General features: G+C 38.6%; 4 protein-coding genes across 13 annotated transcripts; all 4 read left to right on the top strand.

The window, feature by feature from the left end:
- The first annotated feature begins 445 nt into the window (after positions 1–445).
- Positions 446–27,845, top strand: mapkapk5 (MAPK activated protein kinase 5). Its single transcript, XM_036597876.1, is given in 15 exon segments — positions 446–1,675; positions 6,890–6,963; positions 9,976–10,051; positions 10,601–10,698; positions 10,833–10,941; positions 12,617–12,706; positions 13,135–13,203; positions 13,205–13,231; positions 13,329–13,409; positions 13,768–13,955; positions 18,745–18,865; positions 21,853–21,989; positions 22,694–22,809; positions 22,921–23,025; positions 24,003–27,845. Coding segments are annotated over 15 exon segments (1,422 nt in total). The 5' UTR covers positions 446–1,639; the 3' UTR covers positions 24,098–27,845.
- Positions 27,846–29,553: 1,708 nt separating this feature from the next.
- atxn2 (ataxin 2) lies at positions 29,554–57,474 on the top strand. Of its 10 annotated transcripts, none has more exons than XM_036598027.1 (25): positions 29,554–30,270; positions 35,425–35,458; positions 35,590–35,649; positions 35,979–36,050; positions 36,231–36,381; positions 39,046–39,060; positions 40,490–40,614; positions 40,721–40,812; positions 41,036–41,215; positions 41,955–42,130; positions 44,189–44,401; positions 45,602–45,784; positions 46,576–46,755; positions 46,870–46,977; positions 47,939–48,009; positions 48,099–48,451; positions 49,713–49,779; positions 50,223–50,369; positions 51,147–51,164; positions 52,415–52,484; positions 52,708–52,901; positions 53,275–53,401; positions 55,284–55,666; positions 55,779–55,953; positions 56,789–57,474. In XM_036598027.1, the coding sequence occupies exons 1-25, from the start codon at positions 30,155–30,157 to the stop codon at positions 56,815–56,817; spliced, it is 3,339 nt and encodes a 1,112-aa protein (XP_036453920.1). In that variant the 5' UTR covers positions 29,554–30,154; the 3' UTR covers positions 56,818–57,474. The 10 variants fall into 10 exon arrangements, with proteins under 10 accessions (XP_036453920.1, XP_036453918.1, XP_036453928.1 ...); XM_036598025.1 differs by having other exon boundaries at positions 52,415–52,490; XM_036598033.1 differs by having other exon boundaries at positions 29,565–29,759; positions 52,415–52,490.
- A 1,184-nt stretch (positions 57,475–58,658) lies between these two features.
- Positions 58,659–68,065, top strand: riok2 (RIO kinase 2 (yeast)). The gene is made up of 10 exons (XM_036598900.1): positions 58,659–58,847; positions 59,044–59,182; positions 59,309–59,425; positions 60,509–60,684; positions 61,314–61,402; positions 61,953–62,144; positions 62,374–62,466; positions 62,579–62,998; positions 63,485–63,581; positions 67,124–68,065. Exons 1-10 carry the CDS (start codon positions 58,782–58,784, stop codon positions 67,283–67,285), a joined length of 1,551 nt encoding a protein of 516 aa, XP_036454793.1. The 5' UTR covers positions 58,659–58,781; the 3' UTR covers positions 67,286–68,065.
- A 3,243-nt stretch (positions 68,066–71,308) lies between these two features.
- On the top strand, positions 71,309–114,841 carry epg5 (ectopic P-granules autophagy protein 5 homolog (C. elegans)). The gene is made up of 45 exons (XM_036598203.1): positions 71,309–71,444; positions 72,277–72,373; positions 72,975–73,868; positions 76,495–76,738; positions 77,494–77,624; positions 78,921–79,028; positions 80,070–80,143; positions 80,410–80,521; positions 81,799–81,913; positions 82,086–82,236; positions 83,510–83,671; positions 83,941–84,098; positions 85,699–85,853; positions 86,853–86,993; positions 88,027–88,188; positions 88,452–88,574; positions 90,100–90,362; positions 91,487–91,627; positions 93,377–93,521; positions 93,658–93,855; positions 93,957–94,067; positions 94,460–94,582; positions 95,191–95,357; positions 95,672–95,905; positions 96,293–96,416; positions 97,440–97,587; positions 97,990–98,161; positions 98,877–99,039; positions 99,679–99,821; positions 100,051–100,207; positions 101,407–101,601; positions 103,572–103,785; positions 104,517–104,647; positions 104,825–105,032; positions 105,875–105,950; positions 106,061–106,164; positions 106,289–106,464; positions 108,550–108,735; positions 110,366–110,575; positions 110,667–110,811; positions 111,295–111,537; positions 111,674–111,893; positions 112,217–112,432; positions 113,390–113,504; positions 114,048–114,841. Exons 2-45 carry the CDS (start codon positions 72,314–72,316, stop codon positions 114,228–114,230), a joined length of 7,701 nt encoding a protein of 2,566 aa, XP_036454096.1. The 5' UTR covers positions 71,309–71,444; positions 72,277–72,313; the 3' UTR covers positions 114,231–114,841.
- Positions 114,842–121,896: the final 7,055 nt, after the last annotated feature.

Here is a 121,896-nt window from a genome sequence, read left to right as displayed (position 1 = left end):
AAACATTATAACAAATCATCTATATATACCGATTAGCCATGACATTAAAACCACCTCCTTCTTTCTACTGTCATTGTTCATTTTATCAGCTCTGCTTACCATATAGGTGCACTTTGTGGTTCTACAATTACAGACTGTAGTCCATTTGTTTCTCTGTATACTTTGTTAGCCCCCTCTTTTCCTGTTTTTCAACGGCAACGGTTTTCAATGGCCAGGACCACCACAGAGCAGGTATTCTTTGGGTGGCGGATCACTCTAAGCACTGCAGTGACACTGAAGAGCCTTAGTGTGTGTTGTGCTGCTACGAGTGGATCAGACACAGCAGAATATATATATATATTCAGTAAATGCATCATTTATAAAAATTCTGATTAAAGTTAACTCCGCCTCTCAAACATACTGAACAGTCTGAAGCCGAATCTGATTCTCAGTGAATTCACTGACTCAGATCAGCCACTTTCACAACAACCAGATGGGAGAGGACCCCGCTGCGTCATCAACAAACCCAGAAACTATAGTTCTCTTTCAGTTTGCCTGATTCTGAGCCAAATCCAAGCGTTAATTACGACATTGTGTCTGCACATATGACGTACGCGTTAATTATATTTGCTAAAAAAAAACACTAGGCAGTGTGTTCAAGACTGCAGTTGGGTGGGCGGCAGCAGCAGAGTGTGTGCTAGGCGCAGGCCTAAAAGGGGACAGTCTGTCCGCCGCACAGATCGCCTCTGTTTGGACGAGGGTCGCTAACAGCGGAGGCACAACGGCACACGAACCCGTTCAGTCCAAAACAGCTCTGACCACAGAATTAAATGGGGCTCTAAAATTTATCGGTTCGTTTAGGGGCTGGATTTAAAACATGTCGATGACAGGCGGTTCTGCGGTTATAGCGGCCGCCCTCTTCTTTCTGCCCTTATAGCGCGTTAGCTAGCTGAATAGCCAGGTAAATGGCCGGCTAGCTAACCTGCTGCTGCTAACTACCGGTTTTCTCGCTAACCGGTCGTGCTTTGCCCTGCTTTCGTCTCTGGGAGTTTGTCGACGACTCGGAAAAATAAGGTTACTTTTAAACTGACATGCGGACAGCCTGGTCGTTGGTTACATTAAAGTGTTTGCTGTTCCGCTCGGTCTGCCGGTTTGCTCTGTGACTGGCTCGCTCGCTGGAGTTAACAGGCTAGCCGGGCTTAGCTAGCCGTCCACCACACTCTGCGGTTCGCGCAGGCTATAAATACTCATCTTTGTTTCCTCCCGTCCAAAAGTGGCAAGCTCATCTGCTGAGAGCCTGCCTTCATCCACTCTTGGCAATAATCCTTGGACCCCGTCGTCGTGCAAGGCCGTCAAAGTAAAAGCCGGGACATACTGAACTCTGGGGTGACGGTGTCAAAACTTTGAGCCAAACTTTGGGGTCCCCGGTTAAACTAGCTTAAACTGGACACCTGTTTTAACCAAATATAGAAAAAGGCAGGTGGTCATGCGAGTTCAGCCTAGATCTTAACGGTTGCTAGTCCCAATTTTCATGGGAAATCAGCGTTTCGTTTCGGAGAAAAGGTACAAACAATCCGGAGAGCAGCTAACTAGTTAGCTAACTGGCGTCGCTAAAAGAAACTGGCAGCCAAGTCTGAGGACGCAGCAGCAGTAAGGCACCATGTCCGAAGACAACAATGCAGACAAGTTTATCAAGGTAAGGAGATCATTTAAAATGATACCAGTACGTGTAAAAATGCTGAATGTCGATTCAGCGAATTCTGCCATGAACTGACACGTGTGGAATTGTCCAGCACTCGTTTCGCTCTTTTCCAGAAGCCGTAAAGATAGTGTCTAATCTTAAACGGGCTCGTGACGAGTCTACTTTTTTACTTGCTTCCAATTTAGCTAGCTTTCCAAATTTAGTGAGGTTTCTTTTATTCTGACAGCTCTTGGTCTGCTTTGCTGTGGCTCACACCTCTCACTTTGAAGCTTCAGCATTTTATTTTGGACAAAAAGTATCACAACACAAGAATAACAGGGCCCAAAAAACTTCACTCGTGTACTTTGAGACGTTGGACGGACTAATGCGACTGCTGAAGAGAACACATTATTTGACCATATACGTTTTTGTTCGCAAGTTGAGCTCCTAAAGTACTTCGGTAGCTACTTCTACTCGTGTTATGTCATTGGGCTAACAATGCTTTTACCTGAGTGTGGTTTTAGGCTTCTCTATTTCTAACCATTGAAATAATAGGAGCATTGATGTATTCTAATCAAGCTGTTTTGTCATTGATTTGAAATTCAGATAGTTTTGGCTCGTTGTTTTTAAGACAACTATTTGAATGAGCTCTGCTCTGATAGGCTGCACCATATTAATCTTGATTTAAAATACAGTCCAGGCTGCAGCACTCCTTAATACTTAATGTGATTGGCCACATGTGTTTGTTTTGTGACATCACAAAAACATTGTGTGTGTGTGTGTGTGTGTGTGTGTGTGTATATATATATATATATATATATATATATATATATATATATTTATGGTTGCTATTTTTCACACTTCTTAGCTTACCGAAAGTCAGTTTTCATGGTCCAGTCTCATAATAATAAAATATGTCCAGTTTTATAATAAGATAGTAAAAGTTCCTACCCATCCAGTTACATGCATCATGTAAAAGCAGAGACAGTTTATGATATACTTATCCACAGTATTGGGTCTGATTCTCCACCTGGCTAAGGGCCAACCCTTATTAAGTCGCAAATGGTGAAGATTGTGTAAATGATTCACAGTTTACATTAAAATGCTAATCATTTACAGTCCTTAAACGTGTGAAATGTTTGACCTGAATTTGAGTTGGGTGTTGAGCCAAGCACATCTCCATTAGCAACTGTTGATCCAAACTCTGCCATATAAGACTGCAGCGCAGGCCTGGCCTCATTTCTCATTTCAAGTGTCAGAGCCCAAAACATCATACACTTGTAAACCAAGCATCATATTGAGTACTCTTTGCACTGGTTTAGTTTATCTGACCTGTGACGCTAATGGGAAACTAGGGCAACACTGCAGATAATGTAAATCATCCATGACCAACAAGACCAGAACACAGTGAAGGGCTCAGGTACAGTGATTTCAAAGCTCAAGAGTGTCTGCTCATGCAGATTTCGTTTTAGATAGTGATCTCTTGGTCTATAGATTATTTATGAAAAGAAGTGGGATCTTCAGTAACGCCATACTGTAACCTTCCATAAATGGAACGTCTTCAGTGATTTTTAAATTGTCGTTATATCCCATTTGTAAATTACAAAAAAGGTGGATTAGTTTAGCCCAAGCTATTACTAATAACACTGATAGCACTAATAACAATAACAGCCGAATTAACCAAATTATTAAGAAGAAGCAAATTATGTTGTTAAAAGGTGACTTATTAAACCTAAAACATGAACTACCAAGCCATACCAAGAACAACGTTAACCTGCAAGTTTCTGACCAGAAACGCAAGCATATTGTTAATGTCGGAACAAAACCTTGTGACTCCCAAATTGTAACGTTCCAGGAGAAGGGGAAAAAAACATTACTAATTTTTAATGAAAGTTAATGTAAGACTTATTTTCCCATGTATTTTCCATGTATTCGGCCATTGTTGTATGTTCATTCATCATTACATTTTCGCACAATGTAAAGATCAGCTGGTGTCTCCAAATTATTAAAAAAATGGAGGTACCCAGATATCATTTTTTTCCTAGTCATACCGAAAACCTGCTCGGACGGCGTGCTGTTCGCTCTCATTTGAAAAACAGGTCCAGTCTGTTTGGAGACAGTGCCTCATGAGCTGTTGCTGCAGCTTTATGAAGTTGCATAGCTCTTTAAAAAAGTGGAAGAAAGTGACGAGATAAATTTGGCAGGAGAACATATTGGAACCCTCTGGCCACCCTGCTGAAAGAGCTTTAATGAAATGGATATGAAGAGATTTTGAGGTACCATCTTAATTTTTCCTCATTCATGATAAATATCACTAAAACCATTTGAACAAATTAAAGCTGGTGTCAGTACACTGCTACATTTTCAGAAATGCCCAAAACATCCAGTCCCTGGTCCTAAAGAACCCCTTTCCCTGCATTTTTAAATGGTTTTCCCTGCTCTGATACACCCGATGCAAGAAATCAGCTGGCTCACAAACCCTTCAACAAGAGATGAAGTGGCCATGTTAGATTGGCAAGTACACTAAAATGCGCAGAGCAAAAGATTGCTTTGCCTTAGGGCAATATTTTCCAACCCAACCCCCCAAAACACCCGTACCAAGCCACTAAGAACCCCGAATACCTGGTACTTCCTGAGGACTGGGTTAAGAAGCCCTGACCTAGGGGTAGGTGAGGCATCAGTGTAGGGTTGTTACTGTTGATTATATTAGTAATAAAGGTGTCTACTGATTATTTTGACAGCACCTAATTTTAAAGGGGCTTTAATTGAGTAATATTAAAATATTAAAGTTTTTAAAACAAACAAAAAACCCACACACAATAATGGTTTTTAGTGAAATATAACTAAAAGATTCCATAATATAATACTGGAAAAAGATAAACAAGGAAGCCTTAATAATAAAAAAAAACCTGCATCATCATGAATTCATCATTGCTGGTTCAGTAGGAAAGTAAATTTAGTAAACAATTTTGTCTTATTTTGGGTAGGTAGGGTAGCCCCCCCCAATCCCCCCCATCACTCAGTGTGATGCTAGCCAACACAGGCGTCAGTTAGCTGATGTAACAGCGTTCTCGACCAAGCATGTTAAGCTGTTTGATGATTTTAGCAACGGTTTGGAAACACGTGGTTGGCTTCACAGAGGAAGTGTGTCTCCTTCACCAGCTAATTAACACCATATGATTTAGAGAGAACTAGTGGGAGCTAGCTATCTACTACTTAGCTACTTAAAGACATATTTGCAGAAACCATGAAGACTAAAATCAAGATCACCATGTTTCATCAGAACAGTAAGTTGTGACTGAAGGTATGGAATTATATTTTATGAAACCTAATACAGCCTGAGCAAAAATTGTCTTTAACAATTCTGTCTGAATGTGCAGCGGCAAGGATTTCTTTTTGCAACATATACATTAACCCAGCAGTAACCATTGTCACTGGCAGGGATGTGTCCAGCTTGGGGTCAGTAAGTAAGAATGGGGGCCCTCAAGTCCTGGATAAGCCATTGTTTAGTAAGCAGTTTGTGAGATATCTATCAGATAACTTGCACATACCACAACAGCTCAGGCTCTGAGCTATATGAGTTAAGAACAAGTTTACACCACAAGTTAAAGCGGATTAGTTTCATGGGCTGACTCCTGTGTGAGACTGCATATTGTCCAGAACTATATTTTGTACTCACGTTTGGAATTCAGTATTTGCTAAGGAGTGTTTAAAAAATGCACAGCCTGACATTAATGGTTTAAGCACATGTTTGTCAGGTGGCCTTAGTTTAAGTGGGGAAAACTGGGTTTTGCGCATTCTTCACAGCGCAATAACATACCGTCTGTATGCAACATTCATAGCATGGAGTCGCAATAATTATCACAGTGGTGTAGTTCTAGTGGACACTTTAACCTCTTAAACCCTAAAGTCCTGTTGATAGGTAGAGACTTTTAACTCCTCACTCTTATGACTACATACTTTACGTATTAGTTCCATAGTAGTTATTAAGTACTTGATAGTAGTTACTGGCCCATAAGCCTCAAGGTAATAACTGAATAAAAAGCCTTAAGCCTTGCTTATTATTATGACTGAACGATAAATCATATTTTTTGCGTAATTGCGATCTGAATTTCCATGATGAACATAATGTTAAGAGCTGCAATGATGGATCAAATTACCTCACATATGTGAGTAACTTGACATTTTGATGAACTGGCGAATCACAAAACACTCAAACTACTCATGATGATTAAACTAAATATGATGATTATACTCACTCATAGTGTTGTGTGTAAAATACATAGACTGTATGGGAAAATGTTTGAAGTAGAAATGGCTGTCACAACAAGTCTGTAAGGTATTAAATATATTACTTTATTGTAAATAAAAATGTGCAGATGTACTTGCGTTTGTAACATGACGAATTGAAAAACTGATTGAGCCTCTTCTTAAGTTGGTTCTGAAATGTATTCATTCGAAAGATTCTAAGAAAAACTTAACTACGTCAGATTCATGATGTGTTCTCAAACCGCAGAATTGTTCACACCTTTGTGATCTTGAGTGAGTGTAGATTCTGCTCTTACCTAAGAACAAATTCCAAATAAGAAAACATCAGTGAATGTCAGAATCTTTGTGAAAACGGTGTTGGTGGGTTTTAAGAATAAAGTTGGAGAATGCCCTTTGTGTTTAGACTGAAGCACCTCATACAATTTGCTCACATTTCACAGGCTACAGATCTTCCAAGAGGGGGTGCCATTAGCAGTTAAATAACTTTTGATGGGTAACAAAGCAATTCTTCGCAACAGTGAAACATGCTCTGCATTACAATGCACAAAAATGCTTACTGTTTTGATATAAGTAACTATTAGTATTTCAGTAGTGAATGGTACATTTGTAAGTTTGTGGGGTTTTTGCCATTTGCTTAAAGGAGAGCCTGGTTAGATTTCTGTTTACGCAGCAAAAAAAGTCTGTACTTATTACACATCCAGTCAGATGCACACTATTTTCATAATAGTTTATAGCTTCTTATATTGCTGTTGTGATATCCATTGGCTTTATCAAACACTGCGTCTGTATTATGCAGGCTTGCTTATCTGTCTAACTAGCTATCTATTTATCTGTGTGTATCTAAATGTTCATCTGTCTGTGTCTTTGTTTGTTGTCTTCTTTGTTGTTGTTGTTGTTGTTGTTGTTGTTGTTAACACACTACACCTGTGTGGTATATTAATGTCAGTATTATGCCCATAGGAGAGTTCCATCTTGGAAGAGTACAATATCAACTGGACACAGAAGCTGGGTGCTGGAATCAGTGGACCTGTAAGGTAAAGTTTTTAATCTTATTCGCATGTTACCACAAGCAAGTGAAAGTTCAGGTCCCCCCCCCCACTGCTTTGATCAGGGGTCTGACATTAGCCTGCAAACTTCATAGTTTGCTTCAAAGTTCGTTCCTCAGTTCAGTTGTACTATTAACATCCTCTTACACCTCCCAAGATCTAATTTGTGGAGTCATGCAGGTTGTAAATCCTCATGAAACAGTGCATTCTAAAAGTATTTACATGTATTTTGAAGTTTAATCGGCTTCTGCAGTGCTGGCTCACTCACTCGCTTCATTTATGCATATGCTCTTTTGAGGTTATGTGTTTTATGGCTTATTTGATGGCCCAGCTCTTTAGTTACATAAGCCTTCTTGCCACTCTCGAGGGCCCTTGGAGGCACGTACTTGGTACACTATGCTGTTTGAGGCCAGGGGAAAGAGGCCAGGAAAGGTTAGGTTCACACTAATTCACTGACCTTTCAAAGTTTGTCTTCCTCTTCTGTGTCTTAGCTTATGGCCCAGGGCTGTAATCATTTCCTAGCTATGGCTTCAAATCAATTTGGTCTTGGATTGAATAGGTTTTAAAGATGAAAAAACATCCAAAACAACCCAAACTGCACAGTAAACGCTCTGTGCACCAAGGCTGTATTATGAAACAGCATTTAATACAGTTAAAATGGTTTGCCGACCTCATCAGCTAAATAGGTAGTCTAGGACTGGACATGGATTGACCTACATCCTAGCTGTCTTTCCTTACACAGTAAACCAGATTTTGTGCATGGGTCTCTGTGCTTCCTCATTGTAACCTTTCTAACCTTTTTCTATGAACAGTCTTGAAACAAAGTAGAACTAAGTAATCTGAGCTTTGAATCAGTCTTGTAGTTTTGGGTTTAGTGATTTGTGTGTGTCTAGAGAAAATATTATGGTGGAGAATGTTCGTAAGACCAGCATTTGTGGTGTTTTCATTTTAAGTCTTATTGGTGTGCTGGCTTGCAATTGGTGACATGGCTAGCACTGCAGAAGACTTTCAGGTTCTCTTATTGTGTCCATGTATGTGGCCTCGATGTAATGTGCCCATTGCTGGTGCTGTAACCTTATTCCGAAAATGTTTTTAATATGAAGATGCACCACTGCGTAGTGTGGGCTACTTCTAACTTATGGCACTGGAACATGACTTACTGAGTAAAACGTTGTGAAGCCTTTGAGTCAATAAAACTTTATTAATAGATGAAGGAACAAGACTTTAAATTTGTAAGTGAAGTCTGAAATCAGTGGTATTCCCTCCTTCGACTGAGTTCTTTGCCAAAGTAATCGTAGCAGTGCGGTTTATCATGGATGTCTACATTTGAGGAAGGGTTTAATTTGAGATTAAGTAAAGTCATATCTAATGTAATGGCTTACTCACTATTGAAGGCACACTCAGATTTAGCCTGTAGCACCACATCTGTGTCTTTGTTTAGTTATTAAATGTGAAAAGATAAATGGTTTAAACAGATGTTAAGGCCTAATTATAACTCCAGCATCATTGAGTGCATACACAGCCATGACAAACCATGGTTATTTTCAGAGGTGATGTGATTATTAATTGCAATGAACATTAATTTGCAATTTACAGCAGAGACTAAGTGATGGGTTGTACTGCAGTTTGTATCTTGATTGTACTGGAAAGCATTAACTATCGAGTTTAGTCATTTCAGAAGTCAAATTTGCAGTTTTTATTTAGGGACGTGAACTCCTAGTTTTCATGTTCATGTGTCCACAGTCATTATTTCTGAATGAAAGGCCTCTTATTTCAAGCACCATTGGTTAGGCTGTGAATCTGAAGAAAAAGATACAAAATTGAGCTTTTTGGCAGGAATTCAAAATGCTGTGTGTGGTGCAAATCTAACTCTGTCCATTCTTTAACAAACACCATCCCAACAGTGAAGTATGGGGGTGGCAGCATCATATTGTGGGGATGCTTTTTCTCAGCAGGGATTGGGCATCTTGTTAAAACTGAAGGACTAATGGATGGTGCAAAATACAGCGAGACAACCTGCTTCAGTTTGATAAAAGACTAAAGCTTGAAAGAAACTTCACCTTGCAGCAGGACAAGTGCGAGGCTAAAGCAACAAAGGAGTGGTTGAAAACACCAAATTTCCTTGCTTCGCATTGGTTGAAGTCAAAATCCAGATTTCAGTCTTCTTGAAAATTTGTGGCACTGTTTAAAATTAGCAGTTTCTGCAAGGAAGAATAAGTGAAAATCACTCCTAAACAGTGGGCAAAGCAGAGAGAAACTTATCCCAAAAGGCTTAAAGCAGTAAAAGGTGGTTATACCAAGTACTGCTTTGAAGGGGTCTCAATTTACTCTTAAGAGATTTTTGGGTCTGTGATTAAAAATTAGCCTGAACAATCTGTTTGTCATTTGAAATCCTAAAGAATCTTGTGACTTTTAAGGAGGCTGAATGCTTCTGCAAGGCACTGTATATATGGCCATGCTATCTCTGCCTTCTCAGTCAATGAGTCCTTTCTCTGTCTTCCCACGATGAATCATAATGAATATTCGAACAGTGATTTTAGTATTCTTGAGTAACTGTGCACACACTGATTAGTTTTTTCACTTTGTTTTATACCGGCACTGTTGAAATATTTCCTCAAATCTGTCAGAAAAATTTTAAATAAGCTTTGAAAATTTAGACAAGCAGGTGTTGTAGCTTCTGCTGTTTCGAAGGTCCTGCACTGATTTTGTAAATTTCTGCTTCAATTCAACTCCTTGCATCAGCTAACTTTAACAAATTGCTTGCTTTTGATTGTTATTAATGCAGGTACCATGACGAGAGACCACATAGACCCAAATTAACACTCCCCAGACATGTAGCTTTTATTCCTAAAACACTGGCAGGCGATGAAAATCCGATTGTATATGCCTTGTTTAGTGGTCTTGGAGGTTTTGTCAATTTGCAGTAGCCCTGTGAATTCAGTTTGGGGTTGGACATGCACTGAACACGATCGAAGTAACTTAATGTCCTTATTTCTCCAGGGTCTGTGTGAAAAAGTCAACACAAGAACGGTTTGCCCTGAAGATCTTGATCGACAGACCCAAAGCGCGCAATGAGGTACTGAAGATGCATTTATCAGTTTATAATTGTAAAGCGCTCTGTGTCATTCACTCTTCACTTTGCACTATGTCTTCGTTCCATCTCAGTTTTTAGTCGTCATAATGATGCTTCTTTTTGCATGTGACAAGTTATGGCCAGGACTAGAATTGATATATATTCATTTCTAACATCAGCCTGTGAAAGAATAATGAAAGAATTCATAGCAGTGCATTCACGTAGCCTGCAAAAAAGTGAAAAAACCTTTCACTGAAGAGCAAATAAACAATGTTGTTGTCTTTGTTGCTTTTGTGGAAAAATGGCTCAAAAGAAAATCAGACTCATGACTGATGTGCCCCAATTAATAGTGCAGTTCAGGAACTGGACATCTGCCTTCTTAGGCAGTAGTTATTTTAGGCATGTGCTTAAAAATACTTATTTAGATAAAATATTACAGCTAGAAGGACACAGTCACTGTATAAAAGTTCCCAGTTGGCGCTTCTTCGTTGTTGGCATTTTTGAGTATTACTTTAAAGGGGGACACTACAATTTGCCATTCTTCTTTATTAGGTGAGACTTCATATGATGTGTGCTGCTCACCCCAACATTGTGCAGATTTTGGAGGTTTATGCCAACAGTGTGCAGTTTCCCCATGAATCCAGTCCAAGGTAGGGCACACACCAAGCTGCTTATGTCTGTTTTTCTCCTCTGTGTTCCCTCTTTCATTATTCTCTCTCTCTCTCTCTCTCTCTCTCTCTCTCTCTCTCTCTCCCTCTCTCTCTCTCTTTGCCACTTATTACAGAGCAAGGTTATTAATTGTTATGGAGATGATGGAAGGAGGGGAGCTGTTCCATAGAATCAGTCAGCACAGACACTTTACAGAGAAGATGGCAAGCCAAGTCACTAAACAGGTACTCATTTAAAAAAACTGCCCACATTCCCACAAAACCAGTACAGCCACTACAAAATTAATAGAAGCAGTGGGATTGACATAATTGCTACATTTTGGCAGTGTACTGAGGCACATTTGATTTGTCAGTTTTAACTGAATGGTGTGTATGATCATATCGGTTGAACCATGTTTTACAGACCTTTTTACAGACCAATTACAGACCTTTTTTGATACGTAGCTCTCCCATTTTAATTGGCCAGTTGGAAGGCTGGCTGCATAGTTGTTTGTTGGCAAGTTGTTGTTACATCATTCGTTCATGCACTGAAGGTCAAAAGTTCAGTCTAGATGAGGCATTTGCGCGTGGATCTGTTGCTGTTGTCTCTCAACATGAGGACCAAAGAAATGTCAAAACCAGTAAAACTGGCATTGTGAGGCTAATAAATCAGATAAAGTCAAACAGAGACGTAAACAAAACGTGACTCGTGTTAAAGATGTACCAGAGCAATGGAAAGGAGGAGAAAAAAGAAAAAGTACCCTTCTTTTTGTATGGACATTTATGGCTGATAGTGGGACCTGCCAGCTTTTTATCTGATGATGTAATTGTTGACAGCAGTTGAATTCTGATGTGTTCAGAAGCATCTGAACTGCTCAAATCCAGCTAGATGAATCGAAACCCATTGAGCATTCGTTTCACTTACTGAGGACAGCTGAAGGCAAAATGCCCACAAAGCAAACAGGAACTACAAATATTTGGCAGCGCATCACCAGGAAAGTTACCCAATGTGTAGTATTGTCTGAGAGTGACAGACATTGATTGTGAAGGATTTAAAACCAAGCTCTCAGCCTGGCGATTTTATTTAAGGCTAATTTAATTTGTCCGGTTACTTTTCGTCTTCTGAAATCACAAGTGGTCCTTTTATGGTTCGCCCAGTGTGTGTAACAACTAGTGATTTGCGAGTATATATGTTATGTTACACTTGGCTACTCTGAAACGTGCCTGAACGTGATTGCATTGCCAAGGATGCGTTGTTGAGGACGTGGCTGAGAAGGCAGTAATAGCACAGCTGTGTCACTAAGTAGTTAGCTAGCTGCTATAGCTGATGTTAGCTAGGTCCAGAAACAGTGAAAATATGTATTTCTCTGTCAGATAACATGTTGGCACATTGTTCACTGATGAGAAAATGCCTTGTGTCAAAGATAGTGAGTTCTCTTAAGCATCTAACATTACACTGGTTAGTGTTTAGCTCATTGGCTTATCTAAAGAGGCACCTACAGTTAACCACATATCCATTAATGAACTCTTAGGGATATTCAATAATCAAAGTGAGTCGGAATGCATCAGTTAGCTCAAATTAAAGCCAACATTCTGCACTTTAACCTTAAAGTCGTCATTTCAGATCAACAAAAATTCCCCAGTTAAGTGCAGACTGCACTGTAGATGATGACGGGCTTGGCTGCAGGTGATTTCAAACTTGACTGATTTGACAACAACACTGGTTTCCCCCACCTTACACAGGCCGATCAAAGTATAATTATAAAGATATAATTATCATGTTATGTTGCATCAGCTTGAAGCACTTTGATTATATAGAGGAGTGCTTTGGCAGGGAATGAGTTGTTGGCATACGCCAGTGTCTGAGGTCAACTCTGGTTTTGAAAGATCCTGTGGTTTATCTATGTTTTTATCTCCACAGATTGCCCAGGCTTTGGAACACTGTCACTCACTGAATATTGCACATCGAGACCTGAAACCAGAGAACCTGCTGTTCAAGGACAATTCACTGGTAATTCACTTTTCTTCTATTAGACCTGAAATCAGAATGGACCTTTTTAACTTGTTAGCTATGATTCTAGGAATATTGGGCATGATTCATCATTATCATTTAAAAGGAAAAAATCTGTTTTCCCTGAAGTGTTATGACTTTTCCTTGCCTCAGAAACATCTGATTTTTGATTGTCACCATGCATTTGAAGGCAGGCAAAAATAATATTAACCAATAATATCTTGTTTTTACCGCCACTGCCTATTATTGAACAAAACTGTGCTAGTTCAGTTAACCCTCCTTAATATCATGTTTCTCTTGGAAATATGTCATGGTGTGGAAAATGAAAATGTATTATGACATTGACTTGAAAGTAGCTCTTAGTTGTTTTTTGGTCAGTAGGTTCACTGATCAGATTTTGTAAAATGTCCTCTTATTAACATCACCAGGATGCTCCTGTAAAATTGTGCGATTTTGGTTTTGCCAAAATCGACCAAGGTGATCTGACAACCCCACAGTTTCACTCCTTACTATGTAGCACCTCAGGTAAGATCTTTTACATGATATGTAGTACATATTTTTATTCATTTAATCATTCTTTCATTAACTTTTTAGTAATATATTATGGATTTTGTGTTTTCAGGTATTAGAGGCACAAAGGCGCCACCAGAAAGAAAAGTCTGGAATTATACCTACCTCACCAACCCCTTACACATACAACAAGGTATGACGTCTTTATGAGAAACTTGTTTCTTGGATCAGTTAAATCAGCATTCAGTAACTTTTAATGAATATGCAGGCTACTACCTAGCCCAAAATATTTCATATGATTTGTGTCAAAATAAAATAAAAATTTGCTAAAATGAAACATCATTAGCTTTTCTTACTTTGTAGAACATTCAGAAATGAAAATGAAAAGTAGTAGGGGCTTTGAGCTCTTTGCTGTCTAATGCGTTTGTGCATTCAGTCCTAAGGTGTATGAATATATGACCTGGGAAACGTGAGATGTCGATAAAAATGGTAAAGAATATTACAAATGTTACCTCTGCTGTCCGTGTGACGACATTTCTCTGTCTTTGCAGAGCTGTGACTTGTGGTCCTTGGGCGTGATCATCTATGTGATGCTGTGCGGCTATCCGCCGTTTTATTCCAAGCACCACAGCCGCACTATCCCTAAAGACATGCGCAAGAAAATCATGACGGGCAGTTTTGACTTCCCTGAAGACGAGTGGAGCCAGATATCTGAGATGGCAAAAGACATCGTCCGCAAGTGAGGGTCTTCTTTTAAGTTAGTCTTCTACAGACCTGCAATAAGAGATTTTGTAAAAGTATTAGCACATACATTTATAGAAATTCAACAGTAAATGGGAAGCCGAATCACTGTGTCAACAGTTTTGTACACTGTGACATTGTAGTTATGTTGAAAATTCAGAGTTTGTTCTATGGTTGAGAACAAAAAACCATAAGAGAACAAAAAATAAGCCAGAACTATTGCATCACAGACTTGAATTCATCAGTTTCCTGTTTGGTTAGCAGCTTCTTGAATGAATCATGTTTGTGATTTGTTCAGTGAACAAGAAGAGTCTATATCGAGGGTGTCAAACTGGTTTCCTTTCAGGCCACAACTTTTCAGAGATTGGTATTTCCCTTTTTCTAGCACAAGTTGGATCAGCTGTTTAATGACGCAGAGCGCTAAAGTCTACAGTGCTTTGTCCCCACGTGGACTATAATGTTTGCTTAAAGACGCTTACTGGAGTTTTGTAAGCAAATAGGAGACTCTTATGAGCAACACTAATTAGAGCCCAAGTCTAATTTTGTAGGTAAGGAAGCACTAAAACATCCAAAATATTCAAACATTTGGTGGACTTGGTGAACTTTACTGAGCATGTCTGAGGTGGATGGAAAACACTTCATGCACCCACAATAGCACTGGTCTCTTGAATTGTTTTATTATTTGTGTGTTTGATAGGAGTCGTAGTAGACAACCAAACAACCTACATTTGTCCCTGATGCATCAAAGCAGTGCAGAGCAATAAAATGTGCATCATTATCACAATATGAGCTTATGCGTCAGTGAGAATGTTGAATATCACAATATAACAATATAACTTAGGCACTGACCTTTGTTGCTGAATTGCGTCATTAACCCAAGTTATGTGGTTGTTTTGGCCGGGAGGGAAAAATAAACAATAAAAACTATGCAGTGCAAAGGTTTTTGATCTCTCCTACTATGTTTGTAGGTAAAACTCTGGTGACGCTTTATTTTGAGTGGTCCTTTTAGGTGAAACAAACACTCAGTCGACTCTCGGTAACATGTCAAAAACGTGAGGTTTAGGATTAGGTTTTGGGTTGAGGTTAAGTTTAGGGTAAGTTTATTAGTTTGTTTGTTTATTTATTTATTTATTTAATGAATTAATTTTTTTTTTTTTGGTAAGGTTAGGTTTTGTGTAATGGAAGATATTAACAATACATCTACTTAACATAAGTAATGTGTCATCAATACATCTTTAAGGTATTTAATGTATTCAGATGCTTTCCTACTACTTCACTGATATGTGGTTGATGTGTTACTGAAAGAGTTTGAAACTGGAAGAGTTTATTAATCATCTACAAAGGACCACTCCAAATAAAGTGTTACCAAAACTCTTCTCAGAAAAATGTTACTGTTCTTATATTGATATTTTTCTTTGTCACTTCGTATTAAGATGCTGGCTGGCTTTTGGCTCATGAATTGCATGGCACATTTGCTTTTTTGTTTTTTGAATTTGTTGTTCGTGTATGATTTACTAGCACCAGGACTAAAGGTCATGACTGTGGCATGTGTCTATAAAATGATGCAGGGGAAAAAAAGCTGGCCAGGTTTGAGAATAACCGAAATTACAAACAGTGAAAACACAGGGACACCAAGGGCGCTTTCAGAAGCTGTCATTAAGAACTAAATCTTATTTTTCCTTCTTTCTGGCACAAATGTTATCTTCAGCCCACAATAATATAAACTGATCAGCTTTGTTTCATTCATGTTGTGGTTTTAAGTCTGATTGAGCAGATAGCTGCCAGAGTGACATCTAAAACTATTACACAACTTTATTGGGCTTATTGCAGGGCTGTTTCGCATGACTGCAATGTAAATGTAAATGGGGATGCACAATCGGAATCGGACAAGATCAGAATCGATAGATTTTTGCTCAAAACACAAAATGGACAATTGGCCAATGTATTGGGTTATTTATTTATTTTTTTTAATTTAATTTTTTTTTTCGTCGGTCTGTGTTGCAATTTCTTGACAGATAATGTAAGTGCACTTACACTGTATTTGAGTGATGCTGCTACACCTATAGCAAAATGTACTTGCATAATAAAACCCATTGGCTTAATGACTCATTATAGTAAATAGCCAGTCACTTCTTACTTTTGATGTAGCAGTTTATTTGAATCATGTTATTTAAATAGACAACAGAATTGAACTTTCTAAAATACTGAAAGTTACAAAAAATGTAAAATTTTTAATGGCAGTTTAAAAAAGAGCCAATACGGTTGTTTTATATTGCAGGTTTGGCTAAAGGAAAGTGTTGGAAATTTAGCCCACACAGTCTGAGCTTCTTATAAAAAAAAACAAATAATAAATTAAAAGTAATTTTAAAGAAGAGTAATAAAATAAAATCAATCAGATGAAATTGGCCATAAACATTCATGATGGGTGCTTTCCTAATGAAAACCAAGATAACTCAAGCTTTAACTAGTTTCTCTTCACAAATAAGGTAGTGTGTGACCTGAAAGGAAATTGCTTCACGGTGTGTTGCAGTAGCCTAGTTGCACTTCAGCCTAGTGTCTGTCGAAGATACACATGCACCACAAAACGTTGATCTTGTAACTAGCAAAAAAAAAAAAGTCATTTAATGTCCATAAGAGCTGTTTAACAGAATCTTTTTATGCAGTTATCGTTATATGCATGGTTAAAATAACTCCTGATTAAAATTCATTCCTGAACAAAATTCATTCCTGAATGATTCAGGCCTAAATAGGGGTCTGATCATTTGTTCAGAAAATATGTCATGATGCAGTTTCTTGTATCAGAATGAATGGGGAAATCTAAAATAGTGTTTTTGTTTTTTTTAATAGTAGAACTGAGTATAAATCCATAAATGCAGCTGTAGATTGGGCCAAAAGATTTGGCACACTTCAGAAAATGTAAAAGCGATATATACAACATTTTTAACTTTAATATAGCAGCAAACAACTTTTCTTTGCAAAGATATAGTGGAGTAATAGTGTGATGAGCAGAGCATGAAGTCATATCCCCTCTGTGTGATGCAATCTGAGCTTCTCTGTTTTTTGTTTTCATAGCTGGTCTGGCCACGTGGGCGTGTTAGTCCCACCTGTGAACGCGTTAGCACTCCCCATGTTTTGTTTTGCCCTTTCCAAAAGATAAAGACAATGACCGCCCTCAGAGCATTGTGCATGCGGCATGGTGGAGCACAGTAGGAGACATTTAGGTGAAAGCAGCCTTCCACGTTAATCGAAGTTGACGAGGCTGAAGTTTGATTTCCTATTCACATTTTCCTGTTCCACCTTAGATCATGCAGCAGTTGTATTCTGTGCAATGCAAAAAAGTGGGTAGCATAAACAGGCTATCAAAATATATATATATATATGTGTGTGTACATATATATATATATATATATATATATATATATATATGTATATATATATATATGTGTGTGTGTATATATATATAGCTAGAACATCAATCAAATATCAAATAATGTTATTTGCCCATCACAGAACAGACAAACTATGACACTGTGCAGGATGCTTTCCTCTTTGGAAAACTGGGATGAGAACGGGGTGATTTCCCACCTCATTTCAGGAGCTAAAATTTGTGAGTGCTTTCACTCACGGCAGGGATTTTGGAGATGCAGCTTCTCTAAACGAAGCTCAGAACAAACGGGCTGGATGTGTTCAAGTGCAATAACATCTCCTTTGTTCCTCACAGAACGGTGACAGTGAGCTACTGTCCATTTAAGAAAAGTGAATGTAGTGTGAAGATCGTCACTTCATTCAGAAACTGAAATGCTGAGCGCTTCCATACAGGCTTATTTTTGTTGGCAGCCCAGTTAGCCTTTTTGGAGATTCTGATTCTTTTAGCGTTTGTGCAGAGGTTCTGTTGGTTGGAACTCAGCTGCTCTGTTATCTTGGTTGTCACCATTCCAACAGCAGAGATGACCATGATGCTCAGGGAGTGTTTTTTGCCAGCGAAAGTTTGCAAGAACTGAACAGAGGACAAATAAAATGTCACTTATCGTCAGTTGCGCAGTGTGTAAAGGCCTCAGGGAACCTAAATGCAACTGCTGCACCATTTAAGTTGGAAAGGGAAAATTCTAAACAGAAGCTGAGGCACCTGAATATAGCCTAACTGCTGAACCATTTAAGGTGGAACGGGAAAATTCGTAAAAGAAACCGCTTCATCAAGAGTTAAAAGGGAGGTTCCTCCTGCTTAGCAAGTGGGTAACGTTAACTCATTTTTGCTGTTTCACAGAATCAGTGGGTTAGTACTGTTTTATCCTGTTTGCTAATGTTTGTTCTAGCAACTGGTTCACAGCAGCAACTGTAGCGACAGTTTGCTAACCCACAACGTAGCAAACCTTAGTTACATTACTACATTACTGCATTTGCCCTAATTGTGTCATGTTATTTGTTCGTAGAACGTGTGTGAAAGGTTTCATATTTAATATTTACAGGAAATTTAGGAATTTAGGTGCAAGTCAGCTGGTCTTCCTTGCCCTCTGAATAAAAAAAAAAAGGTACAGTGTAATTTCAGTGAATTTATAGTCATTTGAATTCGTAATTAGGCTGTCTACATACAGTGCGAACTTGTAAGAATATTTTTAAATATGTATGTGAATGGTGCTTCATTTTTCCACAGAACCAAGAAATGTCAGTGTCTTAGCAATCCTCCGGTCTGGTCAAAACAGCTTCTCTCCAGTGTATTACCACTTCTAGATCTTGGTTTATAGGGAGGATTGATTCTAGGCTGTTAAACGTGTTATTCTGTCATTCAGGCTGCTGAAAGTGAAGCCTGAAGAAAGGTTGACCATTGAGGGTGTCCTGGCCCACCCCTGGCTTAACTGCACTGAGGCCTTGGACAATGTGCTTCCCTCTGCCCAGATGATGATGGATAAGGTGAGCTATTCTTGACAGAAAAAGTTACATTACAAAAAGAGAAGGCTTTTGTGATACTATATTAGTGGTCATAGCCATACATTAAGTATGTATATACCAGTATAGTTTAACCTTGCAGCTCCTTTTTTAAATATTTATTTATTTATCTATTTATTGTACTTTATTTTTAGCACCTCCTCTTTACTTTGTATAAACGTGATGAGTGAACCAATAGAAGTGGTTCAGAATTATTTGGAATAAAACCTCATTACATGAATGTCCATTAAAATTAAGAATTTTTTTCCGCTCTTCTTATTATTTAAGCTTATTTAAGTTTTCGAGATATAAGGTTTTCGTACAACAGAGATGAAATACAGTTATTTGCAGTGGAAATAGGTACACAACTTGTACAGAGGACACACTTTTCATGCCATATTTAAGTTTGTTTTCTGTAGAGAATGTTTTCGTCCACAAAACATAATTTGACGAGGGGTGTTCAAGCTTTTGTATACGATTGTACAGTCATACAGAACTGTGCAACAGTCATTGACCACTTTTTTGTTTTTTACTTTGTGTTTTTTTTTTTACAAAATGGCCATTAAGTACAAGTTATTTATTTTGCGGTGTCGGCAAGAAAGAGCGCGCACACACACACACGCGCGCGCACACACACACACACACGCACGCTTATCCTTCTGGGTTGCGGGGGGAGCCTGAGCCTATCCCAGCGGGCGGAAGGCAGGATACACCCTGGACAGGTCGCCAGTCCATCGCAGGGCAAGAAAGAAAACAGGAAACAATTATTTAATAGAAAATATTTTAAACAAAAATATCCTACTCTGTCAGTATTTAATTAGTCTCTCTTTACTTTTGTACACTTTACTGCAACTTAGTCTTCCATCCTTCCCACCTTAAAAACACAGTGGTGTCCTCACAACAAAAGCTGTTCCCAAAGAACTCACTGACGTTATGTTAACATTCAAAGAGTTTCTAACATTCACACAGGCAAAAAAAAAAAACCTTTGATGCCTTACAGCCTTCTCTCTCATGTGCATCTAAAATGGCTAAAGGAGATATTTCTGAGGAGATTAGATATAAGATAATCCACTTGCATAATGAAAGGTGAAAGTCAAAGAAAATAAGTGGGGTGTGGGGTGCGGGTGGGGTGGGGGGTGGGTGGGCTGGGAGCAGTTTCCAAAACTGGAGTTAAAAAAAAATTGTAAAAGATCTAGAGAAAATGAGACTCCTAAAAATGTGTAAGAGCTGGTGTAACACCAAAGCGGTCACCAGCAGATAAACAGTACTTAATCTTTGAGAGAGAGGAGAAAATCAAGCTCCACTCTTGCTTCAAATCTAAAAAAAGTCCACAGGTGTTTCTGTCCATCCTTCCACAGTGAGAAGACAACTGAACACTATGAGTCTGAATGGGTGTGTAGCTGTCAAGAAGAAAACAAATCTCAATAATAAGTAATAAAGGCAATTTGAGATAATATAATGTATGTAATTATAGTTTGAGATTATATTTAGTTGTCGAAGCCTCTTTTCTGCCGCTGAAAAATCAGTAACTTGTAGTTAATGGCTGTTTTGACTGGCAATTAAAAAAAATTAAAGGGTGGTCTCTGAGTTTTGCACAGTACTATGCATAGTATATATGTTGGCATCTTACAGTATAATTAAGGATTAAAATGTGCTGCTTTTTTGTGATTGAGCAGGCAGTTGTAGCCGGGATCCAGCAAGCCCATGCAGAACAGGCTTTTGTGATACTATATTAGTGGTCATAGGCATACATTAAGTATGTATATACCAGTATAGTTTAACCTTGCAGCTCCTTTTTTAAATATTTATTTATTTATCTATTTATTGTACTTTATTTTTAGCACCTCCTCTTTACTTTGTACAAGCGTGACGAATGAACCAATAGAAGTGGTTCAGAATTATTTGGAATAAAACCTCATTACATGAATGTCCATTAAAATAAAATTTTTTTTTCCGCTCTTCTTATTATTTAAGTTTATTTAAGTTTTCGAGATCCCAGCAGTCAGTGGGCGGAAGGCAGGATACACCCTGGACAGGTCGCCAGTCCATCGCAGGGCAAGAAAGAAAACTGGAAACAATTATTTAATAGAAAATATTTTAAACAAAAATATCCTACTCTGTCAGTATTTAATTAGTCTCTCTTTACTTTTGTACACTTTACTGCAACTTAGTCTTCCATCCTTCCCACCTTAAAAACACAGTGGTGTCCTCACAACAAAAGCTGTTCCCGAAGAACTCACTGACGTTATGTTAACATTCAAAGAGTTTCTAACATTCACACAGGCAAAAAAAAAAAACCTTTGATGCCTTACAGCCTTCTCTCTCATGTGCATCTAAAATGGCTAAAGGAGATATTTCTGAGGAGATTAGATATAAGATAATCCACTTGCGTAATGAAAGGTGAAAGTCAAAGAAAATAAGTGGGGTGGGGGGTGGGTGGGCTGGGAGCAGTTTCCAAAACTGGAGTTAAAAAAAAATTGTAAAAGATCTAGAGAAAATGAGACTCCTAAAAATGTGTAAGAGCTGGTGTAACACCAAAGCGGTCACCAGCAGATAAACAGTACTTAATCTTTGAGAGAGAGGAGAAAATCAAGCTCCACTCTTGCTTCAAATCTAAAAAAAGTCCACAGGTGTTTCTGTCCATCCTTCCACAGTGAGAAGACAACTGAACACTATGAGTCTGAATGGGTGTGTAGCTGTCAAGAAGAAAACAAATCTCAATAATAAGTAATAAAGGCAATTTGAGATAATATAATGTATGTAATTATAGTTTGAGATTATATTTAGTTGTCGAAGCCTCTTTTCTGCCGCTGAAAAATCAGTAACTTGTAGTTAATGGCTGTTTTGACTGGCAATTAAAAAAAATTAAAGGGTGGTCTCTGAGTTTTGCACAGTACTATGCATAGTATATATGTTGGCATCCTACAGTATAATTAAGGATTAAAATGTGCTGCTTTTTTGTGATTGAGCAGGCAGTTGTAGCCGGGATCCAGCAAGCCCATGCAGAACAGCTGGCAAACATGAGAATACAAGACCTTAACGTCAGCCTCAAGCCGCTCAGCTCCGTCAACAACCCTATTCTGAGGAAAAGGAAGCTGGGGTTGCTAGGGTTGGTGTCTCTCTCTCTTCTCTCTTTACTTAAGATAGCCGAGTTTGTTGTTTGCCTATCACCGTTCGAATACTGGTTACTTTAAAACAATAAACAAAAATATAAATACTTGCTCCCCATATGAAGTAATCATATATTAAACCACTTAACAGATTTTAAAGTTGTAAAATCTAAATCAGGCCATGTATGGAACCAAGTTTTCCTCCCAGTTAAACAGTAGATTACAGTTGCCAGTTCTACACTTTACATTATACTAAGACACCATTTACTTCACAAACCTCACTGATTTTATCAGTACCAGAACTTTAAAGGGCCCATATCATGCATTTTTCTTTATTGTCAACCAGAGGTCCACTTAGAACATTAATGTGGATTTATATACTACAACCAATCCTGGTCCTGGAGATCTACCACCCTGGAGAGTTCAGATCCAACACACCTGTCTCATATAGTCAGATGCCCCCGAAGGCCTTGATTACCTGGATCAGGTGTCTTAGATTAGGATTGAAGCTAACCTCTGCAGGGTGGTAAACCTCCAGGACCAGGATTGGGCACTTCTGAGCTATATGGACTGGGGAGTGAACAGTTTGTATAGACACTTTTAGCAATGTTTACATACAGCGTCTAACTTTTACATTGCAAACTGAAGGACTTGTACTCATTTCATGCTGTAAATATGAGCTGTGTTTTGTTGGCCCATATAGAACAAAGCCTAGCGATGGCTTCTTCATTAACGATCCTGAAAATGGTGCCGAGGACTCCAACGTTGCTCTGGAAAAACTAAGAGATGTCATTGCACAGTGCATCCTCCCACAGGCTGGTAAGTGAGATAATGAAGAGCTCATTGTGGTAATTATGGGATTATTCTGGTAATATGCGCCATGTCTTGCTTTTCTCATGTGCATAAACTCATTTTGGCTGATGTTCACAGGAGAAAATGAGGATGAGAAGCTGAATGAGGTGATGTATGAAGCGTGGCGTTTCAACAGGGACTGCAAGCTGCTCCGTGATGGGCTGCAAGGGCTGAGCTGGGATGGTAAGTATACTTACCAATTTAAAAGAATGTTCCAACAATTTCAGGCAAGAACCTGACTTTGGCCTCATCTAAATCTCCTTATCAGAAAAATGTTACCAGCATTAAAAGAATAAGTAGGATATTTTGATAGCCTAAATTAGTAGGTAAGTAGTAATGTTAAGCTGGACAGAACAATAGACTGTACAGTAGACTTTTAGTTGTTAGAACACCGGTCTAAGTCTTTAGGATTCAGCAATTGGTGGTAACGTTACTAGTCAGCTAAGTTTGCTAATGCTAACATTAGCGGTGCGCTCATACGCTACTTGTTTATGTTGGAGGAGAACAGTCTAGTGGCTGAGGATAGATTACAAAACTGCCATCTTGCGATCAGGGGTTTAAACACAACACAAGAACCACGATCTGCCAGGAATCTTTGCATGTAAACTATTAATTTTTGTTGTCTTTGAGAATCAATATAGTATCGCAAAACATCGCGATACTCAAGCGTGTCGATATTTTCCAACACCTCTAGGATCAGGTGGGGAAATCAGCTTTTGTGAGTCGTGTTTTCTCCACGAGGCTAAGGTTGGCTTTCTGTTCGCCAGCTTCTTATTAAAATATTCCATACCACCTTAAATGGAGAATGTAATCACTGCTCCATTTAAGGTAGAATGGAAAATGGAATAAGAAGCTAACTTCAGTTTTGCCTTTTCTCATCATTCCAGTAACTGGCACATTGGTCTTTAGCCTAGTGTTTATGTACTGTTATGCATTGTGTAAGTATTTAGCTTCTACTTAGACAAGCCCCTTAATACTGAAGTGCTGTGACAGCTGGGCTGTTGGTTGTTGACTGTTATAAAATGCACTAATTACAATATTTTACCGTATGCATTGACTTAAAATCACACAAGTTAACCAGCTTTGCTTGCTGAGCTTTGTGTTTTGCTTTTATTTGCACTGTGTATGAATGTTTAGTTTTATTTTTTGTCTCCTTTTAGGTCGGGCTTTCTCTGATAAAGTGGATCGCTTGAAATTGGCAGAGATAGTAAAACAGGCCATTGAAGAAAAAACAAACTTAGAAGACTCCCAATAGCAAGTGCTGCATTTCTATTTCCTTTTGTACTGTTTATTATAATTGTTCTTAAGCAAATAACTGTAAAGAGTAATTTTTATGTAAATTGAAGCGCATGCTTTTTTTCCCTTCTCCATGGACACACTTGCGAGCCTGTTGTACAGCTGTAGATATGACCAAGACGTTGTTGGTACGATTACTTTTTTTCTACAGATGACAGTGAAAAAAAACACATTTTAAAAAGCATATTTTTGTTTTTGCAAGAAAAAATGAAAAAAAGGAAAATAATTGTTTCAGCACCAACTGAGAAGGAAGGGAGCCCTTTATGATTCATTTAGGAAATGAGATATTTTTACCTTTTTAGTTTTGACTTCCTTTTTCTTTTAACAATGCCTGTAAGTCTATTTATTAAAAGAAACAAAGAACACATTTGATAGCAGAACTTCCAGAAGAAGAAATGAACATGCCTCTGAAGAGGATGGGGTTGAAGGTTAACTTGTTATTCATATAGATTTCCATATAGGATTGAAAACTCATGGTGATTTTATTACCCCAAAAAAGTTGCTAAAGAATTTGAGTTAACATCATAAAGCTGCCTTCAGAATTGCAATCAAATATATATCATTTCATATCAGCACATAGTTGTAACTGGACTGTGAAAAATAGTACAAATTAATACCTTCCATCCTTTTCTAATTTGCTCCCCTAGCTTTGATCTTGCTAAACTGAGTGAAAGAATTGTAAGCTGTTTTTTTTATTTTTTTTTTTATCAGTTAAGGATATTAAATTATATAACTCCCATATATGTAATAATCTGTTACCAAGTGAAGTCATGCTGGCATTATTTTTCTTTTCTTTAATCAACTTTATTTCGATAGTAAATCTCTTTAGCTGACAAATCGATATTCTCAGCTGATTGGAGAAAACAGTTGATGAATTATGACTCAGCAAAACTACAGCCTTGTGTGTGTGTGTGTGTGTGTGTGTGTGTGTGTGTGTGTGTGTGTAAAAGAGAGAGAGAGTGAGAAAGAGAGAGAGAGAGCAAGAGAGCAGAAACAAGTAAATGCTGCTTCCCTTTTGATCTTTAAAGGAAGTAGTTCTTACTGACATTGCACAGGCAGTGGTCAGCCAGCGCCTGTTTTTCCCAAAAGCGTTGGTAAAAAAAATCTTAATACGGTGTTTTCATTCAGTTCAAACTTTACAGTACGCTTAGACTGTTTACACCTGGTTGTTTCATGTGTCTTGAGTAGCAGGATAATATCTGGATGGATATTATCCTAATGCACATAAAAATGCAAGTGTAAAGATGCATTTAAAACAGACTTAAAGGGGAACTCCACTGATTTTTGAAAAATTTGGCACAATTAAATGTTTTCTTATGTAAACAAAGTCATTCCGAGTGATGTACTGTGAAATACTCCGTCCTAGAAAAACTTACCGAGTCAGAATTGTTCACAGTGGTGGTGATAGAAACCAGACGTCTGAAGAGTTTAATGCCTTTGAAATCCCCCTCACAGAAAGTTATTACATGAAATGGTTAGATATCTCTGATACATTGCTTTATGGTGGTTTTGTATTTTTGTTTTAGCTTAAAATGTATGTTAATTCATTTATTTTGATCCATTTATGGCAGAGTGGTATATGCAGGGTGTAAGGCGAAAACTCAGACACTTGTAGGTTCACTAGTGATTTGGGATTGTAAATAAAACGGATATATTGATGTTGTAGACATTGTGAGCCTGGGTTCCTATTAGGACCACTGTAAAGAAATCTGAGTCTCTACAAATGAAGTATTTCACATCAAACCGCTCTGACGTTGTTTATATCCCAAGAACTAAATAATTCAGAAACTTTGAAAAATTGGTGGAATTCCTCTTTAAAGCTCATCACTCAGACCACTTCCGGAATCTGTCTCAATAAGCCACATTTGGCAATCAAAACCCCTCTGAATATAGTGATACCGCCTATGCCTGCTGTTCCACATATAGGAAAGTGGCTGCCACCTTCTTGCTTTCTTCTTTATTTTTTTTATTTCTTTGTTTCTTCCACAGCAGCCATTTTTTTAAAGAACAAGAAAAATGAGATACAACACAGTCAACTGGTTGTTGTATATGAGCTAATTTGCATTTTACTCAGCATGAAGCAATCATATTTCAATCTGACTAACCAGAGACGCATTTGACTACTAAGCATAAAAACTTGCCAAGTTGCAGTCTAGATACTAGTCGCATGAAACAACCCAGTGCAAATGGGGTCTTAAGTTTCTGCAAGAATTACAAGGCATTTCTAGTTAAGAAAGAATTGTCAGTCATACGGTACGGTACCATCTACCAAATGTGTGTACTGTAGATGTAATTGGAAATCTAAGTACCTTAATTCAAGATAGACGAATATGGGCCTAATATCTCATGTAGGCTATCAGTGCTAGTTAATTAGATAAATGAAACCAGGATATAGAAAAACCCCAAACCTGACCATGCTGTTTGTTTGATTTTCTTCCTTCACCATTGTGGCTTGAAGGCTGTCTGAACATGCTGTATAGTAGAGGGCGCTGTATAGTAGTGGTTCTCAATCCTGGAGCACCCCTGCAGTGCACATTGTGGTGTTTTCCCTGCACCCAACAAACCTGATTCAACTCATCAGCTAATCAATAAGCCTCTTCTGAGTCACACTTTCTGTTAGAGTGGGGGGAAAATACTAATCTGAAACAAAACAGCGGCACTCCAGCCCTGTGATTGAGAAGCACTGCTGTGCAATTCAGCATTTATGGTGATCACTGCACTATGATGTTTCGGGAAAGCAGGCCAAGAGGTACTACTTCTCACTGCTGATTATCACCAAGGTGATGTCACCTAAATGGACTGATTGGCTCAGGGCTGCCATAGCAACAATTCATCCATTTGTAGTGATCTTAAGATTCAGCACTACCCCTGTCTTTTTTGGGAAAATATCTACTCATTGTTTTCTACCCTAACTAACCATCATAAGCCACGGACTACATATTAAGTCATTGCTCCATGACTTTGAATGCCTTCTTCCAGGTATGGACCTACAAAGAATTGAATGGTGGACAAACTATCATACATCTAAGATTATACAGTTTACTTAAATCTCTAATTACCAGTTTCACAGAAAGCTGGAATAGCTCCCAAGAGTCCCTGCAACAGTTCAGCCTACCCTGTGTATTTAATGGTTGCTCTCAGCAAGACATAACTGAATTACAGACTTTTTAAATGTAGCAACGCATCTGGGGACACTTTTTCTGAAGACAAGTGGTTCTCAGCATGTTGGACATAACCGCTGAGCCAGCTTCAGGTTGCCTTATGCCCAGCCCTTCTCAAACCATGACAAATCACAAAGCAAACCACAAAGGTAGAGGCTTTTTCTAGCAGCTGTCGTCTTAGCATGGCAATATTTTGTTCTCTCTTTGTGAAACCGGTCAGAAAAAAGGGCTTGTGGCTCTACCAAGACCAACTTTTGCCTTGCTACTTATGAGACTCATTTGTTACCAGCGCTTCCACTTTTGTTGTTTTTATCATATTGTAATTTATTTAATTAATTTTCTATTATTCTATTTTTACCCTTTTCTGATGTGGCACATAAGCACTTATCATTATCATTTCATGATGGAAGACCTGTACCTCAGACAGTATTTTATTTTTAATTTTTTTATTTTATTTTTATTTTAATTTTGTCTTCTCCTCTTTGAAATGTCCTGACCATGCTGAAATATTTGTATTAAAGGAATTCCTTGCTACAGCATTGAGAATGTGTGCTATTTGTGGCTGTAATGTACGTGGTGATCAGTATGAATTGGACAGTTATTACTAGATGTAATTTCAAAACAATAGAGAAGCATCTTCTAGGAAACATTGAAAATTGCATTTGCAATCTTCTTAAACTGCAAGGTGACAGTAGCTTCTCAAAGCACATACTTGCGCGACTGGTAATGAACTTATTTTCGAGCAACTGGGGAATGTCATTTACATTACACTACCAGTGACCACTAGGTAAACTGAAGGGTCAACGTAGGGGTGGGAAATATGACTTGATCTTTATTATCATTGTTATAAATTGTCACATTATGCTTTTCTGAGCATGTGGATATTTCCAGTACTTAAAGAACAGTGATCAACTGCAGGTGTGATTACAGACAGAGCATATTCAAGCCTAGTTCTAGGTAGCTGTTTTAGTACATTAAATCATGTTAAGGTTTTTTTGATGTTAAGCATTTTGGAATGACCCAATAAAAATCATTGTATTTGTAGTTTTTGGTAGCCTGTTTAAAACATGGCACTACTGCTTCTTTTTTCTGTTCCAACATATCAAACCTCAGAAAAACAAAATATGTAGCATGAAATTGTCTGAAATATCGTGATTTTTGCTGTATCACCTAGCCTTAGGTCAAAGTGAACATTTTTATTTATTTTTTTTAGTTCAGTGTGATCAATGTGTCCGAGGGAATTTGACCGATTTTCCAAAATTTCTACATAAATTGGTGGTTTCACATCAAACCACTCTGAGTGACTTTTGTTTACATCCAGAGTGGTTTGATGTGAAAGGGTTCATTTGTAGAGAAACTTACCAATACAGATTTCTTTACAGTGGTGCTGATTGGAACCAGGGGTCTTGATGTTTGCAACACAAATATAGCCATTTTATTTGCCATTGAAAACCTCCAGTGAATCTACAGTCTCCTTTTTTATATGTAATGTTGTTGATGGTTAAATAATGTTTAATCAGGGGGAAGAAACTTTTACTTGGTAACTATTTTGCAGTAAAACACCCTTCTTGTATCCCTCCACCATGGCTGGATTAAAATAAATTGATTGAAATACGTTATAGACCAAAATCTTTATTACAAATCTACTGTAAAACAATGTCTCAGACATCAGACAGTGTATTCATAACCATTTTTATGTAATAACTTTCTAGGAGGGAGATTTTAAAGGCTTTGAACTCCTTTGACGTCGGTGCTTATCACCACCTCTGTAAACAATTCTGACTCGGTAAGTTTCTCTAGAACCGAGCATTTCACAGCAAACCACTTTGTTGACCATTTAAATGGGCAGGAAAATAAAAAAAAATGAGTCCCTCTTTAATGCGAGGGCACAAGATTAAGAGAAAATGCTCGTTAAACTTAAAATCAAGGGTTTACAATTAAGGTAAAAACATTTCATTGTAAAACGAGGTTTACGTGAATAATGGCGTAGTGTAAACAGTTGTCCTCTTGTAAACTCAAAGCATGTGCTCAGTTATTTTATTAGAATAGAGACAATAAAATTATTACAGTAGCAAATAGTAGAAATGCCACTCTCTTTACAGCTATAAGCATGCCATGTGGCAAAAAAATATATATTATATTGAGTCACATTCCTGATATTTCACGTATGAACGTGCGTATGTGCGTATGCGACTCTCCATGAGAAGCCGGCTGAGCTCACGTGGCCGCCTCAGCACTACCGCTCCGCTCCCGTGGTGATCTGTCAACTTCCTGTAAATAGTGCGCTGCGCCCCGTCCCACATCTCGCAAAACTGAGAAAAGACAGCGAAATTTCGCTACAATGTTCATGGCATGCAGCTTGGACGACAGATTTATGTTTATATTTCATGATTTTTTACAATGTCAAGGGGAACGCGAGAGCGAAATTTAAAATCGGAGAGATACCCGCCTGTGCTGCGTGTATGTATCCTTCCGCTACTTTGTGTGTCTTTTCAGCCTGTTTAGGTCTTTCACAGCAACGAAGATCCTGTGTTGAACTGATGATATAAACTGAAACGAAAAAAGGACGAATTTTTATTCTGACTTTTGTGGACATAGAGACTATATGGACAGCCTGTGTACTGTCTTTCAAACAAATTAAGTATTTTTGTTTTAAAGGGGCAAAGATAAGTAAGATAGCTGGTTTACCAACTAGCAATTGTGGCTAGCAGGCTAACGTTAGCTGTCACTCGTTAGCTTCTCTGTCAGACAGCGTCTGAACGCGCGTGTCGTCCTCTCTGTCGCTGACAGTGTGTACGAAACGTTTTCTAAACACCTAGAACACCCTGCTCAAAGCGGTCGTTTATGGGATAACCATGTCAATGAAGCAGGCCGGTGGAAATCGCAAACCCGGCGGGAGCAGCAGCGGGGCTGCCTCGGCCTCTGGCGCCGGAGGCTGCGGAGGAGCTGCGGGACGACAGAGTTTGGGCAGGTGGGTTCACAGCAGAGCGGCTCGGACAGGCTGCTTTTCCTACTGACGCTGTAAAATGACTGTGCAGTGTCGCTGTTTCGAATGTACAGAATGCTCACTGTAACGTTAAAGTGGTGAAATTGCATGGCTTTGCTGTCAGGGAGAGTGCTGCTGTTAGCTCGCCGAGTTAGGCCGAGCACGGGAGAGCGTTTTTTTCTTTTGGTTAGGCCAGGTTTACCGGGATGGGGATTCGCACGTCTGTCCACAAAAATGTGCTGCACCAACTGTGGCTGGACACACCAAATGGTCCAAATGGTCGTCGCCACCATTTCGTGGAACCAAACCAATGGAAAATGAGCGGATTTGCCCGTTCTAGCAGTAGCAGTGTTGTCGCTTTTCTTCAGCTGTGTCCTTTACCGGCCGGTTTGACTGCCTTTTAACACCAGGATGGACAGTAAAATGAGCACAGACTGTTTTTTAATCTTGTCAGACCGTTCAGTGTATACATTGTTTATTTGCATAGTGGTCCGCCTTGTAGCTAGCTTGACGGCCTTGAATTTTAAGTTAGATTAAACAGTGTCAAGTCAGCATAGTAACTGCGCGCTAATGCCTTTTCTTACAGAACAGGGCCAGACTAGTGGACTAACCTTGATGACAGTTGGGGTAGCTAGTTAATGGAAAATTGTCATTTTTACTGTCCCACAGCAAAGCCAAATGTTATAGATTTTAATGGATAAGTAGTTTCGTTATTTGTGTTTGCTGCTTCTTTTTGCTGATTTCCTTCATCAGAAATTTCATCTGGGATTATACACACGAGATATGTCAGTAAATAAATCTGGCCCACATCTTTAAACGTCATTTAGATCTGGGCGATTTGTTTAGATATTGTGAACCCAGCTAACAGCAGCAGGTTTAGTGTTGATATTACACTGATGTAGTAGCTGGCGAGCTAAAGACGTTTTATTTTATCTGGAACTATGTGAAGGATATTTTTACGTTTCCAGCTTTGCAGTTTTAAGTAGATTGTAGGGAGAAAGGCTGTGATATTGGACATGTTAAAGGGGAATTCCACCAATGTTTCAAAATTTCTGAATAATTCGGTCCTTGAGATGTAAGCAGTGCCATTCAGAGTGGTTTGACGTGAAATGGTTCATTATAAAGAAACTTACAGCCTCAGATTTTCTTCACAGTGGTGGTGATGGGAACCAGAGGTTACAATGTCTAGAACACAAATATAGCCATTTTATTTACTATCCAGAACCACCAGTGAATCTACATGTGTCTTCTGAGTATTTATATGGAATGGTAATGATGGTAAAATAGAGGAAAATCTGAAAAAGTAGGAATTCTTTGGGGACTATTTTGCCCTACAGCGCCCTGCATGTACCTCTCCGCTATGAATAAGTTAAAATAAAGTGATTAAAATACATTTTAAGCCAAAACTTTCATAGAGCCATGTATTCATAACTCATTTCATGTAATCACTTACTGTGAGGCAGCTTTCATGGGTGGACGTCTCGTTCCTATCACCGCCGCTGTTAACAATTCTGACTCGTTAAGTGTCTCTGGGACAGAAGAGTTTACACCAAACCACTTTGAATGACCTGGTTTACATCTTACCCGTTTAATTATGTTTAAATTTTTGAAAAATCTGTGGAATTCTCCTTTAAGACTGTGTGACGCTTTGGCGTAGTATCGTTCAGTAACGTAGCAACGGGCGCACGTGCACGAGAGAGCCGCACGTGAGAAGCGTGCAGCACCATCAGGCCTCATGGTTAAAGGGGGGCAACGTTATAAAAGCTTTTTCATTGGCATTTTGTCTGGAAAGATGACTGAAACGTTTCGCGCTGTTCTAAAGATCGGCGATGCCACGGATTACGAGGCTCGGCTTCTGCTCGCTAAAATGTAACGTTAGTGTAGCCTTGGTTTTGGTAAATAGTATCGTTACGGTTTACGTAAATCGGAGTATTTAATCGATTTAGCGAGAACGGAGCCCTGGCACAACAGCCTGTACCATCACCACCACCTCTATTACTACTGCTGCCGATGCCTCCTTCACCATTGACTCAAAGGGGCTTCTCATGCGTGCAGCTGCGCTTGCGCACAGTGCACCCAGTAGCTTATGCCTGTGATGTATCCTGAATGGGGAAACTGTACAGTCTCAAATAAAAGATGGTTCTTCAAGGGTTCTTTAGTGAAGACATTGTTTTTATATAGAACCATGAACACTCAAAGAACCATTTGCATGCTTAAGTGGTTCTTTGGATTAATGGAGAATGTGTTGTATATGGTTCTACATAGCACTTAAAAAGGGTTCTGCTATTGTTACAAGCTTGACATCACAATTGCAGAACCCTTTTTGGGGCTGTATAGAACCATTTTCAAAAACGTTCTATATAGAGCCATATACAACACATTCTCCATCAGTCTGAAGAACCATGGGATTTTACCATGCAAAGAACCATGTAAGCATGTAAATGGTTCTGTGAGTATTCATGGTTCTATGCAGAATCATTGTCTTGATTAAAGAACCGTTAAGAACCGTCTTTTTTATGAGCGTAGGTATTGTCGATTTTGATGATTTGCGTTGGACCACAAGACTTTTCAGGTTTATTCAGGTTTAGTAAACTCTACGTTTCACGTTTGTGTTAAGTCCTCTGGTGTTCTCTTCTAAGCAGCTACAGTATTTGCAGTTGTCTTTAATTTAAATTAGAAGACGTCTTGTTTGTGATGCAAGTCAGGCATGTTTATTTTAGAAATGTCATTTATTTTTTCAAAACCGTTTTAGGAATCTGATTGTTTTCAGAAGAATCAAGAGTCAGCTACATAATTCAAAGGCTTTTATAAAAACTGCATAATGTCATTATGCAGTCAGTGTTGAATGTGTTTTTAAAGTTTGGTTTCAGTCAAATTGTAGTATTAACACTTGTCTAGGTGTTGATGCCAGAAGAAATATCAGAGTAAATGAGGCTACTTTAAGAAGACCATTTTAGTAGTTTATCATTTGTCAAGTTTAGCACCATCAGCAACGTTGCTGATGGTGATAAACTTGATAAATAATCCTTATTAATCCTTTGTTGAAGCCTGATGTACAAATATCTGATATTTTCTTCACCCACCTACAATGGAAATATTAAAGGGACTTTCACCATTTTTTCTAAATTCTTGCCTTATGAAATCATTAAGATATAAACAGAGTAATTCAGAGTGGTTTGATGTGAATTGACTGATGTGAGTCAGAATTGTTCACATCAGTGGTGATAGGAACCAGACATCTGAGGCATTTAATGCCTTTAAAAGGTACCTAAGAGTAAGGCTGAGTTCAGACTACAGGCAAATCGGATTTGTTGTGAATGATTCAAAAGACACTTTGAAATCCAGTTTGAGCAGTCTGAGCGTCTGTAAAAATCCGATTGGAATTCGGACCACCTCCAATTGTGATTTGCATCCAATTTGCAAAAATCTAATTTCATGTGTTTTTTGTTGTCCAGACAAAATCAATCTGAATACAACCTGGATAGGCCAAAAATCATATTTGGGCTGGTACTCTGATCAGTGCCTCAGTTATTACATGAAAAATGCTGTCTGATGTCCGAGACATTGGCTGTGTTTACATGCAAAGATTTTTGTCAATCCGACTGAATACGTTCCGATTATTGATCAAGACTGAAGTGTTTATATGCACCTCTATTCAACGATCTGATGGGAACTCTCAGTTTACGTGCTCACTACAAGTAATGCCATCCCAAATTATGTGCATGCATAGATTACCACTTATGGTGGACGTTACCATCACAACAAGGATCATGTCCAGTCAGAGGGACGCGAGAAGCGGCATGTTATCTGAGTTTTCAGCTGGCGTGCTTGTGTTTTTAATAGTTTTAAAATTATGGTAGATTCAGGAACACATACTTCACATGTTCTTATTAGAGAAGGCGAGAGAGGAAGGCATCATGTTCTGAGACGTATAATCTGGACGCCACCGCTGTCTTTTAAAGTTCAAAACATAAACTTCGTCTCCTCTGCAGACCAGTACTGCTCCCGCCATGTTGAATGTTATATACTTTCGCTATGATGCGAACGCACCTGTGCAGAACATGCTTAAACTTTCCGGTTGGGAACGTAATCAGACACGGGCGTTTACATGGTGTTATAACCATGTTTCAGGCAATTTGATACTAAGCCATGTCTTTTGAAGCCTGTTTACACCTTGCATTAACATGTGCTTCATGTCTGGATCGAATCTGGATGAACTTTGGCTGGATTCCACTTACACTTTTCACTAAAATGCGTAGTTTGATTTTATATCCCATGTAAAAAGCACATTAGCATGTACATCATTTCCATTTTACTCTTGTTTATGGCTTTCCCCATTATGATACAAGCCGACAAGTTTGGCCCAGATTGCAAGAAGCACTTAGTTTGCGCAAAACTCCAGCTTCGCGTATCATCCATCTTTCATTTCCTTGTTTATCCTCTCATTTGTTAATCAGCACTCTGCAAACTTATTTCCGCACAAGTAATTGTACACGGATAATAAAAACTGTTTTACACTTGTGGTAAATTTAGTCAAGTTCCATCTCTGACCACCTCCTAATGTGGTTTTAGTGATCTGATCGTAATCCGATCACGATGCGTCCTGGGGGTGTTTACACCTGGCTTTTCGTGCACTTGGGTGAAACTAAAAATGCATGTTGATGCAAGACGTAAACGGGTCCTGATTTTATTTTATTTTTATTTTTTTTTTATTTTAGTGATACTCTTGTAGATAAGGACAGTTCTATAAGTGTAGTGGGATAACATTTTATTATTATTATTTTTTTTTAAAAGCATGATTACGCAAATTCATTTTTCACTCTAGTGTGTCTACAGTGTGCAAGCTGTCCACTTTCATCATTTGTCGAGCTGTGTTAATAATAGATGTCAAGACAGCTTTTAAACTATTACTGAGATGTTTGGATTGAGAATGTTTGTCTTGTGCTACTCCAGCTTCCACTTTTGTGGGTGTAAATTAATAGAGCTAGAAGATGAACTGTAACATGGCTAGGATTTAGGCCCACGTCGCAGTGTAGGAAGCTGACACTGGAATTTACTTTAAAAACTGAAATTCATTCTGTCATACCCATTTTATGATAATAGTCGTTATGGTTGAGCTTTCGCTTTTATTTTCTACAGGGGACGCAACAGTGCCAAAGTACCCTCCGCTACAGTAAGTCTCAGATGTTTTTTTTCTTGCTGGCCATTATCTGATCACAGGATAGGCAGTCGATTCAAACAAAATATACTTTGTTCATGTTTGCCTTGGCTAGAACAATAACTGTTCTGTCCTCTGTCTTTCAGGTGCCCTTCAGTGGAGTTTATGCAAACATGAGGATGGTTCACGTCCTGACTTCGGTAGTGGTACGTTCAGACTTCTGTTTTAATAGTTTGCTTTTCCCAGATGTTCTCTGAGTAATTTTTGCCTTGCACTGGTAGGTTTTTATTCAACTTAAATTACTGTTACCATAGACAGAAACTTCAGTAGATATCTGTAGCCTACTGTTTGTTAGTGAGAAGTTGTCTTCTTTTGTAATGTTTTGATATTTGTGATATAATGTAAAAATTTCAGTCAAAATAATCAGTGTGTTTTTGCAGTCATATATATAGATGTTATTTTTCCTGACTATCTGCATGATTTTAATCCATTTTGATAGATACAAATATCAAGTTTTGTCTGACCTATTGTACAGGGCACCAAATGCGAACTTAAAGTTAAAAATGGAGTGATCTACGACGGTGTCTTCAAAACATACGGACCAGAGGTACAAAAATGAACTAAATCAATGAATTAAAATGCGTAATGTCTAAATGCAGTCTTGAAATATTAGCACATTTCCATGTTAATGATTACATACCTTTTATTATTGTTATAATTGCTTATAGTATGACAATGTGGACTAACCTTTAACAAGGGATGAAAATCTGTTTACCTGTCTCCACAGTGTGATCTTGTCCTGGATGCGGCTCACAGAAAGAGTCCTGAGCCCAGCATGGGTCCTCGCCGTGAAGACATAGTAGAGAGCATCATATTCAAGTCCTCAGATGTTGTGGTTGTGCATTTTAAAGATGTGGACCTCAACTATGCCAAGAGAGGTAGGACTGTTTTCATGTTACTTTAGCTAATTATTGTGCTGATTGTAATGATTGTTTTCCTGACAGTGAATTTTGCCTTCAAATTTTTGGGTCTATGCTCACAAGTCACTGAGGGAAAGCATGCTTTGTTTAGTTTAAACCTAAAGATTAAACCTAAACCAAGACTAATCAATGTTTTCGACAATAGTTCACCACTGACATTAGTGTACTAGGCTCAATTCATGTCCATTAAGCTGGCCCTCAATTTGCTGACCTCAACATCCTAAGCTGGATGTATGAAACACAACTTATTAAAAGAATATTAGCACACAAATAACATCAGTCTTTCTTTGAATTTCTTGTCTTTTTATCAAACAGACGCACACACTAGATCATAGGTATACATTCTGGACCTTGAATCCAGTTCCCGGTCCTGGATTTTGTAAGCACTGGTAGGTATGACACTAAGTGTCAAATCAGCTACCTCTGTTAAATATGCATGATTGTAGAATACAGGACCAGAAGCTGGATTCAGAAGTCTAAATTTAAAGATCTCTGTACTAGACATTTATGCAAAAAGAGAGTATCACACATAATTGCTTCTTGGCTGTGAATATACAGCCAAACTCATGTGCATAAATATAGGGTTTGGGAAAAAAAGGATGTCATTCTGTCTTACAGTGAAAGCTGGTGAAGCATTTTACTACAAAATGGCAAGCTGCCCTGAAATTGTAAATTGAGATCCTTGAAGTTCTGGTTATCATGAAGACACTTAAGTTATAAAGGCACTCACGCATTTACCAGTATTCAATAAACAGCTCCACCATCTTTGGGCATACATGCCCCTTCACATTTTCTCCGTCTCTGAGCTCTTTCATTGGCTGTTGCCTGAATCACACATTCAGTTATGTCGCTGACCCTCTTGCACTATGCACAGTTGACATTAAATATAGATATATATATATAGATATATATAGATTCGCTTCTGATTGTGATAATTTGTTAAGAAGGCTAAATCAGGGTTAAAATCAGGCTAAAAATAGTACATTGTCCACCCGGCTTTAGTGTTCTACATACTTTGGGTGTGGTTTTGTTGCTTTCTGCTAGAGTGAGCAAAATAATACTCTAATAATACTAATAATCCACTGTGCCATGACGCACTCAATTTTTCACAAGGGGTACAGCATCATTGCTACATATAGGTTTAGTTCCATGTGATGGTAGATATATTGCCATCACATACAACTGGTTAGGTAAGATCTGAAATACAGCTCTGAAGGTAAACTAGCACCAACAGCAATAAAAAGATGAGGCCACAAGGCCATCTCAGCATTAAACCACATTAGAGAAAAAAAATGTTTACTGCTTTTCAAGTCCCTTGATAAAGACAACCCCAAAGTTGGAATTAGAACCCATTCATTATTTAAAATCACCTCATCTTCAGAGCTGCCAAAGAACAAAGAAAACATAATACACTCTACATTCACCGTATTTTAATGGCGCCCAAAGACAACTGAATTGTCTTTTCATTGCAAAAAAAAAACTGATTAAAAATGTTAAATGTTTTAAGAGTGCAGTGATAAGTCATAATGCTCAGATAATGTGAGTTTTGTAGTTTGCACTTGGTTGACCCCAAAACAAAACAACAAAATGACTTCTCAACCTTGACTTCATAAAAAGGTCGGTACTGTCAAGACAGTTTTTCTACAAAATAGACTCTGGACCAATACAGAGGACTGTCTACAGTTCCAGAAAACACTCTGTTCATTGAAAATGCTTGTTTGCAAAGTTAGCCTGTTTTAAGGCTAGAAAGGCTTACATAGTAATAAGTTGAATCAGAGCCTCATTTTCTGTGTTTCACTTATGTCGTATCACTTATTTCTGTCACTTGTTAATTCTCACTTTGTGTTACTTGAGCACCTGTTCATTCTTATTGCAGTAACTATGCAAAATAACATTTAAACAGTGGGTTTAATCCCATCAAGCTGGGGGCTTTTAGCTAGTATAAAACAAACCATAGAATAACCCTCAGGTTATAGAATCCCTGCTTGCATTTCCCTGTAGGTAAATATTCATCTTCATTTATATTTATCTTTTCTCGAGTGTGAGCAGTGAGCAAAATGACAAAAAAAGATGTTATGTGGAGATGTTGATGGTTGGTTGTAAATTCCCAAAGTAAAAATAACACTTCTGACTTAAGGCAGCTGTGTAGATATTTAAGCTAATTAAGAGTAAAGTTAAATTGCTTTTGAACAGCTGAATGTATTGTGTATGGAACTTTTGAAAGCACTGCGTAAATTGAATAGCTACTCCCGTCTTAGCAATTCATGCTGAGGTGTTTTATCCAGTGCAAATCAGTGCAATGCCAGTGGGTCTCTCTACGTTCTTTGTGATAAATAAATAATAAATATTTCAAGACCGTCCAAAAATCCAAAAAGCAACCTCATTGCTTGTCATGGGCTGATTAATGGGGTCTGCTTCTTTCTTGATGTTGAAAAAGATGTGGGCCTGTTTCAAAACGAGCACAATTTTTCAAGATGACATTTTCAGTGCTTTGCAAGTTGTATTCTGGCTATATATGTGTATGCCATGAATGTTGTGAAACTCTGCTTTCTAATCTGATCATTGACTTTCTCCAGCTGACCCTTTCTTTACTCTGTCTCTCTCCTCTTTCAATGGGTGTAGTCTCATCAGAACAAGGTAATAGAACATACATTTTATGTTTTGGAATGTTACAGATCATATTGAGCAAAGTTCAGTGGACACTGCTGCCCTCTGTGGATTGACTTAAGTGCCAGAGCTGTTCTGCAAGCTAATTGGAACCATGTATAGTCATGATTCAGTTCTATAGTTCGACCTTCAGGCCTATCATCTAAAACTACTAGAACAGCAAGATTCCAGGATAATAGACTAATATGAAGAAGGATTGAGTTTGCAAGATATTGGAGCAAATTTCTAGACAACAAATAGGCCTTGGATTAAATTGCCCAAGGACAACATGGCAAGCCTTGGCATGGCAAGCCTTGGCATTACCTAATTTCTTCATATATTTTCAAAAAGCCTTGTAATGTTGTGTATGTCTTCCAAGACTCCACAGTTCCCTTCCTTAGTTGTAATTTTGCGGTGTTCTTTGAGTGCCAAGTCGAACGTGTATGCTCACTTAATGGTGCAGATTGTACCCCCTCTGCCAATAAATTAAAATGGAAAATGTAACTGAAGCACAAACAAGTCAAAACTCTACTCAAAACAATCAAACACAGTCGATCACAAAACAAACCATCAAATTTAGGCCTGTGGAATGTGTTTTAAATGAATAAATGTCTAGATTGTGGTTTCCTCTTGCCTGTTGTTTCCCATTGTAATGAAATGTAACTATGGTGGCCTTATAATTTTTGCCCTAAGTACACTACCATTTATACTTTGAATTGCTATTATTTAACTGCATGATTTTCAGCCTTCATACCTTTTAACATATTCAAGTGTATTGTTCTGCTACGCTATTGCATTGCTTTTGCCGCCTTTTCTCAATTGTGTGTGTGTGTGTGTGTGTGTGTGTGTGTGTGTGTGTGTGTGTGTGTGTGTATATGTGTGGGTTTTTTTTTGCGTTAACTTGGGGTCATATGATCCCAGGGCATGTTCTCAGGAACTGCAAACTGTTTGATCAGAAGATGCCACTGAATAAGACCTATCTAGGCATTTTCTTTTGCACGAGGTTATTCGTTATCCTTGCTTATTGAGTTTGTTGCTCTGTCAGAAACTAAACTGACAAAAGCATCATCTGGTTCTATATGTTACATGAAGAGAGCTGAGGTAACCTAATTAACATTTCCTTGGAAAAGTCATTTTTTAAGGCACAACAAGACTAATGTAACATTCCATTATAACTACTTATTTAAATTTTTAAAAAGAGGCAGATAATATGATTGTTGTGTGCTGCTGAGGACATGACCCTGAAAACCTGCCTGTGCTTCAGTAGAAAGACTGCAAAGCTGCTATCATATCCATAACCACCTTTTTTTTTCATTTGCTTTCTATTCGTATTAACTTGTTAATGCAGTCACTGTTACTCTCTCTTTCTTTTGGTATGTCAATGCATTTGTTTTTTTTTTATTTTGTGTATGTGCTTCAGATAACTTCACAGACACTGCAGTAAGTGCTCGTCTAAATGGAGAACACAAAGAAAAGGATCTTGAGCCCTGGGATGGTGGAGATCAGCATGTCTCAGGCAGCCTGGAGTCTCTTGACAATGATTTGGTAAAGCCTAGCATAGACATATGAAATGTTTTTTGTCGCTGAAGCTTGTTTATAGTACTTGCAGTGAAACTGGTTAATGTTTTGACATTTGCTACTCTCTTGTCAGTCGAATGGTTGGGATCCTGACGACATGTTTAAATACAATGAGGAAACATATGGCGTGAAGTCTACTTATGACAGTAGCCTTTCCTCATACACGTGAGTACCCCCCTTTTTTTCTAGGTTTCCTACTGATTATTTGAAATATGTGAATCTGCACAGGACTGCCATATTAGAATCATTTTATACATTTACCTAGGACCAATTTTATTGAAAACATTCAATCATTCGAACAGTAGTGTATGTTCTTGTTCCCACATTTTTTTTTATTTATTTATATTTTTTTTTATTTATTTATTACATATGCTCCCCAATATCTCAGGGTGCCGTTGGAGCGAGACAATTCAGAGGAGTTCCTAAAGCGAGAAGCTCGTGCAGCCCAGCTGGCTGAGGAGATCGAGGCTAGTGCTGCCTACAAGGCCCGCGTGGCCCTGGAGAATGATGACCGTTCAGAGGAGGAGAAATACACAGCTGTAGTGAGAGATTCACACACCCTCAACAGGTGAAGCATCAAGTTACATGCCAAACTGCCAGCTACACACACACATGGTCTCCTTTTTCACACGTCAGTATATGGTAGTTGCAGTATGAGTGTAAGTAGGCCATCGAGTAATATAACATAAGGAATTCACAGACATTGAGCTTGTTCGTTTGTTTTGGTACGACGCAGAAGTGTAATCATTAGGTGATATTACATACCTGACTTAACGTTTTGTAAGTGCATTTGGACAGAGCCCCGGTTATATGCTTCTCGACAAGTGAAAGGAACATGTAGTGTTTGGTAAAATTCTACAACAGTGAATGATCAATAGAGCAAGACTCCTGAAGTAATAGTATTACAGAACCTGATTTCGAAACACTTCAAGATTAGATCAAGGTTAAAGTTTCAGATCCCTTGGTTTTGCTTGATTGTACGTTCCATTCTAAAAAAGAGTTCCAGTTTTGGAATCTGATATCTACATTCAAAGCTGCTGCAAAATACCTCATACACTTATGACCACATATATCAGCTGAAATTTGTATTAATGTTGCAAGTAAGTCCACATGGATGTCATTACAATATTGTGTTGTTCAGTAATCTTTGGTCATTAGTCTGTTACTGGTTGGTTTTTGCATCACTTTTTGTTGTGCCTAACTCTATCTGCTTTGTGTCATGCTGTACAACACCCCATAGCTGGGGTAACATCTGTGATGCACAGCCTGTTGACTTATTGCTTTGTTTTTAACTATGTCTTCAACAGGGAGAACAAATACATTCCCCCAGGTCAGAGAAACAGAGAGGCAGGAATGTCATGGGGAACAGGGCGGCAGAATTCTCCCAGACTGGTGCAGTGTAGCCCTGGACCACCCACACCTAGAGCTGGACCTCATGACTACAACACATTATCTGGTGTGGATCAACGTGTTGTCAATGGAGGTAATTGTTAATACATCTGTTATGATGGGTTGTTAATTTACATGCCTGATTGATACATTTGACATGTCATATAAATATGCAGGTTCTTAGGAATAACTTTTAAAGGATTTTAAAATGGAAAAAAATGATAGATTGTCAACTTGAAGTAACTTTTGTGCCCTATTCTGTAAGACTGTATTTGAGGTTGAATTCCAACAACTGAATAACTTTTAGATTTTTTTTTTTGTTTTTTTTTCCTAATATACAAGCTGCCTTCCCTTGATACTTTTGGGAAGGGGAGTGTAGCAGAGACCTTCACAATTCCCCTCTGCTTAGATAAGCATTGGAACGCTTTCTTTGGACCTCCATTAACTTCTCCTCAGGCTTTTGCTTGGGGGCTCATGTTCCATTCTTTGCCATAAACCTATTAGCATGTATCTGTTTATACCTTAGTGGTTCAAGTATTGGCCCAGATTTATTGTGGAAAAATTAGTCTCATCTATTCACAGACCATTGCTGCCTATTTTTCAAAGATTTGTCTGGCTTTGGCAGATTAATCTTTGTACTTGTTTTCACTATGTGCCTCCTGTTCTTATTCCTGTGCATTCCTGACTTCAAGTTTAACAAATACCTTTCTCTATTCTCATGTCATTTGTCTTGTGGCTCAGCTGTCAGTTAAATGTATTCAGGTCTTTCTCTTTCTGTCTGTTCTATATCCATTGTGATCTAGCCTCAAGTCCTGCTTCACCTCTTTAGTCAGCTTTTTGTGTTTTACGCTGCAATATAACTTTTAGAGTGATTATTATTTCGAAAAGACAAAGCCTAATTCCACATTCCAGAGGACATTTGGCCTTTTTGCAGCAGTTTCTTGAGATGTTTTCCTTAGGTTCGTGGCTTTTTTCACTCTTAATTTTAGTACGAAAATAGATAGTTAGCTAAGGCTTCGTCCAAGTGTCCAGATATTTTTAAAAATGTTCCCCTACACAAACAGCATTTTTGAAAATCTCTACATATACACAAGAATGCAAAAATGAATAAAAAATGCCCACATTACCATGTCAGTTGATTAGGGGAATAAAAAATTTCATGTCATACACCTCAAGAAGAACATTTGTGAGCATGTGTGCAGCGCAAAATATAGAACACCATAAAGCTAAAGCAGAGACATTCTAACAGAGTGACATTATTGTTTTATGAACACTGTAAACTTTGACTTGCAGACCATCAAACCTCCATAACACGATATTTCACACAGGTTCAAAATTTGAATTTTTGCTTGAAAATAATAATAATAAGCGAAAGAAAACCTACCACTATACCTATACATTACCAGCCTCTGAAACATCCACACAGTTCTGATCAGACAGAGAAGTTGAGTTTTTCTAGTTTTCACCCTATTTGAATTATAGTTAGGCTTTATTGTTGACTTTCTTTTAAACCTGTTTTTTTGGTTAATGATCATCAAGTCATAGATCTTTAGAGTCATTGAAGTATTTTTAATATTTGCAGACACCCCATTTACTCAACGCAGAGTTCTACATGGTGAATAAATAAACAGCAACAAACATATGCAAGTTAATGATGTGATATCAGAATTTTCAAAAAGCTGCGTTTTGCCCCTCCACATAAAGACACTGATAGCAGGGAGCGTTTTCTAAAAGTTCAGTTTCCAGTGAATAAAAATGCTGTTTTCATGTGAACATGTTGGACAGAGGAAAATACGTTTTCAAAAATATCCAAACACATGTGGATGGGACCTAACTAAATGGGTTGTGTTCATCTGATAAGTTTGTGCTACAAGTATGAAAGGCTTGACTTCTTCTTCCTGTCTGTCTAGCAAGTAAAAGGGGCCTGTTGCAAACTAGTTTACTGAAGTCGCAAGTTCTTGCTGCTAAAACCGGATATGTGGAACAGAACAACATAATTCTCTTATTGCCCAGGCCTGTCTCGTCCTCTTCCTCTCCTGTGTGACTCCCTTTCTTTGATCTACCCTCTTTGCTCTGACCACTGTCTATATCTGTCATTTCTGTTGTTGTGTTCCTTTTCTCTCATTTTTGTTTTACATTCAATCCCCATCAGGTGCCCATCCTTGGCCCTCTCGCTGTCCATCTCCCTCCTCTCGCCCTCCCTCCCGATACCAGTCAGGCCCCACCTCCCTACCACCCCGGGCAGCCACTCCCACCCGACCACCCTCCAGACCCCCATCTAGGCCCTCGCGGCCCCCTTCTCATCCCTCTGCCCATGGCTCTACAGCACCCCATTCCACTGTGCCCAAACGTCTATCCTCGGAAGGTACCAGAAAAAGTTGGAGTGGGCAGCCATGTTTTGGCTTTGGCATGGGATGCACTGCTCAGTTTCACCTTTTGTGGAGAAAATTGACACTAACTAACGAGTGTGGATTTTGTGTGTATGTGTGCTCATAACATCTCACTCTGCCTCTTCTGTGTTCTGAACTTTTATCATACGTTGTTGTTCTCTTTCCTTCATTATGCACATTTCAAGCGGAATTGTGGCATCTTTCCTTCATTCTTTGGGTGTGATTTCTGTGATGTTTTTAATCTGCTTTTTAGAAATTAACCTGGAATCTCAAGTGGTTTCACTTCATTTTCCTTCATGGCTTCGATCTTGCAGTAGCCCAATAGTGAGCCATTTTTCTGACCATCACATGGCTGTCACATGTCTTAATGAACTACAAAAGCAGCTCAGTTGAAGATGATTTTTTTTCATTTGTGCAGTCTTTATTTTTTTTTTAATAAGTCATAACAGTGGATGGGACTCTTGGGGTTGTTAATGAAGCTGGTTACAGGTTGTAACAGAATTAGATGGTGCGGAGCAGCAAGTATATAGTTCACAGACTTTTCTTGACGTATAAGTTTCTGCTTTTCTCCTGATTGTATTGTGTAAGAGCTTGGTTTAGCAGCTTGCACATTGCTGATGCTTCTTTATTCAATTACAGTCCGTGCCACACTGTATCCTCAATCCTCAAAGCTCAAATCTTGTGAATTTCAGATTTTTTTTCCCTAAATAGGGAAACCTTCCAGGTTTTTTGACCTTCTTTAGATTAAGCAGAGCAATTCATTTTGGTGATGCAATGCTTGCATATATTTTTTCACGTTATTTGTGAGTTACTACTGACATGACTGGCTGACTTCTTCTGTATGGTTATGGTTTGCATATATCTTGTGAACTTGTGCCATGATCCTTTCTGGTTCCCGGCATCTTTTGGAGTGTACATTATATCACAGCATTTGTATCCTCAACAAATGAAGAGAGCTTATATTCAAGAATATTAAGGGGTTAGCACTAATTTATTTGCTGCTGGGTATAACGTTGGACTATTGTTCATAGTGTCGGTGTATTAAGTGCCTGTTGAACACCACAACTGTTTTTCATTGACACATGGTTGCACATTGGTGAAAGTCCGTCTTCATTAAAGCCCCCAAACTCTCTCTCTCGATAAGAAAAAAAATGCTTTATTCCCCTTTCTCACAGGTCCTCCAAGGATGTCTCCAAAGTCACAGCGGACCCCTAGGACACACAGAGTGGCCTCCTGCCGAGGCGGTGGACCTCCTGGAGGGGACTTCATGTCCCAGGGTGCATCTGGGGAGGTTTCCACTCCTCCTCCTGCCCGTAGCAGTCCCTCTGGGGGCACCTGGTCTTCAGTGGTCAGTGGAGGTGAGCTATGTTATTTGCAGTAACACATGACTTTACTATTCTGTTGCATTTTTTTTTCAGCAGTTCTGTAAAGCAGATGTTAATAAATATGAATTAAAATATTTTTTGAATATTTTAAAATAGTGTTTTAAAATAACACAAGCTTTATTGCTGTTTAGCTCTCCATCTGGTGTACCACCAACCACCTGTATACATTTTGCCTGACAGTGCTGAACATTTCACTGATAATACATTGTTAATCTCTTTATGCAATGTGACATTTTCTTAATGCTGTTATTTTTAAACAAACAACAAACCTCATATCGACAGTTTGAGGTGCTACTAACTTGCTAAATCAAGTTTTTGAGATTTTTGCAAGTTTGGGATTTTTGCAAGGTTCTGTGGAAGTCTTAAAAGAATTATAAATTTACTAGTAAAAGTAATTAGGTAGCATAGTGGTTAATGTTACAGCCTTATATGCAGCAGTGTTCAAATCATTGCTCAGGCAGTGATACTAATGTTTTAGGTCTCCTTGAGAAAACATCATAAATTATGTTTCCTCTAAAACAGGATTAGACTGTCTCTCTTGACTAGAGTGGTTGCATTAGGCCAATAAATTATGTTAAGTATAATTCCCATTCAGGTTGCCTTTTTTCTCTTGGGCTTCTGCCCCCAAAAAGGCCTGTAAAAGGGCCTGGATTGTGTGCTGTTATAACTGTTATTCTGACCTCTTTTTTATGCTTGTCACTAATGTCAAGGTTATCGGAGGAAAGACGGTAAAAGATTTTTACTGTGGCCGTCTCTCCCCTTAGCACACAGACCACGTTCTCCTAGACAGAACAGTATGGGAGGAGCACCTCCTGGCCCCTCTTCCTTGTCTTCCCCACAGGCTGGCACAGTGCCAGTTGATTCTGTGACCACACCTGCTTCGGCAACGTCACCAACTACAGCAAGCCCTGCACCTAACCTGGCTGCAACACCTTTAGCAGAAGGTAAGAACGTCTCTTAACGATTCTTGAGGATTTTGTTTTCTAGGAGTCATGGGTGCCAGCATGACATCTAACTCACCTTTTTGTTTTTTTGGTTTTTTTTTTGCATAAATGCAGCAAAAGAGTCCAGAATACAAGAAACAAGGCAGAATTCGCCCTCTGCCAACAAGGAGAATGTGAAGCCTATGGAATCGTCTTCAGGCATCAGTAGGCCAGCTAGTAAAGGTGTGTTATTTATTTATTTAGCTGAAGCTCTATAGTGAAAACTTTGTCCATCTGTCTAGCTGTTTCGGTTTGTCTTTTCTGCCTTTCTCTCTGTCTATCACAAATTTAATGTCTCTGCTAAAATGCAGTGGGCAACAGGGACCGTAAGCCATAAAATGTTTTACAGATTCATGATTTTAATCCAGTATGGATCTGCCATATTTGTCTTTTTTTCTGTCGTCTGCCAAGTAACGATTCCGGAGCAAATTACCTTCTATAATTCATTGAACTTGGAGCTCACTCTGTGATAATAGACCTGTTTGAATCAACATCACCGTAATATAATAACAAAACCAGTAATAGAAAACAACAGCTCCATTTTCCAACCTGAAGACAAAGCTAACAGCTAAAATGGAGCTTGATTCGACCCAACTCCTTAATCCTCAAGTTCATGACAAGACTGTTGAAATCCACATTTGATGTAAAGTCTCCTTTGTCATTCAGTGTCAGTTTTTTTTTTTCTTTTCTTTTTTGATGCCATATTTGTCATTTAGTTGCACAACATGTTATTGTTTGGTAGTGTGGCACCTGATCTGGGATGTTTGCAGTAATTTGGTGAAATTACAACAATGGTTTATCCCACATGAATGAGCTAGTTGGATTACGCACAAATTACATGACTGGACCTCCTCTGGTAAAACTAATTTTACTTGAGTTGTGATTTAATTAGCCTAGTAGGGGTGCTGTATCACAGTTTTTACATTTTGTCTCGTCTCTTGAACCATGAGTCATACATTTGAAGTTTCGTTTTTCCTCACATTCCTTTAAAGTGAAAGGTGGTTGTTAGAAGCTAGAATGTAACAAAAATTGATATTTTGGTCAAATAAACAGCAAATTTGATACTATAAGTGCCCAAAATTAACTTGAAGAATAATTGTTATGGAGTGGATGTTTTCTAATGATCTTGATTTCCTCTTTGTAGGACCTCCCAGCATGGCTCCTGACCACAGAAAACAGATAGATAATTTAAAAAAATTTAGTGTAGATTTTAGGGTGAGTCTTTTTTTTCCTTCTTTATTATGTTGGCATTTTGTTCATTATCAAGAAAAGTTCATATTTCAACCGTACAATCTCTTTCTCAGTTGCAGTCCAGCTCAAATCCAGACCCAGTTTTTGAGACTATGGTGACCAAGTCTGCCCGGGAACCTGGGGACAAACCAAAGGAGCAACCCACTGAAAAGAGCACAACAGACTCAACAGGACCCAAAGTTTGCTCAGAATCTTCTGGCACTGATGAAGTGTCACTCACCCCTGCTGGGAGCAAGCCTAGCACCCCGTCTCCATCTCCCTCTTCTTCAGCTCTTGGCACTGTGTCTGAGCAAAAACGAGGGCCTGACGTAACATCTCAGGGTGTCCAGACTTCATCGCCTGCTGTCAGTGCTACTGCAAAATCAGACAAAGAGGACAAAGATGAAAAGAAAGACCCTGTACCAGAGTAAGTAATGAGTTATGGAAGTTCCTACATGGGTATTGGTAGAAAATGACCAGAGTTTGAATTTATTTGTCGGGGCCCTCTGAGTAGCTTTTTCAGCTAATGTGCTGTTTGTGTAGTGCAGGGACAAACTCAGTAGTTTTCAGTGATGCTGCTATCTGTCTGTGAACATTAGAGTACCTTTTGTTGTTGTCTTGATTGGGTGGGATTGCTTGCTCTGTCTTGTGTTGATGTGAATGATCTCCAGTCTGGCCAGAGTATCTGGTATGCATTCTAAGAAAAATATGCATAAATTTTATGCTCCTTTTTTTAAAAATTAATTTTAAGTAAGATTCTCCACAAGGGGATGCTGTTAGCACTCAAATAGTTTTGAATATGTGTCATAGAAAGAGGGGAAACCCACAACAGCAGGGTCTGACATGCATGTTTTCTGTCAGTTTCACTTTCATTTTTTGAATGTGTGAAATAATAAAAGCCCTGAAACACACCCTGTGTTCTTACACAGTGTTTTTGATGGTTTAGTACAACAGTAACACATTTTTACTGATAATGAGACCTGTTTACTTGGTCAGAGGAATAGTATTTCAGCTAGGCTCTAGAAAAAAGCCAAACAAATGTACTAATGGGGTTACCGGTAAATTCATTCAGCCAGCTAACTAACTCTCGAGCCTTTTCCGACTTTCAGGCATTGGTTGCCATGATATAGACAGAACCGCAACAGGATTTGTAAAAAGAACAGTTTTTGCTAAAAGATCAAATGTGTATATATGATGCAAAGGGGAAAAGAACAAATTACACAAAATGTTTAGTATATTTAGAAATGTAATAATCTTCCCCCAAAATCTTCTGATTCTGTTTGTGATCACTGCGTGGTGGATTTCATAGGGCTCTGTTTTTCTCAAAAAGCTAACTTGTTAAAAGTCTAATTGTCCTCAAGTGTTCACAGTCATGAGCCTCCTCAGTTGGTGGTTGTGGCTGTAATTGTGTTTTGTATTTTTTAAATACGTTTGTTGGAATAAGTGTAGGAGTAGAGTAGATCGGAATGGATATAGTAGTAGTACGGAGTCGCTAGGACTAGAATTGGGAACGCTTGGCTTAGCACCTGTGCAGCTTACACATAAATGTGAACCTTCAAACTAGGGTGCTTTCCTGCCCTGGTATGCAGTGCTTTGATGAACAAGGTTTTGTTTAGGACATTTGACTGTTTGTGGAGACAGATAATAAATCTGGAATCACATGTTGTGTTTTTTTGTCTTGTACACAGGAGTGTTAGAAAATCGACCCTCAATCCTAATGCCAAGGAGTTCAACCCCAGAGCTTTTTGCACCCCAGTGAGTATATAAATGATAAAGTAATGGAAACATGCAGCTGCACTAATAATTCAAGATTTATCATTGTAGTTTGTCTTGAAGCTAAACACCATCACAGGGATTTGCATATATGTTTAGTGACATGCTGAGAGTCTACGTCCGGGATGTCAAACTGAGTTCTTTCTGGGCCACAGCTCTTAAGATATTAGTGTTTTCCCTCTTTTTATACTCTGAGTAGCCTTGAAAAAATCCAGTTTGACACCTATGGTCTACAGGAAAATGTGTCCTTTGAAAACCGTCCATTTCTGTTGAGCATAATGCGATTGCATTTTATTAAAGTATTGATTTTTTTTTTTTTTTCTGAAATAGTCCCTCACGAAATAAAAACAAAAAATCATTCATGAAGGAAAGAAAACCAAAGCATCATTTAATTCAACATATTTTTTCCTCTGGTTCTTAACCAGCCCAAACCAGCTACAACTCCCACTCTGCCACGGCCACAAGGTCAGCCTAGTCCTTCCATCGTCGTGCAGCAGTCCCCTGCCGTGTACGGCCAGGCCATGTGCTTTCCGCAGATGTACCCACTGGCCTCAGTCAGTCCTGGAGTGCAGGTGAGCAGTTCCCATGATTTCACCTTAACAGACTCATGATACTTTGTGTCCATCTTTACATTTCTTTTTGTGTACTAATCCTCTCAGTTTCTATTAACACGTTATATTTCTCTCAAGCTGTTACTCAATTTTTTTCTTTGAATGTCATACTTCATGCTTTCATTTGTTTCTAGCTCACTGTTTGCTGTGTGTAACTCAACCATTTGTTCTCAGTTGCTTACTATCGTTATCATTTGTGACCATTCTTGAACATTCCATGTGTCTTTCATGCCTCCTGAAATCACACTTACTAATTTATTGCGTAGCTGAAATGAACTGCATGTACTTCTGGTGCATGACAAAGATTACATGGCAGAGGTACTTTATATGAGTGAGGGTGAGATTAGTGCTAGCCTTAGACCTGACAACCATGTATACAGCACTAAAATTGCATGTGTCATAGGGTGCTTTGTCACTAGACCACTTTTATTTGCTTTTTACCTTACCTCTGGTAAGTTGATGACCTGGGTGACATATTTGGCTCGGTACTGGTGTTTCTCAGAGCCATTTGTTACTCCTCTGATGTTGTGCAACAGTTGATGGGGTTGAATGCTTTTTCTTTGATGAGTAAGTTTGTTAAACCAGGGCATTCATCCTTTTTATTAGGTTACTTGTCAAGGGCTAGCCTAGTGATGCAACTATAGTTTTGGGTAGTTTAGCATTAGACAAGCCAACGTACAGTGATCAAACTAAAGACTGGTTCTTTTTTCTTTTCCTTCTTTCCTCTCTCTCCATTAGAAAAGCATTATCTGGAAGGTTTGTGCAATTCTAAACTTTCTTCTTTTTTCCTTGATTATGTAAGAGTTATTTGCCTGCATAAGTGCCCAGCAAATGTTGGTTTGTCCATTTCTTACTGTAGTTTATTTAGTTTAAACACTTTTAATATTATTTTTCTTTTTTTTTATATATTTCTTTCCTTGATATGTCAAATAAATAAATAACTAATATTTGTATCGATCCTTTAGTCTAGCTCATCATCCAAGATTTATAATGTATAAATGGGCACTTCCTTTGTTATTTTTAGTTACAAATGAAATTGCTCTTCTCTTTTCACATTTTTTTTTCTTCAGATTTTCCAATTGGACTTAAAACTATTTTGAGGGGTGTGAACATTTGAAATGTTTAAACAGTTGACTGAAAAAGTTAGAAACTGAAAATGGACTGTCTCTTTCAACTGGAGGCTCTGTTAACAATACATGTTCATTTCAAATTGTATTGAGCATGACATGAAAACTGAATTGGTTTAACATATTAGCCCTCCAGTCCAAACATCCAAACAATCCAAACCTGACCCAGGAGAAGTTTAACTACAACCTGACTACAACATTAGTTTCACTGTGTACTTGTATATAGCTGAAATGACAACAAAGCCGGACTTGACATTCTAAGACTATGAAAGACTAGAAAAGACTATGAAGGTGCTCACAAAATGGAAGGCTATGACTGTGGAGGAGCTCACAAAAATCAAAGACAGCTTTACCTACCAGCTGTTGCAGCCCTCAGCTCTGCATATTTGGTCTTTCTTTTTCTTACAGTGTTGAATTTGGGGTCATCTTAACATGTTCCCAATAACTACAGGACTTTTAAAGTAGAATATTAAAGATTTCATGTTTTACAGAGCTTTTCAAGTGTATGTTTAATCTGACACCACAGCTGAATAATAAAGAACACAGCTGGCTGTTTTTTTTTTTAGATTTCTTTCGTTAATAGTATTGTTGAACCACATGGATGGCAAATTATAACGTTTGGACTGTGTTTGAGACGAGTTTCACCACCTAATTGATCGTTAAGACAAAATACTGTCTGGAAAAAAGCATAAAACTGGACAGCATTCACATGCTGACAGTATTCTTCTAGAGAACACAGCTGCATTGAAAGACTGAAGATGGAAGGATTTGACTGTAATCTTTAATTGAATTGAATCCATCACACAGCCCTGTAGGTACTGTACAAAGGGGGGGAGCTCGAATTCAGAGCTGTTTTAACTTGTGTTCCTCATCCCTCAGCATCCCTCAGCAGTGTACCATGTTCCGGTTCCTCATATGACTGTGAGCCAGTCCAAGCCCTACAGACCAGGTAAAGGTGAGAGTGCTGCAGCTGTTTTTAAGCATAGTGCTTTTACAGAGATGCTTGCATATCTGTGTGCAAAAGAATGATTAATATATATGTGCTTTGTTCTCAAATTGACAATGCTGAAAAATAGAGAAATACATCTGTATATGTGCAAATACAGGTTCAGATGGCTTCTTTTTAAATAGGTGCCATAAAAAAATCAACTTTTTGTAATATCCTCTCCCAGTACCCAACATGCCACAGCAAAGACCTGACCAGCACCATCCACCAGGCACGTCTACTATGATACACCCTGCCACGGCTGCCGGACCCCCCATTGTGGCTCCAAGCCCAGCCTACTCTACTCAGTACTTCACCTGTAGCCCCCAGCAATTCACCAGCCAGCCCCTGGTGCAACAGATGCCCCACTACCAGTCCCAGGTATGAACACACAGAAGTGGAATACAGCCTAGTAATTGCATGACCTGGTGAAAAAATTCAAATGTACATGATTTTCCATTGATATCAAATGTAGTTGATAACCCAACACACGTTCGGTGTCTGAAGTTTCTTTCATTGGAGAAATGAGGCTAACCTAAATTTCACAAAAGAGTGAAAGCTTGATTTGTATGTAGTTTCGTTTTTAGGCTTAGAGTGGCAGAGTTAATTGGATCAGATTTATCCAACAGCCTGGCTAGAAATAAGTCACTTTTATTCATGCTTCACAATTGTATGGCAGATTTTTAAAAAAAACTTCGTAATTTTGTATAGGTTATGATTGAAGTCTACATTAGTCTGTGTTTTTTCTGTCCAGGCCCAGCATGTGTTTAGTCCAGTGATGCAGGGCAGTGCAAGGATGATCACCCCACCCACCCACGGCCAGCCCAGCCTGGTCTCCTCCTCCACCACCCAGTATGGTGAGCAGACGCACACTATGTATGGTAAGAATCCCAACCCCACCTCTGTCCCCACAACAGCTAATGACCAATCCTGCCCATATCTCCGTCACATGAACCTTCTCCTGTTCAGGGTTAAAGATGCCCAGTTATTCAGATAAAGCACCACTGTTGTGTATCTCTTGTCTCAGATTACTGTAAAAAGGTTGCTTCTACCAAAACTCCTTCTCCTTGTCTTTGTGTAGTAAGTATAACTGGTACATAGCCTGGCCTTTAATTTAAATTGGTTTGCTGGTTTGCTTAAAATTTGAATATTTGCTGTATGCTCAGATTAAGATATTAACACTACTGCTCAAATTGAATGCCAGAGAAGGCTGACAACCCACAGCCTCCTCTGCAAATTATAAGCAAATCATAATCAGGTACATAGCATCATATTACAAACCAGGTAGCTGTAATTATCACTTCCGTGTGAATTGGTGTCATTAGACTGTCCCTGCTTACAATTCAGGGAAAGCTGACATGGATGTAAACTTGGATATTTGTTAGAAAATGGTTTACACATTGCTTTTTGAACAACTCTTGCACTCTCCATGAACACAGTAGCTATATAGGATCAATAACATGTCCATGTAAATCAAAAGCAATGTTTAAAACTACACAGAGCAACATAGTTTATTCTGTACTTAGCTTGGCGCTAACCTTGCAAATCCCTTAGGGGTGCTAACGGAATTTAGTCATAGTGGAAATTGTCATATTAGAGCCATGAATAATGACTTATTGTAGTCTGTTGTGGCCTTTTTCCACCGGGCAGTGTGGTATGGTACACGACAATTACAAATCTGTGATCACACATTTTGTCATCACTTCCACTGCATGTAAACCATACTGTTCCAGAGTACCCATGCCTTCTTGATGGGGTACCAAGTGTGCTAAGCCGCAATGTAAAGGTAGAGGTAGAATGGGGCAAACTATTAATTGGTCATATGCAGTAGTCTCACAGCATTACTGGAGCCATTAAACAAATAAATAATTAAATAAAAAAAAACTAGCCAGAATCTACACTTAAAACCAAATGCAGGGTAAATGGTAAATCAGAGATTGAGGCTTCTCCTTTGTTGCTACTAGGCTGGATATATTAAATTCTGTTTTGTGTTGAATAACATATATAGAAAGATGTTTAGTGTATGGAGAGCTTTATTTGCTTTGTAATTGGTGTTCTTAAATACCCACTTGGTTTAATAAAGTGTTGGGACTGCAGTTAAATTTGTATAAGAAAAATAAAAACCTATGTGAACTTAATATTTTGCTTTTATTAGACGCAAAGCACCTAATGAACCTGGACTGTAACGTGCTCATTCATTCACACTCAGGTTTAGCAGGCGGGACATTCTCCACAAAGGGGTGCCATTAGCACTCATACAAGTGATACATCATACAGTCACACTGTCCTTTTTATTAAAAACTGAATCCTTTGCGATTAATCAGTGTATCCATAAAATAATCTACAGATGAACTGATTAACAGCAGCAGCCCTAGTTTCTATGTTAAACATTGCTATGAAATGACATGCACATCTGCCACATGCTTAATTCAAGTTAATTTTCTGTAGTTTTAGCTTTTTATTAGCCTCACAATTCAGACTTTTGACTGTGGCTATTTGCTGTGAATTTTCCTCAACAACCACCACTGCCTGCACGTAAGGTCTAGATTGTTGATATGAAGCAGTGAAGCCCCTACACTGCCATATGTACCCTATTTATAATGAGCGTGTGAGAATCCTGGAAAAATTCAAACAAATTCCAGTGTGCATCAGCTGCAGGTTTTCTGAACAAAATTTACCAAGTATTTAATTAACCAGCCCATAGATTTGATACCCTAGATTTGATACCCTCACATTAACTCATGCTTTTCTTTTGCTTTTCAGTTTCTGCCCCCATCCCCCAACAGTACGCACACCCCAGTGCCACTCTTCATCCTCACCCCCAACACCCTCAGCCTTCAGCCACACCCACAGGACAGGCCCAGCAGGGGACCCAGCATGGGGGCAGCCATCCCGCTCCCAGCCCAGTTCAGCATCCTCAGCACCAGGCGGCAGCAGCAGCTGCTGCAGCCCAGGCCCTTCACCTGGGGAACCCTCCCCAGCAGCAGATGTACTCTGCCCTGGCTCCCACCCCGCCCTCCATGACCCCCGGCCCCAATCCCCAGTCCCCACAGGCCACCTTCCCCTCAGCCCAGCAGGCTGTTTATATCCACCCTTCACAGGTCCAGCATGGATACAACCCAAACCCTATGGCTCATGTGCAACAGGTAAGTTCAACTGCTTTTGCTGATTTTGTTGTGGGTGTATGTGTGGGGGTGTGTGTCCCGTTCTTAATTCTTATTTCTTTAATTTCACTGTTGGAATCTTTTTTTCTTAAAGGCGCACATGCAGTCAGGAATGGTGCCTACCCACCATGGCACTCCCTCCCACCCTCCTGTGATGCTGATGGCCACTCAGCCACCTGCTGGACCCCAGCCCCCAATGGCCCAGGGCACCCTCAATCCTATCCCTGTCTCCTCAACCACGCACTTCTCCTATATGGCACACCCTCCAGGTATGGCTTCAGTGTTCTCATTATGTACCCAGCTGAATAGTTAAACAGTGGTCCTAGCTAGGAGAGAGGAGCTAGCTAGCCTTCAAACTAGCTAGCAGGATAGCATGATAGCATGATGGCTAGCATGATAATAACTTGGGGGTCTGATTTTAAGAAGATCAAACCAATGTCACAAGTGTAGATGATAAGGATTAAAATCTGAAGTTGGGAAACCAGCGTTGAAGGGACAGAAATGTGAAATTAAACCTGTTCTGTGGTGTTTAGATCTGTACCCTGATCGGCTAACTTAATGTTAGCTTAGCAAACACAGTCAAACAGCGCCACACGCTACAGTACAGCACTGATAATGACTAAATAGTGCTTTGCTGAAAGTGTAGATGATAAAAAGAAAGCCACAATCAAAACTGTGGTGTTCGGGGACTGTAGTGTTTTGTCTAAGCTAATGAGAGATTAGTTAGCAGGTCAAATGTGCCTCAGGCCATAGCTTTGTTCCAGATAACTGATGGTAAAATGACACCTGTTTTGAGAATATCTGAGAGCGCAAAGTTGAGTGACTGGTGTTAGAGTGAAAGCTGAAATCAACGTGTTCTGTGGTGAATGTAGCTCTTAGGTGTTGCTGAGCCACTGTCATGCTTTTTTACCTGACACTGACACTGATTTTTCCCCTCAGTAAGCCCCTCCAGTATATCAAAGGATTGAGTGTGTTTAATTGGCTGTTCATACATAGTTCTGAAGTACTGTCATCATTTTTAAATACCACGGTATACGTTATTAAAAATTTGTGTGGTTCATGCATTTTTAATATGTGATTATTTTTTCTTATTATTTTGTTTAGTACAACCTCACCATCAGCAGCAGCTGTAGAGGACAAGGACTGGCCAGCGAGAGCCGACTCCAGTGACACTTGTTCCTCCCAACCTTCTTGGCCCTCCCCATGACCTACTGGCTGACCAATCCGTTTCCTTCTCCTTCTCTAAATACCCAATGAAATGGCCACTAAAACTTCAATCATGCTGCACTTCTGCTACTCTCCACCAGTAATTAATGCTAACAAGCAAAGTTGCGGTGAACAGATGTGGTTTTTTTTAACAAGAGTTTTAACAAGAGAGGGACTGTTTTCATGTTATAACAGCAACGCTATGAGTGAGAAACTGAAAGTCAAGAAACTGGAACTTGCATTTTGTCTGCACCTTCTAAGTTAACAAAAATTCTTCCAATCTATTGACAGTATTAACATTACTGTTAAAAGCTGCTGCTATTGCTGCGTTCAAGAACTTGGGGTAAAGGAAAGCAAAACAAAAAATATTCTAACCAAACTAAACAAAACGGAAACTTCCAGTGATGAAAACATTTCACAAAAAAAAAAAAACAGATTAATTATTTATTAATCTAATCGGAAGATGAGCCCCATCACACTTGACCGTTACAAAACTGTTAAGTTAAAAGAACTTTTACTTTGTAGATAATATAAATGAATAAAAAAAATTTAAAAACATTAAAAAAAGTTTTAAAAACTGTAAATGTCTTCGTGTTTTACTCTCTTTGGTGGTCTGTTTTAATTATGTATTCTGTTACTGATCTTGAGCATCAGCTGTGATAGAAGAGATAATCATATGGTCTGAAAGTGCTGCACTACCTTTCAAGATGCTGAAATGAAGGCATACTTCATTTTTCCCTTCATTTTTTCCCACAATAGAACAAAATTGTTCAATCAATGTCTGTTCAATCTGTAGACTGTATTGTCAGCTGAAATGTGTTTCACTGAGAGCCCAATGAAAGTGCATTCTGTAATTCATGGAAATATGTAAGTGCATTAGGTTTAAGAGGCAGCACTTTAATAAAAGAATCAGCATTTCTTGAGGAAATATATACTTCATAGAAGAACTGAATTAGTCCAAGTTCTCTGCTGAAGTCCTGCGCATATTACCAAAAGGCACAGACCTTTAGTATATATATTTTTTTCTTTGCTGAGGCTTCAGATTCTGCTAAATTGTCTTTATAATATCTTGGAATTTTGTGTTTAATTATATATGGTAAATGATTTGGTTTCACATAGGAAAAATTACCTGTAAAAATCTGTAATTTTTATTTTAGTATATTTTTGTATCCAGAAAAGCTGTGTGGCCTACACAAAAAAACAGGGTTCTTCACGTAAGAGAATGGTTTTTGAGAACTATGAGTTCTATATAGAACTCAATGCCATGCTTAAATGGTTCTATATAGCACAAAAAGGTGTTCTTCAATTGTTACAAGCATGACATGATGTCAATAGCAGACCCTTTTTGGTGCTATACAGAATGCTTTTCAAAAAGGTTCTAGATAGAACCGTATACAACACATTCTCCATCACTCTGAAGAGCCATTTCACCATGCAGACAACCAATTATGCATGAAATGTTCTCTGTAGAACTCATGGTTTTAAATAGAACCCTTCTGTTTCCTGAAGAACCCTAGAAGAACCATCTTTAAGAGAGTACAGCATAGACTAGTGCCACAGAGGCTGCAGCCGTTGGTCCGATGCAGAGCTGGAGACCAAATAAGAGAAGGCTTTCCGTCGTTTTTGCATGTGTAGAGACTCACTCGAGGCTTTTGATACCGTTTATTGGACCCTGTTTAATATTAGTCAGTTTATTTCAGTGAACATTTAACACGTTAATAAACTGCTCCAGTCCAGTAGATGGAGGTAATGCGCTGAACAGGTTCACTAACACGGCTGGGAGACTCGTGTCAGTTCCTCCTGTTTCCAGCATGTGTTTTGGTCGAGGGCTGTACAGAAAGTGTCATTAACAACAACAGGAACGGTTCTCAGCGTCTCTTCTTTTCACACGATGGGGAAACTGAACGTCGTTGTGCTGAGATATCTGTCTCGGGACGACTTTCGGGTTCTAACGGCTGTGAGTATCACTTCGACAGCTTGTTTAACGCAGGTTAGCTAGCTAGCTAACCGGCTAAACTGCTAAGCTAAATGGTTCAGTAAAAGTGCCGTGGTCATTTACCACACATGTAGCTTAAATGACTTAATTATGAAACTCATTTAAGCCTTTATTTCGTCGTGAGGAAAAAAAAATCTGTTTTTATACTTTAATCCAGGTGGAAATGGGCATGAAGAACCACGAAATCGTGCCAATGAGCCTCATCTCTTCAATTGCTAGCCTCAGACACGGAGGCTGCAATAAAGTGCTGAGGGAGCTGGTCAAACACAAACTCTTGGCTTACGAGCGCACCAAAAGTAAGGAAACCAGTCCGCTGTCAGCTTTCAAAACGTTGTCACGGGTTCACGACGTCTGTACAAATCTCATGTTGGTCAATTCAGTTGAAGTTAATGTCAATGTTGATTTGTTTTTCTGTTTTCTAGCTGTACAAGGATACCGCCTGAATTATGGCGGCTATGATTATCTGGCTCTGAAGACCTTGTCATCCAGAGATGTCATTCTGTCTGTTGGGAACCAAATGGGTGTCGGCAAAGAGTCAGGTTAGCAAGTGAATCAGCCTCCTATACACTGAGCGGACATAACATTAAAACCACCTCCTTGTTTCTGCGCTCATTGTCCATTTTATCAGCTCAACTTACCATATAGGAGCACTTTGCAGTGCTACTTTTACAGACTGTAGTCCATCTGTTTCTCTGCATGCTTTGTTACTCCCCTTTCACCCTGTTCTTCAGTGGTCAGGACCACCACAGAGCAGGTACTATTTGGGTGGTGGATCCTTCTCAGCAATGCAGTGACACTGATGTGGTGGTGTGTTAGTGTGTGTTGTGCTGTTATGAGTGGATAAGACACAGCAGTACTGCTGCATAAACACTGTGTCCACTCACTGTCCACTTGGCGTTTTGGACCACCGTGTAGACATGAAGTCAGAGACAGTTTATCTGTTGCTGTACAGCAGTGCTGTCAAACTCAACCCCTTAAAAGACCATATTAAAAAATCTCAGCAAATCTGTGGGCCAGCTGTTTTTATTTTATTTTTACTTAACATTTTGCTATGATCCGAACAGGCAATTGTTTATTTAAAATATGTCAAAACTGCAACAACAAAATAGGCATTGAATACTGATTAAAAAACATTGGTACCTGACCTCACTAATGCTGTAGTTGCTGAATGTAGTCAAATCCTCACAGCAATGTTTAAGCATCTAGTGTAAAGTTCTCCCAGAAAAGTAGAGGCTGTTACTGCAGTGAAGGTGAATCTCCTAATAATACCCTCTCTGGAAGAAATGTTGGAGGAACAGGTGTTTGCATTCTTTTGGAGCATGTAGAATCCATCAAGGTGATGAAGTTTGGAAGTCACGCATGTGAAGAGGACTGATTTGACTGAAATGACATGCTCAACACTTGCCACTGGCTTATCTCATGGATATTTTTTCTCTGCGGTCCAGATGCCTCTCTTCAACCTTACTGGTCAACTTGTATTACTTGTACTATAACACCACTATGTGATGTAGATCAGGGGAGCATGAGTCTTCCTGTTGATCCTTGGTTTCTCTATGTGTTTCTTCCTATACAAATGAAATTGTAGTGAGTAAGTTTTGAAACCGTTTGTATTTCCATGACAGATATTTACATAGTTGCAAATGCTGAAGGGGAGCAGTTTGCTCTGAAACTCCACCGGCTTGGAAGAACGTCTTTCAGGAACTTAAAGAATAAGCGAGACTACCACAAGCACAGGCACAAGATGTCCTGGCTCTACCTGTCACGGCTCTCTGCCATGAAGGAATATGCATACATGAAGGTAATTACCACATGCTCGTTTTCTAAAAAACACGCTAGTTGTGATTAGTAACTGTAATTAGGTCATTAATTGTAACTGTAATGTGTTGACTTTTAGGGAGTGTGTGTAAAGGGCATGAAGTCATCTGTGCAATCCAACAGTATATGCACAATCCATGTCCATTAACTGCATTGAATTGTATATCTTAACTAGGACTGGGACCTTTTATTGATCATCAATCGTTCATTTTTTGCATAGTCATTAATTCTCAGTAGAAGTCAAGAAACCAATAGGTAGAATTGATTTTTACTTTTTGTATGTTTTGTGCGTTTTGCATTCTGTTATCTGAAACTCTAGCTTGAGGTCCTTACATTAAAAGTAGTGGACAAAGTACAGGAGAATCCATGAAGACATAGCTCTGATAAGAAAGATGGTATTTATATTAACTTGTATGTGTTTTGGCCATTTTTTGGCCATTTTTGGACATGGTGTGAATCTGGCTTTAGTAGTGATAATAATTATACAAATATTAATATTTAGCAATAATTTCATCCTGATTTTAAAAGTGTTTTTCTCCCAGCCCTAATTTTAATAATCTGCATTAATTTTTCCTGGAACACGTTATTTAGTGGTTGGTTATTTTCTCACAGGCACTGTATGAACGGGGGTTCCCTGTTCCAAAGCCAGTGGACTACAATAGACATGCAGTTGTTATGGAGCTTATAAATGGATATCCTCTGTGAGTTGACTATTTCTGTTTTTTTTCCATAAAAATGCAAGGAATAAATAGATAATACAAAATCTACTTAATGTATATCTGTATATATGGTGTGACTTAAGAGCATTTTGAACCTGTAATGCATGATCTGTTGTTTAACAGTGTTTGAACTTTCTAGTCTGTAACAATTTTTTGTTTAAGCACTGACCCCTCAGGGGAAAAATAATAAAATACAAGAAAAATAGTTGGGTATAACACTTTACAGAGTAATTACATCTTTGTTAGTGATTATTATCGTTAGATGAGAGTATTTTCTGGGAGCTTGGAGCTTCCAGAACACAGGGGTTTAAGTATGCCGGCAGAATATTTGAGATTTAAAATTTCTGCAGACAAATAACTCAAGTTTGGCTTTGGAAATTCCAAAGTCTACAGTGAATGTCTCCAAAAAATACTGACTAAAAATAGTTGAATTTATAATGCAGAAAATTGCATTATGAATGAAACTTTCAAGAGTATTGACTTTTGCATGGCACAGTAGAAAGAAGCTTGACTGCTCTTTTCATTTTTACAGGTGTCAGGTGCGAGAGATTGAAGACCCTGCTTCGTTGTACAGTGAGATCATGGAGCTGATAGTCAAACTGGCCAATCATGGTCTGATCCACGGAGACTTTAATGAGTTCAACTTGATGCTTGATGACAGTGATCACATCACAATGATAGACTTCCCACAGATGGTGTCCACTTCTCATCCAAATGCAGAATGGTGACTTACTTTGGCACTTCACGTGTTCTACTTTTTAAAATTCAGATAAATTTATTAATACCTTTTGCTGCTTATTTATGTGCAGCTGGAAAATACTCTCAGCACTGCTCAGCTTGGGCTTTGAAATTCAAATCTATGCTGCCAGCTTATTCTTTTTAAAGGCAAGGAAATGGAGCAAAGCTATGTTTTCCTTATATATAAATTATGCCTTTTCCCAAATTTCTTCCAGGTACTTTGACAGAGATGTCAAGTGTGTTAGAGATTTCTTCATCAAAAGATTCAACTATGAAAGTGAACTGTATCCAACATTCAAAGATATCAGGTGCGTTCTTAATTTTAAATGCATATTGTAGTAGACAGGTCGATGGATCATGACCGGTTAAGTGCATGCCTCTTTTTTGATGCTGAAGTTGTTTTTCCTCTTTGTTGTACAGAAAGGCTTGCTCTCTTGACGTGGAAATCTCAGCGAGTGGTTACACCAAAGAGCTGCAGCAAGACGACCAGCTTCTCCATCCAGTCGGTCCAGAGGGTGAAGAGAGGCTGAGTGGAGACGAAAATGACGATGATCCTGGATCACCAGAGTCTGAGGAGCCCATTGACATTGAGGAATACAGACATGCTATGCTGGAACTTGAGGGGCTGAAGACTGGTGAAGAGACTGTGTCAGGAGAGAAGAACCCCGAGGAACATGAAGAAACTAGCTCAGCGAAGGACATCTGCCCTGAGGACGTTAATAATGACGTAGTTACAGACAGTCCCAAAGACTTGAAGAGTGATGAGGAGCTTGAGAATGACGATGAATGCCCAGATTTGGTTGATCTTTCAGCCTGCAACAAAGAATTCAGGCCTTTTAGGTAATTATACTTCAGTGTATAATTTGTTATATATACTGTATAAAAAAAAAAGCATCTGTTAATGCATTTGTTCAACTGGCGGTGCTTAGTGTACAGCTTAGATGATGGTGCATGTTTTAATTTTTCTAGTGCCCTGTCTTATAGTAAGACACGTGTGTATGTATGTTTACACACACACACACACACACACACACACACACACACGCATGCAATCCATTGGCTATTCTGGTTATTAAATAAGCCATTGAACGTTCAATGTATTTGTGCAGTCGATAGAGAGTAGGTAAGCACATCAACATTCAACAGGTGTCATAACCAGTATATCTTATCTAATCAGTCTTGTGCAATCTACACATGTACAGGAGTCATGCTCTCTGGTCTTTTGTGCCCTTTAGACATATTTTCCTTCCGTTTATGATTTGCTAAAACTCTGAAGGTTTGCCTAGCACGTTAGCTGATTGTGTTTACATGTTCCAAATCTTGCAGAGATCAAGACAGCCTCCTCCATGTTAATGAACACAGGCAAAGAACAACCAGTGAATCTTCCATTGGAAGTGTTGCTAGCTGCTCCACAATCCCACCAGTAAGTATAAACATTTCTTTTGCTTTGGTGTGTAAGTATTCTGAATGCCTTTTTAACAAATGTTTTGACATACAAAAAACAAGTTGGGACAGTATCTGAAATGCTAATACAAACAGAAAGCAGTGATTAGTATTTTGAAAATGGTAGAAAAACACAATATTTGATGTTTTACCATGTGAATTTATTATTATTATTTTTTTGTAAATATACGCTTATTCCAAATTTGATGACTGCAACACATTTCAAACAGGAGCATGTTTACCACTGTGTTACATCACTTTTCCTTTGAACAGCACTTAATAATCATTTGGGGACTGAAGACACAAACTGATCCAGTTTTGAAAGCACAAGTAGTTGCCATTCTTCTGTTACACACATCTTCAGCTGTTCAGCCGTACAGGGCTTTTATCATATTTTGAACTTAATAAGACACATGTTTTCAATAGCACCCACACTCTTTGATTGCGCAGCCATGCTGTTCTAACTTGGTTTTGTCACGCTGAAATAAACATGGATGTTCCTAAAAAAAAGACATCATCCGGAAGACAGCATATGTTGTTCCAAAATCATTGTTGATGGTGCTTCCACAGTTTAATATTCCTCAGTACCATGACAGCCCCTGGCTTTCAAGTTTTACACTAGTAAGAATCTAGATAGTCCTTTTCTTCTTTGGCTCAGAGAGCACAAGATTCATTATTTCCATAAATAATCCGAAATGTTTCCACAGTGTTCCTAGTCTTAAATTGCCCAGTCCCAACTTGCCCATTTTGCCGGCATCAATTTCAGAATGAGCGTAAAGTAAAAAACATCTTTGTACTGTTGTACTGTTTTTGTTTAAGTACAGGTAGATTTTATAGATCTACTTAATAAATCTGCTTTCTGTTTTTATTTGCATTTTACTTACTTTTTGGAGTTGAGTTTGTATTTCAAACTCAGAGGCAGAGATAATCTTAGAATGGCGAAAGCTCCAGAAGTGAGATCATTGCGCTTATACTCGATCTTAAGGTTTGATTTTGAATTTTTTTTTTATTATATATCATACATTGATCAGGCATAACATTATGACCACCTCCTTGTTTCTACGCTCATTGTCCATTTTATCAGCTTCACTTTCTCTGCATACTTTGTTAGCCCCCTTTTACCCTGTTCTTCCATGGTCAGGACCCCCATGGACCCTCACAGAGCAGGTACTATTTGGGTTGTGGATCATTCTCAGCACTGCAGTGACACTGACATGGTGGTAGTGTGTTAGTGTGTGTTGTGCTGGTACAAGTGGATCAGACACGGCAGTGCTGCTGGAGTTTTTAAACACTGTGTCCACTCACTGTCCAATCTATTAGACACTCCTACCTTGTCAGTCCGCCTTGTAGATGTAAAGTCAGAGACGATAGCTCATCTGCTGCTGCACAGTTTGTGTTGGTCATCCTCTAGTCCTTCATCAGTGGTCACAGGACGCTGCCCACAGGACGCTGTTGGCTGGATATTTGGTTGGTGGGCTATTCTCAGTTCAGCAGTGACACTGAGGTGTTTAAAAACTCCAGCAGCGCTGCTGTGTCTGATCCACTCAGACCAGCGCAACACACACTAACACACCACCACCATATCAGTGTTACAGCAGTGCTTAGAATGATCCACCACCCAAATAGTACCTGCTCTGTGAGGGTGAAAGTGACAGACAAAACGACAAAGTGCACCTATATGGTAAGTTGAGCTGATAAAATGGACAATGAGCGTAGAAACAAGGAGGTGATCATAATGTTATTCCTGATCTGTGTAGGGCTATGATATGGATAAAATACAGGGTTGGGAGTGTTACTTTAAAAATCTATTCTGATACAGATTCCTGATTACCTATTTAAAAATGTAATCTGTGACACAATGAAATGAAGAGAGGAGGAAAATGATGCCATCAAATCTTTTTAACTGGAATTCAACTGAACACAAGTCAAACAGGAAAGCTGCACTGCTTTATAAAACAGAATTATAGATGATCTGTGATTTGGGGCAGATTTACTAATATTTTGTGTTAAAAATGGGCTGCGCAATTTGCTAAAAAAGGCAAGGACTCTTCAGCGCTTGCACTTTTGCCTCTTCGCATGTGCATGTACAGGAGTTTTCCTTTCAGAGCACAAAATACTCTGAGGAGATTATTATAATAAATCATACAGTTCCCAAACAAGCAGGAAGCATTCAGTGAAAGTGACAAGTATTTTACAATGGCTTCCACATGAATTCCTAATGCACTTGGTACAAAACTCAAGTTCAGTTTATCCCACCAGCCGAAAATGAATGTTTCAAAATCAAAGGTAAATAAGTACTTAGTACTTGAATTTTTAATGTATTTTGTCAAAATTAGGGTGGGCGGTATGACAGTGTTAAGTTGTACCTCAGTATGTAAAAATGATGGTGTTTCAAAATTATGACGTCAAGATTTTATTCTAAAAATTGTCTAAACAGATAAATAAACACATTCCACACAATAAGATTTTAGACGCCAGAAAAAACCCAGAAAAAGTAAGCATGATAGCAGCTCAGCCATGGCAAAGAGCTACATGTATCAGAACTGCACATTCTCTTTTTCTATAAACTTGTAAGTTGTCCTCTAAACGGGTGTCACTTTAGTATCATTTAGCTACAACTAAGCCTGTGCTGTGGTATGGCATGTTTGGCGTGCTAACTAAGTTCTCTGTAAAACACCACAGAACAGGTTCAAGTTTGGCTTAATGTCACTCTACTTTTGCTCTCTCAAACATTTTTGTCATCTAAATTTGTGTCAGCAGAGCACAAATTTTCAGACTCAAACCTGCATTGTGATGGGTGGCACTGTTAACGCGCCAAGCTAACATAAAGTTAACTTTACAGATCCAAACACCATATAACAGGTTTAATTTCACCTTTCTGTGTTATGTCTGCTAAAAGGCCTATACTGGCTCATATTGTGGAGTAGTGCTTAGAGTTCGATGATGATGATGATGGCATTAATTTCACATGAAAACTAAGTGGGAGCTGTTTGGCTTAGTCACAAATAATGATAGTTTACACGCATTAACATTTTGCACCCATCATTTAAGAAGATTAGTGAAAGATTTACAGCCAGTCAAACTGTGGAATTTTAAGTAGCAGCAAATGGGATTAAAGGATAAATTGCTGCCTAGTAGATTCAAAATTCTAATCGTGACCAAAATACAGTAAAACGTGTATTTAGAAGTATTCAAGTTTTCTTTTTCAGTAGATGAGTACATGGACTAATGGTACACAGTCATATTTCTTTTGTACTGAGAGGGAAAAAAAGTTTTTTCCTCTTTATCCTTTTCATCTTAGTACATCTGTGTTTTTAGCAGACACTCATGCAAATGTGAAATATAATAGAATGTGAAGCAAGTTAGCATAATGACGCATTTATTACGAACGTATCATAAAAATGTATGTGATACATCGTCCCACTGTCAACTATGTTGGAAATACCATTTAGCACAAAGTGAAAGACACATTGAGTGTTCTCTCTGCAGTTTGTTGGTGAATTTGGGTGTTCTCTTTTTCAGACAGTGATCAGACAGAAAGTGAGGAGACAGCTCACCAAACAGCAGAAAGCCGCTCAGAGACGGCGCCTTCAGAAAGGGGAGGCCAACCTGGTGACCAAGGAGAGGCGAGAAAACCGGAACAACATCAAGAGCAGCCTGGAGGCGGCCCAGTTCTGGGGCTGAGGGTGTTTGGGATATGCTTGTGCAGACTGAGCTTTGTTTTGGAGGAAATTCTTGATAGGAAATACTATGAGGGTTCCTTACCAGAGATGAAAGACAAGCCTTAACTTCATGGCACACTGACCCAGCATTCCCTAACAGATATTCTAATACTGGAAGTTGCCTTTATACCAGGGATGCCCAGCCCTGGTCCTGGAGAGCTTCCATCCTGGAAAGTTCAAATCCAGGACAGCTGTCGCTAATATTCAGATGCCCCTGAAGGCCTTCATTAACTGTATCAGGTGTGTTTATTAAGGCTGGAGCTTAAACTCTGCATGGTGGTAGATTATTAGAGAAGAGCTTTAGTAGTGTATATTGTTTATTTAGGGTGGAACAAGGCAGGAGGATGCTCTGCACTCTTGTGTTTTGTTGTATAATACTGGGTGCAACTGGACTTCAACAACGAGACGTTTGGCATCCATGACTCAATTTTGTCGCTGCTCTATTAAAAAAAAAGGGCGGGGGGATCCAGTTTGCTGTCTACCATTTACCAGCATTATAGTCTGATGTGAAACACCTACCCAGTGTTTGAATTTGTTTGTGTTTGTTGGGGAAAGCTTGGTCAGTATGCTCTGACCTTTAAGTCCTTTTTTCAGAACTGACCCTTGAAGAATTTCTTTAGTGGGACCTGGTATCCTCATGTATCTATTCAGTTGTATATGAAATTAATAAACATGCTTTGTTGAACTTGTTGTAAGGTAAACACTAAGAAGAATGTTCTTAAATGCAATTCTTGAAAAAGTACTTCTCAAATATTTTCTCATGAAAGTCTTTATTATTAAGTTTTTCTTATTATATAGGCTGTAGGTTGTCATGTTGTCCATTAATGTCTACTACATTTTACAGCTGAAAGGTTTGTCATGTCATGGTAAACCAAATTTTCTTGTTTAGAGTTGAATGTAGTGTGTAACACTATTACAGTTTCGTAACACTCCCCAATTCATACTGTCCATTTATGGAAACTAAGCTGCAAAAACAGCCTACTGTCAATTCAATGTTTCTATGATGTCCTAAATTCCAACATGTTTACAAACATCCACCTTTTCAGCCTACAGCAGTTTAGCTCCATCTATTCAGACTGAAGTCTGAAAGAGTGTTTCAGGTCTGCCTGCTTTTAGAACAATGATAGAGCATGATACAAGGCAGCCAATCAGAACACAGCTCATTTATATATATCAGTCTTAAAGGCACACTAACAAAAGTAGCCTGTTTAATTCTAAGGGTTAAATTGAGGTTGGGACATTGTCATGTTAAAAGGAATTATGATTGTTTTTGTACATAAACATAAAAGGACAGCAGAATGGAGGAGAAACAACCCAAAGTTCAAAACATTTTAGCAAAGAAGTGATGTTGGAGGGAATAACCAATAGGAAAAAAATCTTTTTGGTCTATTTTAACTACTCTATTGTGCAAGACTCATTAAACATTTTAGAGGCTTACCAACACTTAGGGTCATTTTGCTGGACAGAAATTAAGCCTATAGGCCTGGGTTACACACGTTGAAAGAGAATCGTTGTCCAGGTCTAGGATTAATCCATATCCAGGAAACTGACCCATACAGTCTAAGACCTGTATAAGGGCAGCTTGAGATGTTTAATCCCTTAATTTTCCACACACAAAAGTTTTCTGGAAGGGTTCTTTAATAAAGGCCATGGTTCTCTTTAGAACCATTTCATGCTTTTTATTTTTCCTCATGTATATGTTCCTCTTCCACCATCTCCTCAAGCTGCTACTTCACTGTGTCACTGGGGATAGAATTCATTATATTTTCTTTTTTTGTTTCATATCAGCACTTTTAAATTGTAAAATTGTATTAATAATATTAGCATTTTCATAGCTCAAAAATAAGTCCTGCTAGGACTTTTCTGCTCAAATTAACATAAGCCTAAGAATAGAGGAACATATCTATTTGAACCTCCCTACATGCCTGGAAAAGACACAAGTTTGCTGGCCAGGACTATGCAAAAAAGAGATTACTATCACAAAACAACTTTTTTGGATACCCATTTGCTATCAGTCTCTCTGTCTATCTGTCTCAAAGTGACAATTTAGTAGAGTTAGTAGATTTTGGGCCACCATATGCCCCCCAGAACAGCTTCACTTACAATGTCTCAAGTGACATTCTCCATCACCTGAAGAACAGTTGCTCTCCTGTTTATACTTAAATATCACACTCATATATGATCATCATGGTCACTGAATGTGCACTTTCAACCACATTTTCCCACCTTATTTACTTTCCCATAGGCCTAAATGCGGATGTCACTTTTCATATTGAAACACTAGCAAGTTAGACAGTTCTTGTAACTGAAGTTGCAGTTATCTGTGCCATCTTTCAAAGTGGCTTATTTTTCTACATACCACAGAGCACGGTAGGATGTTATGTGCTTAGTTATGCAGCACCTGGTTGTGTGCCCTTGTTTACATGTTTATATTATCAGGCGTATAATATATTAAAATATCTAAATAATAATAGTAAAATGTCTACCCTGCTACGTCTGCCCTGGTCAACTGTAAGTGATATTATTGTGAAGTTGAAATGTCTAGGAGCAGCAACAGCTCAGCTGTAAGGGGTAGATCATGCAAACTCACAAAGCAGAGCCGCCAAGTGCTGAAACGTGAAGTGTATAAAAACTGCCTATTGTTTGCAGCTTCACTACAGATTTCCAAAACACTGCTGGAAGCAACATCATTACAATAACTGTGTGTCAGGATCTTCATGGATAGGTTTCCATGACTGGGCAGCTGCACACAAGCCTAAGATCACTATGCACATTGTCAAACATCAGCAGGAGTGGTGTAAAGCAGCCCGCTTTCGATCTCTAGAGCAGTGGAAATGTGATGAATCACGCTTCACTGTCTGGCAGTCAGATGGATGAATCTGAGTTTGGTAGATGCCAGGAGAAAGCTACCTACCGGAATGCATAGTGCCAACAGTAAAGTTTGGTAGAGGAGGGATAATGGTCTGGGGCTGTTTTTTCAGGGTTTATTTAGGCCCCTTAGTTCCAGTGAAGGGGAATGTTAATGCTACAGCATGCAAAATATTTTAGACAACAAGCCTCCAACTTTGTGAGAAGTGTTTGGGGAAGGTCCTTTTTTGTTCCCCCGGACATGAATGTGACCCTGTGCACAAAGCAAGTTCCATAAAGACACGGTTTGATAAGTTCGGTGCAGAGGAACTCCAGTGGCCTGCACAGAGCCCTGACCTCAACCTCACTGAACACCTTTGGGATGAATTGAATGTTGATTGAGAGCCAGGCCTTCTCGTCCAACATCAGTGTTTTACAGGAGGTGGGGGTGGGGGTCAACTTCATATGAATGGCAGGGGTTTTGGAATGAGATGTGTAACAAGCTCATACAGGTGTGACAGTCAGGTGTCCACATACTTTTGGCTATATGTTGTCTATGTATGCACACATTGCATTGCAAATGTATATACTTTACAAACACACACATTCTTGTTTAAAAGGTAAAGAGGAATTTCGCCATTTGTTCAAATATTCTGCTTAGTTCAATTGTTGAGTCATCAAGTCATTTGATGTGTAATGGTGCGTTATAGGGAACCTCTGATTTTCTTTAAAGTGGTGGTGATAGGAACCAGGGGTTGCAATGCATACAGAGCAAATACAGCCATTTTGTCTACTACCCCAAACTTCCAGTGAATCTGCCCTTGTCCTCTGAGTTTTCATAGGTAATGTTGATAATGGTAAAATAGTGATAAATCTGAGGGAAAAAAATTTAAGCTTTTAGAGGCATTAAATAGTTTGGACGTCTGGTTCCTATCACCACCACTATGAACAATTCTTAGTCAGAAAGTTTCTTCAGATTGGCACGTTTCGCAACAAAACCCTCCATATGACTTTGATTACATTTTAATGATTATATTATACAGATATATATACGTATAACCAGTGGAATTGTCCTTTAAATATTTTTTTCGTAATGCGTTTTAATGTTGTCCCTTCTGTTTTGCCGTCGGAAGGCGGAGCATCATGTAACTGCAGATTTGCGATAGAGTTCCAGGAAAGAACCAAAACAAACCTTAGAGAGGAGAGTGACAGAGAAACGGAGCGACTTTCTGCTCCACCAGGCTTTTATTTTAATATTCACAAACTGTGTTACGGTGAGTAATGCTGTTAGGTTTACCCTGGTTGGCGTTTGCGTTGTTTTGAGACCGATTTGACGGTTACAGAGAGATGTTTTTCTCGATACAGTCTGTCGCTAATATTTGACATGTAGGCTAAGAGACTGTGCGCTCTTTAGTAACTATATAGATATTCTTTACCACTAACTTCACTATACAGCCTTACGAATTACAGCATTCAACATGTTAATCCTCAGTAATGCACGTCGAAAGGAGAGACTAGTTTAGCATGGGTGCTAATGGATAGACGCCCTGTAGACAGCGAAACTGACTGAGCTGCTTTTGGTTTTGCCTTTCTGAAACCTTCTGTCTGTCAAACGTTCACGGTAGTGACACTGCACTCTTCTGAGGGCTTTGAGTTGAGCTGGGCGATATAACTATATTTATCGTTATCGTGATAAATTACACCACAATATGCTTTTCTAAATGTATCCTGGATATTGTCAGTACTTAAAAATCACTTCCCTACTGCATGTTTGGTTACAGAGAAAGCATAATTAGTCCTGTTAATTGGATTTAGTGCAGCACAGTGTGAGATATTGAATACAAGTAATTGTGCCGATAGTCACTACAAATTGGATTCATAGTTTTTGGTTTGTTCTGACTTATCAGATGTCAGAAAAAATATACATTGTGACATATCATACAATAATATACATATCTTCCTGATATTGATATATGTTTTACCATATTTTTCCACCTCTAGATTTGAGACAGTGTCTTGCTGGCGAGATGTTTTATATTTTTGATCTTATAGTTAGAGCCTTGATCTAGTCTACTGTCCTATAACAGACACATTAACATGTTTTAGGGGCCTGTGTAACTGGAAAACTAAATAAAATGAAAAGATGATGGCCGAAGCGGTGAGACCGAAGAAATCAAAGACGAAGTCTTCTGGAAAGTCACAGGTAAAAACATCCCTTCAGAGATGCTGCCACTTGTTTGTGTTGTATTTTGAATTCATTTGAATTAACTGTACTTTTTGTACTGTCTGTACTGTATAGTTGATAAGTATCACTACTCTAATAACTTTTACCCTTTTAATTATTTTTAAGCAAAGCAACCTAATTTTAAATGGCTGTTGTAATTACATTATCAGAGACAAGAAGTTAATGGTCCTTCATGTCTTTAATATCTTTTCGTGTAAATTTAATTCAGATTGCCTTTTCTTCATTAACCTAACTCCTTAAATGGACAGAACTCACCAGCAGCTCCAGGCTATTCCTCAATCCTATAACTTAAGAGAAACTTTGCATTGTTTTCCAGTATATACAATAATAGTCCCTTGGATGTGATCAGCATGAGAATATAAGGGGATGATATCTTAAACTTAAGTTTCTCTCAGTGTGTCTGGACTCTTGTGACTACATACTATATACTACTCTTGTACCCAATTAAGTATGAGTTTCTGAGTAGTTACTGGATTATAAGCTTTAAGATTAATGGCTAATGGTTATTAAAAATAAGCTTACAGTTTAAGGGATTTGTGTGTTTTCTTTTCTCCCTTAGGAAAAAAAGCAGAGACAAACTGATGGCGCAAGGAAAGCCGCTGGACCTGCGGTACCTTGCTTGCCTGCCCCTGAGCTCCCTGCTGAATTCACAGATATTCCTCTCAGTCTTCCACCTGAGCTGCCCGCTTCTGTCCAGGAACCTCTTACCCAGCCCTCAGGAGACCAAAATGAAAAAGCTGAGAAGGACCAAAACAAACACACATGTATTAGGACTGAAACAGCACAGATGCCCCCGACCCCTGGAGACGCAGAACACAAGCTGTTATCACAAGACCGGCCCATTGTTGTGGACCAACCTTCTCCCTTCTCTCAGCTGAGCCAATGTGATCAGAAAATCCTCGGTGCTAAAACTGAGCCTTTAAGCGTCTCTTCTCTCTACCCCACTCTGCCCTCTCTGTCTGTGGAAGCCCGCCTCCCGGTTGACCCGTCCTCCGTCAGCTCGGGACTGGTGGAGGCGTCTCTTATGCCTTTAGTAGTTGAAACAGCAAACATGCCTAGGCAGGTAGGTCTAGCTCCGGCTGTTCTTCCTCTGGCTGACCAGGAGTCCTCACCTCCCAGCCTCATTCCTGTGCAGTTAGCGGAGGCTGAGAGGCCCCAGGAGAGGTTGTACCCGGAGCTGCCCCAACCGTGCCAGAAGGTCCAGCCCTTCACCAGTGAGCAGCTGAGAATGTGGGAGCCAGGTTCTTGGCTGGAGAACGTTGAGCTCCACGCTTCTGAGTTCCAGGCCCTTGCCCACCAGGAGGGCCACGAGCTGCACGAGCTGCTGCTGAACTACTGGAGGTGCCGAAAGCAGCTTAGCCAGGCACAGGCTGAGCTACAGGCAGCCAACTCCGATTGCAAGAGCACGCAGAATCGCCTGTGGAGCTTCAGGGATGAACAGCTCACGCTGCAGGTGAAAAGCAGTACAAAATCTGACATTGCTGAAGCTTTTTAAAACCTTGAATCACACTTAAGTCAATTCGCATTAATTTTGTAGTAGGTACAAAGTAATTCATAGCATTTACTGAATAATTAGTCTTGAAGGAATGCTCCGGTCTTCCACCTAATCTCTGTAATCTGTATCTGTAGAGTTGATTACCATGGACAATAATTTTGATGCACTTGGGCAGTTAGTTGTGAAACATATGTCTGTAGAACATTTTCATAAAATCCTCAGTCCAAAGGATTTGCAAATTAAGCTGTAGAGATGGGACTAGTTTTTAGATGAAAGAATTTGTGGTGATGAGTTGCCAGTGTGGAGGATGGAGTTTTTACAGTATCTGTCTGATCGCCATGGATTATGTTATATAGCCACATATTTTGAACCTTTATTCACAGAAATACGCGGCTGCACAATGGCTACTGTTAAATATGAATTTCAAGTCAGCAAGCTCCCTGTTGTTTTTTAAGTACAGGGAACTTTTCAAAAGTGAAATACAGATGCAGCAGATAGACTTTATGTTGAAAACCACTGGAATATTCCTTCAAGTTTCAAAATAATTCCTGTACGAGTAATAACAGGCCTTGGGTTAAACATGCTCAGCCATTTTATAATTTTTTTGTGAATAGGCATTTTCAACATTTATTAGTAACTGAACAGGAACAGGTAGAACTTACTTTCAGCACCATCAGATCTTACTTGAGAAGGAGAAGGGATTTATTGACATATGAGGCCTCATATTTCTGAGAAAACACCACAGCCTTGTCAGTAGAGTTCCTGTTTGTCATGGTGACAGTTGAGGCAGTAGGTGCTCACGTTCTGCTCCAAAAAAAAACTGGCTGTGATTTCAAACTAGATGGTGTTGTTCTTAAATATGTAATACTTAAAGCCATGACTCTGTTAAAGGCCTTTTAAGAACAGTCCTTAACATAACCTATATGCTGACATCAACAACAATACTTCTGCATCCTTTATCATTCCAACTATATAGCAAATTGTATTATGTGATCTGACCAACAGAAGTCTACTTTCTTGAAGAATCGTTTAGTATAATTACCCAAACTGCGTGATCTCAATATATGTTAGCTAATACTTCAGAAATCTCCATGCGTCAAACAATTGATTACATGTTATCTACAGACAGGAGATAAATTAGCGGAAAAAAAAACAACTCAAAGTATCTTACTGGTGTTTTAGAGCCATCAAAAACTGCCAGAACAGCTTTTATGTGCCTTTACATAGATTCTGAAAGTCTCTGAAACTGTCCTGGAGGGATGGAACACCTTTCTTCCAGAAGATATTTCCTCAACTGCTGTGTTGATGGTGGTGATGGAAAGCACTAACACCTCCTTAAAGGTGGTCAGCTGGGTTGAGATCTGGTGACTGCAAAGGCCATAACAGATGATTTTTATACTCATCAAACCATTCAGTGACTTCTTGTGCCCTGTGTATTGTGGTGTTGTCTTGGAAGAAACCACTGGCGTCAGGATAGAAATGTTTCATCATAGGATAAAGGTGATCAGTCAGATTTGTATTGAATTACAGAACATTGCATTGTTTTGCGGTGACTCTTCCCTGTAAGAGAACAAGTGGATCCAAACCATGCCAGCAGAATATCCCTCACAGCATAACAGAGGTACCGGACTCCCTCGCTGTAGGGGTCAAGCATTCAGGCCTGTTGTTCTCTTGGTGTATGCTAAACATGCTCTCTCCCACTTATGGAGAATATGGGGAAAGATGACGCATCTGACCAATCACTTTTTTCATCATCTCTGTAGACAAGTGCTTATTATTTTTACACCGATGAACTCTCAAATGTGCAGTCATCTTTGTAATGAGGGGTTTATTGCAGCCCTGCTTTAATACTCCTCTTTATGTAGTTGTGGACCGGCTGTTTTTGCAACACACTCTGATCACATCCTGCATTTACACACTCAGTCACCTGAGGAACAGTTGCTCTTGTGTTTTTCTTTACACATCACGCTAATACACAAGCATCAGTCACTGACTGTGCTTCCTTTCCAACTGTTGTCTTTCCCATAGATCTAATTGCAGATCTAAATGCAGCCACTTTAGTCACTGTTACTGTTGAAACAAGCCCGTAGAGCAGTCTTTGCGACTGGAGCTCCTGCCATCCGAGCCCTTTCACAGATTTTTTCCTCTTAGGATCTTAATCCAGAATCGAGGTCAACCAGGCCTGCTCAGCATTTTTATACATGCCACAGAGCATGGTAAGATGTTATGTGCTCAATCGTTTAAGGCACTAAATCTGTCTGGAAGCGTCTACACGTAACCCCAGATATTCCGCCCAAAATACATAAACACTATTATTTTGACTGTAAATTTAACTTGAAATTTTTAACTGTACATTCTACTAAACATGCATTTACCGTCAAAGTGCTGCAGACCCATGTTACCCATATATCGGCCAGCCAAAGGAGTATTTTGGCCTTTTGTTTCATTATCATCAGTTTCAGTGTGTAGGAGAGGCTGACATATTCATATTCACTCTTCTTGAAAGTGTTTGTTTGCCTTTCTTATTTTTGGCCTTTCTTCCCACTCTTCTTGCTTGTAACATTGGCTTTTTTGCCTTTCACAGGGTGTGTGTGCAGACCAGGTCAAAGTGTGCGGCTACCACCGCTTCCAACAGGTGGTCCTGAACGAAGCTGCGGTTGCTGAACTGAGACATCTGTTTGAGGCTAAAGCCGAGCTGCTCCATCAGGCTGTAGCCCTGCACTCCTACACCTCTGTACTCTCTCGACTACAAGTGGAGTCTTATCTCTACCGCTTGCTCAGCACAAACCCCATCACTAGGAGTGTGGCCATACAGGATGCAGGCCCAGGCAAGTCAATATTGACAGTGTTGCACTAAAACTGTTGTAATGTGCTGAGCATGGCCAGCTATAGGTGCTTGACAAATACTGTAAATAGGTTGGTGAAAGAAGGAAATGTCCCTTATAATGGTAATAACTATAGTGATAGAGCTCCCCTGAAATTGAAAAAGCGAACAGCATAAATAGTCAGTGGATTTTTACGTCAATAAGTGTGAAAATGCGTTTATTATTTATTGTGTAAATTATATTTATTTATTATGTAAATGTTATTTATTCATTAATAAAAGCTTCTCCAAATATAATTATAATCATATGGAAAAAGTTGAAATACCCCTGGTTACATAAAATGTGTTGTTTTGTAGGCTTTACAGGGAATAAATCCAAATATTGTTTTGTTTTTTTTTTGTTGCATATTTTAGTGCACAATTTCTGATAAAATGTATTCATGAAATGTAAAAGGTGCCATAGCTTTTACACAGTCTACATTTTTTTATGTTAAATTCAGCAAATAAACAGTAGTTGTGCATTAAAATGTGGAAAACTTTTGCACACAACTGTATGTAATTTGGACGATTTTGTTAGTTGCTGCTCTAGCCTTCAGTTTTCTTAATGACTGATAATATTTACATCTGCCTGTCCTTTTTTATTCATCAAATTACTAAAACAACATGGTATTTTTAATAAAGAGATTGTACAGTTTATTATATCTGAAGGTCTGCAAGTCGCCGGAGTCTGTATGACTTGGATTCCTCTTGGATTTTTAGGTGCTCCCAAATCCCAGCCTTCTACTCTGCAGCTGCTGAAGGAAAGCATCAGTGTGCTGTTCAGCTTCACCCGTCGAATTCTAGACGATTCTCAGTTCCAGAATGACATTCATCTGTGGCTGCAGAAACTGGTAAAAGACTTAACCTTTCAATGATAAACATGCAATAGTCAGCTTATTTAGATCTGTTTGAGACTTTAGCTGATAGCATTCTTGTTTCCATCAACACATTCGACTTATTTGAGTGACATTTTCAGAAAATTCAATAGCAGTCTTAACAGATTCTGTGAGGGACCCACAGGGTAGGGGTAGGACAAGGCAGTAAAATATTACATCTGTGTTACTGTATATCTTAAATTTTGAGAGGTATTGGGTTTTAATGTCTTCCTCAGGAACATTTCTAGCTTACTAAAGTGTTGAAGTGTAGTAAAAATTAAATATTGCACAGCTGATGTGTATACATTGTAAATGTAAATACAAAATATATTAATAAATCATTTCAAATGTTTACATTAGTGACATTGTCATTGTAGGAGTTTAGGCAAGAGATTCTGTGGAGTTGTTCTGGAATAACAATGTGCACCTGTTCTAATTTTTAATAAACATATAATAATATAAGGGATTTGAATAACTCTGTTTTGTGCTGTTGCTATTTTTTAACATTGTACTAATTATCTTCTAAGTTCTAAGTTCTGTAGCCCACCAAGCCCCTAACTGTAGTAATTAGAGCACAGTTAGTTAACCAGTTTCCATTTGATTATGGATATATATTTTTTCTGTCGGAACAAATCCTTGTATATCCAAATAAGTAAAAATAAAAAGAAAAACATTCTTAACTTTCAGTGTAAGTTAATGCAACAAGATTTTATTCAAAGTCATTTTGGAACGTGTATTGGTTTGTTTTAGAGGTGGGCAACATGACAGTATTTTATCATTATTGTGATTAAATGATGTCACAGTATTGTTTTTGACATTTTTAATGTGGGCACTGCTGGGGCTTTTTTGTCTGTTCTGATTTTTCAAACTTATGTTTCACTTATTGAAAACTTAATGTTATGATTTGTATTGTTTATCATTTGTCATAAAAACATCAAGTATTGTGATATTGTATTTTTGCCATAGCACCCACCCCTAGTTCATTTGTCATGAAAAAGTGGCACAATGTAAACGGCATCTGGTATTTTCAAATGTTTTGGTTCTGACAGTGAAGATATGCACGTGACAAACCATTACAAACAAAATACTCATTGTCATGCTGTGTCTATTGGTTAATCAGTTTATTGACAAATACTGGAGCAATTTGTGGAGGGGTGTACTGCCCACAGTAGTAGGAACCTACTCTCAGAATTGCGCTATTGTCTCAACGTACATTGACTGAAAAAATTTCCTGTAAGTGATTTTCAAAATATTTTCTGCTTTCCATTGCAGGTATCAGTACTGCATTGCGTAGGCTCAGCTGGAGATTATCTGTACATCCTCAACCACCTGCTGTGCTGTCCTGCAGGAGTCGGGAAATGGGCCGTGCCCTTTCTACAGGTAATTAGTCTTAATTGGTATTAATATATTACTAAGATAATAGGGCAGTCCGAAAACATACTGAAGTGTTTAAAAGTTTTTTTGTTTTTTTTTTAAATAGCATTGAAGCCTCATTGAGCAGTAGCTAAGGAACTTGCAGCCATTAAAGCAGTAGTTTGATAAAAAGAAAATTAGTCCAAGTCAGCTAATTGCATTTGGTGTCTGAAGTTTGCTGTTTTACTTTTTCACTGGAGCTATGAGACTATTGAGGCTATTGACTGAAGTCGTATGCAAAAGTTTAGGTGCCCCGGACAGTTGACATGTTTTGTTGATTTTCTAAGAAACAATAAGATAACACATCTTCTACAGAGAACACACTTGCGCAGACTTAAATACACAATTACTTTTTATTTGCTGAATTTAACATATTGGGGTAAAAAATAAAACTAAATGTGGCCTGTACAAAAGTTATGGCATTTATATATATATATATGTTTTATTTTTTCCAACAAAATAAACTGCAATGAAATGCCATATGTAAGTTTGTTCCCTGTATAAGATGTGTTCACTTTTTTATTTAGAAAATCAATAAAATGAATTCTTACTGGGGTGTTCAAACTTTTGCATACAGCAGTTGCTTCATGCTGTCAAGTGACAATAATGTGGCAACACCATGCAGAAATGTTTGTCATCTGTCCGAAAAATCCACAAGTACTTCCAGGAGGACTGTGGTGAAGTTACATTACTTCCAGCTTTGAACATTATATTGAATAGTTAGCAATCATTAACGTCAACCTGAATCAGAAGTGACGTTTTTAACTTTGTGGGGGAGGTGTAAAATGATTTTATTGGTTAGTGTTATTTTTCACCACTCACTACTACAAAGTTAAGTAAAGAAACTTAAACACTATTAAAGATTACAGGAAAATGTGATTTTTGTCTTTTAATAGATATGATGAATTGTGCTTTTATGAACTAACAATTAAAAAAGGTAAATTGTTATTTCAGATTACAGAAACTTCCTACTACTGTTGTTTCTCTCTCATCTGTTTCTCCCCTTAGATTAAAGTGCTGGACAACCCATCTGGAGTTTACCACTTCATGCAGGCCTTAGCTGTTCTCATGTCCCCAGTGAGGTAAGAACTACTGGCTTGACAGAATAATTATAAAAACTCTCAAATCTAGTTTTTTTTTTTGTGTGTGTGTATTTATTGGTAAACTATTGAATATAATTTTGATATTAATTGAGCTAGATTATCAAATATTTATTCAGGTTATATCTGAAGTTTGATTGACCTTGTGTTCACACAGCAATCTGTTTTCTGCTCATGGACATTTATACTCTTGTAATGTTAGACTGAGGCTGTATAAAATTAGACGCCAACATTTTTGTGACATTCAGGGACCGAGCTGACTTTCTTTGCCACATGAAGCCCAGCGATGTGAAAAGTAACAACAGCTATTCAGGACCTGCGACTGCCAACTGGACCCTGGTAGATGAGGGTGGAGAAGAGGTCAGTAGTCCACGCAGTAATATTCTTTGATAATGTCTTATGTGGTCCATGTTGAGATTCAGCACTGTTCATCAAGGCACACTTGTGTAGTTATAACACATCTGTTTTATTGATTTTATGAATAAATTTAAGTTGAAAAATCCTCTCCAGGGAACATACTTAAATGTGGCATCTTTCATGCACTAAAATTTGCAGATTTCAAATTATTATTTTAACATATTAGAAAATTTTTTTCAATATATTAAAGTCAGCAAATAAACAGTAAATGTGCATTAAAATATGCAAAAGTGAGTTCTCTGTAGAGAATGTGTTGACTTATTTTCACTTAGAAAATCAACAAAACGTAGTTTGGGTGGCAAAACTTTTGCATACAACTGTATAGGTCATGAAGAGCAGAATTTGTGTCTCTTCACAAAACCACACTGTCAAAGTCTGCCATGTAATGTTTCCACCACGAGATGATCACAAGTACTTCTTCCTGTCTTTACTTGCGCAATGCTGCACAGGGTTTAATGAAAATCTTAAACTGAACTGTTTCGGTTTCTATTGCTCAAAAGCAAAGCAGCTATTTCTGGCTTTCAACCTTCTAGGTTTTACTTAAAACCTTGTAGGTTTAAAACATTTAGAAGTAATTAACCTCATTTGGTGCAACAGTATGTTCTTAAAACTGCCAGTGATCGCAATAAGACTGCAAATGGGAATCTTCGGGGTCCAAGCACTGTGCATCTTATAGCGCCAATAGAAAACAAAAGATGGGCAACGTTTTTAGAATGGCCTTGATTTATAATATTTCTGGTGTCTCAAAAGGAAATATCTGCCTAATTTCATACACACTGACCTTCTGACCTTTTGACCTTTTGGTCCTAGGTAGCACTGTATCGTCAGAATGTAGGCTGCGTTTCATGGCTATGTTTTAAGGATCCTTCAGATTGGAACAGTTTCTGATGATGTAATATTCTGATGATATTCATCATGTTTTGTGGGTCCTTGATGAGTATCAAATCTCATAATATGGGATCCCCCTTTGGAACCTCATCATGCATACTGCTATCCCAGATTACATATTACATTTTAACAAGGTGGAAAACATGTGCATTGCTAAGATACAGAGATGAAAAATAAAAGTCAAAGTAACATAATGGGGAGACTGAGATGTTCACCAATGTTTGGTTGAAAAATATAGCTCACTTAAAAACCAAGGATGTCCATATAGCTGGATTGCGATACGGCAGATTATGCTTTTTAAATATAATATCACCTACTTTTTCTGCCCTCAGGATGAAGATCCAGAGACGAGCTGGCTGCTGCTATCAGAAGAAGACCTCATTGCTCTGCTCTCTCAGTTTCCCTTTGATGAACTCTTCAAACACTTACTTGGAATGTCTGCAAACGGTTAGGAAGTTGGAATTTTTTTATTGAAAGTTAAGCTACACTAGCTCAACTTACAGTGAGACATGAACCATTAAGATAATATCAAGGAACATGATGTTGACTTTAAAAAATAATTTTTATGTATCATCAAGGGTACATGAGTGTGTTATTAGTATATATTTTATATATTCAGGCAACTACCAGCCTCAAGCCACCACTAGTCAGAAGATGATGAAGATATTTGCTTTTGCATCTTCGCTGGTTGAGCTGCTGGCCGTTGGCCTGCAAACCTACAACAGAGCACGCTACCGGCAGTTTGTGAAGAGGATTGGCCACATGATCAGGTCAGCTGATTTCCTCAAGACGAAAAAATCGTCTTCTTTGTTGTTGGACACTACGTCTTTCTAATGAGCAGAACAAAGAGAAATCACGCAGAATTTATTGGTGGTATAAGAGTATACATAGACATTATTCACTCTTATAGTCCAGATATGCTGTCGCCTCACAGCAAGTGGGGCCTGGATTCGATTCCTTGGCCGGGCGACCGGTCCGTGCTGTGTAGAGTTTGCATGTGACCTGTCCAGTGTATTTTCTGCCTTCTGCTCAATGACCACTGGGATAGGCTCCAGCACCCCCTACAACCCAGAAGGATAAGCAGCATAGATAATGTGTGTGTGTGTGTGTGTGTGTGTGTGTGTGTGTGTGTGTGTGTATTTTATAGCCTTATCATCTGTATCCGTGTCAGTTCTAATAAGTTAATCTTGATGACATGGACATGTAACATACATGTATAAAGTATGCCCTATGAATAACTTTCCTACATCCAATTAAAGACTAATGTATTTTACCTCCCCTCTCAATTTAAACTGTGCTGTACTAATCTTGAGTAAAGCTTATGTAAGCAATACCCTCACCAATCACAAGGCGGTTATGGCTTCTCCTGCATACACAGCATACACAAACTATACCTTCCCCTCTGTTTCTTTGCTTCCAGTCTGCGCAACTTAGCGAACCAAAGCTAACAACCAAGCAAAGGCTAACCTAGCGAGCAAGGCTGCTCATGTCTATTTTTATGTGTCGGCCCGTCATACTTTCTAAATTGTCGCCACGTAAAAGCTGGATAATGTTTTTAGTGACCCATGGACACAGCAGGGTAATCTACAACCACCTGCATATGTAGAGCCTGTTTCACTTATTGTTCCCCTCCTGTGCTAATGTGTAACTGCTTGAGGAGCATAACAGGCTGGGAGTATTGGACAAAGGCATGTCAACACATGTGCTCATTAGAATATTAAAACCATGTCCAGCGAGTTTTAAGTAGTGTTTTGTCTTATTTTTGTCTTGTTATTTTTCATTTGTTAGATGTTCAATATAACACTCAGTTTTAGTACATACAAGGGTTTTTAATATTTTACACTGTGTTCAGAGCATGAAATCAATATGTAAATTTGTTACAAGAGTGAGATAATATAGTGAGAGCCTACATTCAGGCCCTTGCAGTTTTAGGGTCTCAACAGTATTAGAAGGCAGGTATTTAAACTGTGAGTTTAGATAATTAAACCTCAGTATACCTTTGCCATATGACTGACTGGTCATATTCTTTCTCTTGTGGACCAGGATGACGCTGTGTTACGTGAGTGACCACTGGGCACAGTACATCAGTTTGACTGGAGTTAGCAGGACCACCATGCAGGAGCAGTCCTTTTCTATGGAGAAACTGCAGGTTGAGTTTGACCATCTCTTCCTCCGTGCTGTCTTACATGTCCTGAAGGCCAAGAGGTGAACTCACTTTTTGCTGACTGAGTGTGTTGGATCTGTGGAATGTGTCGTGTTTGTGTGTGTGTGTACATGAGAGAGACTTTTTCTTGCCTATTTCAGCTTTTAAAATAAAACTTTTTTGATTAAAACCAGTGATATTGCTGTATATAATGTAAAAAAATGTGTAAGAAAGCTGCAGGTATTAAAACTCAAATTTAAATTAATTACCCAACACTGTGGCTTCTCCCATTCAAATAGTAATCATCCTGTCTCTCTTTCACTTTTCCCAGGCTGGGCATCTGGCTCTTCATGTCAGAGATGCCTTATGGAACTCTGTCCAGTGCAATGCTCTGGAAGATATTCTACATCATGCAGTGTGCTGAGACAGAAGGTCTGGACAGGCTGGGCTGCAGTCTGAGTGTGGAGAGCTGTGTCCAGGGCCTCCAAGGTAATGTTGTACACCTACAGAACAATGCTAGGGCTGCATTAACAGAAGTATCTTAAGGTGTGAAATTTTCTTCAGTGTACTTTTTTCCTAATTTTAGATTTAAGAAGAGTGTCAAGATGAATTTCAGTTCTGGAAAAAAAAATCTTGAATTCCTGTTTTTCAAAATTGCTTGGTGGAAATATAGCTTTTTTTTTGTGCTCTAATTTTTGCTAACACAATTCCTTTCTTTGTCTTAAGAATAGTTCTAAAAACAAGTGCTTGTCTTGCAATAACTATGTTGTTAACTTAATTATGTTGTTTCTTAATTATAAAATAGCTTAATACTCACCTTAGACTAAAAGAGTTGACATGGTAATCGTCAAAAACTGTAACTTGTAGTGATGATTCAGACACTACTGTTGATGCTGTGCCTGGTAGTGTTGACTTGGAAGCTGCTGAAGTTAAATGTTACTACTGAACCATCACTTCTGGTCCTTGTTTACTGAAGTCTTTTGAACTTTTAAGTGTTTTGTCCTCTATTTTGATATAGTCTTCAGGCACTGAAGCCCTGGTTCTGGAGATCTGCCATTCTGCAGAGTTTAGCTTCAACCCTAATACATTAAACCTGTTTCAGGTAATGAAGGCCTTTAGGGGCATCTCAATGTTAGAGCCAGGTGTGTTGGACCTGAACTCTCCAGGGTGAGAGATCTCCAGGATGAGGACTGGGCACCCATAGCCTAATGGGTTAAATCCATTATAATTCTAAGGATTTGTTTCCTAAAAGGGCTAAGCTTAGTCATGGACTACACAGCACTCTGATTGGAGATTCTCCATTAAAAGCAAAGTGTAGTCCAGGACTAGGTTTTCTCCCTGTCCAGGAAACTGATTCTAAATGTGTCGCACACTGTGTATGATTGGCTGCAAAATGTACCAGATATCAACAGGCTACAAATAACAAATAATCTAATAACCTACTTAAGAAAATAAGTAAACTTTTTTAAAAAGAATATTTGAGAAGACTGTTGAGGAATTTCAATAATAGCATTTTTTTCTTTGAAAAGCTTTCAGAAGCAATGAAATACAGTCACTCTAGAATTAAAACAAAAATAAAGACAATGTTTTGTTTATATAATGCCAGTGTGCATGCTGGTCCTAGAAACAGTGGAAGTGTGTAAATGGCTAATCTTAAAAATGCCCTTTTAAAGAGAACAGTGCTGTTCTTTGTTCCTTTAAGCCCAGATCACCGCATGTTTGAGAGTCAGTGAAGGCACACAGCCAGCCATCACACAAATGCCTCAATCCTTGTTGAGTCTTCAAGTAATTTCAAATAGACTTGCTTATGTGGTTTCTGATACTGTATGACATACTGCAGCAGGTGTGTCCAGTCTTATCCACAAAAGACTGGTGTGGCTGCAGGTTTTCATTCCAATCAAGCTCCTGATTCCACCTGTCTAGTCAGCCGCTCTTATTCGTCTAACAGTCGATTAGGTGTATGAGGTGTGCCCCTGCTTGATTGTAATAAAAACCTGCAGCCACACTGGCCCTTTGCAGATAAGGGTGACCCCAGTACTGTGGTCTGTATGAATGGACAAAATGATTTGTTGTCTCTCTGTCTGTGTAGAACCGAGTCACCAAGAAAGGTTTAAGGACTGGCTCTCAGAGATAAATAGTTCAGATGGAATTTGCCTGTTGACAACTTTTGCTCACATGGCTCAGCCTAAACGCACAGACGCAGACCCGGAGTTTGTCAGGACCATCGTGCTGGAGATTTACGAGGTGATTTAGGGGACTTGAGTAGATTTTTCCAAACTTGATAACCTCTGCATTATGAGGGATTTTAAGGACATAGACTAATGTTCAGAAGTTTGGAGTCACTTGCTATGTTAACAGGTTTTGCTACTATATATTACAACTCTGTTTCCAGTCTTTTGTTGGCCCTGTCACAACTTTGCTGACACACAAATTAAAGTGGGCATATATTTTTCAAAAATCAATAAAATTTCTCAGTTTCAGCATTTGATATGTTGTCTGTGTAAAATGGTTGATTGAATATAGGGTTTAAATGATTTGCCCAGGATTCTATTCTGTGTTTATTTACATTTTGCACAGCATCCCAATTTATTTGGAAACGAGGTTGTATATTTTAACTTGGAAAATGTGGATGTAAGTATTACAAACTACTGGCCAAAAAGTATTTTTAGATGTTTTATTCAGTATTGCAGGAATTTTGTGAATAGAGAATTTCTTAACTGACAAATAATATACTGTAATTCTCTACTTACATTAATTTTTACATTCCTTTTTTGAGTAACTTAATTCTTAGAATCTTCTGCAGCTCTGTTTGTCAATTTGGACACATCCAAATTTTTTTATTTTACCACTAGGCATCTCATTAATTAACTGAAAGCTGTGAATTTGCACTGGTCTACCATATTATGATACTTTTATACATTAGTATAATAGATTTATACGTTAGTAAAATAGTTTTATAATATTGAAAATGTTGATTCTTGTATAAAGCGTAAAAGGGCTTTTTATTATCTCCTTTTAGCGCGTCGTGTTTTTCACAGCTAAGTAGTTAACTTGATTTTTTTTTTGGGTCATAAAAGATGATTAACACTCTTTGTGTTGTCCACCGTTCAGAGTTGTACTGTTCCAAAACCCTCATTGCTACGTTGTACTTCATTCTTACTGTTACATGCTACACCAGACAGAAGCTTTGTATGTCATATGAAACTCAGTAAGGCTAACTGAATATTATTCCACTTCTCACAGGTGTCTTATGTCTGCGTGGCCACACGAGAGATCTTCTCCAAAGTGGGGAGAGAGTTACTGGCTGCCATAGCAACGGCCCACCCGCACATCATCTCAGTGCTGCTGGAGAGGTTGAGGGAGACCATTGACAAAGTTGGCATGGTGGGTCATCTTTAACCTTTATATATGTATGTTTGTTTGTTTATTTATTTATTTATTTATTTATTTATTTTTTCGCCTGAACCTGTAGACTGCTAACAGTAATTATCATTATCATTACAGTGGTATTTGCATGAAGACTACTTGAAGAAAAGTAAAAAGTTTCTATGTTTAAAAACTGTTTAATGACCTTTGACTGGCATATATTCGTTAATTTGCAAACTAGCGTTGGGCGATAATTGACAATTCACTAGTAGAGTCACTTCTAAAACCTGCAATCAAAAACTGAGTACAATGATTTTTATTCAACTTTTCATATACTAATTAAACCAATTATTTCATATACCAATTAAACAGGACTAATTAAGCTGTCTTTGTAATGAAATGTTCAACTGCTCAGTGTCCTTTAAGTACAGACAAAACGCAATATGCTCAGAAAAGTGAATTGTCATGATAATAATTGTTCATCACGATAATGATAAGATATCGCCATGTTGCCCTTTGCCCATTATTGTCTCTTATGATCCTATATTAGCTGTTGTTCATTCGAATACCCCTGCTACAATATTGATAATTTCTACTAGCACCCCAGGAATTTACCATGTTAAGTAGCACCATGTTATTTGTTAGGCATATTCACATTTTACAGCAACTCTAATTTCCACATGGACATTTGAAGTTTGTAAATTAAAGTAACATATTTCTCTACTTTGTATACAGCATTATTATTCCTACATTAACCGTCATTTTCCGTATGCTGGGTGATGGTGTTATCCAGAATAACTAATATCTGCTAGTACCCCTGTGAAATTTGCAGTTCAGTGATAGCAACAAGCAAGTGGTTGCACAGATGAATCCAGTTAGGGACATGCAACACAACTGACATTACAAAAATGTGCTTCCTCAAGTTGATTTGCAATTGCATATTTCCAACTTTCCAAACTTGCACAGTGCTGCATTAAAGGAATCTGAATGTGAAATACTTTCTCCAACACTCATATTCACTCCTGTTTTGCTTTCCTTCATGGTGTCCCAGGTGTCATTGTACCTCTTTAAAGAGCTGCCTCTGCATTTTTGGAGCCCCAGCCTAGCTGAAGTGGGAGTCATTCGCAGTTGGCTACTGGATTACAGCTTGTGTGCGGTGGAGAACAAGCTGGCCTGCATTATCCTGGAGGGCCTTAACTGGGGATTCCAAATGGTAAGTTGGAATTGGCTGATGATTCAGTTGATTAAACTATGCTTTTCCTTGCTTCAAAGCAGCTCAGAATGTTTGTAGAAAAAACACACTCTGGTATAAACAGGTTTTGTTTCTGTTATAAATATTATCTTGTTATGCCAGATCTTGTTGGGGGAACCGCTGGTGGCAAAAGCTGCTGTACTGGTCTTATGACTACTTAATCATATGACGTCCTTAATGTGACTACACTCATCGATCAAGTTCATCCTGTGTTGTGTTTTTAGAATGGTTGCCTTGCCCTGCCAGCTGCATTGCATAGTGACGTGGCACTGTTGGTGGTGGAAGCATATCAGAAGTACCTCACAGATAAGCCCTACACTGGCATCATCTCAGAGGGCATCAAACAGGTTCTGTTGATGTTGTTTTTCAGTAATGTGTTCAAACGTCAAATGACCCAGAAAAATACTCCCAAAAACCTGGGGTTGCTTGACTTGCAAATGTAGTCCTGTGTAGAAACCCACAACTCCTTTTAGATTTGTTTTTTATTTATATGTTTTACAAATTAATATTATAATTATTACTGTGAAGACTGTTCTGTGCTTCTAAATTAGGAGCATACAGTGGTCCAAAAGTCCACATTGAAAATCTGGGATTTTTTAATTTAAACATGGAAAAACACAAAAGAATATCTTAGAATACCAAATACTAAGAAATTCTGAAATTCTTATGATATTTCTGAGATTCTACATTTTGCTCAAATTGTTGTGCTGATAATAAAATATGTAATGAAAAAAATTATGAAATTAGAAAAAATGAAAATTAGTAGCATTTTCTTTTGTGGTGTTGGACTTCATGTTGCACTAGCTGAGTTTAGCATAAAAAAAAAAAAACATTTGTTTGGTGCAACCCATCAAACTTTTTCTTTAGTTTGGTCCGTTTTGTCAGATGTTAGCAGTGACCAGTACTCAGGTCTGCACCAAAGATTGATTAATTAAATTCAGTCAATTAAGATTTAATTTATTGGTTAAATTCAAACTGACAAACCAATCATAAAGAAGCAAATACCAATTAAGGTGTATTATTATTGCTTTGATTGTGATACACACATGTTAAGGGTCTCTATTTTCTATTTGTTTATTTTCATGGTGGCCAAGGTACAAATAATAGTGGATGTGCATGCCTGCAAGATTTCTGACCAATAAACAAACATCCACAGATGTAATTTGTTGCACTTTAGCCATTGTACTGTGAAACCAACTGAATGAAATAGAAGGGAAAAAATCACAAATACCCCCACTTCTAGTGTGGATTAGGTAAACAAACTAGGTTTCTTGCTATTGCATCTATCCTTCATTTCATTATGGTATTTGAAAGTGGAATGTCAGAGATGAATGTCAGCCACGTTTTTAGCCGCATCTCCTGATTTTAAAAAGTTACAAAATGCAAGCCAACCCTTCACACTAGCCCATTGGTGCACTATTTTATGACTGTTACTGCTGTGATAAGCTGTTTGAATGTGACAGTAGTCCTGAATAATCTAAAAATAAAGATGATGCAGAGTGGTTAGAAAACTGTTGATCAGAAAATATGTATTTAGTGTCAGAAGTCTACTTCTTTTGTTTTGTGAAGACTTATGAGGTTAATGTAGCTAACAAGTAGTGGAAGATTATCCCACAAGTAGGCATTGTACAAATGAACAGCACTGACATATGAAATAATATCAAATAGGTTGTATGACCAAGTATAATTTCTAAAAATGGACAGAAGTATCGCCAAAGGACTTCAGGCTGATATACATACCATGCAGTGTACTTTTGTACAACCTTATAGCTCCAGTGCAAAATTAAAAAAGCGAACTTTGTGTATCGAACATGTCTTGCCTGATTAAGTATGCCTCTCGTTCTCAATCTCACTCCCTTACCTTCTTTGTAGGTATCTTATCTGGCCAACATCATGCGGCTAGGCCAGACTCCGGAGACATCCTTTAACCAGTGGGCCTGGGACTTGGCACTGCGTCTGAAGCTGCATGCCAATGAGAGGAATCCTCAGGACCCTGGGTGCCCACTGCCTTCCTCTGGTCCTTCTGTGCCTGAGATCACATGCACACCTACCATGCATCCAGTGCTCAAAGCTGTCAAAGCTAGCATCCCCATCGGCTGCTTCCTGGCCCTTGACATGACCAGTATTGGACACAGGTTTGGAATTGAACTGCATGTGTTTGCGGTATTGCAAAAAAAGTTTGAAGAATAGATATATTTGGTGTCCGAAGCTTCAAAGTTTTACACTGTAGCTATGAGGCTCATGTAACTAACAAACAATGGAAGCTCATTACCAGTGTGCAAACTGCACACCTAAATCATCCCTGACTTACTTCAAACCACATTAAGTTGTTAACTAATCTGAATTAGACTTGCTTTTGTGGTTTATGACACTATGACAAACTGTTACCTATAAAACGAACCATTTTTCTATTTTTCATGTTTAGAGGTAACAATATGTAATATAATGTCAGAAACAACAACTACGTTTGAGGAGGAAACTCTGTAAATGTAATGTTTTTCTAAACTATTGCTGTAGGGTGTAGCATCAGTGTAGAACAAGACTCAGGGGAGGCCATGATTCCACCACAAGAAGTGCTTATTAGAAAGGCACATACAAAGCATTGAACTCGCTGGGGAGGTCACCACTAAGCAAAGACTTCACACTACCGCTAACCCCCAAAAACACACTAACAAATCGGCACAAAATAGCACACTAAACACATACAACATACCTTTAACTGACGAACAACATAAACAACCTTTCTGGAGGGTGCATACCTCCCATTAGCCTCCCATCAGCATGGCCATGTTTAATGGGCATCTAAAGGCCAGGGCCAGTCAGCAGCTGGTCACTGCATTACTAAAGTTCTGCTTAATAAATTGTTACAATGTAAGTTAAGTCATTCTAATTGGTTTTATGCGATATCACAAGTCCGAATTGTTCACAATGGTGATGATAGGAACCAGATGTCCAAAACATCTCTAAAATGCCTCTAAAGCCACCTCACAGAAAGTTATTATTAGAGCGTATGACTTTGTTGCCTGATGTCTAAAACATTGTAGTACAATAATACTTTTTTTTTTGTAATTTTTGTAAAGTTCATTCATAATGGAGAGGTACATACAGGGTGTTGTAAGGCAAAATAGTCTCCAAAGAAACTTTTGGATCTACCACATAATCTACAGAATTTATCTGCATAATTCTGCGTACTATCTGCATAACTGATTATCTATATAATTTCTGGTGGGCTGATGGTTATTGTCTTTTTTTGATGTAGCTTGGAGAAGTTCTGCAGTGAAGGCATTGCTCTGCTGAAGATCTTGGTCCAGTCTCGCCACCTCAAAGCTGTGGTCCACGTGCTGGAAAACATTCTGCCACTGGCCTACCACTGCCAGTTCTACCTGCTCAAGAATGAACAGTTAGGAACCATTTATATTATCAGAGATATTTCACATTTCTGTTTTTGGTCTCTTGCCTGTAGCGGTGTACTTGTGAGTTTTGCCGGAAACATTGTTTGTAGCTGTCTGGAGGCCAGACTGTGCTGGTACATTCGCTTACCTCCTGTCTTACAGTCTTGTTGGCAAACATTCATTTCTGTTTTTGCCAGCTTTCATGGCCAGGCGTCTTGACTGCATCCCATTGCATTCTGTAATCCGCTCTCCAGGCCTCTTGCCAAATAAGTATATCTTAATTAAGAAGTGGCACAGAGTACAGATGGGATGACACCAGACCACCAGACCATTAAGTAAGCAAGCTTACTGGTATGCTGCAGCCCTAATACATAGGTCATATTCATAATATGATGGTACTATTTTTAATTGTGCTGAAGGTTTTAATGTGCCAGTTAGACATTGTAGATACTGATTTAGAACATTTAATTGTAGCAGTAAAACTGTCTAAAAATGTTCGGCTTGGCATATTAATGACTTTTGATGTTTAGGTTTGACCAATATTTGATGTATTTATTTTACTTTAAAAAGTAGACTGTTTAGGCAACCCTGGGATACTGCGCTAAAAAGTAAAGCATTTTACTGTAATGGAAACAATGTAGAAATTAATTATATTTCTCCCTGATTTTGATTAGTTCCAGACTGATCAAGTCCCAAGTTTTAGTGTCTGCTAGCGATGGTAGAAATAAGAGAGACATGTTTAGTTGCTTTTGGAGATCTTTTTGGAGAGCAGAGGTTCTGAATCGGTTCCACTACTGCTGCTGGGTGCAGTAACACTGATTAAATTTTTTTCGTGTGTTTTATTTGACCACCCATAACTAAAGCTTTAAAATTGAGAATTTTTGCATTTTTATCAATAACATTTGGGAAAGCGTTTGAGACATAGAGAATGGTTCTTTTGGTGACTTTTTTTTGGATAGGATCCTTTTTTGGCCTGAACTCTACCCCTACACACTTAAAAATAATGGTTCTTTAAGGGTTCTTTAGGCGCTGTAGATGGTTCTGTGTAGAACCTTTTTGAAAAGGGTTCTATTTAGCACCAAAAAGGTTCTTCTATTGTTACAATGCCAGGCTTGTTACAATAGAAGAACCCTTTTGGTGCAAATTAGAACCCTTTTCAAGAAAAGAGCCCTTTAATCATGGAAGGGTTTTTTGAGTGTTCATGGTTCTCTATGAAGAACCCTTGACAAACCATCATTTTTAAATTTGTAGGCTTCACTTTTTTAGGATGAATTCTCAACAGCAGTTGAATGATGTGAATGAACAGGCTAAGCTTAGTAGGTTAGATTATTTTTATGCCTCTGTAAAACCACATAATAAACCTATGAATTGTTCTGTTATATGCACAGAAATAAGAATGTCATGTCTTCAAGTGAAATTTAACTCATTGTACTTTTATCCGAACTGTCACCTTATGTGGAATGTATTAACCTATCGGTATCGTGATAAGTTACGTCACAATAATTGTATTCATAGTTCATAGATAGTATTGTATTCATGTGCCACTGTTGGTTCGTTTTTGCCTGTACCAACTTATCAAACCTTGGATAATAGAAATATCCTGCTATATATCGGATTTTGTGAAAATATTTCAAGTATCTTGATAATCTGTTTTTGCCATTGGCCACCCCTAGCTCTTACTTCTTCTAATACATTAGAAATGTAGGTTCTACTTGCGAATTTTGTTTTTTTACTAATTGTATTTTTGTCTGTCTTAGGTTCCTGAATTGTATCCAGCTGTTTTTGCAGTTAGACAGTGGGACTCCGCAGGGTGTTACCCAACAGGTCACACACAAGGTGACCCAACATCTCGTAGGCACCTCCAGCTGTGAGAACATCAAACTCCTCAACAGTGTGATCCAGGTAGGCCTTCTTATTGTTGCAAGTGCTTTTACTTCCACAGTCTTCCAGAGCTATCAAACTGAGTCAACTGGAATATACAAGACAGATGGTTATTAGAAGGTCTTGTGAAAGAACTCTCTCTTTGTCTCTGTTGTAGGCCCACATCCTGGAGAGCGCCCGGGTTGGCCGTGTTGGAGCAGTAGCTGTTCTAGAGTTTTGGCTGCATGTTTTGACTGAGCAAAACCTCTGGCACCGAGACAGAACCGTTCTGTACCTCCTGGACCATCTGTGCCGTGCTGCCTTTCTCCACCAGCAGGAGGAATGTCTCCATAAAGTCCTCTACCAACAGCATAAGGTGACACAACAGCTATATCACAGCAACAATAGGGTCAAATATTATAGTGAAACAATTCACCAAATACTTTGTTTTTGGCATGTTATTATGTCTCCCTACAGAATGCACTAGGTTACCATGGGGACAAAGGCCTGTTGTCATCTTTTATGGGATGGATTGTGGCAGGAAACATCACTCCTTCCTTCATTGAGGGCAATGCTCTGACTAGTGAGGTATGTACATTGATCTGTGAAGAAGTATGTTTTAAAACATAGCATAACTGCTAAGTTATTTACCAATGTGTTAATCAACACACTCAATCTAATTACACATTTAGAAGTGGCCAGGGATATTGCACAAAGCATGATTTCTCAGTTTAGCCAGATAACTTAAGCCCAAAGTCAAGTCTGTCCAGTAGGGAAAGTGCTGAGTGACATTCCTTTTAAACAGTCCTCAAATTTGGGCATAAGTTCTCTGTCTAACTGAGAAATCCTGCTTTGTGTACCCCCAAGAACAGATACCACAGAAGAAGTGTCTTTCGTTGAGTGATTGTAATATACCCTGTGTGTCACTACTGTTTTAAACTATAGCCTCATATCACATATTCATTTTGACCTGTCCTTAGGTGTGGTTTGCTTGGCTTGTTTTAAACATGGAGTCCATCTTTGAGGAGGATTCTCAGTTGCGGCGATGTGTGGAGCACGAGCTCCTCTCCAACCCTTCCCTCACCCCAGACCAGGCTCTAAAAGTACCACTTCTTATCTTTCCTCTGCTTCAGTCCAGTTTTTCAGCTTTGTTTCAGCAGTTTCACTCTCCAGATGTAAATTTAACACATGCAGGATATGTATTCAGACTAAAAAAATATAGAAGTCTTGGAATATGGTGTTAACTAAATCAAGATGTATTTCAAAACTGAACTTGTCGTAGGTGTCTAACCTTTTTTCCATTTGGAGTTTCATATGGGAACATGCCACCTTTCCTTTAATGATACTGAAAATTCACTTTGTAAAATATTGTGGCTTTAAGGGCAGCAAGTTTTTTAGGTAGGTGCCTTGTGAGATTTTGAAAGTTCATCATTAATGTTATCTATGCCAAACCCCATTCATTTTACCACTCAAACCTTTTGGGTGTTTAAGCCACTTTTGGGGCTAATTATTTTGACTGTGCTTTTAACAGTAATTTGGAAAAATGTCAAATCAAGCTATTCTTTATGCGAAGACCTATTTGAATTATGATGAAAGTAATGATGAAAACAGTACTCTGAAATTTTCAAACTTTTGACAAACAGTGTACATTTTCATACTCTCAAAACTGCTTTAGAAATTGTTTTTTTCCTTCCTTCTTCCTTTCTATCAGAAGGCGCAGGTACGTCTAAAGCTGCACGTGGTGCCCTCCCTACAGCGGCTGATGGTCTATCGGTGGGCTCAGCAGGCTCTGGCCACTCCAGCAGATCACCCGCTGCTGCCCCTCATCTGGCAGAAATTCCTGGAGCTCTACCTCCGCCAGCCTGGGCCTGAGTTTGGGTTGGTTCAGCATTGCATTTACAATAAACTATTACAACATACACCATCGCAGCAGTCTGATGAGCATTACTTATAATTCTGTAATTTTGGTTTTAGAGCTTTAGTGTGAATTTTAAACTTGTATGTAAATTATGAAATATTACCCCTATTACTCTATTTCTGTGTGGTGTCTAAATGATATAGGAGACAAATGAGACAAGTTTCTGCTGATCGGTTACTTTTGGGTTAAGGGGAATTCACTGGCTACAAGTTTAAGCTGTCTCTTGTATCTCTTATGCATGTTTGTTAATATCTTTTATTCTTCGTTCTTCTAGACTGGAAGCTAAAGGTTGCATTGGGAAGCGCTACTTCCACAGTGCAACACACATCACCCTGCTGAAGGATCTTAGGCAACGGCTGGTGGAGGTGTGTGACTTCCATCATGCGGCCAGTATGGCCCTGAAAGTGCCAAGCCCATCCAGTGACACAGCTAGTGAAGGAGAGGCTACCCCTGCAACCCCTATAACTCAGTACATGACCTCTCCTGAGCTGCATGTCGAAGTGGTTAGGTATGTCACCATGTTGATTACATTGCCAGAATGATAGCAAGTAAAAAAGTCTTAAATGAAGACAAGAAATCTGATGTTTTTCTTCGAGAGATACATGTCCTTAACTAGAACTTATTATTATACAACTTCTGTTTTGACAATTTAAAGTTAACTGTGAAGTTACCTTATCTAAGTGTCAGAAAACTTAAAAAATGAAGGACGCTAAATTTATGTGCTAATGAATTGAGAATTTTGTTTGCAGTTGCACTCTGTAATGTGCCGTGTTGTTTTAGTGACTGTTTTTACTGCAGAATTGTATTGTTTGTCACTAGCCTTGCCCATAACTGAGACATCATACCTCACTCTGCACTGCAATTGTCATTTTATTGCTTATATCTTACTTGCTAGACTTTTTAGTGCCTTTGCAATGTGGATGGATGATGAGAACCTACAGAAACAGGATGTGTACTTGCCCTCATTGCCAAAGCCGTATGACGCTCATCGCCTAGCCAAAATTATGCAGGGCCAACAGGTAAGAGCCTTCCAGAGGTTTTCTCTCTGTAGTTGACAATACACCATTGCTGTGAACCTAATTGTTCTTTAAATGAATAATTCACCCAAGAGTGCTTATATGACCAACAATACATGAAATCTTGGTAGCATGATTTCATCTACATGATGCTGATTGGACCTTTTCACTATTCATTAATGTACAACTTCCCAACCCTGATCCTGCAGTACCCCTGCCCTGCACATTGTAGTATTTTCTCCAGTCTAACACACTCACTTCCACTCAGGAGTCAATTAGCTAATTAGTTGGATCAGGTGTGTTAGAACAGGGAAAACACTTCAGTGTGCAGGGCAGGGGTTCTAAAGGACCAGGTTTGGGAGCCGCTGCTTTAAAAGAAATGTAATCAGTAATGATTTTTAACCGTTCCTTTGTAAATCTCCGTCTGCTGTGTTGTTTTTAATGCCTTTACACTAAACAACGTTAACATTAAAAGATAGTGTTACCTCACTGTAAAAATGAATGGATACTCAAGGTAGGGGTGGGTGGTACTGCAATATCATATTTCAATACTTAGACATTTTTATGATACACAATATGTTTTATGACATTTTGACACACAGACCTGCCAAAATCTGCCATCAGAAACCACAATGTGCAGTGATTTTATTCGACATTCCCTATGTCTCACTGCGCTAAATCCAGTAAGACGATGCTCACTTTGTAATAAGTGATGCAGTCGGTCTGTCATATCATCATATTGCCCACTTCTAACTCAAGGCTCCCTTTGGGGTTCCTCGGCTTGCCTTAAGGGAGCTAAAGGAAGGAACGTAAGATAGCTGAAGCATGATGCTTCATCAAACCCAGTTGGTTAGTTAGAGGTTTCTGCAGGAGACTTACAAGGAATCCTCCAGTAATCCCATTGTATGTAGATATACATCTAATTTTTTGAGTCAACTAAATGTATCTTTTAAGTGATTTGAGTACCCTGTTGGATGTTTGAGACACTTAAAAGCTTTTACAGTGTCATCTTTTGATATGGTTTAGGAGCTGTGGATGGAGTATGTGGACATTGAGCGAATCCAACATGAGCTGAATGAAGTTCTTAATCTGTGGATAAAGGTCAAAAGTGAGCCTTCATTCTCCCAGAGCAGCAGCAATTCCATCTTCACTGATTTCATCAATCCTCAGGCTGGTTTGTACACCCTTTTTTGCCAACTGTTACACCTTAGGGATTAAGTTTAATAAAATTTCTAGTACATGGTAACATTTATTTAACTGAATAAAATCTGAAATATTTTAGATTTTGGTCCTTTTGTGCATGATAAATGCTTAGAAATTCGACCTGTTTCTATCTTTTATAATGGTCTTGGTTCATTAATGGGAACCGAGATTATGCTCTCAAGATTAGATGTTTTATATGTTGTGTAGAAGAGGTGTTTTATGTAAACAGGACACCAGGGAAATGTAACAATTCTTAATGCATTTTGATATCATAGTACACCTAAGTTGAACTGAATAACTTCAACAACAGTATAGTAGCTTTGAATGTGGCTGGCCTTAGAGTAAGTAAAATTCCTCTGTCGGTTCTTTGCAGCAAGAGAGCGCATCCTCACCAACCTGAAGAAACACGATGCTCCCCAAGGGGCACTGTTACTGGTACCTATGAAGGCCCCGGTGCCTGATATTCCCACAGGATGCCTGTCTGATGAGCAAACATCTGCTGCTCTCATCCAGGAGGATCTCACTAAGCTACAGCACCAAGCCAAGTAAGATACATTTTACTTTCAAAGCTGGAATACCTTGGTGTAATGTAACAGAATATCCCCAATAACAAATTTGATAACCCCATAAGTCATATTATTCAGGTAATCTTTAGAGGCCTCATAAAACTCTCTGTTTTCAATTCAATGTTTTTGTGATGCATTTGTATGTCTGCCTGTTTAGCCTATAGCATTTTAGCTTGTTCATTCATGTTGAATTTATAATGAGTGTTTCAGTCTGCACTGCTTTTTGTGTGAGGTGCAGTAAAAGTCAGCCAATCAGAACAGAGCTCATTTACATATATCATTCTCAAAGGCACAGTAACAAAACGAACTTGTTTAAAATGGATAAAGAAAAGTTAGAAAATTAATTCTGACTGTTTTGGTGCACATTATCACATACAAGCAAATTATTTGGTATATACTATGCAACTAATGTAAGTCCCATAGTATTTGAAGGATAATTAACAGAGTAATCCAATTTAAGGGTGTTAAATAATACATTCAGTTAAACTCATAAGTTCTGTCATAGCAAGTTACGCATATTACAGTTCTGATATGCTACATCTATTATATGGGCTCTGTTATACATTCTCTGAAATATTTTAAGATATTTCAAAATATTCATACTTACCTTTTTGCCAAAACATATATAGATTTGATTTCACTGTTTTCAGACAGCGTAACTGAAATCCCTAATCGGGCTTTTATTATGTCTCAGGCTGGCTGCAGTGCGAGAGACGCAGCAGGTGGCGCTGGACAATGAGCTGCTGGAGGTTTTGCCTCAGCTTTACGCCAACCGTGAGGAGCAGCTCTCCATGCAGCTGGAGTGCAAAGGCAAGGGAGGCCAGCCTTGCCAGGGTCCTGCACATATAACCGTCAAGGTGAGTTTTTACACATACATGTAAATAGAATTGATTAAAAGTCAAAGAGTTCAAAACACATTTCAGAAATTAAACTGACTTCAGACTAAAATCCTTTTGCTTTGAGTGACCGTATGCATTGATCAGTTATTTTATTAAAATAAATGACTGAACATTCCACTTTGTTACTGACTAAACAATCATAACACTACTGAAACTTTACGAAATGTTTTGGCAGTGACAATTTATAGCTTAGTGAGCGTAACTCTACATGACAAGCAAACACAGCTTTGAACGGTTGTACACACCAAAAATTATCATATTTTTCAACATCTTTTTACTTTAAAAGAAATAGAAAAAATATCTTAAAAAAAAATTGAAAGTATAAAAAATAAATATTATTTTCACAAGTTGAAATGTAGGGATTGTAGGATTTGTGACAACCACCTCCCAATAAAAAGAACCCTATAAGTGATGTTTTTGTGTATATATAGCTTAATACAAGATTTAGTTTCTTTTTTTTTTTTTTGTTAACTATGGGACCAAAGTTTGTACTAATTTGGTAAAATGGTTCATGTATAGATTTTACTGGTAACAGTCTGATATCTGTCTTTTGTTTATCTATCCTAATCTGATGGTCTTTTTTTGACTGTTTTGTAGTATGCAGGCATGCACAAACAAGAGCCAGTCCAGAATCAGATCCAGTCCCTGAAGAATGATATCAAGCAGCTACAGGCTGATGCAGTTAAACCTCCTCCTCAGAGCCTAGCTGAGGCTGCTGTGCATACTGAGAATTTTATCACGTCAGTACCCGTCTACACCTTTTAGATCAGGATTGCTCACCAGTATGGATATAGTTTTCTAAATTGAACTAACAGCTTTTTTTAATTATAGTCTTTTCTCTTTTGGTCTCTGCAATTTTAAGTGCCACAAAGTTTTAATGGATGTTACTGTCACTATCCATTGACTTTTATGTTATCTGTATACCTGGCCATAATCCTTTGTTCCCGTTATATTTGTTTTTGTCTGTAGGACCCTAGTTAATGCTTATAAGTTACACCCATCACCGGCTGTCCAGAAGGTGGGCATTGCGGCGTTTTATCATATTGTGTCTTTCGTTTGTGAGGACACCCAGAGACACCCACCCACTCGACAGTTCTTCACCTCCTGTGTGGAGATTCTGGGACAGGTAGGGCTTACAACCATGGGTTAAAATCTGCTCACTTGTCCATTAAGGCAGTGGTTCTCAAACTGGTCCTCAGAGACCCTCATATTTCTGTTCTCTCCCTGTGTGTTGGGAGTTTGGATCAAGCAAAAATGTGGACCATCTGAGGGGCCATGAGGACCAGCTTAAGCAATGCTATGTTAAGATATAAATTACGAATTACGAGTATGTGTGTGCTTATTTATAAGATATTTGAACCAAAGTTAGACCATGCTTCTCAACTAAAATTCAATCAAAATCACACAGTTCCATGCTATTATTTTGTAATTACAATTAAAAAAACTTAAGGCTACTACACAACATATGTGATGTTAATAAACAACACAAAAGCACAAAATATGTGACATTTTTTGGGAATTTCGTCATGTTCACACCACGGCAAGAAACAGGCAGATTGTTCATCAAAAACATTCTTTTGCTTCTTATGAAACAGACAAACTGTGACACTGTGCAGGATGCTTTCCGTTTTGGAAAAGTGACAGGAGAGCAGAGAGCTTCACTGCCTCATTCAGGAGCTAAAAATTGATGAGCTCTTTCACTCACAGCTCTAGTATCAGATGAGTTTGACCTGATTTTGGCGATGTAGCTCCCCAAGTGAAGAAGCACAAAACAAACTGGTAGAATGTCGTCAAGTGCAAATAATATATCTTTTGCTTCTCACAGAACGGGCAAACAGTGGCATTGGGCGGCTACGTTACATTTTGGAAAAGTGACAGTAGTGTGGAGAGCTTCACCTCTTCATGCAGAAGCTCTGAGAGCTTTGAGAGCTTTCACATATAACTTGAAAACAATGTCACAGTTTCACCACCTGAAAAGTCACATTTGGAGTGCAAGATATCGGTTATGCGGTGCTCTAATTAATTTACTGTCATCATAATAAGTCACATGAATAAATCAGTGTGTAAAGGCCTTAAGGGTGATCAAATAATGAACCATCATTACCATCAATATGTGTATTTACCATCACAGTCAACTGAGTTATGGTAATGATGTAATAGTAATTACTATTCTCATTTTATGGAGAAATTGTAATAGCATTGGAAACATTGTATTGCTGTCTAAAAGCTTTAATGTGATGCTATGAACAGCAGGATAAAGTAAAGCAGAATTATGGCATGGAAAATGTGCACATGTATAAACCAGATGAATTTCACTGGGTGCAGGTCTTTATCCGGGACACTCAGACAGAGTGCAGGCGAGTGCTGAAGACCATCCTGCTGAACCGGCGCCTGTGCAACCTTCTGTCTCCGTACTTCACTCCCAATGCCTCTCCTTCTGAACTGGTTGCTTTGTATGAGGAGGTGGTGACGGCGCTACATGCTGACAGTGGTGATGTCATCTTCATGCTCCTCACCAAAGTAGGTCTCCTCTGTATTTTTTGACTAAGACCGAGCATGCTTGCTTAATAATTATTTAGACAAAGTACACAAATTTCACTATATGTCCTAAAGTAGACACCTGCTCATTCATTTCTTCTGAAATTAAGAGTATTAAAAGGAGGTTTGGCCCCCTTAACTGCAGTAACAGCCTCTACTCTTCTGAGTAGGCTTCACACTAAGTATTGGAACATTAGTGTGAGGATTTTAGCCACAAGAGTGTTAGTGGGGTCAGGTAATGTTTTTGGATTGTATGTTCTGAATCACAAACGCCACTGTAGCTCATCCCAAAGTTGTTGGATGGTGCTCTATCGCTCCAGAGACCACAGTTCAATTGCTTCACAGCTCAAAGCTGGGGGGCTTCGTGGCCTTTAAATGACACTCAGCTGATACCTTTGGCTCATGCTCCAGAGCACCCCATTCTATTGGCAGTGCTTTTCCATGGGGATTATACAGGCTGTGTGTGTGTACAATGGGCACTTCTGTCAGCAGTGTGCACTCTTAAAGTAGCTGAATTCACTAATTATTACATGTAGTGCATGTGTGAACACAACAAGTGGAGTTCTGTGTGTACTAAAGGAGGTTATTCGCTCACATTTTTGTGTGTATTTTAGGCAATGCGTAGAGACTGTTTTGTGGTGTTGGAATAATTATCTTAGCTTTTGAAAGTGTAGTAGAGGTCAAACGTTAATTACCACCTCACCTTTGCTCCTTATATTTGAGTCCTAATTAGTTCATTCCCTTGACAGAGAAGAGAAAGTAGTCCACTGTCTTCTATAAGCCACCTTCTTTAAGCCAACCTGCAAACAAGGACTTTTACATCTGCTTAATATGGTCATACTCACTCAGTCTACTCAAAAGCATCATGCCTACATATTACTTGCTTAAACATACAGCTTAAACATACAACATAAACCCTGAGCAGTCTACTTTTCTCTTGAACATCAGTGTTCTCCATGTTCACCCTTTTTAAACAGTGTTACTATTGTGTGCAAACATTATTCATAGCATTAGTAGAAGTTAGCCTAATTATGTATGACTGAAAACTACGAATGTAAAAAAAAATCATGGTGTAATTTTTGCCTGTTTCTGTATATATCATGGTAAAGAGTATTTAGTGCATATTTTATTCAAATAAAACCATTCTGGTTGCTTAGGTGAACTTATTTTTTGTAGAATAACAAAGACATATTATTCTGGGATGTCCACCATATTTAACGACTGAAGTAAATCTAAAATTTTTATTGGGCGAAATATCAAAAACAGAAATAAACAATATTGCTTTCTAACACTAACAAAGTAAAGGTGACTGCATGCAAGCACACAGCGGCTTCCCTGAGCCCCGCGAAAACGGTGCTCAGTGTCGTTTTTCATCAGAATTTCTCAAGTCATTTATGTTGTACATGCGTCTCCTACACTCAGACTTTCATCTACCAGCGTCAGACTCTTGTACCAAACACTGGAGTTTGGTAAATATTACAAGCCATTAATGCCATCAGTATTAACTGAGAAGATATGGAGAGTCTGAGCTTGTAGCCTGAGACCACAGCATCACTGGAAGCAGCTGGCTGAGCAACGGGTGCTGTAGGCGGTGCATACAGAAAGCCGACTGGCCTCTATTCTAGGCTAAAGGTTAACAGCTAACCCCAAGAGCCCAGATTTTCCTTTCACTCTCTTTTCCCTCTCTAACTCATTAACTCATTACTTGATGCTCCTTGACAACATTCTGGTCTAACTTACCTCAGGCTGCGACTCCCTATACAGGAGGTGAATTAGTATGTTCTGCACTGTGTGTATATTGTGTTATTTGTGTTTATTTGTGGCATACTGGTGTAGCGGTAATGACAAAAGTCATACCTTAAGAAAAAGTTTAAGCAGTATACCGGATGAAGCAGTGCATCATGTTCATGTATTAATGAATATCATTATCTTCCCTTTCTTTTTTCTTGCAGTTTGACCTGACACAGTGGCTGTCTGCTGCTCAGCCTCGATTTCCTGAACGGAGCCGTCTGATGGAGCTCATTCACCTGGCCCTCACAGCCTGTGGCCTGGAGCCTGAGCCTGAGGTCCTCATGCCCTTTAACCTCTTCTGCAAACACTGGACCCAGCTACTGGTCTACCAGTTTCCTGACCACTACAGTGACTTCCTCCGGCTCCTCACGAAGAGTAAGTACTCTAAAGAGCAAAAAAGAGTTATGTAAAACTGCAATAAAGTAGTGCAACTAACAGTAATTTCTATAATTAAATAAACTGTCATCCGCTATTCAGTAAATCAGCTAACGTTATTTAATTGCCTTCTTCGACTCCTCTACTTTACCCTCCATCTGCAGTGATCTCTTTTTATGGTACAACAAAAGCAAAAGAAGGATATTTCTTTACCGCTTCCTGTAAAATTGCAGTCTGTCTGAATGACTGTGTGTATTGCATAAACATTTTAAAGCAAAATTTTTTTATTTATTTTTTTTTGCTTTTTCCTTTTCCCACATTCATGGTAAAACAGTGCGTCAACATTTTTTCATAATCAGCATCAACTAATTAGCTTCGTCAGATAATTGTATAAACGCATGCATGTGGAGTGAATTAAGTGAATTAAGATTACTGTCACAGTCCTTGCAGAGATTGAATACAACATGCATTATGATTCTATGCAATAAAAAGTACCAACTATTACAGAAATGTATTTTATCATTGTCATGTATCATGTATCATTAGACCTTCTCTGAAGGCATAGAAGGACCCAAGGGTTCCCCTCTTGTGTTTTCCCTGCTCTAACACACCTGATCCAACTCCTCAGATAATTATCCAGCCCTTTATGTATTGATTGTGTCTGTTTTTGGCAGATCACCCAAGATTATAGATTAGGGATAAATTTGACCCTGGCTATTTCTTCATGACAGGCTCCTCAGAGCAGCTTCTCAGCGCAGATTGCTGGAGGGCTTCCCTGCGAGTGCTCGGCTGCTGCCCTGATTCTAAAAAGAAAGCATCCAGACCTTCATCCACACACTCCATCTTCCTCTCCCATCAACAGGTAACACTCTACATTCACATATCCCCCTGGAGTTTTAGTATACAGAAAAAACAATTTACCTAATGATCACTGAATAAATAATATACCTGTTTGGTTAACACTTAGCAAAATGCACTTATTCACGATTTAATTGTTTAATTGTATTATTTAATGTGAGCACTGCATGTTTTGTTCCAGGTTGAAGAAACGATAGAGTGGCTGTCAAACTACTTTCTAAAGCTCCGTCTGTCCAAAGGAGACTTTCGCAGTTTTGGCCTCCTCTCTAAATGGAGACCATACATTGAGGAAGTCAAGATGTTCTTTGAGTTTCTCATCAGTTACCTCATTGATCTGGAGCTGAACAACTGCAGCAAGGAGCCACTGGGGAGTGCAAGATTGATTAAAGGTAAACTAATGACATACTGTTTTATGTTAACTTAGTTTTTATTTTGTGTTTTGAATGATAGTAGGTTTGATTCAGCAGAGACGTTATTTAGAACTGTAATTTCTTAGAGTGCTGTGATAATATGCAAACACCAAATGCAGAAAACTTTATGACTCTGTATTGGCCTACCTTATGTGTACTCTAAGTCTAAATATTAAAGCAAGTAAAATGCAGAAAAAATGTATTTTATGCAGTGACCCTGACCGTAAATTCCCATGCAAATGACAATGCTAATGACATACTACATTCACTTAAGGCAGGCACATTGATGCTTACGGTAAATAAATTCATGTGTAAATTAAATCTTTTTACTTTTTTTGGTGAAAGCAGTGTGGAAATTGGGTAGTCACTCCTATCTCTTTAATTTATGCAGAGATTTCTTATCCTGCATCAGTTGTTCATAAACATCATAGACGTCCTATAGTAAAATTGCATTATGCCACCTCTCTATAAAACTAATCCTGTCCAAATAGTACTAAAGAAGGTCATGATTACAATATCCCTCATCACAGACAATAAATATTTTAAAATGAGAATGGTTTCAGGTCATTTTCAAGCAACTCACTTTGTGTAATAAAACATTGCTAAGAGTTTCAGCTGTATTGCTCAGTTACCTTGCAGGCTGTATGCTATGTAGCCACTAACAGAAGTTGCTATTATGGTTAAGCACACATTTATTTCTATGTTCTATTAAGGTCATTGGAGAATTGTCTGTTTTTTCTTGTTGCTTTTTCATTCCTGTGGTAATGTGTTGATATTTTTGGTGTTGCTATTTATCCTTTCTATCACTATCTTTTATGTAGTTCTTCAGGACCTCCATTCAAAAATGGCTAAACTCTTCAGGCCCTGGATTCTAGTTCTGGACACAGACAATGCAAGGTATGGGCTACTTTTGCTTACTCACTGTTACATAAGTGAGAACTGAAGTGATGACTAATGTAATGTCTTACACACTTGCATATGCTTTTTTTATTCTTTTCTTATCACAGCAACCCTCGCTGTTCTCCGTGGCTTGAATCTGATACCACAGTAGCAGTCAGTGTAGTTACTCTGTATACACAGTTGGCTAAGACCTTGCATGACAAATTCAAAGGTGGGAAGCTTTATCAAATATATCACACTACTTTTTAGTCATGCAGTCTTGCTGAATCACTAAACTTTAGCAAGTTGTTGTGGCATGCATAAAGACTAGCTTTAACCTTTTCATTTTGGAGCAGATCGCTTGTTGCCAGGACAAAGAGGTGCCCTATGGCTCCATCTCATGCACTACTGTGAGACCTGTACCTCCCCTAAGATGCCTGAGTACCTGCTCTACACCTATCATGCTGAATACAGTCGTCTGCCGTGGAAGGACCTCCATCCAGACCAGGCCCTCATGAACCAGTTCTTTAATGTGAGAGACTTGCACACTCATGATTTAGAGCAAGCATTACCCTCCTGAGAAAGCTGAAGAGTGTGATGGCATGCTGTCTAAAAATATCACACACACACCATCTAATCATTCATTCATTGGTTCATCTTTAAAGTGAGGTGTTATAACTGCTGAAAGTCATTGCCCTTTGGTGGATTCTAGAGATTAAGGTTGTTTTCAAACCTCATTTGTTTGCCAAAGTTGGCACCAGAGTTTTCACATTGCAGTGGCTAAAGTGCACCAAATTATACATGTGGGTGTTCTTTGGCAGGGATACCAGTACTTAGTTACTTTCACTTTGTCTCCATTAAACAACCTATTTTATTTAAACTTTCATGAGCCTGTCATTATAAATCCAGATCTATCCCTCACTTACATTCTTGATAAGATATATTATTATACCCAGTTATGTTGCTTGAAAATAAAGATGCTAATGTCTACATGTATCACAATCACAGTAATAAAAATAAACCTTACTTATGATCATCAGTTTCATTACATGTAATTTTAAAGGTCACTGATGTCTGGGCCAATTTACTAAAAATATTTTCCACAGTCCATATGACAAAATCAAATGCTTAGAGAAAGTGAGGCCTGTTATGCTCTCAAGCATGCTTTTGTCTTCTTTTAGCAGCATGTCAGCACTGTACTGCCCGCATAATCTGGCTGGTTTAATGCCTGACTCTTGACAGACACTCATAGACACTCCTTTAACATGACCTGCTGTTAATAGTGGCAGACAAGCAGTAAAATAATGTAGCAGTGCTTTTGATTTTGGCACATGGAATGTGGAATGTACCAAGTATCAGTGACCTAATGCCACCAAAACATAATTAATTTCACTTTTACTAACCGATCATAAATAAACAGATATCACATAAGGTCTTATTGTGCATACATTCTATATATTCTGATTGTGATACACATTGTAAAAAAAAAAGTAGGAGTTTTTTGGCTTAAATGGTGGCAAATGTGAATGTTGCAGAGCATGTATTTCTGCAAAATCTCTGACCAAAAAAAAACACATGTAATTTGGTGCACTGTAGCTGTTGCAGTGTGCAACCAGTCTATCCGAATAAAAAATTTCATTTTGATGTGAACTTCAGCAAACAAAGGTGTGAAAACCTTCCTTTACCCAAACATAGTCGATAACCCAAGACAAGGTTCTTTAATTTGCTTTTTTAATTTTGTATAGGAGCTACAAGGTTAATGTGGTTAACAAACAATAGAAGCCTGCTGTGGTTACGCAAACTTAGTGCTTAAATCACATCTAATAGACTTGTCTATAAAAATGGACAAATGTACTGACAAAATTTAGGGTTCATAAAGACTGTTACAACTGATTTTAGCTATGCGAGGTACTTTTGTTCATTTTTATAGATAACACAGTGTGTTTTATAGCTAACACAGTGTCAGCAACTACGTAAGCCAAATGTGCAGCTCAAACATTTCAAGTGCGTCTCAAACAAGAGTGTATTTCTTTCTCTTTTTTCTGGATTTTTCCTCCCCAATTTAGTCATGTCCAATTACACCCTGCTATCTAAGTCTCCCCCATCATACAGTGCTGGGAGGTTGAAGATTAGCATGTGCTTCTTCCAAGTTACATGAAGGAACTTCATTTGGTTCTCGGAGGAGAAAGCTAACTTCCGATTCTGTTTCATTTTAAGAATTTTTGGCTTAAGTGGTGGCAAAAGTGAAGGTACCGGATCATGTATTTCTGCAAAATGTCTCACCAAAAAAACATATGTAATTTTGTGCACTTAAGCTGTTGCAAAAACTACATAAACCAAATGTGCAGCAGACACCTGCGTTGAATAATAAAGAGCAGAGAAAGAGGCCAGTTATGCTCTAACTTGGGAGCCCAAATTTATTTCCACTTGCTGTTACCTCCCTTAGTGTAGTATCATCAGCTCATTATCGTCTCATGCCATCTCAGCACTAAAATACTGTAGAACAAGTGAGTCTCCGCTCTTGTGCACCTGGTAAATATTGAAAATGCATTTCCTCAGTTATAAACTTGGATCATGAACTGTCCACTTGTCATAAGCCTCAGTCTGTGTTCTCCAGGTGGAAAGAGGAAGTCCGAAGAGCTGTTTCCTTTTCATGGGTGAAGTCCTGTGTGAAGTCAACTGGGTCAGCTCATTAAGTGATGCCCTGAGCCCCGAGCCCAGCGCTAGTGCCCAGACAATGGTGGTCTACCTTCTCTACCTGATGGTCTTCCTGGCTAAAGAGGACCATCTTCTCAACAAGCCTGTGAGTAGTTATGCTATCATTAGTAATCATTAGTGATAGGATTATATCAATTTCAGTAAAACAGACCATTTGACTATTTATTTTTCATAATTATACATAGGCATGTGCCAGTATTAAAAATGTTTGTGATAATTGCCTAATGTTTTATCACTGTTCACAATATCACAATGTTGCATTTTAAAATTGACGTTTTTAAAATGTTTTTATTGTCATATATTTTTTTTTCAAATGGGGTATATATGTTTACAAAATTTAAAATAAAACCATCATCAAAAATACAGTTTAAAAAAATTGTCCACATAATGATGCTCACTGTGTATCATTATCATACAGGAGTATTAGCAGTCAGTGCTGGAGTTGAGAACTCTGTCATAGACCACTGAGACCTTTATCAAGAGCTGTGAAGCTGTTCACACATAAAATATAGCATGGAAGATACTACTAGTACCTGTACTTTGTCATCAAACTTATAACTTTGTCAACAAAGTTGTATATGTAGCATGTACTGCGCTGTACCATGTAATCATCATTAACATGCCAAAGCAGTTGTTAAATACCAGTGTTTAATGTGGAAACCTTTACTTTATTAGCAGCTTCCGTTTATCAAATACACTCTTAGCAAGAATTCCACAGGGAATTTCACACTTGGACTCACTCAGCAAATCAAGTCATAGACATACTGCCACCTGAAATTGTGATCTGCCAAAGACTGACTTAATAGCCAGCTTATGGTGACCTTCATGATCTCAACATCCTGATATTCATGCACTCATGCACTTATCCCTGCAGCATCAGGAAAGGACTGGATACACTCCCTGAGCACTTTATTAGGGATGCCTTCTTGTTTCTATTCTTTGTTCATTTTACCAGCTCCTCTTACCATATAGGTGCACTTTGTAGTTCTACAGCTACAGATTGTGATCAGTATGTTCTTCTGCCTACTTTGTTAGCCCCCTTTCACCCTGTTCTTAAATGGTTAGGACCCCCACAAAGCAGGTATTGTTTGGGTGGTGGATCATTCTTAGCACTGCACTGACGTGGTGGTGGTGGTGTGTTAGTGTGTGTTGTGCTGGCACGAGTGGATCAGACACAGCAGTGCTGCTGGAGTTTTTAAAAACTGTGTCCACTCACTGTCCACTCTGTTAGACTCTCCTACTTCGTTGGTCATCCTTGGAGATGTGAAGTCAGAGACGATAGCTCATCTGTTGCTACAGTTTGTGTTAGTCATCCTTCAGTCCTTCATTAGTGATCACAGGATGCTGCCCATAGGGCACTGTTGGCTGGATATTTTTGGTTGTTGGACTGTTTGTAGTCCAGCAATGACACTGAAGTGTTTAAAAACTCCAGCAGCACTGCTGTGTCTGATGCAGTCATTACAGTGCAACACACACAGTAACACACCACCACCACTGTGTTAAGTGATAAAATAGTGGTAAGTGGAGCTGATAAAATAGACAGTGTGTGTAGATACAAGGAGGTGTTCCTAATAAAGTGCTTGGTGAGTGTATATCACAACCTGCAACACAAACCTCCCAGTAAACTGGACATTTCCATATCAATATCTGGTCTCCTACGGTCCCAAAAATAGAGTTGAAGAGCTTATGTTTGTTTTGTTCTTCTTCTTCCGTAGGAATCCTCCCTTTTGAGTCTGCTTGGCCAGTCAACCTCTCTACCCTGGCACTTAGTAGACTTCTGTTCCTACCAAAATGTCACAGTCTATGTGAACACACACTACCCAGCTTCTCTTGTTCTCAACCGAGACACATCTTCACAGCTAGTTATCAAACTCCTCAAAATGGCTGCTGGCTTTGGATCCACTCTAGATGGATTACATCATAAGGTTAGCATTATTCATCCCCAAGGATGTAAAAACTTAAACATTATTGTTTCCTCTGGACATTTTGACCTAACCTATTCATCTTGTCTTCTAGGACATGACTTTAAAGTGCCAGGCCTTCCTCCATCTGATGGTACAGTTTCTGACATCTCTGGATCAAAATGGCAACATCAGCTTGGCCTCCCTAGAGACAGAGATGGAGAGACTTTTGGAGTGCATTGTCATTTTCAACCCCCCTGGTGAGGGAAGACATCTTTCTTTTTGCTTCATCAAAGCACAGATCCCTTTTGCCTCAGAAAAGATGATCATTCAGGTTTTTTAGACGTCATTAGACGTCATTTACAACATTAGATGTCATTTACGGACATTTAGGCATACCGTTTTAAGTTTAGTTTAAGCTATCGAAGGAAATAAAACAGGATTTTTGGCTTTTACTTTCTATAAAGTTGAACCTGATAATTCTAAACTGGGGAAAACATATTGAATAATCTTGTATTGAGAAAATTAGGTTGACCCCTGTGGTTCCCCTCATTTATCATTCTTTCAGTAAAATTCAATAGGTAAATACAGTATCCTTGCCCTTACGCAATACATGTATCAAACAGTCATGTAATCTTGACAACATTAATGGTCTAAAGATTGACCCCTGTGGAACCTCTCATTTATCATTCCATCTGTAAAATTCAATAAAGTTAACTGCAGTATCCTTTCCTTTTTTGTAGAAACAGACCTGCAGCAGAGACACATGGCCACCTGCAGTCTGTTCGCTGAAATGCTAACTCTGCTCAATGGAGCAAGTGTATCCACGGCAGAGGGGCTTGGAGCCAAGCTTCATTCCTGGGTGGAGAAAAGGGCCCGGGGCCCACTGGTGTTGCCACTGCTCACAGCTGCCTGTACATGCCTGGCCTCTGTGCGCCATATGACCCGCACCACTGAGGCCTGCATATTGTCTTACTTCACTGATGGTAGTTTTCTGTCAGCATAGAGAATTGATGTCTCTTTAATCTTTAAGCCATTTGGGTCATGCCAGATATAATAGACATTCTGAATAATTGAAAAACTGTTGTATTTGCTATATTCTTGTGAATGTCTCTCTCTCAGGTGGCTGTGTGGATCAGTACTCTGGCTGGGGGCCCATCCTGGTCTCTCTCCAGGTTCCTGAGCTAACAGTGGAGGACTTCATCCAGGAGAGCCTGGCACTGGGCAGCTACCTCACCCTCTATGTATACGTCCTTCAGAAGCTCAACATGGAGCAGACCCTGCTCAATGAGAAGAGAACTCTAGTGCTGCTCAACTCCTGGATCAACCAAGTCTTTCCTAGGTAGACTTTGACCAGCATAAATGCATTGTAGTTTTGCCATATTTACCATATCTCTCAATGCTTTTTTTCTAGCCTTGTTTTTGTTATTTTTTGTTAGTGTCATCATATCTAGCACTATGATTTTTGTTTAGTGTTATGATTTTGGATTATACAATTATGTTTAAAAAATTGGCTTTTATATGCCCTTGCAAGTGCTTTTCTGTAATAAACCCTGTATACTTATATATCTAATAAAATGCATTTAATTAGTTAAAATCATTTTAGAAATGTGTAAAGGTATACAAATGATATGTGAGAGTATGATTATTTGAATGTAACTACAGTGGTCCAGCAGACGAGGCCAAGCTGTTCCTGTGGTGGCACAAAGCCTTGCGCCTGCTGCAGGTTCAAGTGGATCAGGGGGACCCATGTGGGCTGGACACACTGATACTCTCTTTGATGACCTTCCAGACAAGCCTTGTCCAGCTGGGAGAGGAGAGGCTCAACTCAGGCATTCTGGGAGCCATTGGCCTGGGAAAGAAGTCCCCCCTCTCTAATAGGTGAGAAGGTTTACTACATGACATCATGTTGTGGACAGTGTTTTTAAAATGAGAGCAAGATTCGATTTACTTTGTTTTTGTCATTAATTGATGTCTTTAACCCTTTCAGATTCACATAAACACAGTCTATTTCTCCTGTTTAATCTACCTTTAGCTACTCTGGCAGCAGATTTTAACAGTTTAAAGGGCACATCACAGTTTGAAAGGGTCAGTAGTCTATCATATGTGGTTTCATCTAACAGTTAGGCATATTAAGATGGCTGGCTGATCTTTAGAAGCCTGCATGATTAACAATTTTTATGCAGAGGATACAGTTACAGTGCAAAATGAAACCCCACTGTGGCTGGCATAATGACATTTTGTTTTTATTTGGCACTGCCACTGCTGGTTAAGGCTACTATAACTAACTAGGCATCATTTCACAAATGTTATCAAGTTAATGCTATAGCTACAGCCTTAAGATGTTTAAGAACACCGTATATAAATGGCCATTACCTTGCCATAACAAATGGAAAAAGGGTTTTGAGCTTTATACTTTGCTTTTATTTAAAGTATCATTATTATTATCACAATATGTTATCTCTTATTCAGGAAACACTCTACTTGAACCATGCTACCGTTGACATAAAATGTCATGGCAGATGCCATGTGCTGTCCTGAGTTGTCATGACAGATTATGTCCAGTAAATAACTGTCATGTTACCATTATTGTTCATTGTAATGACTTATGCCATTATGTTTGATATAATTAAGGCTTACTAGAGTACACAATAACAAGTGTGCATGTGCTTTTGGGCCATTGTCATACAGGGTTTTAGTGTTTCAGGATCAAGGTCCTTTGTTTTTGGAAAAAGCTGATGAAACAGGCCCAATGTTTACCTTCTTCAAATGAACAAACTTGGAATAAACTTGGAATATATGAAATGTAAAAGACAGCTTGTTTTATATCCATCGCAGATTTCGAGTTGTTGCTCGTAGCATGTCAGCATTCCTCCTGGTGCAGGTCCCGTCAGAAAGCCAGTTACGCATTCACCCAGGAACAGAGCTGCAGCTGTCTGCTAAAGCCCAACAGGTAAGAGCCTCATCTGCTGAGGCCTAAATTCTGTACCAGTGTTTAATTTTCAGATCTAAAGGATTTGTGTAGGCAGTGTTGGAACGTAACAGTACATTGGCTGTACTACTGCAGCTGAAGTAGCAGTATTTACTGTAAATAATTGTTAAGACTAACTAAACTGACTAAAGACTAAAAATAACAAAGATTTAATATTTCTTTTAGGCATTTTAGTATTTACCCCAAAACATTTTCAGAAAAGAAATCTACCTCATGCAGTGAATTTAGGGTGGAAAATAGTGTGCATAAGTTTAGAACTTTTGTTATAGACCATTGTCTACCAGAGTGAGCTAAACTGTTACAAAAAAAGTAGATGTTTTGCTTGGGTTATCTGGAAATACACCAGGCTATGTTGTTCATTACATTCCTTAAATCAAGATAACATTAAATGCTAACATTTTCCAGATCCATTTTCAAGGCAAAGGCCTTTACTTTTAAGTAAAGGATTCCTATTACTTCTGCTGTCACTGTAAATGCCTGCTATCCACCCCTTTGTGTCCTCAGGCCTTAGCAGTGCTGGAAGCCATGGCGGGCAATAAGCAGTACTCAGAGCTGCAGCCATCTTTGAGCCAAGCCTGTCAGTTCATTAAGTACCCCGGACACTGCCTCCGAGACAGCAACCGCCTTTTATCCCTGCTCATCAACTCACTCTATGCTGATCTCCACTATCTGGACATCATTCGCTAGCGAGGTCTGAATCACAGACTGGTCACCAAGGCAAAGAGACGAGCCTACTAAGACGCACTGCTGAAGACCCTGAGAATGAGCATGGCAAGGTGAAAGAGAAGATTCTGAGGTCTGAAAAGCAAATCAGTGGGTCAGTAGTGCTGTGGTTGGGTTTTTGCCTGGAACCTTTGTCAGGAAATCTTGTATAATTAATGGAAGCAATGGCAAAGAAAATCTTTAAAGCTGCAATGCAGTTACAAGCCAAGTATCAAGGTAACTAGTGTCTGTGTGGCATTTTTCTGTCTTCTTTTCTTCGTCCTTTTCTTCTTTCCTCTCCGTACACATAATAACATTTAGAATTGTCTCGTTTTCAGTGTTGTTTTGAGCCATATAAATGGCAAACATTGAAAATATTGGCTACTAAGAACCAGATACAGAAAGGCAACATCTGTCAAAATGTTACACAAGTCAAATTCTAATTATAGTTGTTAGATACAATCATATGCAAAAGCTTGAACCCTCAAAAATAACATTTTCTGCATATTTAAGTGCACAATTTCTATGTGTTTGCTGGGTTTAACATATCAAAATAAGATAGATAAAGAAAATAAACTGTAATTGTGCATTAAAAGTGCAGACGTGTGCTCTCTGTTGAGGATGTGTTAACTTATTTTCACAAATCAACAAAACATGTAATTTGACCAGGAGCGCCTAAAACTTGCATACAACTGTATATATTCAGTTGTTAATATCATTGTAGTATTTTAAAGATTTTATGGACTGTTTAGGGACATTCGGTGAAGTTGTAAGTAGTGCCATATAATCACGAGGAACACTGACAGATCCTGTATGCAAATGCATTTTATAGATTTACACTGTCACATGCACATTTTATTTGATTTGCTCCAGTTTGACCAATTTATGACCAATGACTGTTTCAGGATCATCATGAACTGGCCTTCATGTATCTTTGGAGTCTGACATATGAGAGACAGAATGAGTGAGAGAGAAAGCACACTGCTTTAAATTTCTCAGTGTCAAATGCACTGTGTAACGTTCAGATAGTTGGAGCATGCATCATATCATATAAGGAGAACTAAACTGGCCTAAAGTTCTCTACCCCATCTCTCCCAGACACTTATTTTCCCTGATTTCCATGCTGTTATTTAAGCATGCACTTTCAAGGTGGACTGACTGGGGAATCAATTACATGCTTATTTAATGCACTCAGAAGTCAGAAGTTCATGCAGCAGATATATTATGGATGGATGCTTTTAGGATTTTAAGAAGTGTGTTCCAAAATGCTCCACAAGGCTACTGTTTGTTCAAGTTTTTTTTGTGTCAGTAAATTTGACAGGCTTTATTTAAATATGCTTTGTTGCTGGAGAACTGGAAAACTGGGGTGTATATTTTATTATACTAACACTGATGCACTTTTTTGTTAATCCGTTATCCACTTGACAGTATGATATATTCAAAAAGCCTCAGAGGAGAAGCTGTAGTTTCAGTTTCAGTGCAGAGACAGTGAACTTGATGCTGAAGTCTTTTAAAACATTGTTTAAATGAAGCACAAACTCCCCACTTTTCTTATCTCGTCTCACAAAACCTTGGACACTTAAATGTTGTTGGAAAATGTGTGAGATGAAGCTTTATAGTGTTCTTCTTGCCTTAAAACATGCTTGCAGTGTTGCAATATGTGGCTTTTTTTTTGTATTGTGCCATGATTCTGGGCTCTGATCCCTACACTAACAAGGTGTCATATCAGCTATTTGTACATTGCTAATGTGAATGCGAATAGCCTTGGACCATGTCTACCAATGCCTACAATACAAAACTGAAAAGAACAAAGCGTTCCTGTTCTTCTTTCCTGAGGACAGTTTCTGTTTCTGCTTGTAACATTGATGCATTTACATCATGTACATTATTAATCATCTTGACATTCATATCATGTACATTATTAAACACCTTGAAAAACACCAGGGGCTGTTTTATAAGGGACTAGATAAGAAAGTGAATATTGTAATTGGGTTTATTCTGATATCTAATTTATTTTATTTATACATAGTACCCAACAGCATTTTACAGAAAGTAAACATAATAAACATAAAGTGTAATAAATCCAGTAAAAGGAGGTTAGGTGTGCCTCAGGCTTGTTTTCTATATCTTGTGCTGCTTCTGAAGCTTCCAGTGCATTGCACGATAAATAATCCACATGATCAACGAAGTTGTAGAAAGAGATTTTGGGATGCAAAAGTCTAGACTGTTACAAAGATGGGCAAGAATGTGGCCAAAGCTTTGACCAGTGTTGGGGGTAACAAAGTATAAAGTCACATTACATTACAAGAATGTGACTTTTTTTTTCTCATAACTAAGTGATGTAACAGATTGCAGTATAAATTCTTCTAATCACATTACAGCTACTAACTTATCAAATATTCAGTCACACGCGTGTCTCTAAGAAAACAATATTAATCACTCAACATTCATTTAAAGCATACATTTCCTCTTTATAGATTACTCATGCGTATCTTTATATGTAATTTGCATGTGCTTGTACTACCTGTGGCAGCTGACTGCACAACTTTGCACATGTGAGCTCAGTGAACAATCTGCCAAATCTGTCCTCGAATCCTGCTAATATAAAAACTGATGGTAAAGATCCCAGTGCTGAAGAAAAGGGAGCATCGACCTCACCTAAACAGGCTAAACTCAATTTTTATTCAGAAACTGCTCTGTATACTTTACGTTTTATTCATGAAGATTTTATTTTGAGGCAGTAGTTTGTGCAGTTTGAAAAGTTGAAAAGTTGGCTAGTTTCTCAGTTTTCAGACATCAGCCATTCACACTTTCAGTCAAGCGTAAGTGATATTTGGCTGTCTCTTCTTCAAAGGCAGGGACAGTAACAGACCCTTTAAATGAGGTTTATTGGCTGTTTCTTTTTTAAACAGAGTACTGAAAATGATAATTGGGTTTTCCAGTTGGGACAGATTTGTTTGGGTTTTAGAGAGTAACATAGAAGCAGTGGGGAACCATTACGAAACTCAAGGCCTTCAGAGAAAGCCTAATAATTTCTGTAAATGTAATAAAAAAAAGAAGTCTGTAATTTTCAGTTTGTTCTTATTTAATAGGATGATCATGCTAGTTGGTTGGAAACTAAAGTAATAAACGCCCAACGTAAAATTTGCCAATCAGGTTTTTTTGTCTGTGGTGTCTGGGTAGATACGGCCAAGCTAGCTCTGCTATTGGTTGAGACTTCAGGAGCTGAACTGCAGTCCTTACTTAAATTAACGAAATTAGGAACGGACAGAGGAAGAAAGGATGTCATTCTAGCCGAGCGGTGGCCTGACCAGTGTGTTTTACTCAGAAACGGGACACAGCAGCAGCGCTGTACTGAAGCTCTGAAGGAGTCACTGTTACAAGGTAAAAAAATATGTCCCTTACAAGCTTCAAATAAAAGTTTCAAATGTCCATCTTTAATGTAGAATGATGTTCAGGTGAACTGCCGTTAGCTTAGTGCTAACATACTGCCAGAACGCCAGAGGGGCGCTACCAGCAATTAGCAATATTGTAAGGGTAATTTTTTTTGACATTTATGGACAGAACCGAAGGCCTAGCTGTAATAGTCATGCATAGAAGTAAAGTAGTGAGTAAAATACTTAACATAAGTAATCCCATTACAGTTTGAGAGCAGTAATTAGTAACTGAAAATAGTCAGAATTTTGAAGAATACAGTTAAGTGGCTAAGTAAGAAGGAAAGGTAGGTAAGGAAAACAACGTTTAGTAGTTAAATAGAATGACCTGCATATACAACCGTGAGCTCCTTTTTAACCATGCTGGAATGGGAATAGCCTTAACCCATGTCTCTCTGTCTATATAAATACAAAAATGAAAAGAAAAAAGTTCCTGCTCTACTTTTAGCAGGTTTGTAAGAGTTTATCTTCAAGCAGTGCTACAAAATCAACGTTTGGTAGACCCAAAAAGATCAGGCCATAACCCAAGTGAAAGCTGCCTAAGTATTAACGTAGATGAGTATGCATTTGCTTTGTTCATTTATACCTGTGAATTTCTGGACACTGAAACTAAAAGGAACTTGGATTAAATTGAACAATGTGAACATTTTGAATAGAGTGTTTCCCCATCCAGTCATCACAGACCCCCAGACAGTGCACATTATTTCTCTCTTCCAGCACAACTGTTCACGATTGATTGGTTCAGGTGTGTTGGGAACAGGGATAGAGCTAAAATGTGGAACGTCTGGGGATCCGGCAGGAACTAAACTGGAAAACCCTGCTACAGAGAAAGAGGTTAAGTTCAACTCCGTCATTCCTTCTCTTCACAGCCGTATGTTGAGAGAGGAATGAAATCATTTCTCTAGAACACAATCCTAAAGACAATCATACAAAAGTCATTTAATGCTACAGATAATGTACAATACAGTCAATTGCAAACGTTACGTATGAAACAATATTCCTTAGCAACGACTGTAGTTTTATTTGTATTGTGTCATTAATGGTGCACACTGCAAACTTAGTCTTGGCAGCAGTCAACACTGTCAGTGTGCGGATTAATATGTAGACAGTGTCTTGTGCAAATGAAATTGGAGTAAAATCAAAGTCATTACAGGAGTCTCTTCACTCAGCGGCCATATTGGCAATGCCACCGGGCAGTTATTTCCAGCCATACCCAACCAGGCTCCTCTATCTCTTTTTGAATGGGCAGAGACCCAAACACTCAAAACTAATGGGGTAAAATTACCATTTAAAACATATTTGAGATCACTGGTAAAATCTGACCAAAAACCTCAAAGAGTTTGTAGTGTTTGGCTCAATAACACACAAAAAAAGTGTTTTTATCGAATTGCTCTGGCTGCTGCGCTTGTGTGCTTTATAATGAGGTGGGATTTTCCCCGCTTGCAGCATAACCAGCAAACTGATTGGCTCTGTTTAAAGGAAAGGCGGGACTTTCTCCACATACACCACGTTGATTATTACAAGCTTTTTAATTCATAGTTAAACCAGTGACCGGTTTTCTCCTTCCTTGTTTCTGGTACAATAAAGGATTCATGTGAAGTGATTGGGTGCAGTAGATAAAAAAGCAGGATAGGGCTTAGGCTGCAGTTTCAAAAGGCCTTTATCTTGGAATTTTCCTATCTTTCTGAAATAAGAGTGTGATGTAACATATGTACGGTGGTCCTAGAAAGTGTTTAGACACTATAACCACTGGTACATTTTAATGAAGTTCTTTAGGCTACTTCATTAAATGTTTAACCAAATTAATTTGTTTCAGAGAAACAGTTTTAGCACAACATCCAACGGTTTGTGTGGAGAAACCTGGAGAATTCACACCAGACTATACTAAGAGTACTATAAAGTACAGAAGGCGGAAATCTAAAAATGTTGGGCTGTTTTTACAGTGGTGGTGAGCTTGTGTTTAATGATGGCATCACAAACTGAAACAAAACTTGGAGAGGTCTGCAAAAATATATTGTCTTCTGAAAGAATACTTTGGGAATTACAGTCTTGGAAAGGTCTGTTTAAAATAAAATGCTTCTTGGTTTGACATTTTATTTTCTAACACACTGAACCTAATACATTTATCAGCATGGCACAAATGTCCAGATATTTTTCGGAGCCACTGTACATTATTAAAGTTTGGACATATACTAATTAAGCTGGAAAACTGTTTTGAATTCATTGTTTTTGTAATGTCATAAAAAAACAACATACAGTGGTGTGAAAAGGTGTTCGCCCCCTTTCTGATTTCTTATTCTTTTGTATGTTTGTCACAGTTAAATGTTTCAGATCACCAAACAAATTTAAATATTAGACAAAGATAACACAAGTAAACACAAAATGCAGTTTATAAACAAAGATCTTTATTATTAAGGGAAAAAGAAATCCAAACCTACAGGGCCCTGTGTGAAAAAATGATTGCCTGGTTGGGCCACCCTTAGCAGCAACAACTGCAATCAAGCGTTTGCGATAACTGGCAATGAGTCTTTTACAGCGCTGTGGAGAAATTTTGGCCCACTCATCTTTGCAGAATTGTTGTAATTCAGCCACATTGGAGGGTTTCCGAGCATGAACCGCCTTTTTAAAGTCATGCCACAGCATCTCAATCGGATTCAGGTCAGGACTTTGACTAGGCCGCTCCCAAGTCTTAATTTTGTTTTTCTTAAGCCATTCAGAGGTGGACTTGCTGGTGTGTTTTGGATCATTGTCCTGCTGCAGAACCCAAGTGCGTTTCAGCTTGAGGTCACAAACAGATGGCCGGACATTCTCCTTCAGGATTCTTTGGTAGACAGGTAGAATTCATGGTTCAATTTACCACAGCAAGTCTTCCAGCTCCTGAAGCAGCAAAACAGCCCCAGACCATCACACTACCACCACCGTATTTTACTGTTGGTATGATGTTCCTTTTCTGAAATGCTGTGTTACTTCTTTGCCAGATGTAATGAGACATACACCTTCCAAAAAGTTCAACTTTTGTCTCGTTAGTCCACAGAGTATTCTCCCAAAAGTCTTGGGGATCATCAGATGTTTTCTGGCAAAACTGAGATGAGCCTTTATGTTCTTTTTGCTTAGCAGTGGTTTTCGTCTTGGAACTCTGCCATGCAGGCCATTTTTGCCCAGTCTCTTTCTTATGGTGGAGTCATGAGCACTGACCTTAACTGAGGCAAGTGAGGCCTGCAGTTCTTTGGATGTTGTTGTGGGGTCTTTTGTGACCGCTTGGATGAGTCGCCGCTGCGCTCTTGGGGTAATTTTGGTCGGCTGGCCACTCCTGGGAAGGTTCACCACTGTTCCATGTCTTCACCATTTGTGGATAATGGCTCTCACTGTGAGTCCCAAAGCTTTAGAAATGGCTTTATAACCTTTTCCAGACTGATAGATCTCAATTACTTTGTTTCTCATTTGTTCCTGAATTTCTTTGGATCGCAACATGATGTTTAGCTTTTGAGGATCTTTTGGTCTACTTCACTTTGTCAGGCAGGTCCTATTTAAGTGATTTCTTGATTGAGAACAGGTGTGGCTGTAATCAGGCCTGGGTGAAATTGAACTCAGCTTTCCAAAGATGTGATAAACCACAATTAATTTATGGGGGGTAATCACTTTCACACAGGGCCCTGTAGGTTTGGATTTCTTTTTCCCTTAATAATAAAGACCTTCATTTATAAACTGCATTTTGTGTTTACTTGTGTTATCTTTGTCTAATATTTAAATTTGTTTGGTGATCTGAAACATTTAAGTGTGACAAACATGAAAAAGAATAAGAAATCAGGAAGGGGCAAACACTTTTTCACACCACTGTATTTACACATCTATTTATTCAGTCTGCAGTGTTTTAGCTCCACCCGTTCACCTTGAAGTTATAAGGAGTGTTTCAGGACAGACTGCTTTTGAATGAAGCTCAATGTAGGACAGCCAATCAGAACAGAGATCATTAACATATACCATACTTCAGTCTTAAAAGCACAGTAACAAAAACAGCCTATTGAATTCTAAAGGATAAAAAAGAGGTTGGAAAATGGTCATGTAAAATGAATTATGACTGCTTTTAGCATACAAACCCACACAAGCGCTATAAGTGGATTTAAGAGGGACAAAAGAAAATAAATATGTATGTTTTTTAACTCATTGTTAGGAACTTCAAATTGTTACCCACTAACATTCCTGGAATGGTAAGCAAT

The sequence above is a fragment of the Colossoma macropomum genome, unplaced genomic scaffold (assembly GCF_904425465.1).
Source record: "Colossoma macropomum unplaced genomic scaffold, Colossoma_macropomum, whole genome shotgun sequence".
Taxonomy (NCBI): domain Eukaryota; kingdom Metazoa; phylum Chordata; class Actinopteri; order Characiformes; family Serrasalmidae; genus Colossoma; species Colossoma macropomum.
Note: the sequence above shows the minus strand (reverse complement) of the source record. Positions and strands in the feature narration are given on the sequence as shown.

Excerpts from the sequence above, each read along its gene's own strand:
- epg5 (XM_036598203.1), top strand. The coding sequence starts at position 72,314 with ATGATGGCCGAAGCGGTGAGACCGAAGAAATCAAAGACGAAGTCTTCT. Across the intron at positions 101,602-103,571 it reads TCTTCATGCTCCTCACCAAA|TTTGACCTGACACAGTGGCT; the intron begins GTAGGTCTCCTC and ends TTTTTCTTGCAG. Across the intron at positions 113,505-114,047 it reads TGTCTGCTAAAGCCCAACAG|GCCTTAGCAGTGCTGGAAGC; the intron begins GTAAGAGCCTCA and ends TTGTGTCCTCAG.
- riok2 (XM_036598900.1), top strand. The coding sequence starts at position 58,782 with ATGGGGAAACTGAACGTCGTTGTGCTGAGATATCTGTCTCGGGACGAC. Across the intron at positions 59,183-59,308 it reads GGCTTACGAGCGCACCAAAA|CTGTACAAGGATACCGCCTG; the intron begins GTAAGGAAACCA and ends TCTGTTTTCTAG. Across the intron at positions 62,145-62,373 it reads TCTCATCCAAATGCAGAATG|GTACTTTGACAGAGATGTCA; the intron begins GTGACTTACTTT and ends AATTTCTTCCAG.
- atxn2 (XM_036598025.1), top strand. The coding sequence starts at position 30,155 with ATGTCAATGAAGCAGGCCGGTGGAAATCGCAAACCCGGCGGGAGCAGC. Across the intron at positions 40,615-40,720 it reads AGTCTCTTGACAATGATTTG|TCGAATGGTTGGGATCCTGA; the intron begins GTAAAGCCTAGC and ends CTCTCTTGTCAG. Across the intron at positions 55,954-56,788 it reads CTATATGGCACACCCTCCAG|TACAACCTCACCATCAGCAG; the intron begins GTATGGCTTCAG and ends TATTTTGTTTAG.